The 144,179-nt window shown below is 40.5% G+C and overlaps 3 protein-coding genes and 1 pseudogene across 7 annotated transcripts in view; 1 reads left to right on the top strand and 3 right to left on the bottom strand.

The window, feature by feature from the left end:
- SERPINC1 (serpin family C member 1) overlaps positions 1–13,938 on the bottom strand; it is a 16,264-nt gene extending 2,326 nt beyond the window's left edge. The window contains exons 1-6 of the mRNA XM_050767234.1: positions 13,770–13,938; positions 11,089–11,455; positions 8,312–8,527; positions 7,284–7,421; positions 3,339–3,729; positions 1,274–1,338 (exon numbers count right to left, since the gene is read on the bottom strand). Coding sequence (XP_050623191.1) covers positions 1,274–1,338; positions 3,339–3,729; positions 7,284–7,421; positions 8,312–8,527; positions 11,089–11,455; positions 13,770–13,810 — 1,218 coding nt within the window. The 5' untranslated portion in view covers positions 13,811–13,938. The remainder of the gene's footprint in view (positions 1–1,273; positions 1,339–3,338; positions 3,730–7,283; positions 7,422–8,311; positions 8,528–11,088; positions 11,456–13,769) is intronic.
- Positions 13,939–28,042: 14,104 nt separating this feature from the next.
- Positions 28,043–120,041, bottom strand: RC3H1 (ring finger and CCCH-type domains 1). Of its 5 annotated transcripts, none has more exons than XM_050766999.1 (20): positions 119,742–120,041; positions 90,670–91,051; positions 83,001–83,121; positions 81,927–82,166; positions 81,242–81,417; positions 76,849–77,049; positions 74,612–74,744; positions 69,093–69,211; positions 67,115–67,227; positions 62,078–62,359; positions 61,194–61,408; positions 58,954–59,324; positions 58,310–58,477; positions 48,708–48,860; positions 43,725–43,938; positions 43,097–43,187; positions 42,827–42,959; positions 39,990–40,163; positions 38,156–38,271; positions 28,043–35,785 (listed from the first exon to the last, which is right to left on the bottom strand). In XM_050766999.1, the coding sequence occupies exons 2-20, from the start codon at positions 90,898–90,900 to the stop codon at positions 35,632–35,634; spliced, it is 3,405 nt and encodes a 1,134-aa protein (XP_050622956.1). In that variant the 5' UTR covers positions 90,901–91,051; positions 119,742–120,041; the 3' UTR covers positions 28,043–35,631. The 5 variants fall into 5 exon arrangements, with proteins under 5 accessions (XP_050622956.1, XP_050622960.1, XP_050622980.1 ...); XM_050767003.1 differs by having other exon boundaries at positions 28,043–35,782; XM_050767023.1 differs by having other exon boundaries at positions 39,990–40,136.
- LOC126943906 (uncharacterized) lies at positions 65,932–66,050 on the bottom strand (annotated as a pseudogene).
- A 3,856-nt stretch (positions 120,042–123,897) lies between the features above and the next one.
- Positions 123,898–124,259, top strand: LOC126941180 (60S ribosomal protein L37a-like). The gene has a single exon (XM_050767514.1). It carries the CDS (start codon positions 123,923–123,925, stop codon positions 124,199–124,201), a length of 279 nt encoding a protein of 92 aa, XP_050623471.1. The 5' UTR covers positions 123,898–123,922; the 3' UTR covers positions 124,202–124,259.
- The last annotated feature ends 19,920 nt before the right edge of the window (positions 124,260–144,179 follow it).

The following is a 144,179-nucleotide window of genomic DNA, read 5'->3' as shown; positions in this document are numbered from 1 at the left end:
TGGTCCATAGTTTAGTGTTTGCTTGAGAACAACTAGAACCAGAAGTTCCACAGGCTGTACACAGCTGTTACTCTAACACAGGGTTCCATGCACACCTCAGCTGGGGGAACACTAGGTTAAGTGATGTTCAACCGTTTTCTTTACTGTGGGACGTCTCAGACCTCAGCCTGCCAGTGTGTACTGTTCATCTGTCACGAGAGGATATACATTTATTTGACCACCTTTTCATTGCCTCCAGTGTAGTCTACTGCTCTAGTTGTCTGGAGCACACTTTAAGACACTGATGCACACTCACCAGCTTCTCTTTCTTACCTTCCATTTGCTCTTCATCCATTACAATTAGGCATGTGATCACACTATTCTGTCGTCAGGGAAAGGTAAACTATGGGCAGTCTCCAAACTTTTTATTTTTTTTAAGACTTTTTGGTAGAGACAAAGTCTCACTATGTTGCCCAGACTGGTTGCGAATTCCTGGGCTCAAGTGATCCTTCCATCTCACCCTCCCAAGGTACTGGGGTTACAGGTGTGAACCACCATGCCCAGCCCTGGAGTCTTCTTACTAGATGCTATCCATTTTCTTAAAACTTCTCCTTGGGTTGGCTGGGTGCAGTGGTTCATGCTTGTAATCCCAGCACTTTGGGGGTGCCAAGGAGGTGGATCACCTGAGGTCGGGAGTTCAAGACCTGCCTGACCAACATGGAGAAACCCTGTCTATACTAAAAATACAAAAATTAGCCAGGCATGGTGGTGCATGCCTGTCATCCCAGCTACTCAGGAGGCTGAGGCAGGAGAATCGCTTGAACCGGGAGGCAGAAGTTGCAGTGAGCTCTCGCGCCATTGCACTCTAGCCTGGGCAAAGAGCGAACGAAGCTCCGTCTCAAAAAAAAAACCTTCTCCCTGGGTTTCTGCGACCCCCATCCTGTAAATTCCTTCTTGATGAGCTTTGCTGGCTTCTTTTCCTATATCACCCTCCTAAATATTTGTGTTCCCGCTTGACCTGCTGCAGAAGAGGTAGTGGGAGGGAAGGCAGAACAATCACACCATGAGGGTTTCGGGGAGGGCTGTATTATAGCAGGCCTTGTGGAGGCCTTTTGCAGGCCTTAACGCTGGAAACAGGCCTTTTCCACATGTGTGTTCTGTTGTTCATGCATCTCCTGTCTGTACCCTAAGAGCTCGTGGAGCAAGAACTCCAGAGTTAGAAATCACATGAAATACTGGATAATAAAGTGGCAGAAAAGTAGCATAGGAAGAGAGAGTCGGGAGGTGTACTCACCTCAAGAAATGCCTTATGGAATGCATCGGAGACATAGAGGTCATCCCGGCCTTCTGCAACAATACCTGGAAGGAAGGCCGGAGAAGGCTTTGTGAGATGGGAGAAAGTTGGCTTCAACTCACAGATGGGAATTCAGTTTGAATTAAGAGATCCTTTGGGGCTTTTTGAAACATAAGAAGAAATCCTAAATATTCACCTAATCATACTCTCACAATGAATATGTGTTAAAAATAATAAAGTACTTTGGGGGCCAGGTGCAGTGGCTCACACCTGTCATCCCAGCACTTTGGGAGGCCAAGGCGTACAGATCACCTGCAGTCAGGAGTTTGAGACACTCTGACTAATATGATGAAACCCTGTCTCTACCATGAAAATACAAAAATTAGCCAGGTGTGGTGGCGAATGCCTGTAATCCCAGCTACTTGGGAGACTGAGGCAGGAGAATCGTTTGAATTTGGGAGGCGGAGGTTGCAATGTGCCAAGATCGCGCCACTGCACTCCAGCCTGGACAACAAGAGCAAAACTCCATCTCAAAAAACAAGAATAATAATAATAATAAACTACTTTGGGCTTGTTCAGCGTGGCTCCTGATAATTCATTCTCAGTCTTCAGCTCTTTGTGGGAGAGAGAAAGGGCAAGACTCTGTTCTTACAGAAAAAAACTCACTCCATCCAGAAGGAACATCTTTCTTTCCAGTCTGGCAACATTTTTAGTTTTCTAAACTAGCTTAGAGAGAGCCCAATAGCGCAGTGACTCACAGCTGTAATCCTAGCACTTTGGGAGGCCGAGGCGGGTAGATCACCTGAGGTTAGGAGTTCAAGACCAGCCTGGCCAACATGGTGAAACCCTGTCTCTACTAAAAATACAAAAATTAGCCTGGCATGGTGGCAGGCGCCTGTAATCCCAGCTCCTTGGGAGGCTGAGGCAGGAGAATCACTTGAACCCAGGAGGCGGAGGTTGCAGTGAGCTGAGATTACACCACTGCACTCCAGCCTGGGGGACAAGAGTGAGGCTTCATCTCAAAAAAAAAAAAAAAGATAAATCTAATTACTTAACATCAGAAGCTTATTATATTACATTATTTATTTAGCGATAGGGCCTCACTCTGTTGCTCAGGCTGGAAAGCAGTGGTGTGATCACAGTACACTACAGCGTTGACCTCCCAGGCTCAGGCAATCCTCCCAGCTCCACCTCCCAAGAAGCTAGGACTACAGGTGTGCACCACCGTGCCTGGATAATTTTTTTTACTTTTTGTAGAGACCATCCTCACTATGTTGTCCAGGCTGGTCTCAAACTCGTGGGCTTAGACGATCCTCCCACCTCGGCCTCCCAAAGTGCTGGGATTACAGGTGTGAGCCACTGTGGCCAGCCAACTTCTTTAAAAGATACTTTAATGCGCCGGGCGCCATGGCTAATGCCTGTAATCCCACCACTTTGGGAAGCCGAGGCAGGTAGATCACAAGGTCAAGAGTTCAAGACCATCCTGGCCAACATGGTAAAAGCCCGTCTCTACTAAGAACACAGAAATTAGCCAGGCGTGGTGGCACACGCCTGTAATCCCAGCTACTCAGAAGGCTGAGGCATGAGAATTGCTTGAACCCGGGAGGCAGAGGTTGTAGTGAGCCGAGATCACACTGCTGCACTCCAGCCTGGACAACAGAGTGAGACTCTGTCTCAAATAATAATAATAATAATAATAAACGTCAGTGAGGCCTGTGTAATGGGAACCAAATTTTCCCAGCTCTTAATATCTGTGTCTTTGCTCTGAATTCCAATGCCCTTTCAAATTCCTCTCCACCTGGTCCTGTCTCCTGTACCTGATACAGACTCACAGGGCACCAGTGATGGCTGGGCCCATGGAGATCCAAGAACAAACTTCCCTTTTACAGAAGAGGAAACGGAGGCCTCAAAAGGAAAAGAGATGTCCACAAGTGAGCAGTAGAAACTAGGATCAGAATCCAGGAGTCCTGACTTGTTGCTCCTTTCTATTCTTTCTCCAACTCTTCCACTTTCGGTCAGACTACCTTGTGGGTAGAGCAGGGAGGAAACTCCTTCCTAGACAAACCTGGGAGTTTGGACTTTTCAGGGCTGAACAGATCGACAAGGCCCATGTCTTGCAGCTGCTCCTTCAAACTGAAGCCGTCCTCAATGCGGAAGCGGGGCATGTGAACCACCAGCATCATCTCCTCCAACTCATCCAGCCACTCCTGCAGCACCTCTGGGGTGAGTTCCTGCTCCACCTTGGTCAGGCTCTTCTCAGGCTTGGGCAGGATGAGCACCATGGTGATGTCATCACCCTTGAAGGGCAACTCAAGCACCTGGGTGCCTTCAGCCACGCGCCGATAATGGAACTTGCCTTCCTGGTACATCATAGACGCTGAACACGACTCTCCATCAGCCTTGTAGAACGGTTCCATCCTTGTGTTCTCAGGGCTAAACTTTGACTTCCACAGGCCCTGGAAGAGAATCACAAAGTGAGAACAAAAACCTTCATAGGAGGATATTTATTGACACAAGATATATTCATATTATAGTGTTACATTAATATATATTATAAGTGTTACATTAATATATAAGGAATATGCACAAAAAGGTTAATGACTGTGTCAGAATGATGGAATTATGAGTAGGTTTTTCTCTGTGTACTTTTCTGTATTTCCCCAGATTTTCAGCAGTGAGTATTTGCTTTTATAATCAGAAAAATAAAACCAAAACCAAGAACAATCTACAGTCCTCTCTGCAAGTCTCTTCTTGAGTTTAAATCTAATTGCCTTGTGCTGTCTGCCTTCCGCCAACCTCTTTTCTTTTCTTTTTTTTTTTTTTTTTTTGAGATGGAGTTTCGCTCTAGTCACCCAGGCTGGAGTGCAATGGCACAATCTCGGCTCACTGCAACCTCCGCCTCAGGGTTCAAGCAATTCTCCTGCCTCAGCCTCCCAAGCTGCTGGGATTACAGGCACCTGCCACCACACCCGGCTAACTTTTTGTATCTTTAGTAGAAATAGGATTTCGCCATGTTGGTCAGGATGGTCTCGAACTCCTGACCTCAGGTGATCCACCCTCCTTGGCACCCCCAAAGTGCTGGGATTACAGGCCTGAACCACTGCGCCTGGCCCCACCAACCTCTTTTCTAAGGGCCAACCTCCAAAGTCCTGGGCTCTGCCAGACACAGACACACATAACAGAGGATGAGCCCTGACTGACTTCCTCTTCAAACTGGGAGGGACCCTGAGATAGAAGACACACTTTTGAACATTACCATTCTTTATCACTTTCTAGCTCTGTAATTTGGGGACAAGCCATTTAACTCTTCTTCTTTTTTGGGTCGGGGGACAGGGTCTCAATCTGTGCCCCATGTTGGAGTGATGCAATGGCAAGCTCATGGCTCACTGCAGCCTCAGCCTCCCAGGCTCAAGCTATCCTTCCACCTCAGCCTCCCAGGTGGCTAGGACTACAGGTGTGTGTCACCATGCCCAGCTAACTTTTTTAGTTTTTGTAAAGATGGGATCTCCCTGTGCTGCCCACGCTGATCTTGAGCTTCTGTGCTTGAGTGATCCTCCTGCCTCAGTTTCCCAAAGTGCTGGGATCACAAGTGTGAGTCATCATGCCTGGCCCATTTAACTCTTCTGAGTAGTGGTTTCTTATCTGTAAAACTAAGAGCTGGTGATAGCTAATATTTATAGAATATGCTTACTGCATGCCAGGCACTTTTCTAAGCATTTTGGACGTATTAACTTATACCTTATTTACATGCAGTAGCTACCTCAGTATCCCTATGTGGTAGATGTATCATTATTATCACATTATAAGATGCAGAAATTGGAGCATAGAAAGATCTCGGGTAACTCACCCAAGTTCACATGGTCAGAAATGGAAGAGTCAGTATTTAAAATTAAGTAATCTGTCCGAGTGGCCCAGGTTTCATTTGTGATGTGAGAATCAAGAGGGCTAATAAATGTCAAATTGTTCTGCAAACTGTAAAGGGCAAATTCACGTGGTGGAAATACAGTCTGCTCTGTCCTTGGAGAGGGGAAAACCGTAAGAGACAGAGCGACTGACAGCAGCAGCGACTGGCTAGTCCCCTGGGCCCTGTGGGAGGGAAGAATGCACCAGGAGGCACATCCCAGGATGGGCAAAATATGCCACAATTCTACCCACCTTAAACTGGTGGTCTCCTGAGTGTCAGCGGTCTGCTTATTCCCACTCCCCTCTTCCTTTTCCTTCCCAAATGTAATCAAGTTGACACAGTCTTCAGAACATTACTCTGAGGAAAACAAGGCCTTCTGCATCGGTAAATAATAGCACCTCCCCTAAGTCTGAGGTGAGCCTGTCACCTAGAAGCTCAGAAGATTTAAGCTAAAACTGGATTTTACAGGAAAGAAAACATTTTTTAAAAAGATAAAATAGGCCAGGCATAGTGGTTCACGCCTGTAATCCCAGCACTTTGGGAGGCCGAGGCAGGCTGATCATCTGAGGTCAGAAGTTCGAGACTAGCCTGGCCAACATGGTGAAACCCCATCTCTACTAAAAATACAAAAATTAGCTGGGCATGGTGGTGTGCGCCTGTAATCCCAGCTACTTGGGAGGCTGAAGCAGGAGAATTGCTTGAACCTGGGAGGCGGAGGTTGCAGTGAGCCGATTGCACCATTGCACTCCAGCCTGGGCGACAAGAGCCAGACTCTATCTCAAAACAAAAAACAAAAGATAAAATATATAAAAATAAATTTTAAAAACTAAAATTTAGGCAAAGGGAACTTTGACTCATTGTAGAAGCTGCTCCAGGTGATGGGAAAAAAATTGCAGGGCTGAAGATTGTGAACACATTGACTCTGTCATTTCATTCCAGTTTTCAAAATGGAGTTAAGTGGACAGCAGAATCACATATATATAAGAGTTTGTCACTGTGCACACCTTGCAGTGGGACATGATGGGTTTGTTTGCATGCCCACTCTGCCATCAGCCTGGGGACACTACCACACCTCCCTGGACGGTAGCCCAGCAGCCATGGTTCAAACGGTTCTGGGCTCTCAGCAAATGTTTATGTCTGCCCAGACTATGCATGGACCATTTCTCAGAAAGGATCTACCTACACATGCCCAGTAGTGTTAAAGAGGGTGAGCTGGCCGCATGTGGTGGTTCATGCCTGTAATCCCAGCACTTTGGGAGGCTACGGCAGAAGGATTGCTTGAGCCCATGAGTTCAAAACCAGCCTGGGCTGTGGCATACAAAAAAATAAAAAACTTCACCTCCTATGATGGCATGCACCTGCCGGTAGGCCAAGGTGGGAGGATCGTTGGGATGGCTGGGATCACTGGAAGGTCAAGGCTGCAGTGAGCTGTGATTGTGCCCGTGCACTCCAGCCTGGGTGACAGAGTGGGGTTCCGTATTTAAACAATAAATAAAATAAAATAAAATAAAATAAAATAAAATAAAATAAAATAAATGGAGGCGACGAGGAAATAAGGCAGGGACAAGGAGGCAGAAGCAGGGCTTTGGAGAAGTTGGTTCAGCTCTCTGCCTTCTACTGTCGGAATCTGTTCATGTAGTCCTTAGGCTTTTTTTACCCATTTAGATTGACCTGCCCTGCTGACCTGTGTAGCTTCAGGCAGTCCATTTGCCCTCTCAGGGCTTCGGTCTCACCGTTTTAAAAAAAAAAAAAAAAAAAAAAAAAAAAGGCGGGAGCGGGGGCAGGCACGGTGGCTCAAGCCTGTAATCCCAGCACTTTGGGAGGCCGAGGCGGGCGGATCACAAGGTCAGAAGATCGAGACCATCCTGGCTGACACGGTGAAACACCCTCTCTACTAAAAATACAAAAAACTAGCCGGGCGAGGTGGCGGGCGCCTGTAGTCCCAGCTACTCGGGAGGCTGAGGCAGGAGAATGGCGGGAACCCGGGAGGCGGAGCTTGCACTGAGCCGAGATGCGTGTTTCAAAAAAAAAAAAAAAAAGGGGGGGGGGTGTAAGCTGAAGAGCAAGAGGAGGTCCCCGGGGTCTCCCCAGGGTCATTCTGAGTACCTTGAAGTAAATGGTGTTAACCAGCACCAGAACAGTGAGCTCGTTGATGGCTTCCGGGGGAATGACATCGGTGATTCGGCCTTCGGTCTTATTGGACACCCATTTGTTGATGGCCGCTCTGGATTGCTCTGCATTTTCCTGAGGAGAACAGGAAATAAACCTACTCACCTGTGCTATTCGATTGGCTTCCCCATTTTCCCAGGCCGCGTTTTATTTTTCTCACCATCCCTCTGCCCTTTCCCACAATTTGATTAAGAAGCCATCGCTCTAATCCAAATTGGGGAAACCTCACATATCTAATGTAGTTCCATGAATCTTTCCTGTAGTTAATAAATATTATCAGAAGAAAAAGAACAAAAAGAAATAGGAAGAAATCAAGGAAAAGAAGGAAGATGAAAACAGTCTGGGAAAAATAAGATAAAATATTATTTTCTCTGACTTTGGAAAACCTGAACTCACAAAAGTAGAGTTTCCAAGGCATGTTCCAGGGAAAGCAATGAATGATTGCAGGTTATATGGGGTTGGCAGGTTATATGGAGGAGAGAAATGGCCATGCAGTCAAATACATTTGAGGAATGCTGATTGAATAACGCCAACAGATTTCTTTGTTGCGGAGTTTCTCTGAAACTTCATAGGCCCGTGTTCTTCATGAATCTCCAAAAGGAGAATATGACATGCATCATGTACCAACTTTATTTGACCGTGATAACTGTTCAAATTAAGTAAGATATCTTGTAGGACTGGCACCTTCAAAACACCCTTTGGTATATATTTGAAGTTGGTGGATGGAATGAAGAATTGATTATTTATTCACGTTTTCCTGGGCAGTGACTACAATCTAAGCATGGATACCATTGATTTCTCAGGTTTCCAGTAAGAATAACTATTCCCGGGGTGCTGACTTGTAGCCAGCCCTCCGACAGTCTTCAGCAGCAAAGCAGTGTGAATTTGGGTGCTGTTTCTCCCCCTCCTCAATCTCTGAGTGGAGAGGAAGAACTCAGAGGTCAGGGGTAACATCTGCAACTCACCTTGAAGTCCAGGGGCTGGAGCTTGGCTCCGTATACCAACTCACTGATGTCCTGGTAGGTCTCGTTGAAGGTAAGGGATTTGTCTCCAAAAAGGCGATTGGCTGATACTAACTTGGAGGATTTGTTGGCTTTTCGATAGAGTCGGCAGTTCAGTTTGGCAAAGAAGAAGTGGATCTGATCAGATGTTTTCTCAGATATGGTGTCAAACTTAAATACCTACAGAAGTCAAAAAAAATGGTGTTGGGTTTGGTGGGCAGCCTGGCTAACATGGGTGTTGAACATAGACTGGTCAGTCTCTGACTAATAGCCACCTCAGTTGTGAACTCCTTCAAGCACAGTACCTGGGACAGCATAAATGCTCAACCCTTGTGTTCTGATGAATAAAGGGATAAAAGAAGAATGAAGGGTAGGAAGGATAAAGGGAAAAAGAGAGACTAGGTCACCACCTAAAGTCTCTAAAGGGCTCTAGATCAACACACAGATGTTTTCTTGCTGGAATGGGAAAAGTCCTCTTGGTGATTCTGGACAGAGAAGAGAATCAGGACAGTGTCCTTTCTTGTAGCAAACACTTTTGTGGCATCTCTTGGGGCCAGCTGCTCATGGAGGCTCTGGGATACTGGTGGTAGGGGTGAAAAAGGAAGAGTGAATCTATCAGCAAGGGATTAAACAGGCCCAGAATCCAAGAGTCTCAGGGTTGAAAACGACTTAGAAGTCATCCATGCTTTGAAGATGGAATCCCCCAGTGCCCACCTTCACCATCCCCAAGGCAAATGGGTGAGGCTGTTCCCCTCCTGCCCTTCCCGTGCTCTCTCCTCAGGCTACAAAAGGCCTTTTGGTTTTATCTGTTCTCTGCCTTTGGTTTTCCTGATTTTGTTCCAACAGGCACTTTTTTGGGGGGGGGGGGGGGTTATACTTTTGATCAAAAGCTTGGTGTTGAATTTCTCTTTTCTCCAGAGAGATTCAGTCTCACCCTGCTTTCGAACACATGGCGTTTGTGTAGAGGGGAGGACCCAAGGAATATGCGTGGTTTGGAAGCAGTGTTCTGCTCTTCTTGTAGGAAGGGTTACATTTAAGATCTTACTTGGGGACAGAGACATGAGGGATATGGAAGGGCTTTGAGACCAGTACCAATGTATACAAAAATGACTGAAGGGCCCAGAGAAGGCAGTACTAAGTGTCTTAAGGGTTTTTAAACCTACAGTTTCTTTCGGAGAGTGAAGACTTGGGTTAACTCATCCCAGAGCCCTGAGCAAAGGTGATGAAGTTCCATGGAAACTGACCACTAGAATAGAAGGAACCCTTCTAAGACCCACAGACTTTAGTGTCCAAGGTCCAAATAAGCACCATATACCATCTTGAAGGGACTCATGCCTCCCTATTGATGAACTCTGCTTCCAAAGTGTGATCCAACCTGAAGAAAGACTGTCAGGCAGCCAAGCCAAGGACAGATTAAAGATCTAGGGTTTCCATCCATGACTTATCATAGCCCCAGAGGCCAATAGTGATCAATCAATCCATGACGCTTCATCTTATCATGCCCTACTTCCCTCCCAGAAAAGGCAGTGGGGGAAAGGGGGTGGGAACTAAGTCACTGAGCTGAAATGATCCATACTTCCCAGAGCCAGAAAACACTCTCACGTCCTTGAGGCTTCTCTTGGCTTTCCTGGGCCCCTGGTCTCAATATACCATCCTAGGCTGGGTGTGGTGGCTCCCACCTGTAACCCCAGCACTTTGGGAAGCCAAAGCGGGCAGATCACTTGAAGTCAAGAGTTTGAGGCCAGGCGCAGTGGCTCATGCCCATAATCTCAGCACTTTGGGAGGCCGAGGCAGATGAATCACGAGGTCAGGAGTTCAAGACCAGCCTGGCCAACATGGTGAAACCCTGTCTCTACTAAAAATACAAAATGGTGCTGGGCGCCTATAATCCCAGATACTCAGGTGGCTAAGGCAGAGAATTGCTTGAACCTGTGAGGTGAAGGCTGCAGTGAGCCGAGATTGCGCCACTGCACCCCAGCCTGGGTGACAAAGCGAGACTCCGTCTCAAAAAAAAAAAAAAAAAAAAAAAAAAAAAAGAGTTTGAGACCAGCCTGGCCAACATGGTGAAACCCCATCTCTACTAAAAATACAAAAATTAGCTGGGCGTGGTGGCGTGTGCCTGTAATCCCAGCTACTCAGGAGGCTGAGGTGGGAGAATTGCTTGAACCTGGGAGGCGGAGGTTGCAGTAAGTCGAGACTGCACCACTGCACTCCAGCCTGGGCAATAGAGTGAGACTCCATCTCAAAAAAATAATAATACTCATAATAATATCCTAGAATTTTTTTCCACAAAAGCCCATATGCCGGATGTCACCAGATGGTAAAGCTCCCCTTCTTCTGCCGGAGGAGGGACTGGCACAACACATTGCCCAGCACAGAGGAAGTGCTGAATGAATGAATAAATAACTGATCAAATTAATGAGCAAACATATAGATGAAAAAATTACTAAAGAGAGAAGTTGAAAGAGATAGAAGCCCTCCCCCATTGTAAGGTCGCTCAAAAGAGGAAACCAGGATTTAAAAAGCAGATATCCAGGTGGTAATTCCTTGGCTAATTTTTTTAAAAATGGTTTTCAAAGGGAATTATAACACATGAAGTAGTGACTCAAAAGGAATCGTAATGCATAAAGAGCGCCCTTAGTGGCCTGCAGTGTTGGTTGAGAAGTCACTGGACTTGGACCTATGCAAGCCCCAAAGGTGCTCCTAGCAAGGTGGCTGGGCAGAAGACCTTTGGGTCGTACCTCCATCAGTTGCTTGAGGGTGTCATTACAGGCCCCCAGCTTGGTCATAGCAAAAGCCGTGGAGACACTCAGGGGTGACAGGAAAATGTTATCCTTGTCGTTCTTGGAATCTGCCAGGTGCTGATAGAAAGTGGTAGCAAAGCGGGAATTGGCCTTGGACAGTTCCCAGACGCGCCGGTTGGTGGCCTCGGGGATCTTCTGTTCTGAGCCCTCATCCTCAGTTGCCTTCTTCTCCGGGGAGCGGTAAATGCACATGGGATTCATGGGAATGTCCCGCGGCTTGGCTGTGCAGATGTCCACAGGGCTCCCGTGACAGGTCATACAGTCCCAGAGGCCAATGAGCAGCAAGGACAGAAGATAAACCTTCCTGCAAGGGGGCAAAATGCCGAGTTAAGCTAGGCTGCAACCCCTAGCCCCACTGCCCACCACAGGGTTGCCTCAGTAAAGCAGAGGATTCCAGCCCACCTGGTGTGGCCAAGAGAAGGGCTAAAGTCTTTGAACCAAGTACAAGGGCCCAGACTGAACCTAGAACAGGTTCAGTCCTAGACTTCTTGCCAGGGGATAGTTCAGTTGCCTGGACATGGTCATGTTGGAATTAGAATCAACTGACAGTTATTTGAAGTATTATTATGTGCTCAATTTCCCCATGCTGGGAGAAAAAGAATGCGAAGCTTCCTGTTTGTGACATGGAACACACGTGCCTAAAAAATTGGCTGGGAACTTTAGTGCCCAGTGAAGAGTCAGGGCGGTAGGGGGTGCCACCTACAGAAACTGTTTGGGGAAGGGCTCTGATAGATGCAACAGAGAGATTTCAGCAACACAAGAGAGGAAAGAAGAAACGGATGGAGCAAAGGCAATATCTGGCCAGGCGCAGTGGCTCACGCCTGTAATCCCAGCACTTTGGGAGGCTGAGGCAGGCAGATCACTTGAGGTTAGGTGTTCAAGATCAGCCTGAACAACATGGTGAAACCCTATCTCTACTAAAAATACAAAACTTAGCTGGGTGTGGTGGTGCACACCTGTAGTCCCAAGCTACTGGGGAGACTGAGGCAGGAGAATTGCTTGAACCCAGGAGGCGAAGGTTGCAGTGAGCTGAGATTGCACCACTGCACTCCAACCTGGTGGGCAAAGTGAGACTCTGTCTCAAAACAACAACAACAGCAACAACAAAACAATGGCAACATCTGTGTGCTGAAGATTCCCACATATCTAGCTCCAGCCCTAACCCTTCCACTGAGCTCCAGACTGACTATTTGCTGGACAATTCCACCAGAAACTCCTACAAGTTCTTTAGGGAACCAGGGACAAAGTGACCTGGTAATTAATTCTCCCCGAGGTGCCTGCTCCTCGTGTCCTCCAGCTCAGTGAATGGGCTCAGTGAATTCAGTACAGAAAGCCGAGAATCACCCTGGATTCCTCTCTCTCTCCTCCTCATTTAGTCAAACCCCAAAGTCAATCAGTTCTGTTTTTTTACTCTTTCACCAGTTACTGCCACTGCTTTAGTTCAGGCTCTCATCCTTTTTTATTGCCTGGAAGTTTTAATAGTCTCCAACATGGATTCAATGAAGGTAAACTAAGTTAATTTCACATTTTTAAAAAATGAGGTAGTTGGGACACTGGATGAAGCAAATCAAGAGATAAAGTCTCTTGTCATATTTTTTGTAGATAAGACAAGGGTGGGCTGCCTCCAACTGGTTTAGGGTCCCTGGGTGTACAGAAGGGAGTCCGTCTGTGGGTACTTGATCTTCCCATCTTCTCCTGGGAGAGAAAGAGAGGCGCCCAGTGCAGATTCACAGATGTGGTCTGCTGGGCAAGCGTGGGACTGGCTGGAAGCTGGGGCAGCTGAGGGGTACTTGCCTTCTTACGTGGTCTCAGTCCAGTTCTGCAGCCCTTTCAAGAACAGAGGTGCAAAGCGGGAAAGAAGCAGAGGCACCAAGGGAGATGTGGAAGGCAGGCTGAAGTAGCAGAGAGAGAGAGAGAGGAGAGGACCCTGCCATTCATCTTCCCATCTCCACTGCCTTCGGTTGTCCACTCTGTCCTTCAGCGACATTTGGAAATACAATTCGAGGCTGAGCGGACCCTGGGAGGGCTATGAAGCACAAATTAAAACCAAGACAGTTGTGCCACCACCCCATTTCTAGCCTCCTGTGACAACTCAGATGAAGAAGGGAGTGTGTGTGGCATTGAGGGAGGGACAGCTCTCACTGTGAGAAAAGGAAGCAGTTTCGGCCCTTTAGTCAAAGGTCACTGGGATCTTGGGTGGGGGCAGAGTGGAGTGGATCTGAGTGGAAGAAGGAGCAAAAAGGGAGTGAGGAGGTCCTCGTGGGTAACATTTGCTCTCTTCCTAGATTTGCTCTCTTACGGCAGGCCCTGGGGATTCCCCTTGTAGCATTCCCTGGATTCTGTGAGTGCTGGCGTCCTGCACAGCGTCTTTACACCAGGGATGACATCCCCCTTGTTTCTTAGGCTAGGGACCCAAGGTGTGGCTTAGGAAAGGCCTTACCCCAAGAGGGGGGTGGGAGGGAGGGCGCTTGAAATGACGTCTTCCAAACAGGTCTTTGACTGTAACTACCAGGGAGAGGGCCTGTTCTTCTCAAAGGTGTTAGAGGTCATTCCTGTGAGTCCTTTGGAGGTTGGAAAACCCAGTGAGGGCAGCCAAGGGGAAAGCTCACCCCTCTTACCTTTTTCCAGAGGCTACGGTTCCTATCACATTGGAATACATGGTCGCTAATCTTCCACAGGGCTGGGCAAGTGGAGATGGTTGGTCTGAGGCAATCTGTCTGAAAACTGGTTCTTTCCTCTTAATCTCACAGAGGTTTCAGAGGCCAGGGTGCATCAGGGAGCTGGTCAGGAGGGGGAACTGAGGTCAAAGGCTGATGACCAGTTCCCAGGGTTAAGCAAAGTGTAGAGCCCAGTGTTGTTTAATTAGTAGAGAAGTTTCAAAGTTCAGTCAGGCCCAGGGAAAGCCTGAGCCACCTCTCTTGCCCACACTCCCTCACTCTCCTCCTCAGCTTTATGGAAAAGGAAAAGGAGAGCATGTTCATCCCCTCAAACTTGGTTAGGAAATACCTGACTGAGGAGAAATTTGTCTGCAGGATTTTTTCTTTCTGGTTAACCATATCAGAAGATAGAAATAGCTAATGTCCAAAAACTTCTAGCCCTCTACCTGTAATTCCCTCTCTCATAGTTTTCTTTATGGACAAAGAGAGAGAGAGAGAGAGAGAGAGAGAGAGAGAGAAAGAAATATCTAATTAGAGGAGGCGAAGAGGGACAAGCTGCTACCTTCAGACATCTGAGCGCCAAGGTGTCCCTGGTGCAGACAAGGAAAATACAGTGGTTATACCTGTGGCCCACAGAGAGACCCATTCCCCAGCAGCCCTGAAGTGGTGGGACAGGGACAGAAGAGCAGGGCCTGGGGGTGCATGCCAAGTGTGTTTCTAAGGGGTGTGAGCAGCTGAGAAATACTTAGCAAAACTCTATTGGGGGATCGGGAGACAGAATGTGGGGCAGGTAAAAAACCCACGTACAACTGCTGAAATAAAAACAAACTAAATTATATTTATGTGTATTGTTATTTTTATTAGTTATGAGGGATATTGGGTAAATTCAAACTAACGGAGATAAAGGGCAGGTTTGTTTACATTTCCCTCTTCTGAAATAGCCAAAAGCACCATCACAAGGATTGCAGCCACCGAGTTCACAGGGCGCGTATGCCTCCTGCTGTGTGATCAAGGACTCCTTGTTGTTGTTGTTGCAGTCATAGGCATTTTAGAGAGCTCTTCGTTCATGAGAGAGGACATCTCTCCTGGGCTGAAGCCGTGTCTAAGTTCTTGGCTGATTCAGACCCTGGATCGGTTGAAGCCCTCCATGTGCTGTGTGAACAGTTGCCGAGAACTGTCCGAAAGGGCCCCAGAATGCCCAGAGGCTCATCTGTCACCCTAGATTAAAGACTATTGAAAAGGCTCCTGGTCAACCACTGGAGTTCAACAAACACATAAGTGCTACCTGTGCCAGCAGACACTGTTCTTAGAGTTGAGATTCCATTCAGGGGAGACATGCAGCAATCACTTAAAGAATCAGTATCTTGGGCTGAGCGTGGTGGCTCACACATGTAATCCCAGCACTCTGGGAGGCTAAGGTAGGCAGTTCACCTGAGGTCAGGAGTTCGAGACCAGCCTGGCCAACCTGGTGAAACCCCGTCTCTCCTAGAAATACAAAAATTAGCTGGGCATGGTGGCGGGCACCTGTAATCCCAGCTACTCAGGAGGCTGAGGCAGGAGAATCACTTGACCCCGGGAGACAGAGGTTGCAGTGAGCCGAGATCGCACCATTGCACTCCAACCTGGGTGACAGAACAAGTCTCAAAAAAACAAACAAACAAAAAATCAGTATTTAAAAAATAAATATGTAACGTGCCAGTCAGATGTTAATAAGGTCCATAGAGAAAACTATAGCAGGGCAAGGGTATATAGGAAGCAGTGGGAGGAAATGGGTAGGGAACCATCTGAGAACATGTGGTAGGAAAGGCCTCCCTTAGGAATCGTTGTTAGGAAACCAGAATGAAATGATGGAGGGGGCCATATGAATATCCTTAGGAAGAGTCATCCATAGAAGAAATCAGAAATACAAAGACCTTGAGGTTTCAGGACTATGCTCTTGAGACCTACTGTTCCAGTTTATAGGATTTGTGAGGTTTGTGTCTTGCCAAGAAGGTCCTTGGAGGAGGGCAGATGAGGGGCCCTGCAGAAATATAGGTGATTTGGTGAACATCTGCTGGAAAAGATTAGGATGCAGATACTACCAGGTCAAGGAGTTAAGAACTATAACATCAGGGTTTGGGTTTAATTTGTTCATCCAGGCTGGATGCAGTGGCTCACATCTGTAATCCCAGCATTCTGGGAGGCCAACACTTGAGGCCAGGAGTTCAAAACCAACTGTGAGACCCCACACAGTGAGACCCCCATCTCCGGAAAATAATAATAATAAGTTGGGCATGGTGGCCTGATTCTGTAGTCCCAGCTACTCAGGAGGCTGAGGTGAGAGGATTGTTTGTGTTCAGGAATTCAGGCTGCAGTGAGCTGTGATCACGCCACTACACTCCAGCCTTGGTGACAGAGTGAGACCCTGTCTCAAATGTTAAAAATTAAATTGTATGTATTTTTTAAAGTGTTCTGCCAGGTATGGCGGCTCACACCTGTAATCCCAGCAGTTTGGGAGGCTGAGGTAGGCAGATCACTTGAGGCCAGGGGTTTGAGACCAGCCTGGCCAACACAGTGGAACCCTGTCTCTACTAAAAAATACAAAAAAAATTAGCTGGGCATGGTGGCGTGCGCCTGTAATCTCAGCTACTTGGGAGGCTGAGGCAAGAGAATCACTTGAACATGGGAGGTGGAGGTTTCAGTGAGCCGAGATCACACCACTGCACTCCAGCCTGGATGACAGAGTGAGACTCTACAGGTGTAAGCCACTGTGCCTGGCCCATATTCTTTTCTTCTTCTTCTTCTTCTTTTTTTTTTTTTTTTTTTTTGAGATGGAGTCTCACTCTGTCGCCCAGGCTGGAGTACAGTGACCTGATCTCAGCGCACTCCAACCTCTGCCTCCCAGGTTTTAGCGATTCTCATGACTCAACCTCCTGAGTAGCTGGGATTACTGGCCCCTGCCACCATGCCTTGCAACTTTTTTTGTATTTTTAGTAGAGATGGGGTTTCACCATGTTGGCCAGGCTGGTCTCAAGCTCCTGACCTCAAGTGATCCATAAGCCTTGGCCTTTCAAAGTGCTGGGATTACAGGCGTGAGCCACTGCGCCCAGCATTATTTTCAAATATAGTACTATTTTAAAATCTCTAAACTTTATTCTAATTTTGCCAATCATCCAATTAATGTTTTTAGAGACAGGTTGTCACTCTGTTGCCATTAGAGACGGGGGTCTTGCTCTGCTGCCCACGCTGGTCTCAAACTCCTGGCCTCAAGCAATCCTCCCGCCTCAGCCTCTCCACTAGCTGGAATTACAGGCAGGAGCCACCACACCTGGCTATCAAAGCAGTGGTTTTCACCTTCTTTGTTTCAGAATCCTTTTATAGTCTTGCCAAAGAACATCTAAATATTATTATTAAAATAGTTATGTACTAAAATAGTTTTGGCCAGCCTCAGTGGCTCACACTAGTAATCCTAGCATTTTGGGAGGCTGAGGCAAGAGGATTGCTTGAGCCCGGGAGTTCAAGACCAGCCTGGGCAACATGGCTAAACTCCATCTCTATAAAAACAATACAAAAACTTAGCTGGGCATGGAGGTACGTGCCGGTAATCTCAGCTACCCAGGAGGCTGAGGTGGGAGAATCACTTGAGCCTGGAAGGTTGAGGCTGCAGTGAGCCGTGATGGCACCACCACACTCCAGCCTGGGTGATGGAGTAAGATCCTGTCTCAAAACATAAATAAATAAAATGAAATCCTTTTGACTTCATATACCTACTGACAGGTTTTCTGAACCTCCTAGGGTCCCTGGACCACGCTTTGGGAAGCACTGATTTATAACCAAAAAAAAAAAGAAAGAAAAGTTTTTTTTTTTTTCTCCATTCTCTGGGGCAGGAGCACACATTGCATTTAGTTGTCATGTCTCTGTCATCTTCTGAGGCGTGGAACAGTTCCACTCATCTACAGCCATACCACCCTGAACGTGCCTGATCTCGTCCGATCTTGGAAGCTAAGCAGGGTCGGGCCTGGTTAGTACTTGGATGGGAAGAGTTTCTCTCTTTTTCTTTCATGATTTTGGCTTGTTTGGCTTGTTTGATTTAGGCCAGTTAATTTTGAAGAATGTCTCTCAACTTGGTATGTCTAAAATGTCTTCAGGATTAGATTCAAGTTATCCTTTTGGGGGCGGGAATACAACAGAGGTAATACTGTATCCTCAGTGTATTGCATCAGGAGGTACAGTAATTTGTCCTATCACTGGTATTAACTTGGATTACAGGATTGTGTCTGCCAAGTTTCTCTGCTGTAAAACTACAATATTCCCCCTTTTGTTAAATGTCTTGTGGGAATACTTCACATACTTGAGACTATGCAAATACATTGTTTTCCATCAAATTTTCACCTGCTAATTTAAGCATGCCTCAATGATCCCTTTGCAAGACTTAAACATTTGTTTTAAATTCATCTTTTTTTTTTGAGACAGGGTCTCGCTGTTGCCCAGTCTGGAGTACAGTGGCACCATCATATCTCACTGACGTCCTGAACAACCTGGGCTCAAACAATCCTCCCACTTTAGTCTCCCGAGTAGCTGGGACTACAGGTGTGTGCTACTGTGTCTGGCTATTTATTTATTTATTTATTTATTTATTCTAAGAGGCATTTTCACTCTTGTTACCCAGGCTAGAGTACAGTGATGTAGTCTGGGCTCACAGCAACCTCCACCTCCTGGGTTTAAGCGATTCTCCTGCCTCAGGCTCCCAAGTAGCTGGGATTACAGGCATGCGCCACCATGCCCAGCTAATTTTTGTATTTTTAGTAGAGACGAGATTTCATCATGTTGGCCAGGCTGGTTTTGAACTCCTGGCCTCAGATGATCTGCCTGCCTCGGTCTCCCAAAGTGCTGGGATTATAGGCATGAGCCACCGCGCCCGGCCTTATTTATTTATTTTTAAAAACTTTTTGTACAGATGGGTTTTCGCCATGTTGCCCAGGCTGGTCTCTAACTCCTGAGCTCAAGTGATCTGCCTGCCTTGGCCTCCCAAACTGTTAGGATTACAGGTGTGAGCCACCACATCCAGACCCTGCAAGACTTTCAAAGCACTCCTCCCTCCCTGTTATTTCCGTGTTTCTCTAAAAAGGATTTTCACAAAAACCATTAGAATTAAAAGAGATTAAGTTAGACAATACACTAGGCTGCGAGGAAACAAGCTGTTTCATCCATTGCTCTTCGGGGTACAAAGTGCCATAACTCTTTGTAGGGAAATGTGGAAACACCAAAATGACAAATGCATGTACCCTGTGAATCGGACACTCCACTTCAGGAAATTCATCCTATAGCTACACCTGCGTGGGTTTCAACAAGGTTAGCTGTCACAACCTGATTCAGAATAGCGAACAGTTGGACACCACTTCCATCTGTAGGAGACTGGTTAAATAAACCAAGGCACATCCCCACAATGGAAGACTGTGCCATTGTGTAAAAGAATGAGGATGCTCTATATGGATGTACTGATGTGGAAGCGTCCTTAAGAGAATTCTGCGGGGGAAAAGCAAGCTGCAGAAAGTGTTTACAGTACGCTTCGGTTTTTGTAACACAAAGTGAGGATGATGGGGCGAGGGGTGGCTAGAGACACAGGTGGGAGTAGACTTATCAATATGTACCATCTCATTTAGTTTTCTAATTTTGAACATGTCCATGTATCACCTATTCAATACGTCTTGACTTTATGACACAAGGGTGTCAGTGTTGGATTTACACAGAGGCTTAGGGAGAGAAGAGGAGCAGGGCAGGATGAGGGCAGTGGCAGTACCAAAGAGGAACCTGAGGCAGGCTGAGCGCCTGGCTGGTGACAGGGGAGAAAAGGAGAATGAGTCTGCAGGTGCAAAGAGGTGTTTAGGTGTGCCCTACCTGGGAAAGTAATTTCTAATGGCTGTATAATATTTAATAGTCTATAACTTTTTTTTTTTTTTTTTTTGAGACGGAGTCTCGCTCTGTCGCCCAGGCTGGAGTGCAGTGGCGCGATCTCGGCTCACTGCAAGCTCCACCTCCCGGGTTCACGCCATTCTCCCGCCTCAGCCTCCGAGTAGCTGGGACTACAGGCGCCCGCCACCACGCCCGGCTAGTTTTTTGTATTTTTAGTAGAGACGGGGTTTCACCATGTTAGCCAGGATGGTCTCGATCTCCTGACCTCGTGATCCACCCGCCTCGGCCTCCCAAAGTGCTGGGATTACAGGCTTGAGCCACCGCGCCCGGCCAATAGTCTATAACTTAACCATTACTTTAGTGTTAGACATTAGCTTAGGTCAGACTCTTTAAATATTTGAACATGATTTATGATCATATAGGTGCCATCTTAATAGGTGCTATTTAAAAACACTATATACCAGGGTCTATACTAAATGCTTCCCAGGCATTAGCTTATATAATTCTCTCATCAACTCTACCAGGAAGATACTAATTATGCCCAGTTTACAGATGAGAACACTACTATTCACAAGGGTTATTTGCTCCAAATCGCAAAGCTAGCAGAGCTGAGATTCAAACCTCCTTCTGCTTTTCTCAGAGCTCTTGTGTCCCAGCATGATAGATAGGAAAGAAATATCCGGGACTTTCCATGTTACAACCCAGTGTCCAATTGCTTTTCATCTGTTTCTCCTCTGGGTAGTCTCTGTCAAACTTGTTCACAATTCCCTCCAAAACCAGTGCCCAGAAATGAACCCAGGAACTACCACCTTTTCTTTGTCTCTATCTATCTATCTATCTATCTATCTATCTATCTATCTATCTATCTATCATAAAATACATATACAGCCTCCACAGCTGGGACTACAGTATGCTTCACCACACATGGCTAATTTGTTTTTTGTAGAATCAAAATCACTATGTTGCCCAGGCTGCTCTCGAACTCCTGGTGTCAAGCAATCTTCCTGCCTTTGCCTCCTCAAGTGCTGGGATTAAAGGCATGAGCCACCACAGTTGGCCGGTCTATCCATATTTTATTTGATGCACATCCCAAATGAGCATACTCACAGCTCAGCCTGGGCATTCGGCACACTAGCTCTTTCTTTTTCCATAGGTCAGTCTATAAGCCACGTGATGAAGATGAGGCTGATCCTAAGCCCTGGAAGTTATCAGCCCAGTTATTCCCTGCCTCTCACCTCTTGGACCCAGCACATTTGGGAAACTGAGATCCCATGCCCTGGAATGAAAGAAACAGACCTATAATCATGTTTCCCGACCAAGAAGCAATGTGCCTCACTCTGTCCTATCCAACACTGCCATCAGTGGTTTGGAAGAAGACACAGTCAGGAAACAGTCAAGGGACAGTGGGTGCAGCGATCATCTGCTGGATCCCAGGCTGCCTTGCCCTCTCCACTACCCTGCTCCGGCAGGTCTCCCAAGAGTTCTCATTGGTCTCTGGGAGTCTTTACCACCATCCTAGTCTCTGGTACTCACTGCACACAGCTCTCCTTGGCTTTTATTATACTGTCAAGGTTTGGATGATCCCAGATCCCTTTCCTCTTGGTTCATCTTAGACCAGTTAGACTGGGAAAGAAAAAGAGAGCTTGTATGCTGGGCAAACTAATTTGTGACTGTGTGTGTGTTTACACACACACAGGTATTCTGAAAAGTACTTTTGTGTATACTTAAATATAATAAAGACATTTTAGGTTGGACGTGGTGGCTCATGCTTGTAATGATTTGGGAGGCTGAGGCTAGAAGATGGCTTGAGGCCAGGAGTTCAAGACTAGCCTGGGCAGCATAGTGAGATCCTATCTTTACAAACAATTAAAAAATTAGCCAGGTGTGGTGGCGTGCACCTGTAGCCATAACTACTTCTTAAGTCCAGGATTTTGAGGCTGCAGTGAGCTATGATCGCACTACTGCACTCCAGCCTGCACAATAGAGCAAGGCCCTGTCTCTAAAAAAGAAAGAAAAATGATTTATATTTCTTTAAATTAATATTTTCATGGAAATTTCTAATATTTCTAGAACAGGAAATATTAGAAAGAGATAGCTATCTTAAGAACTTTTATCACAAAAAAATTAGTTTTTGAAAAGGACTCCCTACTTCTGTGCGGCACTGTTTTTCTCAATCCTGAGTGAAAACAAGATTGGAAGGCTTGTGCTTTGCTGTGTCAGGAGAAGGTTCGAGGAACCATGAAGAGGAGAGAACATAGCATTTTATTACCCTCTCTTTTTTTAGTTCTTCCTTCAAGATCAGTGATAAAATTCCTCTTTCTCTAGCCCTGCTTCCAGTTCGGTAGTAACTTCTATGAGCAGGTAACTCAGCAAGTGCATGTCCATTGCCTCATACCCTGGGCTGTTCTGTTCTTTCCTTTGGACTCAAGAGTAAGAACTTGGCAGGAAAGAGATAGGACCCAGCTCCTGCGTGATTATTGTATAACTCAAAGCTTAACCCTTCCATGGAAATTTGGCAAAACATTTAGTACAAACAGCAGTCTCCAGCTCCCTTGGGTTCCCAGTTTACTAGGTGAACATGACATTTTAATTAAGGTGAAATTAAACTTACCAAAATAAATTCTACATTATCATTTGGCAACATTTAGCTGAGGCTCTCAAGGCATCTCATTGGAATTTGCCCAAATCCTCCTGTTAGGAAGTTCAGTTTTGGCTTCAGGGAAACCAAATCAAAACAGCAAATATTTATTGAACATGTCCTGTGCACACGGCACGGAGCCCTGGATGTACCAGGTACTTGATAAACATTCATGTTTGAAAAAAATCCAGGTCCAGAGTAGTTCTGCTAACTTAATAACAGGAAATATAGCACTTTAAATTCCTCCCAAATAGAAAGTTTAGATTATCAAGTAAGGTAAAAAATGCTTACTCATCCAGAAGAATTGACACTTCGTATGAACAGAAACATTGGGCAAGGGTATTCTTTGGAGGATGAGCAAGAGAGAGTTGTGTGGGGTCAAAGCTTGTTGCTTTTATATTAGTTTGGGGAGTTGTAGGTGGTGAAAGAAAAATAGCAAAGGGAGGCTGGATGCGGTGGCTCACGCCTCTAATCCCAGTGCTTTGGGAGGCCGAGGCAGCCGGATCACTTGAGCTCAGGAGTTCAAGACCAGCCTGGCTAACATGGCCAAACCCCGTCACTACAAACAAAAAAGTAGCCAGGCTTGGTGGCGCATGCCTGTAGTCCCAGCTACCTCAGGAGGCTGAGGTAGGAGGATTATTTGAGCCTGGGAGGTTGAGGCTGCAGGAAATTAAGTATGGTTTAAGGAGATGCATCATGGGTGCCAGGCTGACAATAGGTAGACTTGTGGACTTAATTTAGTATCACCTTGACTGGATAAAGGAACACCTACAAACCTGATAAAGCATTATTTTGGGTGTGTCTGGGAGGGTGTTTCCCAAGGGCATTTGTCTGTGAGTCTGAGTGGACTAGGTGAAGTCTCTGAGAGCCGTGACAGACTTTTCTTCTGCTTCCTTGGACATTAGAACTTCAAGCTCAGCTGAGTGCGGTGGCTCACGCCTGTAGTCCCAGCACTTTGGGAGGCCGAGGGGGGCGGATCACGATATCAAGATATTGAGACTATCCTGGCCAACATGCTGAAACCCTATCTCTGCTAAAAAAACATACAAAAATTAGCTGGGCGTGGTGGTGGGCGCCTCTAGTCCCAGCTACTCAGGAGGCTGAGGCAGGAGAATTGCTTGAACCTGGGAGGTGGAGGTTGCAGTGAGCCGAGATGGCACCACTGCAGTCCACCTGGCGACAGAGCGAGACTCCGTCTCAAAAAAAATATCAAAAAAACAAAAAAACACTTCAAGCTCACAGGCCTTTGGACTCCAGGACTTAAACCAGAGACCCTCTAGGTCTTGAGGCTCTCACTTCCCTGGTTCTCAATGTAAAACTGTTGAAACTTCTTTGATAAAGGAAGAGGTTTTCTTGTACATCTGTATTTATGAAAGGTGAAATTTCTCAAGATCTCAGCTTCTGGGGCAGCTGTATGTGCAGTGGTGACCCATTGTGTGTGTGTGTTTGAAGCAGGGTCTCACTCTGTCACCCAGACTGGAGTGCAGTGGCACAATCACGGCTCACTGTAGCCTCGACCTCCTGGGCTCAAGCAATCCTCCTGCGTCAGCCTCCCCAGTAGCTGGGACTATAGGCGCAAATCATCACGACCAGCTAATTTTTCTATTTTTTATGGAGACGAGGTCTCCTTATGTTGCCCACACTGGTATCTAACTCCTGGGTTCAAGTGATCCAGCTGCCTCAACCTCCCAAAGTGCTGGGATTACTGATGTGAGCGACTGCACCCAGCTCATTGTAGTTTTTGATTGATTTTGTCAACTCTTAGAGTCGTCTGCCACTATATTTCATATGACTGCGATTAGAATGCTGGGTGCATAACCATCCACAGTGATATGCGTTTATACATTTTGCTTTTTGACCTACTTATAAACATGGTTCGTCTGCTCTTAACTGTTACATCCATGAGACTGTTATTATATCCGTGTTTGTTAAATAAAAATATATCATTGCCTATTTTATTATGTAAATTGACCTATGAAGTATTGTCTTTTTTTTTTCTTTTTGAGACGGGGTCTCAAGTCTATCGCTCAGGCTGGTGTGCACTGGTGTGATGATGTGATCATAGCTCACTGCAGCTTCCATCTCCTGGGCTCAGTGATCCTCTGGCCTCAGTCACCCGAGTGGCTGGGACTACAGGGATGCACCACACTTAGTAGAGACAGGTCTTACTGTTGCCCAGGCTGTCGTGTTTTCCTGTTTCTCCTTTTTTTTTTTCTTTTTGAGACGGAGTCTCGCTCTGTCGCCCAGACTGGAGTGCAGTGGCATGATCTCAGCTCACTGTGACCTCCGCCTCCCGAGTCAAGCGATTCTCCTGCCTCAGCCTCCTGAGTAGCTGGGACTACAGGAATGTGCCACTATTTCCTCCTAATTTTGTATTTTTAGTAGAGACGGGGTTTCACCAAGTTGGCCAGGCTGGTCTCAAACTCCCGACCTCAGATGATCCGTCTGCCTCCGCCTTCCAGCGTGCTGGGATTACAGGCGTGAGCCACGGCTCCTGGCCCTAAATCTCCTTTTAAAAATTTAAATAGGGCCAGGCGCGGTGGCTCAGGCCTGTAATCCCAGCACGTTGGGAGGCCGAGGCGGGCAGATCACAGGGACAAGAGACTGAGACCATCCTGGCCAACATGGTGAAACCTCGTCTCTACTAAAAATACAAAAATTAGCCAGGGGTGGTGGCGTGCGCCCCGGGAGGCTGAGGCAGAATAGCTTGAACCCAGGAGGCGGAGGTTGCAGTGAGCTGAGATCACAATACTGCACTCCAGCCTGGGCGACAGAGCCAGACTCCGTCTTGAAGAAAATAAATAAATAAATAAATAAAAGTCTTTTAAAGAATTTAAAGTTTTTTTCCCAAAATTATATCTTTGGAACTTTTTCAGAATTTTTTTTTTTTTTGAGACGGAGTCTCACTGTCGCCCAAGTTGGAGTGCAGTGGCGCCATCTCGGCTGACTGCAAGCTCCGCCTCCTGGGCTCACCCATTCTCCTGCCTCAGCCTCCCGAGTAGCTGGGACTACAGGCGCCCGCCACCATGCCCGGCTAATTTTTTTTTTTTGTATTTTTAGTAGAGACGGGGTTTCACCGTGTTAGCTGGGATGGTCTCGATTTCCTGACGTCATGATCCGCCAGCCTCGGCCTCCCAAAGTGCTGGGATTACAGGGGCGAGCCACCGCGCCCAGACCTTTTTAAGAATTTCAATATTTGGGGTTGTCTTTTGGGATTATGATCAGCTCCCAAGAGGCATAAATCTGGGCCCTTCGTTCCACTGCTTACTACCCTTCTTTGCATTCCCTTTACTTTCAGAATGAAATCCAAACACTTAAGCACGGTCCACAGGCCTCCATGATCTATCTGGCTGTGCATCTCAAGCCACTGTCTCACTCCTTTTCCTCTAGTCTTAATGAACTTCCAGTTTCCACACCTCAGGTTTTCTTCTCTTAGAGAATTCACACATTCTATTTTCTCTGACCAAGTCTCTTGTCTCCCACACACCTCTCTCCCCCTCCCCCATTTTTCAAGTTTTATCTTCAATGCAACTTCCTCAGGAAAGCCTGACCAGCCAGGCAAGGTTAAGTCTTCCTTGGATACCATCTCACTGCTCCTTGCTCTTCTGAGGACAAGTGTGGTTGAAAAATTCTTTGGTAATTCTGTTTAGTGTTCTGTCAAGTTCCAGAATTAAAATTCACTGAGGGTGGAGCCAGTATTTTCTAACTCTTTGTCCTCTACAGGGCTGTGCATATGGGAAGTACTCAATACATTTCTTTAGCAAATACTCAATGGGTATTCAGTGGGTATTTGACAAGTCCACTTTTTGTATGGTAGGTGTTCCAAATAAGGGTGGCAGCCACTTACTGAATGAGTCATCTTGCTGGAAGGCAAGGGGATTTACTAATTAACTACTGAAGATTAGCTGGTTATTGGGATTGAAGCACTAATGGGCATAAAAACCAAATTTCTATTTTTTTTTTTTTTGTTTCAGCGCAAGAGGTCAGAATGTACCCTATTGCTTATGAGCAGGGTAGGCCTAGGTAGTTGATAAAGATGGCAGGGCTAGTTTTGTAATTCCCAGTCCAGAATTTATAATCATTCAGGGATGGCTGCAGCAGTTACCACTGCTCATACCCTGGGCTTTCTTTACTACGGTCCCTTGCCTTGAGGTCAGATATACCAGTGGACCTACTCGCTAATTGTTGGTAGGAAGAGTAAATAACCTTCATTGGTAATGTGCATTATTGATTTTTTTTTTTTTTTTTGAGACAGAGTTTCACTCTTCGTTGCCCAGGCTGGAGTGCAGTGGCACAATCTTGGCTCACTGCAACTTCCGCCTCCTGAGTTCAAGTGATTCTCCTTCCTCAGCCTCCCATGCAGCTGCCTGCCACCATGCCCAGCTAATTTTTGCATGTATTTTTTGTTTTTTAGTAGAGACGGGGTTTCACCATGTTGGCCAGGCTGGTCTCAAACTCCTGACCTCAGGTGATCCGCCTGCCTCAGCCTCCCAAAGTGCTGGGATTACAAGGCGTGAGCCACCGTGCGTGGCTTCATTATTTACTTTTTAAAAAGATTTTAGTTCCTACTTTAAAGGAAATTGCAGCTATTGTCAGTTTTGCATCTTTATTTAAAAAAATGGGTTTTCTTACATAATCATATTTTACACTGAACAAAAATGCCATTCCTTGGTATCATCTAATGCCCAATACATAATAAAATTTTCCTGTATACAAAAGTCTTCGTATATTTGGTTTGCTAAAATCACCCATGCTGCATTTTTGTATTTCTTATATTTCTTTTAATCTAGAATAGAGTCTCATTCCGTTGCCCAGGCTGGTGTAGTGGTGCCATGAAGCATCATAGCTCATTGTAGCTTTGATCTCCTGGACTCAAGCAATCCTCCCGCCTCAGCCTCCTGAGTAGCTGGGACTACACACATGAGCCACCACACCAAACCTCCTCCCTTTTCTTCTTCATACCATTGAGGTGTTGACTAAGGTATAATCTCTATTAGACAAACTTACTTATATCCACTAACTGCGAGGAATGACTAATGGGTGGGATTTCAGGACAATCAGGAGAAGTCAGTAAGAATGGAAAGACAAGGCTGGGAATAGTAGTTCATGCCTGTAATCCCAGCACTTTGGGAGGCTGAGGCAGGCAGATTGCTTGACATCAGGAGTTCAAGACCAGCCTGGCCAACACGGTGAAACCCCAACTCTACTAAAAATATAAAAATTAGCTGGGCATGGTGGTGTAGGCCTATATTCTCAGCTACTTGGGAGGCTGAGGCAGGAGAATTGCTTGAACCCGGGAGGCAGAGGCTGCAGTGAGCTGAGATTCCGCCCCTGCACTCCAGCTTGGGCAACAGCGCAAGACTACATTTAAAAAAAAAAAAAAAAAAAAAGAATGGAAAGACAAAAAAACATTTTGCATCAGGAAGTTACCATGGCAAGTAAAGACGGTCCTAATTTTCAGAGAAAAAAACATTTTGCATCAGGAAGTTACCATGGCAAGTAAAGACGGTCCTAATTTTCAGAGAAGCCATAAAAACCAAGACATTGGATGTTAGCCATGGAGTCTCACTGAGTTGATGCTAGTATCTCAGAACCACTACCCTCACTCCTAATGTGCAATAACTGTGTGACAAATGAAGGAATGTGACGATAGTTTAAGATTGGACTAATTCCTGTGATGTCCACAAACTGGCTACTCCAAGTATGTGTTTGCTCATGCAGATTAGCCATTTCTTTATTTTTCACCTAAAAAAACCCCCTCCATTAAAGAGGTGTAAGAAAGTAATCTCAAGATTAGAGTAAGATGGCTCAGACTCATTCACAAAAAAGAATACACACATTCCTCATTAATTTATCATTTAATATAAATGCTGACAGAAAGCAGATAAAGACCTTGTAGACACTTTCATATATTTACAATCCAAAAGGTGAATCACCTCCTTCTACTTGTTAAAATAAATCCTTTTATCTGCAACTCATGGGAGCCTTAAACACTAATTAGGAGCAACATGAGGCTGAGTCAGTTTCAGGTAATAAAGAAAGGAAATAGCATTTTAACAAAATGGGCATCTTTGATATAAACATGCAAACAAATAATACAAAATTGGAAAAAAATGGCCCTAGTACTCTCAAAAATCAGCAACAAGTGGGAACATGTACTTATTTAGACCCAGAGTTCTGCTACCCTAAACATCTTCCTACTATTTCTTTTTTTCCACCACACTTGTTTTGAAAGCTGCTTAAAAATCAGAAATATTAAACAGATTAAAAACAAGAGAAAAATGGTCTATTTCAAATAGGGTTCTTTTTCCTACTCCAAAAGAACTCTCAGGAGATAAGGTCTTCAAATAAGACTTCACAGTTTGCCAGATCCTAAGGAATTATTCGCAGCTTGTGAAATTCCAATCCATTTGTCTTCACCATTCCAACCTATTTGTCTTCACTTCTCTAAGTTGGAAACACTTGGAAAAAGTAAAATTTCACAAAATTCAGCAATTATAAAATCAGCTGTCACTTTAAGGCTCAATTTTTTTTTTTTCCCCCAAACAGGTGGGTGGAGGCAGGCAAGAAAGAATAGGGAGCTGCGGCAATAAAAAACAAAAAATGCAAGAAAACTTTAAAAAATGGTATATCTACCACTGATTTATAAGGAGATTTAAAGTCTATCCAAAACTGTAAGTGATTTCATAAAGTCACTTATAACCTGACTCAAATCTCATGGGCTCCTTTATTAACCAAGATTATTTTTGTCTTGTTAAATATACCTCTGCAGGGCACAATCACTTACAATCAATACGATTGGTAAATTACACAAGCTCTATCCCAAGCAAATATGCACCAATGTTAAAAAGTTATTTTTTTTAAAAAAACAAAATAAAACAAAATAAAATCCACCCAAAAAGGTGATAATGACTGCAGAATGTCTCGGGGAGACTGGTATGAGCCTAAAGACCAAATTACCATAGTCAGAGAAAAAGGGCAGAAGGGGTGACAAGGGGAAGAGACCACACACACAAAGAGGAATCTCAAAACTGGAAAATGTTTAAGTGGGTGAAAGGTTTTGTTCATTACCTTAATTCACTTTTTCCATTGTTCTTGTACCCAAAAGTCATAGATTAATCATAAAGAAAGATAATGAGGCCCGTGGACTAATTAATTAAAAAAAAAAAAAGTTCCCTTTATTCCCAGGAAGCAGGAAGAGGAAAAAGGATGAACAGGGGTGAAGTGTGAAAATTCAGGCCAACGATCCATCTGGAAAAAATAATTCTCAGGACAGCATCTTAGTTGAATAGAGGATGTAGAAACTATAAGCAAAAGCTAAATGCTTTTAAATCAGAGAACTATTTTATGGGGTAGTTCAGATATTATGAGAATGACAGCCAATCACTGGAGAAAGATTTCACAAATAAATGGTGATTACACACACAAAAAAAAAACAGGCAAAAAAAAAAATTAATAATAAAGCAACCAATTATTCCCCCAATAGTTTGTTTCCAATCTTTTTCTTGACCCTTTCATACACTCACTGGGGTGGGGGACCACCTGACACTTTCCAGTTATAAGATGACTCTGCGTGTACAACCTAAAATGGATGCCAAAGACTTGTGAGCTCTGTCTGCTTAGAGTTAGAACAGAAACAAAAACAAATCTGAAACAGTAAGACCTCAATACAAGAAAACAAGTCACCTTATCTAGTATAAAATAAACATTAGGATAACAAACTCCACAGGATTTTATTTTTCTAAATACACATTTTTGGACACAATATTATCTTGAGGTTTAAGTTCTTCCCCCTTATTGTGCCTTATTTTCTTGTGAAAATAAAGTTTGTTCTCTAGGGATGTTTTGTTCAGGGATAAAGTTTAGGAGAGTTCAGTGTTTGGCTGAAAATCCAGAGGCTCTGAAAACAAGGATTCCAGTGGTGAGGTAAATCCCTTTATTACAAAAGGATTTCAAAGGGCTCTTTACCCACTTTGTTCAGTGCAGTATTGAAAACATACCTATTAGGAATAGATTATTAAATGGTGTTACTTATTCCTGGTGGTGACAGTCTTATTCTTTATTAACACTATAGCTAGTATTACTTATCAATTATAATCTATTACTTGTGAAAAGATCTTTAGTGAGCACAGAAATAAAATCTTAAAAATTCAAATCTTAAGATTTACTTGCTACAATTATAGTACCTTTTGACAAAAACAGCTTTCTTTTTGAAGTGGCTCAGAAAAGCTAAATTGAGAAAATGTTTAGTAGTAACTATAATCAACCTACAACTCCCAATAAGTCATTTCAGCAGGAAAATTTCATAAACCTGAGCTGAAGCAACAAATAAATATAAAAATCATAGCTGTCCCAGGTAGAAAGGTATGAATGTGGATCAGCAAAATGGGCACTCAGGTAAAATGATGACAGTAGTAGATTGCTTGCTTGTTCAGGTGCTAATGATGAAAGTAAAATTTGCTTTAGTTTAGTAGCTCTAAAGGATAGGCAGATTTTTCAGGGGAAGAGATCACCTTGCAACACTGTAACCATATCACCAATTAAAAATTTAACACACTTAGACTCTTTTTAGGGGGAAAAAATCTAAGTAAACACTGTAGTTAATTTCCAGGTAGGTTATTAATCTCTCCTAAAAAGTAACTGGGCCATTCCTTTCAATGACATATAAAATCGTTACAAGTGCTTTTTACAGATAGATTTTACAAATAAAACTTTTACTCAATTACTTAAAACGAGCAAAAAGAGAGTAGAAAAATGGTGAGACTGCTACCCACCACGATTTGCATATAAGTGACAGCAACTGAATACTTCTTTACTGAGACGGATCCTTTTTTTAAGTGAAAATATTTTTTCTTGAATTTTAACAATCTGTACATGTACTGACTATAGTTAGTTTTTTCTCACCAGTCACATACTCTAGAATTCCTTTACCCAGACCCATGACTTGACCACAGTGATAGCAGAAGCTGGGGTGGGCACAAATGCTTATACACAACATTATAAAAGATGACATTCACTGGCTTAGAGAAACTGATGAATTTTCATTACTTTTACATCTTATAAGGCTAGCTAACTTTAACAGTTAACTTTAGATAAATCTACTTACACAGTACAACCAACTCACAAATACTAAAACGTTTCATGATCAAAATGGCTACTACTTCCCCCAAAACCAAAACAGAGTAAAGCACAAGTCTTTGGCTCTCCTTTAAAGAAAACAGCAGGTTACCATTCTTAACCAGACCTTTGTTTGCCTACCAGTAGGGCAAATACCACATTTGTGCATCACTGAGTAATAACACCATTAGAAAAGGCAACTTCACAGAAGTTATTGGCTAAGCGAATTCATTTGAATGCTCTGTTTTGAGGCAGCAAACTGTCACTTTTGCAGATTGGGGAGGGCAGTGGGTAAGTCAAGGGGAAATTACAGGGTGGAAAAAGGTCAAGAAAAAAAAAAGACATTTATGGAAAAATGTGAACTTTGAGCTCCATCCCTGAAGAACTCTGGAAAGTCTGATGGAGTTATATACTCAAAGTAGCAAATGAGAATCATACCAATGTTCTTTTAGGCAAACGAAATACATGGGAAAGAATAGAAGGGAAGGGAAATAAGATGGGAGAAAGGAATCACCAACATTAATGCTGTACCAAACAATTTTTTAAATACATTCTGAGTAACTGAATATTTGTAGTTGGCATTAGGAACAGTGTCTTATCAATATCTAGAATAATATTACTAGAAATCTAGCTATCTCTTCTTTTAATTAGAAAAGTAATAAGGAATGGATCTTTGGTCACTTCAGCCTCTGCAGATTATCTAAGACAGGATAGTTACTGGACTTATCTTGTGACAAAATTATATATAAATTAGGCAAAAGAGCTACATATAAACCAGAAATGGAATCTAGATGTCTCATTCTCAGTTCTTCTACCCTTTTCTAGAGACTCCTTGAAAAAACAGTATGTCAAAGTACTTTTATATTTCTCACTATAAATAAAATTCCCTTACCTATATATGAGAGAACACAATGCTTATTACTCCTACCTTAACCCATTCAAAATTGTTCATCTCAGATATCCAATTTTTGCTTTTGAACTTAGTGAAATACAAATAAAGTAATATTTAGAAGAAACTAATATTGTAATAAGTAGAAAACATAGAAACTATATTTCCTATCTGGTTTCATCTTTGTCTCTAAAAAAACAAAATTAAAAAGCCAGAAGAAATTAATACCTTTTAGATATTGATTTTTAAAAGTAGTTACAGAGTCAAGCAGTTATGCCCAAATATGCCATTTGTCCTTACAGGCTCATGATATCACAGAGAAAAGGAAAAGGAAAAAAAAAAAATTTCAGGGTATTAGTGAATACCTAAAACTGCTGATGAGCACTAGGAAAACTGCAAGATTTTCCATTAAGTAAGGTGGAATGACCAATTTAAAAGACATTATAGGCACAATGGGACAATATACCATTCTTCTGCCTTTCTACCCAACCAGATTAGCTCAAGTGTAGGACCATGGAGGGGTACAGCTCGAATTCAGGTTACAATTAAAGAGATTTTTTTCCCCCAAATGAAAATACATGAAAAGAGAAAGATACTATTTTAAGTCAAGTTTATACAGTGACTTTTCTGGTTTTCTTCAGAACAGGAATACTGAATAAATTAATCCCTGCTCCTGCCTACTTCACAGAATCAAAAAGGTGAAAGCCAAGAACAAGTGTATTTAAAGGAAATAAGAACAACAGAAATTGAGTTACTAAAGGGTTTCAACTGATACCCAAAAGGAATCTTTACTTTTATTTTAAACTTAAACAAAAATTAATACCCCCAAATGATCTTCTAATACAAGAATCATTGTGAATTCCAAAGTGAATCAACTGCTTCTAAAATTTAGGATGATCTGACACATCCAAAGGAGAAGATCGGTCCAAATCTGCCTATAAGAAGGTTGTAGTACAAAAATTAGCTGGATGTGGTGGCGCATGCCTGTAGTCCTAGCTACTCGGGAGGCTGAGGCAAGAGAATCGCTTGAACCCGGGAGGCGGAGGTTGCAGTGAGCCAAGATCGACCCACTACACTCCAGCCTGGTGATAGGAGACTCCCTCTCAAAAAAAAAAAAAAAAAAAAAAAAAAGGTTGGAGGCCAATAATGTTGCCTTTTACAGTTATGCAGAGAAATCAAAAATCTTGGGACTGTGTCAGACATACAAAAGTTTCTTTCCTTCTCCCAATGAACAATAGGCATTTAAAATGGAAATGTAAAAGGGTTTTAAGTAAAAGTCAAAAAGCAAACAGAAGCCAAAAAAAAAAAAAAAAAAAGCAAAAGCATATAAATATATATTTTTTTTTAAGGAAGAAAAATGTATAAGAAAATTGAAAAAAAAAAAAAAAAAAGCCTCACCTTCATTCAGTGCTTCTACCACCTCCCAATCGGTCAATTTATCGCAACAGCTGCGCTCATGCGAAAAAATCCTTAAAACATACCCAATATATATACAGATATAGCTATGTATATATGTATATATATAATATATATAAATTTTTATTTAAATAAAAAAGAAAGCTCGAATCCCAAGCCAATATGTGTATATCAAATCCTTGACCAGCCAGGTCTGTAGGGCATAATCAAATTCAATGTGAAATAGTATATAAACACGGTGCCTTGACTGGGCAAATTAAATAATTGCTACTCAAAAGAGTGTTCTGTTTGGACTCTCCTACTGGTAGGCAATGGAGGACTGTATTACCCTTCCCACCCCCACCACCCATTTGTTTAACTTAACAGTATGATGGACACAGAGTTTAGACTGAGGTTGTTATGACCTCAGCAGGAGTTAAGGGTTAAGAAAATAAGAAATAAGAAAAATATAAACTCTCATTTTTACCCAACCAAAGCAATGTAGTAACTTATTACATAACCAGTGCTTTCTAATTTAGTAGTAAAATCCAGAAAGGGAAACTGAAAAAATCAGGCAAATAGATGAATGGAGAGGGCGACTATATCAAACAGTCCCCACTAAACATGTTTTACAGGGTCTTAGTTAAGCACAGACACATGGCATCAGAATATGTGCAGCAGAATAATAGTAAAAAAAATTCCTTACTCTTTTCAACATTTTTATGAAGAAACATTTTCAACATTGGACAGCTAAGTCTATGAAAAATGACTTCAAACTATTTCCTACCTACTTATACTAATGATTCTGAGCAACAAGTGATCAATTCATGAACTATCCTTAAGACTCAATCAGTTTACAAGTAAAACAAAAACATCCATTGAAATGGTTCTATTCATTTTAAGTTCAAATCAAATGTTGCAGTTTTAAAATGTGGTTGATTGTCCTGGTTTTTGAGCATCCTATGATTTCAGCAAAAGTTTAATTTGAAAAGCACTGCTTCAAATTTCCAACCATGAGTTGAATGCTGCAGGCGAATCACCAAACATGTATTTTCAGTGCTAACAAGTTATAGTTAATTCTTAATCAACATTTAAATCTAATTAAATACTGACTCAGCTTTCTCATTATATTCAGAAAATGCAAATGATCCTTAATATGAAAATGAGGACTTCAAAAATTGGTAATTCTCTTTGAAAAGTTGAAAATAAAAACAAGAAATAAAACCCTCCCAAACAAAAAAAAATTTTCAATGTCAAGAAAAACATACCTATCCAATGAAGCTAGTGATCTAGAAAGGGATAAAGAATTCCAAAGAACAGCTCTGGGAAAAGTTGGTTTGCTGCACATTTTCTAATAACTCAGTCTAGTACTGTCTGTTTCTCAAGCACCACAGAATTCTCTGAAAGCTGATGTTTTTGGTCTGTTTTAAGTTTACAGGGTGGTGAGAATTGATAAGGACTGGGGGTAAGGAATTATACAAATTATACACTGGGTATGTAATACCAAAATACAAGAAAACCTACTTCATTAAGATCATACAATTAATCAAACAGAGTGTATATATAATATCTTTTTTTTTTTTTTAAAGCCCTGGATCCAAGGCGTCCAAAGTTATTAAAATAAAGTTCATTCACAGAACAAAAACAAATTTAATCTGAATTGCTTGCAGATACTGCTAATTTTCTTTTTCTTTAAATTAAAAAAATGCATTAATGTGAACTATGTGCAGGGTTTGTTTTTAGTAGTGGTGTTTGTGCACATTGCCTCTGGTGAATTTCCTGGATTTCTCTGACCGCTCTTAAGAGAAAAAGTTTAGAAGTTATGCGTTCTCCTACCCCTATGCCCGACAAACTGATTAGGAGCAGAAGATAAAAGTAGGACTCCTCATATTTTAAGGAGCAGAACTGGGAGTAACTCCTGATCTCTGGGAGTCATTGTTATCCCCTCCTCCCTCAGGGTCCTCTGATAGGTTCAGAGAGCTGGTCTTGTTAGATAGGAGGCTGATACTCTCTTGTGTCAAGGCTGATCCATTTGGTACATCACTGCTGACATTTTAAAATTTTGAAAAAGGAGAGAGAGAAAAATGATTAGTACAAAAATATCAACAGGGGATATCATTTAGCATGATAAAAAATATATAAATGGCTTCCAAATTTTAATCTACAGCCCCTTATCCATGTTTTAGCACAGGGTTGGCAAACCAAAGCTAGCCAGGTGCGTATTTTTTTTTCAGGTGTGTATTTTTGTAACTAAAGTTTTATTGGAATACAGCCTGCTCATTTGTTTAGCATATGCTTTCAAACCACAGAGAAGAGTTGAGAATTGTGACAAAAACTTTAAGGCCCATATCTTAAAATACTACCTGGGCTTTAAGAAAAGTACTTATCCCTGATTTAGCAGGTTTGCTACTACAAAAAATAATTTTGAACTCATGTCTATAATCTTAGCACTTTCAGAGGCCAAAGCAGGCAGATCACTTGAGCTCAGGAGTTGGAGACCAGCCTGGCCAACATGGTGAAACCCTGTCTCTACTAAAAACACAAAAATTGGCCTGGTGGTACGTGCCTGTAAAAACCTACTTGGGAGGCAGAGGCACAAGAATTGCTTGAACCTGAGAGGCAGAGGTTTCAATGAGCCAAGATTGCACCACTACATTCCAGCCTTAGTGATAGAATGAGAGTTTGTCAAAAAAAAAAAAAAGCCAGGTGCAGTGGCTCATGCCTGTAATCCTAGCACTCTGGGAGGCTGAGGCAGGTGGATCACAAGGTCAGGAGTTTGAGACCAGCCTGGCTAAGACAGTGAAACCCTGTCTCTATTGAAAATGCAAAAACTAGCCAGGTATGGTGGCACGTGCCTGTAGTCCCAGCTACTCAAGAGGCTGAGGCAGGAGACTCGCTTAAACCCAGGAGGCAGAAGTTGCAGTGAGCCGAGTCTATGCCATTGCACTCTAGCCTGGGTGACAGGGTAAGATTCTGTCTCAAAAAAAAAAAAAAAAAAAAAAAAAAAATGATTCCAAGATAATGCATGAATTAAAATGTCAAAATCCAGGCCTGAAAGCATTAGAAATTTTTGTTATATATCGTCAGGGGGGCAACTTAGGACTGTGTATTCAAAAGCCTCAAAATATCCTCAGAAAATAATTTAAGATATGCAAACAAAGCATTAATTGTAATACTGTTTATTGTAGGGATGTTCATGGTAGTTGATATGTATCTTTTCATATCTGCAGAATATTGGATGATATAGGACAGTCTGAATTAAAAACCAAGGAGGTGGAGTGCTGGGTTTGTGAAACTAGCAAGAGGCTAAATGCCCACACACTTTAAAAAGACTGGAAAAAGCCGGGTGCGGTGGCTCATACCTGTAATCCCAGCACTTTGGGAGGCCGAGGCAGGTGGATCACCTGAGGTCAGGAGTTCAAGACCAGCCTGACCAACGTGGAGAAACCCTGTCTCTACTAAAAATACAAAATTAGCCAGGCGTAGTGGTGCACGCCTGTAATCCCAGCTACTTGGGAGGCTGAGGCAGAAAAACTGCTTGAACCCGGGAGGCAGAGGTTGTGGTGAGCCGAGATCGTGCCATTGCACTCCAGTCTAGGCAACAAGAGTGAAGCTCCATCTCAAAAAAAGAAAAAAAAAAAAGACTGGAAAGATAATATAATACTCCAAAATGTTAACAAGAGTTATCTCTGAATATTGGAATTACAGGCAATTTAAAAATTTGCCCTTTTCTAAAATTTTCAATTTCCTAAAGCTAATTTTTTATAACATATTTAAGATGGGGGGTGACTTTATTTTTTCTACATTGAGCATATAGTACTTTTATAATGTAAAGATACAAGGCTATCTTCGAAATAGATTCAAAAACAAGGGGAAGATGGAAACATAACCAGAAATTTTCCTTTGTTAGGTATTAATAGATAATTCAACCTTGGATCTAAGTTTTGTAACTCCAGATTTATGCAAAAATATTCTTTTTTTTTTTTTTTTTGAGACTGAGTCTCACTCTGTCACCAGGCTGGAGTACAGTGGCACAATCTTGGCTCACTGCAACCTCCCCCTCCCAGGTTCAAGCGATCCTCCTGCCTCAGCCTCCCGAGTAGCTGGGACTACAGGCACAGGCCCCCATGCCAAGCTAATCTTTGCATTTTTAGTAGAGACGGGGTTTCACCATGCTGGCCAGGATGGTCTCGATCTCTTGACCTCGTGATCCGCCCGCTTTAGCCTCCCAAAGTGCTGGGATTACAGGCGTGAGACACTGCGCCTGGCCGCAAAAATATTCTTAATGTACACAGAATAATGATATTTTAAGAATCGAATTATGTTTATGAGGGTACTTCTGATATGACTGGATAATATAATAATTTCTCTTTTGTGTGTAATTTAATATGGCTACGAAAATCTCCTTTTCTTTACCTGAATGTCAATGTAAGGTCTTCAGCCGGAACCTCATTTTGTGGTTCTGGTTGTCCATTTTCGGCTTGTTTACTTGTATTCAGTTTGCTTTTCATGTCCAGAGAACACTGGTTTTCCTTTGAAAGAGGAAATAAAATCAGTTATCGTCTATTTAATGGTGTTAATGGGAGAGACCAAATTACAGATAATACAAAGTGATGATTCAGAAATCATATTTAATTTTGTAAAATAACCAAAGAAACTGGCAGACTAAAAGAGTGACATACATAAAAACATAACAGAATACAACCCACTTGCTCACTAACCAAGCTGGACAAAAAGAGAGACAATGCCTCAAGCTAACGTGAAAAAAAAATTCACAGAAAAAAACGATAACCTAGAAAGGTGGCCAGGCATGGTGGCTCATTCCTGTAATACCAGCAGTTTGGAGGCTGAGGCAGGTGGACTGCCTGAGGTCAGTTCGAGACCAGACTGGCCAACATGGCAAAACCCCATTTCTACTAAAAACACAAAAATCAGCCAGGTGTGGTGGTGCACGCCTGTAATCTCAGCTACTCAGAAGCTTGAGGCAGGAGAATCACTTGAACCCAGAAGACGGAGGTTGTAGTGAGCTGAGATTGTACCACTGCACTCCCCCACTGGGTGACAGAGTGAGACTCCCTCCAAAAAAAAAAAAAAAAAAGAAAAAAAAAAGGCTGGGTGTGGTGGCTCACACCAGTAATCCCAACACTTTGGGAGGCTGAGGTGGGTGTATCACCTGAGGTCAGGAGTTCGAGATCAGCCTGGCCAACATGGCAAAACCCCATCTCTACTAAAAATATTAAACAATTAGTTGGGCGTGGTGGTGGGCACCTATAATCCTAGCTACTTGGGAGGCTGAGGCAGAAGAATCACTTGAACCCAGGAGGCTGAGGTTGCAGTGAGCTGAGATTGTGCCACTGCACACCAGCCTGGGCAATAGTGCGAGACTCCGTCTCAAAAAAAACAACTAAAAAAAACCCCAAAAAACCAAAAACTACACTGGTGTGGTGGCAGGCACCTGTAATCCCAGCTACTCGGGAGACTGAGGCAGGTGAATCACTGGAACATGGGAGGCGGAGGTTGCAGTGAGCTGAGATTGCGTCACTGCCCTCCAGCCTGGGTGACAGAGACTCAGTCTCAAAAAAACAAAAAAAGCAAACCAAAGTACAATAAATATCTTTAACATACTTACTGAAAGCAAAAAAAACCTGTACACTCAATTTATTTGCTTAGAAAGATTATGAAAACTATGCAACAAAAAAATCATATCATGCAACCTGAGGAACCCCCTAAGATTCAAAATTTACTAAAATGAATGTCTGTGCACTATGAAACAAATCCTAAGCATATTAATGGATATAGTTCCAAGGAAAGAATGTGCAGACTGTATATCACTCATAGCAAAAAAAGGTCATTGTTATAAAGGCTACGAAGCTGGAATATTATTTGGTGAATACATCTTTATATAACACGTTGTCATTGCAAAATAGTAAACACCATCCTATTTGCTTTCCTAATCGGTATGCTAAACAGAGATTTAAGAACTTCCATTAAGTTCTTAAATTAAAGAAGCATTAAAACCTTGTTTTCCCTAAAAGTTAATGAAGAATTCTAAGACAAAGAACACACTCAAACCAAAAGAGAGGAAGGGAATGATAAAATAGTAAGGTAGTCCACCCGCATGATAATTATTTTAAATATTAACCACTCATCAGAGTGCCTTGAAGTGATGATTCTGTAGCTCTAGATAATTCTAGAGCCACATGAAAGATTTCATTTCACCTTCCCCCTCTCTTCCCACCATAACACTCACCATACTCAGTTCCCGTGTTCTCTTCCCAATTTCCCTTTCCACCTGGTGCAGTTCCAAGCTCAACTGCTCACTTGAGATCATTCCAGGCCATTTTGGAGGTGGCGGTGGTGGGGGCTGTGACTGGCCTGCCAGGCTGTTTGCCTCCCTCTGCAACACCAGTCTGTTACTAACAGCCTAGTGCATAAAGCCAAGCACAGAGAAAACTCAACACACTTCACACCATGCACAGAATAACCAGGCTCAATTCCACACCACAGCCTTAAGTAGCTTATCACCCAGCTATTTGCAACAAAAATAATGCAACTGTAAGGCACTGTTCTCTTTGAGTACCATTTGAACAATAAAAGAACAAAACAGGGACATTTAAATTTAGTAAACAGTAATTTCATCTTAAGTATAAATTGCTCTTTGTATTTTCTGATTTGAAAGAGAAGTTGGCTGTGCATAGTGGCCCATGCCTTTAATTCTAGCACTTTGGGAGGCTGAGGTGGGAGGATCACTTGAGGCCAGGAATTTGAGACCCACCTGGGCAATACATCAAGACCTTGCCTCTACAAAAAAAAAAAAAAAAAATAGCCTATGATGGTGGTGTGGGCCTGTAGTCCTAGCTACTAGGGAGGATCACTTGAGCCCAGGAGTTTAAGATTACAGTGAGCTATGATCATGCCACTGCACTCCATGCACTCCAGCCTGGGCAACAGAGTGAGACCTTGTCTCTCAAAAAAAAAAAAAAAAGGAAATGGAAGAAAAACAAGTCAACTACAGATGTGCATCTTTCCCCCTCTGTTTTTAATGGTAATTTTCTCTGAAGTAAATCCTATAACTTATTTCATTGAAACCTCAGTAATGGCAAGGACTTTTAACTGTACTGAGTTAAATATGTGGCAAGTTTCTAAATAATACTGATAGTCTTTTTGGACAGAAAATGTGCCTGGAAACTTTAAAACAAAAAACCATGCATTTGAGGATATGCAGTGATGCCTTATTGGGTGGAAGGTCTGAATCTTTAAAAAGTTAATGAACGAAAGATTGCCATAAGCAAACATAGCATTCTGTTTCTGTGACAGGAATCAGCAAGACGTTTTGAATCAATGTAAATAAGCAATGGCAAAAGCAGACAAAATCTAAATATTACATAGATTTTTTAAAATTCCTAAATCTAATTGTGTACGTAGGGGCACAAGTCAGCTAAATGTTTCGAAAATAAACTCCTACTGGTCTTCCTAAAAAGAAAGTCTACTAAGAAAAAGTCTTATAACTTTTTTTCCCTCCAAAGTGATGGCTTACTTATTATTAAAGATTATGGTAGAAAGACAGACTAATGTTCTAACAGTACCATTTTTTCCTCCAGAAAGGACAATGTATTTATCATTAGAATGTCTTCAGTTTTCCATATTCAAAGAATATGTTCCAATGTAAAGGATGATATATAAACAAAACCTAGTCTTCCTTATGTGACACTTAAAAGATTTTTTAAATTCTTGTTTTTTTTTTTTTGAGACAGGGTCTCACTCTGTCGCTCAGGCTGGAGTGCAGTGGCACCATCCGGGATCACTGCAGCCTTGACCTCCCTGGGCTCAGGTGATCCTTCTGCCTTCAGCATCCTGAGTAGCTGAGACTACAGGCATGCACTACCATGCCTGGTGAATTTTTGCACTTTTTGTAGTGAAGGGATTTTGCCATGTTGCCCGGGCTGGTCTCAAACTCCTGAGCTCAAGCAATCCGTCTGCCTTGGCCTCCCAAAGTGCTGGGATTACAAGCACGAACCACCACATCCAGCCAGATTTTAAAAATTCTTTAGTTTTGTTTTTCTAAGTGTCAGGCAGCATGATGGAAAGAACACTGAATCTGAAATATGAAGACTTGAGTTCATGTTTCAATTTTTGAGAAACTCATATACTTCAATCAAAAAAGGAAGACAATACCACCTGTCTAACCTACCTATTAGCGATATTGTAAAGGTCAAATAAGATACATGGTAGTGATTTTTAAATGGTACAGAACTACATAAATGAAAAGTGTTATTATTCTTATTACACTGGAACTATGTTTTATTTTTTAAGTCAAAGTTCTTTTTTTTTTTGAGACTGAGTCTCACACTGTAGCCTGGGCTGGAGTGCAATGGCGCGATCTCGGCTCACTGCAACCTCTGCCTCCTGGGTTCACACGACTCTCCTGCCTCAGCCTCCTGAGTAGCTGGGATTACAGGCGCACACCAGCATGCCCAGCTAATTTTTCGTATTTTTAGTAGACATGGGGTTTCACTATGTTGGCCAGACTAGTCTTAACTCCTGACCTCATGATCTGCTTGCCTCGGCCTCCCAAAGTGCTGGGATTACAGGGGTGAAATCCCGTCTCTACTAAAAATACAAAAATTAGCTGAGTATGGTGGTGTACATCTATAATTCCAAGTACTCAGTAGGCTGAGGCAGGAGAATCACATGAACCCAGGAGGTGGAGGTTGCAGTGAGTTGAGATCACACCCCCTCACTCCAGCCTGGGCAACAGAGCAATACTCTGTCTCAAAAAACAAAAAACAAAAAGCAAAAACAAACAAACAAACAAACAAACAAAACTTAAATGTGCCATCAGGGAATACAAGCTCCTGTTGGGAAATTTTAGGTAATCTGTTTTCTATTCTTAGGTAGTAGAAATTTTACGTTTTCTATTGTCCCAGAGCTAAACCCAGTATTGAATTCTTTGAAGAATGGAAACCTACACTAACTCCTAAGAAATAGACCTTAAAGTTTTTTGTTCATAGTGCCTCAAAAGTTCCTGTTTAAAATCTCTGAGAACCCTTCAAAAATTGGAACAAAAATGGCTCTCTAGGCTGGTACCTCTAGTCCACGTAGCTGGGTCTGCTGGCTAATCTGATGGTTCAATTGTTGCAATTCTAGTCGTAGCTGTTCTCTCTCAGCAGATGGAAGGGGTTTTCCATGACTGGCCACTTCTGACATAGATATTCTCTCCCTTTGGTTAGAAAGAAAGTGTGAAGTAAATTTTAACATTTCATTTTGTTAAGATATTACTGACCAGAAAAACAAAAAGAAGTTGCATAATTTTAAAGGTTTCTACATGTCTATTCAAGTAAAAAGAATGACTCATACCTCTCACTGAAGTGTCCCTGAGAAGGTATGTTTTGATGAGGTGAATATGGAGAACCTCCCCAGCCACCGTGGGTTCCATATGGACTATAATCTGTAAGAGAATGATTTATTATGGTATGAGATAATTCACAGATTTGATTCTTCTTTTAAGGTACTCACAATCTAAAAGACATCAGGGTATTGCATACACAGATATCTGGTATCTACCTTAAATGGCCAGATTTTTAAAATTCTTTAACTTTGTTTTTCTAAATGTCAGGCAGCATGATGCTGGGTGCTGATACATGTTTGTTTCTTCCCCAATGAACTTTCAGTCTTTGTAGTTTTTCTTCCAAATTACTGTATAATGAGAATGTTATTCCCCCATATAGCAATGAAGCTATTTGAGGTGGGGGTGGGATGGGGAAGAAACATTAGGAAAGCTTCACATATAGACATTTAATTTCAGTTTGTATACCTAAAATTCACTGGGTTATATTACCTTTCTTACAGGGATGATTCCCTGGAAAGTTTGAAAATTACTGCCTTGCAAGATTACTAAAAACACTGATAGTAAATGGGGAGCAGGGGTAATGCTGAAAGTCAAGATTATGAACCCTTTAGGTCAGCTTACCTTTGAGATTCTTACCTGAAATGTTAATAGATTTTGTAGGAGCTCCCTGAGGTGCCATAGCCTGCATTGGACCAGCACCCTGATATATAGTTTTGGAAGTTCGCGAGATGGCACCAAACCGAGACACTGTTGGTCGGTCTCCAAATGGGATGAGGTCATCATCACTGGTTTCTGCTGCTCTTCTCTGAAGATCTAATCGCTGGTCCCTCATTCCTTTACTCTCCACATTCTGATAAAAAAGCAAAATGAGAAATCTACCCCACACTCAGATCGCTCTGTAACCTAATTTTTTCTAGATCTTTAATAAGGTTAAAGATGAGTACAACACTCTTACTGGTAAGACTAAAATCATTAGTTACCTTTGGTTGTTTTTATGTAACACTGGTTTTTAAACCTCTGAGGTGAGGGGCGACAGGGTCCCACTCTGTTGCCCAGGCTGGAATGTAGGGGCACTATCATGGCTCACTGCATCCTCAACCTCCTGGGCTCCAGTGATCCTCACACCTCAGCCTCCCAGGTAGCTGGGACTATAGGCATGTACCACCATATTCAGCTAATTTTTTTTTTATTATTTATAGAGATGAGGTCTCCCTATGTTGACCAGGCTGGTCTCAAACTCCTGGGCTCAAGCAATCCTCCTGCCTCAAGTTCAACCTCCCAAAGTGCTGGGATTACAGGTATGAGCTACTGCACCTGACCTAAGAAATACATTTTTAAAATTTATGGGAGGCCATTGTTTTGGACTAAGCTCCTGCACTAAGCCCCAAGACACCAGATCAAAGCAGAATGTAATCACTTGTGCTAGATGCCACAAAATCAAACTGAACTTGAAAATGCGTCAGTTTTCCAAAAAACAGGAGATTCACAGCAATCAATCATAAGAGGATCACTCAATTAGAACTGGTAAGTCCCTTCTGCTTTAGTCCTATAAGAAAAATAACTTTGAAACAGCTAATCTGAGTTTCGTTCCTTTTCTCTGTTTAGCTCATTAGAGCATATTTCTATTTCATAGATGAAATGCTTCCTGATTAATCAATCACTAATAAAAGCCAATTCAATCTTTAAGAAATACATATATATAATGATCTAGTGTGTGTGTGTGTATATATATATGCATACAAATATATATTTATCCCTATATAATGTTACACACATATATAGACACACAAATATATAATTTGTATGCACATTAACATTTGAGAAATGCTAGATTAGACTTCTTTCACCTATTTGGGAGATTTTCAATTTCCTCCCAAATTTCAAGTCCTCTAGATTGGACTGCAACTTTTTGTTTGTTTTTGAGACAGGGTTTTGCTCTGTCACCAGGTTGGAGTGCAGTGGTGTGTGAGCCTCAACCTCCTGGGCTCAAGCAATCCTCCTGCCTCAGCTTCTCAAGTAGCTGGGACCACGGGCGTGCACCACCACACCTGGCTAATTAAAAACATTTTTGAGGAGATGGGGTCTTGCTATGTTGCCCAGGCTGGTCTTGAACTCCTGGGTTCAAACAATCCTCCCACCTTGGCCTCCCAAAGTGCTGGCGTTACAGGTGTGAGTCACCATGCCTGGCCCAAACTTTTTAATTCTTTACTGATTTAAGAAAATGAGTTTTGTTTTGCTAATACTCGTGTTACTTTAATATAATAACCCTTTTTGAAAGTCAAGTACAAGGCAAACATTCCTGCCTAATTTCCCCTCATTTCTTTCCAATAAGAGCCTTATTACAGCCCAAAAACAATGCTTCTGTAATCCTACTGCAAAAAAAAAAAAAAAAAAAAAAAAAAGATTTATTTTGCTTTTTCTCCCTCTAAAACTCTTTTTGGGGGGGGCGGGGCTGGCATATAATCATATTTATGCTATTAGATATCACTTCACTCATTTACAGTGGTTATCAGCACCCAAATCTTTTTCTTATGGCAAATGTTGGTCTTTTCTTAACCACCTGGAAAAGTATTTATCCATGAAAATCTATATAACCTAGGAAAAACCTATACAATATCTTACTCTGTTAAGAGTAATAAGGACAAATGGGTTAAGAATAGTCAAGGTATACCATACCATTCAGCAATACCATTCCTTTTTTTTTTTTTTGAGATGGAGTCTCACTCTGTCATCTAGGCTGGAGTGCAGTGGCACAATCTCAGCTCACTGCAACCTCTGCCTCCCGGGTTCATGCCATTCTCCTGTCTCAATCTCCCAAGTACCTGGGATTACAGGCTCCTGCTACCATGCCCAGCTAATTTTTGTGTATTTAGTAGAGATGAGGTTTTGCTATGTTGGCCAGGCTGGTCTCAAACTTCTGACCTCAAGTGATCCACCTGCCTTGGCCTCCGAAAGTGCTGGGATTACAGGCATGAGCCACAGTGCCCAGCCAGCAAGACCATTTCTAAGTGTAACTTTCATGCACGTGAAGACATATATACATAAGAATGTTTGTTGGAGTACCATACATAATAGTGAAAGATCAAAAATAGCCTAAATGTCCACTAATACAAAAAGAAATCATTGTATGGTATCATTTATACCGAATATCTCGCAAAAGTAGCTAAAATCAATAATCCTGAGCTACAGATATAAATATGGGCTGGGCATGGTGGCGCACACCTGTAATCCCAGCATTTTGGGAGGCCGAGGAGGGCAGATCACCTGAAGTCAGGAGTTTGAGACGAGCCTGACCAACATGGCAAAACTGTGTCTCTACTAAAAATACAAAAAAATTAGCCAGGCATGGTGGTATGTGCCTGTAGTCCCAGCTCCTCGGGAGGCTGAGGCAGGAGAATCGCTTGAACTCAGGAGGCGGAGGTTGTAGTGAGCTGAGATCATGCCACTGTACTCCAGCCTGGGTGACAGAGTGGAACTCTGTCTCAAAAAAAAAAAAAAAAAAAAGACACAATTTAAAAGCAATGCTGAGTGAAAACATGAAAATACAAGCTGAAGTGTATAATTTATATAAGGTCTATAAACATATAAAACAACATTGTTTAGGAATAGTATAAAATTATCCATGGCCAGGCGCACTGGCACACACCTGTAACTACAGCACTTTCAGAAGCAGGAGAATCCCTTGAGCCCAGGAGCTCAGGACCAGCCTGTTCTGCCTAGGTGACATAGCAAGACCTCATCTCTACCAAAAAAAAAAAAAAAAAAAAAAAAAAAAAAAAAAAAATTAGCTGAGCATAGTATCACACATCTGTGTCCCAGCTACTTGGGAGGGTGAGGTGGGAGGATCACTTGAGTCCAGGAGCGTGAGGCTGCAGTGAGCTGTGATTGTGACACTGCACTCCAGCATGAGGAAGATCCTGTCTTAAGGGGAAATAAAATTATCCATGAAAATGATAAATACTAAACTCAGGATAGAGATTACTGACAGGGAATGAAAGAGGGAGAAAAACGAGACTTGGGAAATATATACAGGGGGATATACTTCTTGAAAATTGTATTTCTTTAAAAAATAAAAAGGCAATGAAGATACTATCCAAGTAGGGTAGCTCATGCCTGTAATCCCAGCACTTTGGGAGGCAGAGGCGGTAGGATCACTTGAGGCCAGGAGTTTAAGATCAGTCTGGGAAACATAGCAAGACCCCATCTCTACAAAATTTTTTAAATTAGCTGGGTGTGGTGGCATGCACCTGTAGTCCTAGCTACTCAGGAGGATCACCTGAGTTCAGGAGTTTGAAGTAACAGTGAGCCATAATCATGTCACTACACTCCACCCTGCGTGATGAAGATCGATCCTATTGCTATAAAGAGATAAGCTGAAGCTGGGCATGGTGGCTCACGCCTGTAATCCCAGCACTTTGGGAGGCCGAGACAGGTGGATCACTTGAGGTCGGGAGTTCAAGACCAGCCTGACCAACATGGAGAAACCCCGTCTCTACTAAAAAATATGGCTGGGTGTGGTGGCATGCACCTGTAGTCCTAGGTACTCAGGAGGATCTCCTGAGTTCAGGAGTTTGAGGTTACAGTGAGCCATAATCACGTCACTGCACTCCACCCTGGGTGACAAAGATCGATCCTATCTCTATAAAAAGAGATAAGATGAAGCTGGGCACAGTGGCTCACGCCTATAATCCCAGCACTTTGAGAAGCCGAGGCGGGTGGATCACTTGAGGTCGGGAGTTCGAGACCAGTCTGACCAACATGGAGAAACTCCGTCTCTACTAAAAAATACAAAATTAGCCGGGTGTGGTGGTGCATGCCTGTAATCCCAGCTACTCCAGAGGCTGAGGCAGGAGTATCACTTGAACCTGGGAGGTGGAGGTTGCGGTGAGCCGAGATTGCACCATGGCACCCCAGTCTGGGCAACAAGAGTAAAAGTCTGTCTCAAAAAAAAAAAAAAAAAAGAGAGATAAGATTTTGATAATATTTTAACTTGGTTATTAGAAACACTGGTGTTACATGATTTTTCACTAAAGAATAAAATAACCCAAGTATTAAATTTCAGCATCTTAGAGTTCACTTGAAGCTGAGCAGCTGTAATTCTGACTCAAATACTACTCTCGTTCACTAGATTCAACTTTGTTATTTAAACTTCAGAGTTGTGAAAAATAATTTTTTTTTTGAGAATTTTTTTTTGAGACGGAGTGCCACTTTGTCGCCCAGGCTGGAGTGCAGTGGCACAATCTTGGCTCACTGCATGTGCTGCCTCCCGGGTTCACACCATTCTCCGTGAAGAAGAATTTTAACTTATTTGGTGAAGGGGTCCAAGATCCTAATTAATTATGTAAAATAATTTAATCTGGGTACTAAACAATTGTTGAGAAATTGCTATTTGCACAGAAATATAATAAATGCTCTGTCTCGGTAAGTATTAAAAGATTTTTATTTACATCTAAATGAATCAAAAACCTGTACTGCTTAAAGATAACTCAATTGCAGAGTATAGAATATGGTCTGAAACTCTTAAGCAAAGCTGAATTATTTGTGCCTAAATGGTAATGGGTGAAAATTTATTTGGTTTATCTTGATTTGTATTAATTATTGCTTAGCTGTTACACATACCATCATTTCCACACTCCCTGCTGCCACAACATCTTTGGGTTTTGCATCTTTGGTTCCAATGTAGGAGCCGATGGTGTCACATGACCAGGGAGAGTACTGGCTATAATCATTTCCTTTGTATTTCCCAGCTACCTTCAAGTCTTCATCCAAAAACTACAGATGGAGAAAGAAAAAATAAAAGAAAAAGAAAAAGAAACAGGAAATGGGTCTATGAATAACAAGATAGAGAAAGCAGGGAATTTCTTAGAACATTGTGCTGAAGCAACATAATGATGATTATTCGATTTTTAAGTGCCACAATAGAAGATTTTTGTAAACTATGAAAAATATAAAATAAGTGAAGAGTGATTTTTAGCTTTCAGTTTTTGTTTTGTTTTTTTTTTTTACCTTAGCAGAAGGTAAAAAAAAAAAAAAAAAAAAAAAAAAAAAAAAAAAAGAAAATTCAATATCCTTCCAGGAATCAGGCTAGGATTTTATGGGTTTGCTCATCCTTTTCTTCATTAGATCAGTAAACATTTAAGCATATATGTACCAAGCCATAGTTTTGTTAGACCCTCCTCAATGTTTCTTTCAATAAAATCAAGGTAAACAAGAACATTAAAAATTTTGATTTTTATAGTACATGATGATGTAGTAACTTTTTACTGAAATCTCTTTAATAGCAATAATTCATATCTTGAATAAATTCTGCTTCTTAGGTTGATTCAATGAGATGAAAAGGATGTCTAATTTTTATCTTTTCAAGATAAGTTCTTCAGTCTAAAAACAGAATAGCTATTCTAAGGCTAATATATTTTCACTAAAATTGCAACATTCACATTTATAAAATGTTTTACATTTTCAAAATGTTTTCACGTATACTACCTAATAAGCTCCTAAATCCATAATAGACAACACAGGTGATATGACCAAGGCTATACCAGTATAGGGCAGTGCTAGGACTATAACTTTAATGTTTCTTTCATTTTATCACAAGACATATATACACTGATATCTAGGGGTATCAGTGTTCATACTAAAAACATCTCTTTGCTGAGTTATCATTGTTGGCCTTCTGCACTGACATAGTAGTATCATTCACTGTCAACCACTCTTCATTGGTATTGGTTCATTTAAGTGGATCTATGCCTCCCACTATACTAAAAACATCTCTTTTCTGAGTCATCATTATTGGCCTTCTGCACTGACACAGGGTCTGCTGATCACTAGTATCACTCATTGCCAACCACTCTTCTGCTTCTATTATTCATAACCTTTTCCCTTTTCTTTGTCCTACTATTATTTAAAAAAAAAATTTTACGCTTTTTTATTTTTCTTCTACTTATTAAACTTTAGATAGAACAGCTAACTTTTAAAACACATGACCTACCAATTACAGTGCTCCTTTTTTTTGAGACGGTGTATCGCTCTGTCACCCAGGATGAAGTGCAGTGACATGATCTCCGCTCTCTGCAACCTCTGCCTCCCAGGTTCAAGCCATTCTCCTGACTCAGCCTCCCAAGTAGCTGGGATTACAGGTGCGTACCTCTACACCTGGCTAATTTTTGCATTTTTAGTAGAGACAGGGTTTCACCATGTTGGCCAGGTTCGTCTGGAACACCTGACCTCAGGTGATCCACCTACCTCAGCCTCCCAAAGTGCCGGGATTACGGGTGTGAGCTACCACGCCTAGCCAAGAGTGCTCCTTTTTTAAATCTCTGACTGTAGTGTATTATATGCAGCTATTTAAATGAATGAGATAAATTTATATACTGACATACAAAGACAGTCAGGAAAATGGATTAGGTAAAAACAAAAACAAAGGCAAAACAGACATAAAACCAAGATGTATTTACTAAATGATCCTATTAAAAAATAATAATGAGGCTGGGCAAGGTGGTTGACATCTGTAATCCCAGCACTTTGGGAGGTCGAGGCAGGCAGATCACCTAAGGTTGGGAGTTCAAGACCAGCCTGGCCAAGGTGGTAAAACCCTGTCTCTACTAAAAATATAAACATTAGTTGGGTGTGGTGGTGTATGCCTGTAGTCCCAGCTACTCAAGAGGTTGAGGCAGGAAAATTGCTTGAACCTGGGAGGCAGAGTTGCAGGGAGCCAAGTTTGCACCACTGCACTCCAGCCTGGGCAACAGAGTGAGATTCCGTCTCAAAAAGAAAAAAAAAAAAAAAGTAATAACAATAACAATAAAGACATCCAACAATCCCACTACTGGGCATTCATCTAAAGGAAAATAAATCAGTATATGGAGGGATATTTACACCCTCATGTTTTATTCCCAATAGCCAAGATACAGAATCAACCGAGGTGTACAGCAACAGATGAATTGATAAAGAAAATGAGATATATACAATGAAATATTATTCAGACATAAAAAAGAATAAATCCTGTCATTTGCAGCAACCTAGATGAGCCTGGAGGACAACACATTAAGTGAAATTGGTTAGGCACAGAAAGATAAATATTTCATGTTCTCACTCATATGTGGGAGCTAAAAAGTTGAGTCACAGAAGTAGAGAGTGGAACTGTGGTTATGAGAGACTAGAAAGGGAATGGAGGGAGGCAAGGGGAGACAGAGCTTGGTTAATAGATACAAAATTATAGCTACATAGGAGGAATTACTTCTAGCATTCTATAGCCCTGCAGGGTGAATACAGTTAATAATTTACTATATATTTTCTAAAAGCCAGAAGAGAGGATTGTTTTTCCTGATTTGAAAAAATTATGCTTTTTTTTTTTTGAAGAAAACTTTTAACATCATAAACTGATCTTTATATACAATTTTATTCATTATTTCTATAGACCAATTCAATTCAGGTTTATTTACTTATTTAACAAATGACATAAAAAATGTGGGCTGGGCATGGTGGGTGGATTGCTTGAGCCCATGAGTGTGAGATCAACAGCCTGGGCAACACAGCAAGACCCTGTCTCTTTTTTAAGAAAATAGAAACATTTTTTAAAAAGTTTTCCACTTAGGATCTTGGAAGTCAAAATAAAATGGAAGGTATCTAGGACAGATTGACAAAAGAAACAAATATCAACAAAATAATTTTCAATTTGATGAAGAAAGAAACCACAATCTTAGGCTGGGCATGGTGGCTCGCACCTATAATCCAGCACTTTGGGAGGCCAAAGCGGGCGGATCATGAGGTCAGGAGTTCAAGACCAGCCTGGCCAACATAGTGAAACCCCGTTCCTACTAAAAATACAAAAAATTAGCCAGCATGGTGGCGGGCGCCTGTAATCCCAGCTACTCAGGGGGCTGAGGCAGGAGAATCGCTTGAATCTGGGAGGCGGAGGTTGCAGTGAGCCAAGATCACACCATTGCACTCCAGCCCAGGTGACAGTGTGACATTCCATCTCAAAAAAAAAAAAAAGAAAGAAAGAAACCACAATCTTCATACAACAACAACAACAACAACATCAGGTTTGCAGTAAGAGATGTGGCTTTTTTTTTTTTTTCTACAGGCGTGAGCCACCGCGCTGGGCCGATTTATAAAGGAAGCTTGAGATAAACATTGTCAACAATGTTGTAGATATGAAAAGCAAGGACAACAGCAGATCTGCCCAGCATTTTTCCTTGAAATAAAATCTGAAGATATTTATTTAGCCCACAAGAAGAATGTTATTTATACAATGTTATATAATGCAAAAATTGACAATTAAAATATAACACTGCTCTCTTCTTCAAAGAAAAGTTGGATGACTGGCCGGGCACAGTGGCTCATGCCTGTAATCACAGCACTTTGGGAGGCTGAGGTGGCTAGATCATCTGAAGTTAGGAGTTCGAGACCAGCCAACATGGTGAAACCCCAACATGGTGAAACCCCGCCTCTACTAAAAATACAAAAATCAGCCTGGCATGGTGGTGCATGCCTGTAATCCCAGTTACTCAGGAGGCTGAGGCAGGAGAATCGCTTGAACCAGGGAGGTGGAGGTTGCAGTGAGCCGAGATCGTGCCACTGCACTGTAGCCTGGGCAATAGAGCAAGAGTCTGTCTCAAAAAAAAAAAAAAAAAAAAAAAAAAAAAAAAGAAAAGAAAAGAAAAGAAAAGTGGGATGACTGTTCTGAATGACTTAAAAGCTACCTGCCTACCAGTCAAAGGATGACTGAAACTCCCTGGAAGCATCCTGCATTTCTGTAGCCTTGACCTTGCAGTGGCAAGTATCACATACACAATTGTCCAAGGAAGAGAGGATTTTGAATGTTCCCAATATAAATAAAAGGTAAATGTTTGAGATAATATGCTAATTACCCTGCTTTGATCATTGCATATTGTATATGTGTATTGACGTATCACTTTGGGAGGCCGAGGCAGGTGGATCACCTGAGGTCAGGAGTTTGAGACCAGCCTGACCAACATAGAGAAACCCTGTCTCTACTAAAAATACAAAATTAGCTAGGCGTGGTGGCGCATGACTATAATCCCAGCTCCTCAGGTGGCTGAGGCAGAAGAATCACTTGAACCCGGGAGGAAGAGGTTGCGGTGAACCGAGATCGTGCCATTGCACTCTAGCCTGGGCAACAAGAGTGAAACTCCATCTCAAAAAATAAAAATAATAAAAAAAAATATCACTCTGTATCCCATAAACTTGTACAATTATAATGTGTCTACTAGAGAGATGTTAGTTCATGCACAGAAAGAAGGTGAAATATATATAAAAAGTTTAAATATATAATAAACAGTGGTTATAGAAAATGAGATTTTGGAGAAACTTCTCTTTCTATATCATGTATTTCCATAATGTATGAATTTAGTACAATTATACACAGGTTGTTTTATTTATTTATTTTTAAATTTTTGCTGAGAAGGAGTCTCGCTCTGTCGCCCAGGCTGGAGTGCAGTGGTGTGTGATCTCGGCTCACTGCAACCTCTGCCTCCTGGGTTCAAGCAATTCTCCTGCCTCAGTCTCCCAAGTAGCTGGGATTACAGGCGCCCACCATCATGCCTGGTTAATTTTTGTATTCAGGTTGTTTATAATCAGAACTGAGGTTTAAATATGTATCTTTGTATCTCAGTAACTAAAATAATACTAGATAATGTTCCTTAATAGCCAGGCATTATTATAATTTTTATTAGGAGTAAAAATAACAATAATAAATATGAATTGTTTACTGAATGCCTGCTACATACCAGATGCCTTATGTTTCATCTTCACCATACCACTATGAGGTAGGCTTTCCTATGTTTGATTTATAAATGAAGAAACTTGCACCTCAGGGTTCAGGGATGCTAAGTAATTTTAAAAAGATCACAGTGAAGGACACAACTGAACCTCAAAGTTTCCTATGTTTGATACCAAAAACTGCTCACTTTTCACAATGTCATATTGTTTTCCACATTTCTTATAAAACAATATAGCATAACAAAGTTCCAGGGTGTACTCTAATAAAGGATTTTTGAAAAAATATCACACCTGTTTTTTTTTTTTTTCCTCTTTTTTGAGACAAGGTCTTTGTTACTCAGGCTGGAGTGCAGTAGCACAATCATAGCTCATTGCAGCATGGACCTCCCAGGTTCAAGCAATCCTCCCACCTCAGCCTCCCAAGAAGCTGGGACTGGAGGCGTATCCCACCACACCTGGCTAATTTTTATTTTTAAATTTGTAGGAATAGGGTCTATGTTGCTCAGACTGGTCTTGAACTCCTGGGCTCAAGTCATCTTCCCACCTCAGCCTCCCAAAGTATGGGATTACAGGTGTGAACTACTGCACACCTGGCTGTTTTTACTTTACAAATAAAACTACATTAATAGAAGACATTGTGACTTTACTAATAACCTACGTTTTTGTGGAAAACTCATCCAAAGTGTTTAGATGGGAAAACTAGATATTGTGAACAACTTCTATTTAGTAGAACTTCCTTCATACTTACTTCATTCCTTCCTTCAACTTCCTTCATACACCCAACAAGACACTATTTACTATGTGTGATGTACTTCTCCATTTTCATTTATTATTCATGATTTGTCAGTTAGTAACGGTTAGAATTGTAATTCTATACATAAAGGATGAAAGACAAGTTCCTTACATAGTATCAACTGTAATCCTGAGAAAACTTACTTGATTATTTAAAAAAAAAAAAATAAACTATAAGCTAAAGCAGTATGTACAACCAACAAAACAAATACGATTACTTTAAAGTTGGATTTTTTGGGCTGGGCGCAGTAGCTCATGCCTGTAATCCCAGCACTTTAGGAGGCCAAGGCGGGTAGATCATTTGAGGTCAGTTCGAGACCAGCCTGGCCAACATGGTGAAACCCCATCTCGGCCGGGCGCGGTGGCTCAAGCCTGTAATCCCAGCACTTTGGGAGGCCGAGGCGGGTGGATCACGAGGTCAGGAGATCGAGACCATCCTGGCTAACATGGTGAAACCCCGTCTCTACTAAAAATACAAAAAACTAGCCAGGCGTGGTGGCGGGCGCCTGTAGTCCCAGCTACTCGGAGGCTGAGGCAGGAGAATGGCGTGAACCTGGGAGGCGGAGCTTGCAGTGAGCCGAGATCGCGCCACTGCACTCCAGCCTGGGTGACACAGCGCGAGACTCTGTCTCAAAAAAAAAAAAAAAAAAAAAAAAACCCCATCTCTACTAAAAATACAAAAAAATTAGCTGCGTGTGGTGGCACATGCCTATAATCCCAGTTACTGGGGGAGGCTGAGGCAGGAGAATCGCTTGAACCCAGGAGGCAGAGGTTGCAGTGAACCAAGATTGCACCACTGCACTCCAGCCTGGGCAACAGGGCAAGACTCCGTCTCAAAAAAAAAAAAAAAAAAAAAAAAAAAGTTGGCCTTTTGAAAAGACGAACAAAATTGAGAAATCCTTAGCAGGACTGACAAAAAAATTTACCAATATAGAACTAGAAAAACGAACATCACTGTAGACCATATAGACATTAACATAATAAGACAACACTTATTCACCATAACTAGTAGCACTGTCGTACAGAAATACAAAGAAGCTGACTCCCCAAATTATGGTTATTGCCCTGTGATACATTAACCAGCTTTTTTAAAAGCAATCTTATTTGACTGCTGTTTTTCTCTGATTTTCACTATCTATATTTATGTGTCTTTCCCATTCATTAAACCAACTTTTCTGGCTGGTCTCCTCATTACTGAGTTAAATAAATCTTTGATACGTCTTACTTATTTAAAACAATTCTGAAACTAGGATTAAAGTTTCATAAATACGATAAAGATTTTCTACCAAAAGCCTACAACATAATGGTAAATTATTATTAAAAGCTCCATTTACTCAAAGATTAGAAAGGAGTCAAGAATATGTGTTACAATCACTTCTATTCAGCATTATGCTGGAGTCCAAAATAATAAGACAAAGACAAGACAAAAGGATTAAAAAGGGGAAAAAAGATTATTCAGAGGACATAATTGTGTGCATAGAAAATTCAAAAGAATCTACTAACAGTATTATAATTAATAAAGAAATTTAGCAAGCCTGCTGAATAGAAAGGTCAATACAAAAAATCGATTTCTCTATATTAATAATAGAAAATAAAAATTTCCAAACAATTCTATTTAAAATAGTTTCAAAAAACAATGATTATCTAGGAATAAATTCAATGTAAGATGTGCAAGACACTGAGTATGAAATATAAAGAAAATTCAAATAAATGAAGGGGTATATGATGTTCAAAGAGACTTGATATTAGAAAGATGTCACTTCTCAGCTGGGCACGGTGGCTTACGCTTGTAATCCCAGTACTTTGGGAGGTCGAGGCGGGCAGATCACCTGAGGTCAAGAGATCGAGACCATCTTGGCCAACAGGGTGAAACCCCAGTGCTACTAAAATACAAAAAACTAGCCGGGCATGGTGGCTCATGCCTGTAGTCCCAGCTACTTGGGAGGCTGAGGCAGAAGAATCACTTGAACCCAGGAGGCGGTGGCTGCAGTGAGCTGAGATGGCACCATTGCACTCCAGCCTGGCGAAAGAGCAAGACTCTGTCTCAAAAAAAAAAGAAAAATGTCACTTCTCATCATGTTGATCTAAGGCAACACTGTCTAGGCCTGGCGTGGTGTCTCACACCTTAATCCCAGCACCTTGGAAAGCTGAGGTGGGAGGATCACCTGAGGTTAGCAGTTCGAGACCAGTAAGGCCAACACGGTGAAGCCCTGTCTCCACTAAAAATACAAAAATTATAGTTGGGCGTGGTGGTGCACGCCTGTAATCTCAGTTACTCAGGAGGCTGGGGCAGGAGAATCACTTGAACCCAGGAGGTGGAGGTTGCAATGAATTGAGATTGCACCACTGTACTCTGGCCTGGGTGACAGAGTGAGACTCCGACTCAAAAAAAAAAAAAAAGATACTAAAATTAACTAGGAGTGGTGGTGTGCACCTGCAGTCCAAGCTACTTGGGAGGCTGAGGCATGAGAATTGCTTGAACCTGAGAGGCAGCAGTGAATGAAAATTGCGCCATTGCACTCCAGCCTGGGCGACAGAGTGAGACTCTGTTTCAAAAAAATAAACAAATAAATATAAAGCAACACTAATAAAAATATAATGCGATCCACACATACAATTAAAACATTTTTGTGGCCACATTAAAAACATTTGTTTTTAAAAACAAAAACAGGTGAAATTAATTTTAACAATTTTATTTAATCCAATATATCAAAAATATTAATGAATTTTACATTTTTGGTATGAAATTCTTGAATTCAGTGTGTATTTTATCACTATAGTACATCTGAACTTAAACTAGCCACATATTACATGTTCAACAGCCACATGTGGCTTAGTGGCTACCATATTGGACAGCACAGATTTAGAGATCTGATGTAATCCTAATCAAAACTGGAGCAGATGTTTTTGTGGAAATCAACATACTGATTCTTGAAAAATAACAATACTAGAAAATATAACCACCACATATTGAGACTTATTATAGAACTACACGAAGAGAATGTGGCATTGGTTCAAGGATAGAAATAGATTGATGGGCCGGGCGCGGTGGCTCACGCCTGTAATCCCAGCACTTTGGGAGGCCGAGGCGGGCGGATCACAAGGTCAGGAGATCGAGACCACGGTGAAACCCCGTTTCTACAAAAAATACAAAAAATTAGCCGGGTGCGGTGGCGGGCGCCTGTAGTCCCAGCTACTCAGGAGGCTGAGGCAGGAGAATGGCGTGAACCTGGGAGGCGGAGCTTGCAGTGAGCCAAGATTGCGCCACTGCACTCCAGCCTGGGCGACAGAGCGAGACTCTGTCTCAACAACAACAACAACAACAACAACAAAAAAGAAATAGATTGATGGAAAAGAATAGGGTCAGGAAACATGTATGTGGTCACCTGATTATGATAAAGCAGGGCACCAGGGAAAGCATGCCGATTTCATTAAATTGTGCTGAGTCAATGCCTTACAGGAAAAAAAACAACAACCAAAAAAACACGGATCTTGACTCCTAATATATTACATTACATACATACAAAAATCAGTTCTAGATGGATTGCAGAGCTAAATGATAATAAACCTTTTAGAAGAAAACAGAAAAAAAAAATCTTCATACACATTGGGGATAGGCAAAGATGACCTAAACTGGACACACACACAAAAACACTGATAAATGAGACTAAAAATGATATGCTTACTTCTTCTGGATGAAAGGTAGGAGGCAAGGTTGGTGAAGGTGCAAAAGGAGGTGGAGAGATAACCTTTCTTTCCTCCAGCTGGGCCATTATTTCCTTTCGTCGGCGATGTAGTTCATCTAGACTAGGATGAGGCTGGGGAGGAGGAGGAAGCCGGCTATAAGGAGGTTCCTAAAAATAGAAAGATTAGTTAAAATTGAAAGAGAATTTCAGGACAGATTAATTCATTTAATATACTCAGCGTATATTTTAAGTTATGAAGCAGCTTGTATACCCTTCTTAACATTTGAAAACACCAACACTTAATAGAACAAAGTAAAACAAAACCCCCCAAACTCTCAAGATCTTCCAAATAGCTAAATTTAGGTTTTTTTTTATTTGGTCATAATTTCCAAGTAGATCTAGAATTGTTAATTAAACATCTAAAGTTCAGAAACTAAGAATGGTTAATTGGGGGGAGGAGGCAGAATTTTTTTCTCATTAATAGTTTAAAAAAAAAAAAACCTACGCAAATTATGAAAAGATTAAAAAAAAAGAAGCTCTCATAAAGAAGTCATCAAAGGGTTATTATCATTGTATAAAAAGTAAGGAATCACTGCAAGCAATAGTCAAATTAAGTCTATGTAATAAAAAAAAATACAGCATACTCTGAGGTACGAAGGTCTGATCTGAGTTGGATGAGGAGCCACTGGATAGTAACTCTCGATCTGTTGGTATCTTTCTCTGGATTCTGGTACATACGATGGTACTGCTGCAGGTGGAATCTCAATGGGTATAGGGCTTTCTCGGAATATCTCTTCTCTTGTGTAAGACTGAGCAGGGTACACTCGACGGCTATCATAGTGAGATGGGTATATAGGTGGGTACTGCTGTGGCTGTGTGCCATACTGAGAGTTTACAACACGATCTTGGAGGTAGGGTGGATAATGATCCAAGTAGGGAGGAGCAGGTTCAGGAGCGGATGGTGGAGGTCGGACAAAGCGGGACACACATTGTGGTGGTGGAGTATAATACATACCTGTATAATACAAAAGAGGAACCAAAGGCAATAATGAGCCAATTTAGTTTTCTATATAAGATTTTACCTTTTAAAATACTGAAACACTAAAGTATTGATAATCTACTTATTTCTTTAGAAGTTTTCCATCTGCTTATATAATCAGGTTAGCTTTTTAAAAAATAACAAGCAAAAATTATCTGTAAAAGTCATTGAAAAAACTACCCTACTTATAACCTATAATACTAGATTGGCTCTCATTGTTTGACCCTCTTTCTTGGTGTGTCTTAATGAAATGAAGACATTGCAAAACAAAAAAAACTACATTTCCCAGATATCCTTGAAGTCAGGCTACACAAATTAATCACTTGTACGAGTTTTGAATTTGAAACTGAAATAACTGGGGGGAGACATGGAACACAAAAGGCCAGTTTGCTGGTGCAGATTAGTAGCTACTGCTTGGCTCTGCAGTTCTTGAGACACCAGTTGTGGCAATAGTTTCTCAATTTTCAGACTTTTGCCTCAAATGATGTGATCTTGGAATCAAGTAGGACAGAAGTTTTTACTTCTACTGCTTACTCATTGTAACAAGTTCTCTTGGCAGCTAGCTCTGGAGCATTGCTTGCTTCTTTAGTACCTCCACCAATATGGCAGGCACCTAACTCCTGCACTAAATCTCTTTCTGCTTAATATAGCTAAAATAATTTATCTAAAATTGAAACCAGGCTACAAAAATAGTTGCATTTTTCCTATAATGGATGGTCAAAAGGAACATACAAATCACATTTTATCATATTTTGCATGAATTAGTAATGCCGTATCAATTAAAAAACATTCTCATGAATGTAGAGAAGACAATATGATTCAAAATTAAATGACAGACTCGGAAAAAGAAGACAGCACTTTTAATCTACTCCCGTTTTAAAAATTATAGTACTATACTGCTTCTGACAGAGATCCAACACTTAAAATCATTCAGTGTCTATTTTACATATAAATTGTATATGTAAAACATTAGTTTATTTTCTTTCCTTCATTCTCCATACCTGGTATTATCATTAAAGCTGGCTAATTTTCAAATTTGTCTATTTTTGAAATCCCTTCTTCTTTCCCACCACACTAATTCCTCAATACTCACACCAAGATTAACAGCCTCCTAACTCAACTCTCATCTTTCCAATCCATTCATACTTTTTTTTTTCCTATTCCAAATACCTCCATTTGGGGCATTTCTTCCATTAAGTCTTTTTGATTCCTCAAGTTCTCAATGATCTCCCTTGAGTCTTTCAGTCAATTTCTATCAAACTCATATTAACCACCACAGCAGATTACTTAATTTTTAACACATAAATAAACACCACACACACGTATCTACTACTCATGCATATAAATAGTTTTCTATTCTTTACCATTATTTATTCTATTCTGTAAACTCTCAAAAGGTATGTATGCTGCATTTTTTCATATATATTACAGGCCCCAGAATAATAATAATTAAAAGGAAGAAAAATGTACTGTGGGTGTTTAATTTACACACACTATAATATTAATTCTTTTGTCATGCTTGAAGAAAATTTTGGTCAGAATATATACTGCCTTACTCAGCAAATTTCCGATGCCTACTTGTGTGACTTATTTCCATAAATATTATATATGAACACATGTATTATGCAACTGCTTTTAGTAGATAAGGCGGTTTGATTTTTATTACTTTGTTTCATTTATTTGATAGTATTTAGTTGATCATAAAATCCAATTTTTCCAAAGTATTAAAAAATGCATTTATATATTTACTATCTTAAAGAGGCTACTGTGTAAAATGATCACTCTGACCTGAGCAGTTCTGGTAACTCCTAAGAAAAGTGAGCAATATAAATAAAAAATCATTACCCTGCTGATAAGGTGCTGGTTCAAATGGTGGAGCCGCTCCTCGCGGATCCTGATAATAAACATCTGTCTGTTGTGCTGGATATAACTGAGAACCTCGAGGTACCATCTGAAGTGGTTTGGTGACAGGCATTGGAGGCAGATCTGTTGGCCCCCTTGGAGGTATAGGATGTGGATTCACAGGTAAGGCAGAAATACTCTTAGGAACAGATTCTAGCCTAAGGGAATAATATTATGGAATTTGTTTAAGATCTTTAAAATACTCATGTGTATAAATTGTTACAAGTAAAAAAGATTGCTACAATTTGGGAAACTCACTTATTCTAATAGTCATCCCTTCTACAAAAAGGTGCAATTTTTAATCTTATTTCCCCATGTTAATTGTTTCTTTTCTTTTCTTTTTCTTTTTTTTTTTTGAGACAGAGTCTCGCTCTGTTGCCCAGGCTGTAGTACAGTGGTATGATCTTGGCTCACTGCAACCTCCGCCTCCTGGGTTCAAGTGATTCTCATGCTTCAGCCTCCCAAGTAGCTGGGTTACAGGCATGTGCCACCATGCCTGGCTAAGTTTTGTATTTTTAGCAGAAATGGGTTTCACCATGTTGGCCAGGCTGGTTTCGAACTCCTGGCCTCAAGTGATCTGTCCACCTCAGCCTCCCAAAGTGCTGGGATTATAGGCATGAGCCACCATGCCTGGCTATGCTAATAGTTTCTTAAAAAACACTAGCATGGGGAATAAAAAAACAACAAAATAAAGGCCAAAATAAATAAATAAATAAAAATCAGGGTTTTTTTTGTTTTTTGTTTTAAATCCCAAACATTAATTGTTCTTTCTTCCTTTGACTTTATGAAGAAGAAATTTTGAGAAAGAATTAGGAAAAATGACGTACAGGTCAGGAGGGGATCCAGGAGCACTACTGCTCAGATGATCTATTTTTCCTGGTTTCAGACTAGAATCATAGCTGGGGTCTGTCCCTCGTGGAATAAGCTGTGTTACTGTATTCCCTGTTGATACAATTCCATTTGGCAGAGCAGGAGGTTTTCTGCTAGGGAGATCCACTGCACCTTCATCTGGAAGGATAGCTGCTGAAGGCAGGCCCACCTCATTAAGTTGACCCAAAGAGGCACTCAAGGGTCTTCTCGGAACCAGGCGCTTGTTCATTTTACGAAATCTATATAAAAAGCATAGGCACATATCAAAAAGCAAATATAAAAGCAAAACCAAGAACTAAAATGTATTTAACATTATTTTCTAGAAATATTCTCTCTTGAAAACATTAACTCTATCAGTGTGTATATTTTCCATAAAATCCCAAGCAGCAAAGAAATATAGATTAAGTATAAAATTCCTCATAAAAATGTGTAACATAGGCCAGGTGCTGTGGCTCACGCCTGTAATCCCAGCACTTTGGGAGGCCGAGGCGGGTGGATCACGATGTCAAAAGATAGAGATCAGCCTGGCCAACATGGTGAAGCCCTGTCTCTGTTAAAAATACAAAAATTAGCTAGGTGTGGCGGCGTGTGCCTGTGGTCCCAACCACTCGGGAGGCTAAGGCAGGAGAATCGCTTGAACCTGGGAGGCAGAGGTTGCAGTGAGCCGAGATCATACCACTGAACTCCAGCCTGGCGAAACAGTGAGATTCCATCTCAAAAAAAAAAAAAAAAAACAGTTACATTTGTCATATTATAAAATATGCTATTAATATTTTTGCTATAATATATTTCTGTGGACATTTGTATTTCTAAAACTTATTGGAGAAGCTAGTAGAAAAATCTTTAGAAGATAGTTTCTGAAATATTTTACTTCAGCTGTCCCTCAAATGCCTTGGGATAAATGAGCCAATGTTAAAAACTAGGAATAAAGAAAAACAAAGCCAGTATGCACTGTGAAACATTTATCATTTACTCTGTTAAAAAATTTAAGCAGCCAGGCACTGTGGCTCACACCAGTAATCCCAGCACTCTGAGAGGCTGAAGCGGGCGAATCACTTGAGCTCAGGAGTTTGAGATCAGCCTGAGCAACATGGTGAAACCCTGTCTTTACCAAAAATATAAAAACTTAACCGGGTATGGTGGTGCATGCCTGTGGTTCCAGCTACTCAGGAGGCTGAGGCAGGAGGATCACTTGAGCCTATGAGGCGGAGGTTGCAGTGAGCCAAGATTGCACCACTGCACTCTAGTCTGGGCAACACAGTGAGATCCTGTTTCAAAAAAAAAATTTAAGCAATTAAGGATAGTGACTTTTATTAGAACTGCTGCAGAGATGCTGATGTTATGCCTGCCAATACAAAATTAAAGTTATTTTAAAAGTAGGTTAACGGAACCAAAACAGAATAATTGCCTAAGTTTAAACAGATGCTGTGGTACAACAAGCACATCAATTCTGAAATCTAACCAAAGGAAAAAATATAAGCCATCAGACTCCAGGATCCTTGTTCCTCAACAATGAAAGCAAGCCCATTTACAACCGCTAATGCATTTTCATTTTCAAAAATAAAACCTCGGCTGGGCGAAGTGGCTCACACCTGTAATCCCAGCACTTTGGGAGGCTGACGTGGGTGGATCACTTGAGCTCAGGAGTTCAGGAACAGCCTGGGAAACATGGGAAAACTCTGTCTCTACCAAAAATACAAAAATTAGCTGGGCATGGTGGCGTGCACCTGTGGTCCCAGTTTCTCGGGAGGCTGAGGTGAGAGGATCACTGGAGCCTGGAAGTCGAGGCTGCAGTGGGCCATGATCACATCACTACACTCCAGCCTGGAAGACAGTGAGACCCAGTCTCAAAAAAAAAAAAAAAAAAAAAACAAACAATAAAAAAGGTAACAGATAATTATGAACATGTACTTACACCTTGTGTAAATAACCAAATAAGCAAAGGCAGAATGAGGTCAAAGAGCATGCAAATTAGAAATGTTTATATCATACTGCTCTCTAAAACTATTTTAAGTCCTACTGATCATGAAGGAAAACGTCTTTCAAAACCTAAAATACTGGGTAGTACTGGTCTTTGTTAACTTGGTAGTCCAAATATACTAAGCTGCTTTAATTTGCATTTCTTTAACAACTAGTGAGATTGAACATAGTTTCACAGGATAATTGGTCATTAGTATTTCTTCTGTAAACTATGTTTATGATCCATAAATCTATTGGCTCCTCTCCTTCTTACAGATTTGTAAGAGCTCGTTTTATGTTAGGATATCAGCCCCTCTGTATGTCATTTCCTCACCAAGCTCTTTATAAAAAACTGTATTTGTACCATATCTTAGTTTTATAATTTTTATGTAACCAAATTTATCAATCTTTTCCTTTATGGATGCTGGGTTGTAGTTCTTAAAAAAATATTTTCCTTCTTTCCTTAACAACTAAAAATAAACAAACAAAAACCCTCTTACTACTCTGTGGTTTCTTTCTTCCTAAATATTTAAATCTCTTACACATCTAGAGTTCATTCTAGTATAAAGATTGTGGTAAGAATTCAGCTCTATTTTTCAAATAGGTAACAGTTATTTTCCATCATTCTTTTGGTCACTGATGTGAAATGCCACCTTTAGCACATATGCTAAGCTCCTACATGCATCTCAGACTCCTCCTAGATTCTCTATTGCGTTTCATTAATCTATTCCTATGCAAAAGACTACAGTCTTTCATTCACTGAAGTCCATAATATAGGTTAATAGTTATTAATCTAGTTCCTGTCAAAAACTTCTTTTTCAGAATTTTCCTGGCTATTTGTACATATTTATTCTTTACAAGTGAATTTTTGATAGGATCTTAACATCATCATGGTGAGATTTAAATTCGGATTTCTTGGAATTTATTGTCTATGGAAAAATAAAACTTTTATAGCGTCAAACCTTATCCAAGAACACAGTATGTTTACTCAGTATTTCTCTTATGTTCCTAGGTAATTTATTGGTTCAATTTATATACACCCTGATTATTCTTTACAAATCTATTATTTGGTATTTATCTTTTTTTGTTGTTGCTAAAGTAGAAGAGATCCTGAATTTTAACTTTTTTTCCCAATAATTTTATGGCTATTTTATTCCTTCTTACATACATTAGCTACTACTTCCACAATGTTAAATAATACTAGTAGAAAATTTTACTACTAATTACTAGCAGAAAATTTTGCCTTATCCTTGACTTTAATGAGAGTGAATTGAATATTTTACTAATTAAGCATCATACTATTATGTTGGCTTCTGATTTACAACATGATTTATTACCATGCTGAGAAAGTATGATATTTCTGTTGTATTAAGAAATTTTGATTTTTTTTTTTTTTGGAGACAGAGTCTCACACTGCCATTCAGGCTGGAGTGCAATGGCGCAATCTCAGTTCACTGCAACCTCCGCCTCCTGGGTTCAAGAGATTCTCCTGCCTCAGCCTCCCGAGTAGCTGGGTCTACAGGCGTGTGCCACCACACTCAGCTAATTTTTGTATTTTTAGTAGAGACGGGGTTTCTCAATGTTGGCCAGAATGGTCTCAATCTCTTGACCTTGTGATCCACCCGCCTCGGCCTCCCAAAGTGCTGGGGTTACAGGCATGAGCCACTGGCGCCTGGCTGGAATTTTGATTTTTAACTGACATTCAATTTTATTCAAAAGCCTTTGGCATTTTTTGCATATGATCATGTTATTTTCTAAGTTGTGATAATTATGTTGTACTAATTTTGCAGAGTCATGGCATCTATTTTCTTTTCTTTAAAAAAAATTATATTATTTATATTAAAAAAAAAAACACCTACAGCACCCAATATTCCCAGGCAGTCTCCTATCCAAGTACTAACTGGGCCTGACCATGCTTAGCTTCTAAGATCAGATGAGCTCAGGTGGATTCAGGGTATTATGCCCATAGACATGGCATCTATTGTAATGTATTATTTAATTACATTTAAATTTTTGAGATTTTTAATATTAATACGTGTGATAGATTTACAGTTTTCTTTGTGTTATCTTTGTCAAATTTAATAAAAGTGTTACACTGGATTTATAAACAAATTAAGAGGCAATGGGTGTGTTGGCTCCTGCCTGTAATCCTAGCACTTTGGGAGGCCAAGGCAGGAGAATCCCTTAAGACCAGAAGTTTGAGATCAGCCTAGGCAACATAGGGAGACCCTGTCTCTATTTTTAAAAAATAAAATAAAATAAAATAAAAATAAAATAAATTAAGAGGCTTCTCCTTTCTTTCTTCAATGAGCTGAAAAATTTAACATTCCTGAAATTATCTTGTCCTTGAAGTTTAAAAGAACTTGTTAAACTGAGCCAAGGGCAAATTTTTCCATTGGAAATACAATATGCAATTAGTTAAGTTAAAATTGATTAAAATTATTAGAATTTAAATTTTTTTGGTCGTGAAAACGACCCACTTTTAGATTTAGCTAATCATAAAATAGTTTCCTATCTATAGGCATGATGCAATAAAAGCTGAAGAAACTGCTTTTCATTTTAAAAAATTATGTACAGGTTGAGTATCTCTTATCCGAAATGCTTGGGACCAGAAGTGTTTCAAACACTGGATTTGTCTCGGATTTTGGAATATTTGCATATACATAAAGGAGATGTCTTGGGGATAAGACCCAAATATATAACACAAAATTCATTTATGTTTCATATACATCTTTTACACATGGTCTGAAAGTAATTTTATACATTATTTTAAATAATTTTGTGCATGAAGTTTTGACTGCCATCCGTCACAAGGTCAGGTGTGGAATTTTCAACTTGTGGTGTCAAGTTGGCTTTCAAGCATTTTTGGATATTGAAGCATTTTAGATTTTCAGAATAGGAATGTTCAAGCTATGTTGCATTCTAAAAATGTCCTAGTTATTTAAGATAAAGCAATTACTCTTTCTGTATTTCTGTATGTCAGCAAATTATTCCACTTATACCTTATTCCAAAGTCTCCTGATTTCCACACTTACTTTTCCAGTTCCTCCTGTGAGTGTGCAAACGTACAGCTGGCCCCACGAGGGCATCCTCCTCTCTGCTTCATATCTCGACACATGTATGTTTTGTATTTGCTATGCTGTGGAGGCTAAAACCAAAATCAAAATATTAGATGTGTAATAATCCCCCACAAAAAAATATAAATTTTGTGTTGTCATTTTAGGATTTTGATAATCTAGATAAGTAATTCACATATTTATTTAGATTACCAAGAGCAAAAGTGCTGGAAAGTCATTCCATCTGAAGTTTCAAAGTCCAAATATAAATAAAGCAAGAAGAAGGTAGTCCTAATTTTTCTGATATGTTGATATTAATTCTCAAACAAGTAGCATCATATAAATTCTTGAATAAATTTCATGGGCATTCTTACACTTGTTTTATATGGAAAAAGAAAAATCTCATGGGGGCACTATGATCTCATTTCCACTTTTTTTTTGAGATGGAGTCTTACTCTGTTGCCCAGGCTGGAGTGCAGTGGCGCAATCTTGGCTCATTGCAACTTCCACCTTGCCAGCTCAAGCGATTCTCCTGCTTCAGTCTCCCGAGTAGCTGGGATTACAGGTGTCCACCACCGCACCTGGCTAATTTTTGTATTTTCAGCAGAGACAGGGTTTCACCATGTTGGCCAGGCTGGTCTCGAACTCCTGACCTCAGGTGATCTGCCTGCCTCGGCCTCCCAAAGTGCTTGGGATTACAGGCGTGAGCTACTGTGCCCAGCCCATTTCCACATTTTATAATGAAAAAACAAACCACTGTAGTTTAAGACTTTCAAATATATAAATTATCTTCTAATATTTGTTTTGTACAATGTTCAATATAGCTATATGTATGCTTCCTTACAACACACCACAAAAACTACAAAAGGCCCTAAAATCAAAGAATATTCTGTAACTAATTCTTCTTGACACGCAGAACAATATACCAAGGACTTAAAATATCTCCAGAAGTACAAATGACACATATTATCTACAACTCAAGGATAAGGCAAGAGGATGGATTTGAAAGTTAATGAAATATGAGACACAACACTGAACTGGACAAAATTTAGTGTATTTTATCACCATATGGCAGACTTTAAAGGTTAATCTCATTACGTTTGTTATTTTCTTCAAGATGTCTAATGAAACAGAGTTAAAAATTGTAGGTTCTCCTTTCTTTTATGTCTATTCATAAATAAAAGCTTTGACCTGTGTTAGCTAGGTTAGGAAAATCATATCCAGATTATTTTACTTAGCAGGATACTTTTTATATTTCTTGCCTCTTAAGCAAAAAGGAATACTGAATAATCACCTGAACCAGGTAAATTAAGAGTTTTAAGTTCACAGGCTTACTACTGCAAAATAAAAGATCTAATGAACCTAATATAAATCCTGAGAGCAAAATAAAATTACTGGGAATAAAATTTAAAAATCTAGCTATAAGAAGTTATTATACTCTACCGTTGTATTTCATCTAAAAACTGTGAGGGAAAGTTGACCCACTGGTATAACAGACACTATGAATGAAAAAAATTTTTAATTTTAATAAGAAAATCTATAGAAATTTGAATAGTATTGAAAAGATACAGTATTAGCACTAAAAAGTGATACTTATTGTCAAACCAAAATGTCATACAAACTAAAGAGAATAATAATTTTATATAAAAGGAATAAACTTCAGCACTGAATCTATTTTCTCCATCAAATGCTGCCATATCCAATGTGAAGACTGACCCCAGCATGATATTAGATCAATAAGGATTATTTAATGTCAATATTGTCAGATAAAATTACCAGCCTAATGCAGTAAACTGTTAACCATGCCAAGGTAATTTATAGTTTCTATAGTCAGAGTCTCAAAATATTCATGTCATCTTTTTGGCTTTGCACCTGTAGGTATACCCACAGTGGTTTACCTATAGTTTTAAGGCATATCCACAGTGGATTAACTCTAAGTTTTAAACAGCTTCCTTACCTGCTGCTGATCTGCTCCTTTTTTGCTGTGGTTCTGGATATAATCAACCAGCCCATGTACCACTGTACGCACAGCAACCAGCCCATTTTCCAGCTGTTCCCAAGTAGGAGGAGGAGCATCTATACAACCAATAATAATGTTTTAAACTCTAATGTTACTCAATATTTTCCCTAATATCAAATTAATAAAAGAGTTAGTTGACAACATTTCAGTGAAATCAAGTTTCACACCTTAACTTTTCAGATAATAGCTTATTCACCTAACCATCATTTTAAAGGAATGGACATATTCTTTCAAAGCTGGGGTTGCAAACTGAAATAACCACAGGAACAAGAAAGGTAACAAGAAAGAGGTAAATAGGCCACACAATAGTAGTAACTGTCATTAGACTCTTAGGGTTGAGGAGACAACAGCGAGTGACAGGGACTGCTGAACTGGAGAGCGTGTCCCTCATCTAAGAGTATGGTTATAACTCAGCTTTAGATGATTGTTGTTATGTGACAATGCAAGGCTGGCACTGCCAAATACATTCACTGTTTTCCCAGGGAAACCTGAAACTTAAGATTTTTAAGTAAAAATTTTTCAGTTTTAAAATGTTGGCATCTAAGAAATTTAGACCATTGCTCAGACCAACACTGTGTGGACTAAACAAAACTGAGGAGTGCCTGTAGTCAGTCAATTTGCATGTTTATTTTGAACTTTTATATAAATCAAGTTTTGGTAAACAAAAAGCTTAAAAAGTTTAATAAGCCAGGCACAGTGGCTCAGGCCTGTAATCTCAGCACTTTAGGAGGCCGAGGTAGGAGGATCACGAGATCAAGAGATGGAGACCATCCTGTCCAACATGAAAAAAAACCCCGTCTCTACTAAAAATACAAAAATTACCCAGGCATGGTGGCATGGACCTATAGTCCCAGTTACTTGGGAGGCTGAGGCAGGAGAATTGCTTGAACCTGGCCGGGCGCAGTGGCTCAAGCCTGTAATCCCAGCACTTTGGGAGGCCGAGACGGGCAGATCACGAGGTCAGGAGATCGAGACCATCCTGGCTAACACAGTGAAACCCCGTCTCTACTAAAAAATACAAAAAAATAGCCAGGCGAGGTGGCGGGCGCCTGTAGTCCCAGCTACTCAGGAGGCTGAGGCAGGAGAATGGCGCAAACCCGGGAGGCGGAGCTTGCAGTGAGCTGAGATCGGGCCACTGCACTCCAGCCTGGGCGACAGAGCGAGACTCCGTCTCAAAAAACAAACAAACAAACAAACAAACAAAAAAAGAATTGCTTGAACCTGGGAGGCGGAGGTTGCAGTGAGCCGAGATCACGCCACTGCACTCCATCCTGGTGACAGAGCGAAACTCCGTCTCAAGAAAAAAAAAAAAAATTTAATAGAAGAGCTATTATATAAAGTAACTCTGCTACATGTCTTCTTCATTTAGTAGGTATTTGCCCTATGCCAGCACTTTGATTTATAAAAGAAAAATTAACTATAAGGCTAAATATAAAATATTCTTTAAAAGAAATACATAAAATGAAACTAGAAGAGAGATGCAGAGATAACTTCCTGCTCAGACATCCTGAAAGAATTCTAGGGGATGGCATTTGAACTGGGCTTTGAAGGACACATGGAATCTGAAAAGGAAAAAAGGTAAAGAGAACAAGTATTCAAAAAAGTAGTTTTTGGAACACTTGCTAAATCTGAGTTATTGTTCTAGTTGTTGGGTAAGCAATAGTGATTAAAACAAAAATCCTCATTATATTCAAGGAGAAGAGCCAGATAATAACCAAGACAAATAAGCAAAATATACAGTAGTATTTAGATAATGTTGAATTGAAAAAATAGAACTAAGAAAAGTGGGGCCAATGTGTAAAATTTTAGACAGAGGCAATCTGCTCGTCTTGGCCTCCCAAAGAGCTAAGATTACAGGCGTGAGCCACTGCACTCTACTAAAAATACAAAAAAAAATTAGCTGGGCATGGTGGCACATGCCTGTAGTTCCAGCTACTCGGGAAGCTGAGGCAGGAGAATCACTTCAACCTGGGAGGCGGAAGTTGCAGTGAGCTGAGATCGCACCACTGCACTCCAGCCTGGTCAATAGAGGGAGACTCTGTCTCAAAAGAAAAAAAGAAAAATTTAGACAGAGGCCAGAAAAGTCCTCCTTGAGAAGGTTACATTTGATTAAAGACCTGAAAGAAGGGCTTAAGTGTGCCTACTGGAGATATTAGGGGAAAAATATCCAAGTTAGAGGGAAGAATAAGTGCAAAGTCCTTAATGTGAGAAGTGTGCCCGGCATGTTGCATGGAGATAGAACCAGAGAAGAGGAAATTAAGAGAAAAAAAGGGTAGGAAATGAGGTTTGAGAGAGGTAATGGAAGACCAGACCACACGAGACCCTATAGATCATGGGAGAGATTTTGGCTTTTACTCTGAGTGACAGAAAGCCATAGGAGAATTTATGAGCAGAGGGTGACAGGGTCACTCTGGCTCTTTTGCTAAAATCAGTTAGACAACAGGAGGCTATTCCATAATCTCCTGAGAGATGGCAATGGTAGCAGTGAAGGTAGATGGATTCTGGATGGATTTTAAAGGTAGGGCCTACAGAATTTGCTAACGGATCAGATATACATTATGAGAGAAAGAAGAGTTGAGATTTTTGGACTAAGCAACTGGAAGGATAGAGTTGCCACAAACAGGATGGCAGGGAAGAGCTCATTTTTAGATAGATTCAGTTTGAAATGCTTATCAGATATAAGATGATGGATGCTGAGAAAGCATTTTTTTTTTTTTTTTTTTTTTTTTTTTTTACGGAGTCTTGTTCTGTCATCAGGCTAGAGTGCAGTGGCACGATCTCGGCTCACAGCAACCTCCACCTTCTGGGTTCAAGCGATTCTCCTGTCTCAGCCTCCCAAGCAGCTGGGACTACAGGTGCCCGCCACCACGTCCAACTAGTTTTTGTATTTTTAGTAGAGACGGGGTTTCACCATGTTGGCCAGGATGGTCTCAATGTCTTGACCTTGTGATCCACCCATCTCAGCCTCCCAAAGTGCTGGGATTACAGGCGTGAGCCACTGCACCTGGCCGAGAAAGCAGTTTTATATGCAAGTTCAGGAAAAAGGCATGGGCTGGATATATATTTCAAACTCTAAAAGACTATCAATTGTAATGCATATTACTTTATGTGCCACCAAAGAAAAAAAAAGACTGTTAATTATAATATGTCTTCACACAAATGCATTCCAATTTCAGAAATGCTAAGATCTGAAATAATTATGAACCTCAAAACTGATAAAAATACAGTAAATTTGTGAGTTATATAAATTATATTTGAGGCTATGAGATAGATAAGATTATCTAGGAAACAGGTATAGGATTAAACTCTGAGAACACTCCAAAGAGTACAGGATATGGAGACGAGAAAGCAGAGGATGCTGAGGAGAGTTCAATAAAGTAAGAAGAGAATTAGTAGCTTAGAAGCCAAGAAAAAAGCATTTCAAGGAAGAGAGAGTACAGAACAATGGCCAGGCACGGTGGCTCATGCCTGTAATCCTAGCACTTTGGGAAGCCGAGGCAGGCGGGTCACCTGAGGTCAGGAGTTTGAGAACAGCCTGGCCAACACGGTGAAGCCCTGTTTCTATTAAAGATACTAAAAATAAAAATAAATAATGATAACAAATTAGCTGGATGTGGTGGTGCAGGCCTGTAATCCTAGCTACACGGGACAAGAATTGCTTGAACCTGGAAGGCAGAGGTTGCAGTGAAGCAAGATCTTGCCATCGCACTCCAGCCTGGGGGACAGAGTGAAACTGTGTCTCCAAAAATAAATAAATAAAATGTTAAATGCTGCTAAATCAAGTACAGTAAGAACTGAGAGCTGACCTTTGGAATTAGCTACATGGAAGTAGTTTACAACCTTGGATAGAGCAGTGGAGATAAATGCCTGACTGGAGTTGAGTTCAAGAGAGTGCCAAAACAAGAAATGAAGCAGTAGGTAGATGAGAAACGGGGTCAAAAATGGATTAGGAACTTATGGAAGTTCTCTTTTGACTGCTCAAGATGATCAAAGCACAGCAGTAGGGGGGAAAAATCACTATATATTCTAGTAACATTGATCTGGTTTACTAAGCAATTTTAGGAGCAAACCTATAAAAGTAGGCTGATAAAAAACTAAGAGGGCTCTGAATGCCATAGTCATCAGTGTCAAACTTTATTCCGTGAGCAATTCTACAAACAATGAAAATTTATGAGTGTGGAAGCAAGATCAGGGATGTAATTTCTTTTATAGCAGTAAGTAGACTGGATTGGAGGAACTCATAGTAGAGGAACTTGTAAGACATTCAGTCTCAGGGAAAAGGAGGCTCTCAAAGGAAGTAATCTTAAGCAGGGGATATAGGGACATTGTGAAAGAAGAACAGATAAATCCTATTGTATGAAATGGTATGTAAAACAAGTGAAAGGAAAAGATGAGGCAAGACAAAATATTAAGGTTTTAAACTTACATACCTCAGAGAATGAGGTCATTATCAGAAAGAGGAAACATTAGAGGAAGAGCAAGTATCAAGTAATGATGAGCTTGCTTTGAAGCACTCAGAGGAGATGATGGAAAATCTCAGCAAGCATTGGGAGATGTATCTGGAATGGATGCAGAGACAATAGTGACAGATATTTGGGAGTCTGTATTCTACATGAAAGTAATACCTGCTGCTAAGAATGAATAACCACTATCAGAGCATGTAGAGAAAACAAAATCCCAAGAGCATAACCTGCCTACTCTTTAGTGGGCAGGAGGGGAAAGCATGGTACAAATATGACAGAAGTAGCACTCAGGTCAGAAGAGAACTATGAGATCACAGAAAGATATCAAAAAAGTGCTCAACAACATTATCCAAATGCTGAAAACAAATGGGAGTGATTTAAAGACTAAGACAAAGTTTTTGGAATCAGAGACTGGGAACCTACTAGCAAATATTAAGAGAGCTTCAGATCAGTAGTAGGAATAAACACAGAGAAGCTAAAATATCTTAGATGTAAGTATAAGGTGAAAAATGGAAGGTTGGGTACATTTTCAGCTTAAGAAGAAGGAGCAGAAAAAGCCTAAGTAAACATATACAAGAGAGGATACTTGAAGGAACAAGATATTATGGTGAGGGCAAAAACAGGATCAAGGAAATGCAACTAAGGATACATAATACAGAAAAAAAAATGAGAAAAATGAGATTTGGAAGAGGTAAGAATGGTAAAATACAACACAATTTTGTGATGGGAGAAAGAAGAAACATAAAGAAGCCCAGAGAGATCTATTTTCCTGACGAAATGAGCAACAGTGTAAAAAGTATTAAATAAATATTAAAGTGAACTAACCTGAGATAAAGAGGGAAAATATTTAAAATGGAAACTTAAAATACTGTAAAAAAGATCTGGAGTAACTACTTTAGGAAACCCTAGAGGAAGAACAAAAGATAATGAAAGAATCACTGAGCAGCACAAAAGGCACATATAAGACAGTCCATTAATTTCCCATGGGTTTACCTGGACTAGGGTCAATGTTTGCTAACAGCTCCAAATGGGGTCTTAGTCGGTTCAAGTTTGCTGGGTCTCCAGTCCGCTGGAGAGCAATTGTTAGTTCCTGAACACTCTGTGCAAAAGAGGCTGGGGTCTGCAACTTAAAAAAGATAAATGTTAACTTTCCCAAAGGTCGGATAATCTTTTAAATACAAAGATTATTTATATCACAATCATTTTTACAATTTATTAAATTTAATTTTTATCTTCCCATACACTCTACACTCTGGGCAGATTAGATTACTTGCTACCTAAATAAATTCTCTACTTCTCTGCATCTAGAGCTTGGCACATTGTGTACTGTATTGCCTCTGCTGTCACATTCTTCAAATGTGAGACCTCTCTCAATTCAGCCTCCCATCAGTTAGATATATTGATGAGTCATCTTTGTGAATTGTTAATTCCTGTTTCTCTCTCCATTAATTTACTAGAATTAGTGCTTTTCTCATCACTTTTAATAAATTCTCTTTTGTATTATCCAATATGGTAACCTTAGCAATATGTGGCTATTTAAATTTAAGTTAATTAAATAAAATAAAAATTTCAGTGCATCGGTTGCAAAAGTCACATTTCAAGTGCTTAATAGCCATGTGTGACTAGTGATCACCATATTGGACAGTGCATACACAGAACATTTTCATGATTACAGAAAGTTCTGTTGCTCTATGAAATATCACACACATCGCAAAGTTTACCAGTTTGTTGTACAAAGGTCTCTGGATATTAAATTTAAAGCACTGCGGGTGATGTGAGAAAATTATTGTAGGATATACACCTAGTTACCAGTTCAGTTCAGACAGGAAGATTAACCACCTTGTAGAATCTTTATAAAAGGCAAGCCAGGCCAGGCACAGTGGCTCACGCCTGTAATCCTAGCACTTTGGGAGGCTGTGGTGGGCAGATCACGAGGTCAGGAGTTCGAGATCAGCCTGGCCAACACGGTGAATCCCCATCTTCACTAAAGATACAAAAAATTCGCTGGGTGTGGTAGCGCGTGCCTATAATCCCAGCTACTTGGGAGGCTGAGGCAGGAGAATCGCTTGAACCTGGGAGACAGAGATTGCAGTGAGCCGAGATAGTGCCACTGCACTCCAGCCTGGGTGACAGAGCAAGACTCCGTCTCGAAAAAAAAAGAAAAAAGCAAACCAAGTTTCTCTTCAGAGGTAGAAAGGTACTCCTTTAATAGATCATTACTAAGCATTTCCATAAATTATAAATCAGTTGCAAAACTTAAGATACAAGCTCCTGTCCAAATCTAAGAGTTGCAGGTAAAGTCTGGTTAAAGGTATCCAGAGAAGACTTACAGGACAGAGCAAACAACCTACATTGTAACTAAAAATTATGTACCACCTTTTTTTCCCCCTAAAGAGATAGGGTCTCACATAGCTCACTGCACCCTCAAACTCCTGAGCTCAAGGATTCTCCCACCACAGCCTCCCAACTGGCTATGGTTTTTTTTTTTTTGGTAGCGATGAATGTCCCAATGTTTCCCAGGTTGTACCCGAACTCCTGGCCTCAAGCAATCCTCCTACCTTGGCCTCTCAAAGTGCTGAGATTACAGGCATAATCCACTGTGCCCACCCTACACCAGGCATTTAAAACACATATTTCCCAATTCTCACTGTATTACCCATTCAAGGGATTCTATCTTTAGAAATAGAAAAAAAAAAAAAGGAGTGGGGGGGGAATAGTTTGGTAAAAGGTTAGTGTATTCTACAGTGAGAATGCCCAAGTTCATATCCACTTCTGTCATTTACTATCTATGTGATGCTGGAAAAACATATTAACTTCCCTTTGTCTAAAATGGATAATACAGGGCTGTTGAGAGGATTAAATGAATTATTTAAAACCACTAGATACATACTAAAATTTTAGTAAATGTTCATTATTATTTTTTTTAGGTTACTCTTACTATTTGACTCTATTTCTCTAAATTAAATGTAGAGTGGTCTCTAGAGTGGGCAATCATCTCTGTGATTCTAGTAAAAATAAAATAAAATATAAAATAAATAAAATTAAAAATATAAACTAATCATCTCTTTATACGAACAAAGTGGTATTATAATGTGATTGGTTATGACATGACACTGGCTATAACTACAATTTACAAAAGCTATACAGTATTCACTTTAATATACATTTGTTAAATGAATTACCAAAAGGCCAAGATTAGTCCAAGAAGTAAGGAACAAAAAAGGTTCTACCTTGTCAATAATGGACTGCATATGAGATTTGTGAGACTGGTCTCCATAAAGCAAAGAGGACCATTGGTCTGGTGCAATTCGTAAGCCTGCTTCCATAGCAATCTGCACTATCTGGGAGTCATGTTCTCGCCGCAGGGCTTCATAGGTTCTAAATTCTTCTTTCAGCTGCATCAAAGAAGAGTCTTCATCACGTTTGGTGACCTAATAAGACACAAATAATCTCATAATGAAGTAAAAAAAATTAGTTTATGCTTTATATGAACACATAATTTTTAACGTAACAATTTTAGCAGCAACAAGATTAAATGAATATACCATTTGCCTGCAAAATATTTTCTCCTCAACTTGTTGAGGTAGGTATATTGTTATCATCCCATTCTAAGTCAAGTTGGATTTAGGCCAACATTTTCTGGATAGGTCTTTCAGAAAGAATAAATACAGGCTGAAAATCTCTTATCCAAAATGCCTGGGCCAGAAGTGTTATCAGATTTCAGATTTTTTCAAATTTTGGAATATCTGCATTAAACCACTTGAATATCCTTACTCTGAAAATCTGAAATGCTCCAATGAGCATGTGAGCATCATGTTGGTGTTCAAAAAGTTTTGGATTTTGGATTTTTGTATAGTCAATCTGTATGTGCTGGAATGAAATCCAACGATTTGACAGACTTTAACATATACATGCAGTTTAAGGTGTGTATGTGTGTATATGCATTTTTTAAAAGAAAAAAACACTAATACGATTATATATTCTGAAAAACAATATGTTTCTTCTCCATAAATGTGGATTATGACTCTTGGGCTTGCCTGACAATGAGCTAGTTGGGATTGGTGACTGCAGAGCTTCAGATGCTGGTTTAACTCTAACAATGATTTAATTTGTACTTGGCTTAATTCTCCATGGAGTTTTGTGGGATGGGCTACTACCAGAAAGTGTAAAGTGTGAGATGCTAGACTAGAATAATTATAATGATTATGATTAAATAATATCATTTAGTAATAAAAATAGCTACCACGTTTTGAGCACCTGGCATGTGCCAGCCAATATATTAAATTATATTATTAACCATTATAGTACTGGATTAACTCATTGACTTCTCTTGTTGAGGTAGGTGTACTGTTATCACCCCAATAACTTACATTCTGAGTCAAGTTGGATTTAGGCCAAATGCTTAACAAATCAAAGCAAAATAATTAAGTCTAGCTTAAGATAACCTCTACCCTAACATATTTCAGAACACATTTTACCTTGTTAACCTTTTATTGCCATAAGGACTCATATTCTTCTTGTATATAATTCCTGTTTTTTTCCCTCTCACCAAAGAAACTACAAAATATTGTAATCAGGACTTCTAAGTCACACTGATAAAAAATTAATGTGAGTGGTGGCATGTGCCTGTAGTCCAGCTACTGAGGCTGAGCGGAAGGATTGCTTAAGCTCAAGAGTTGAAGGCCAGCCTGGGAACCACGGCAAGACTCTATCGCTCAAAAAACAAGTAAATAAATAAATGCATTCTATTCTTATTACAAGGAAGAAAGTCTAACTTACTTTTTGTTAGGAACATCTATATAAGACCAAATTGATAAAAATCAAGAACTACAGTCACAAAAACTGAATATATTGTGCCATTATTAAAAGGCAAGTCAAAAGACCAAATGCATATGTTTAGCACTCCCTCAATATATGCTGAACCTCATTAAAATGTAAAGTATGCTTTCTATATGTAACAATGGTTCCTTGAACTTGGCTCTCACCACTCAATCTTTAACTAAAAACAATCAAGGATTTCCAAGAGATGAAATGTCTAAGTCTCAGAACTTTATTCTACTAAGAAAGAACAAATTATCTTGCAGCTCAAAAGGCTTTTCCAATGGAAATACAGGAGACACTAAAAGGACACAGCCAGAATACAGCTGTATGGATACATATTCCTGCAAGGAAAATAATCATGACCTGAGTGAAAAAGCAGCTTTTTACAAATTTCCAATTTTCTTTATTCCTGTTTTTTTTTTTTTAGGTGGAGTCTTGCTCGTCACCCAGGCTAGAGTGCAGTGGCATGATCTTGGCTCACTGTAACCTCTGTCTCCCAGGTTCAAGCAATTCTCCTGCCTCACCATCCCCAGTAGCTGGGATTACAGGTGTGTGCCACCACAACTGGCTAATTATTTTTTATTTTTTATTTTTAGTACACACAGGTTTTTTCACTAAGTTGGCGAGGCTGGTCTCGAACTCAAATGATCTGCCCACCTCAGCCTCCCAAAGTGCTGGAATTACAGGCGTGAGCTACTGCGCCTGGCCATATTCCTGTTAATGCTTTAGAGTTCAGAGAGGTTCACTTCATGGGTATTCTGGGTTTTCTTGAGTCACGTATTCTTCTTTACAGGGGAGGGTTGAATGTTTTCTTTCCAAAGCTTCCTATACTGTATCTGTCTGGTGCTGTTAATGGATAACAATTAACAATGGAAGCAGACAGACGTTCCAGAATGTATTCTGAACTGCACTGTAAAATCATGTTACTCTAACCACTACAACAAGAGTGAGTTATTCAGAGACAATCTGGACCAGTTAAAGTAATTTTAGCTAGAGGTTCTTACAGCTTCAGTGGTACCTATAGAAAATAGAGGCCCATTTTCAACATATAGTCTGACTCCACAAAGACACAGAATAAGACCAGCATTTAGCTAGAGCTTTAAAAATTTTGTTTAAATGAAATCTATATGCTCTTCTGCTAATTTTGTAAACCATTTCCTCCTTCTCAAAGGATGAGAGAACAGAATTTAGTAGGATAGCTAATGTGGCATTTTTTTAGTTTATGAGTGTCAGATAACAAGAATGTGGTGATCTGAGAATGGATTTCCTTACAGCTAGCATGAATGAATTAATTTTTTTAAAGACACGGTTTTCAAGTACTGGTTATAAGCTGTGTCAGAATCAAGACAGTTTGATTTTTAAAAGTCAGGAAAATAGGCTGGGTGTGGTGGGTCATGCCTGTAATCCCAGCACTTTGGGAGACAGAGGTGGGCAGACCATCTGAGGTCAGGAGTTCAAGACCAGCCTGGCCAACATGGTGAAACCCTGTCTTTACTAAAAGTTAAAAAAAAAAAAATTAGCCAGGTATGGTGGCAGGCACCTGTAATCCCAGCTACTTAGAAGGCTGGAAGCAGGAGAACTGCTTGACCCAGAAGGCAGAGGATGCAGTGAGCCAAGACTACACCACTGTACTCTAGACTAGGTGACGGAGCAAGACTGCATCTCAAAAAAAAAGTCAGAAAAATAATACTGGATGAACAATAAATGATACATGGTGAGTAGCAATGTTTGAGGCGGTGCTTATTCAATTTGGGATAAGAGACTATGTCCAGCATTACCATATAGACTGAAATGGCAAATGGAACTTCATTACTGTATATGTGGAATTACACTAGGAGAAAATCTCTGAATAAAATTTATTTGGCTGGGCACGGTGGCTCACGCTTGTAATCCCAGCATTTTGGGAGGCTGAGGCGGGCAGATCACCTGAGGTCAGGAGTTTGAGACCAGCCTGGCCAACATGGTGAAACTCCGTCTCTACTAAAAACACAAAAATTAGCCGGGCATGGTGATGGGCACCTGTAATCCCAGCTACTCGGGAGGCTGAGACAGGAGAATCGCTTGAACCCAGGAGGTGGAGGCTGCAGTGAGCAGAGATCGTGCACTACACTCCAGCCTGGGCAACAGCAAGACTTCATCTCAAAAAAATAAAAATAAATAAATAAAATTTATTTGTGCTTCAATAACTCTGTCTTCAGACCAATTCTGCACAGTCTTGGTAAGAAATTGACATAGTTTCTTAGTCTCTTCGAATACAAAAATCTATAAACCTTGATTTGATCTATGTTGTTCAATATCGAACATACAAAAACTCAATATAATAGGATTTAACTATAATAAGACACCATCTACATTCTTTAAAATAATACAGAAAAATTGCTGAAATTGGCCGGGCGCGGTGGCTCAAGCCTGTAATCCCAGCACTTTGGGAGGCCGAGGCGGGCGGATCACAAGGTCAGGAGATCGAGACCACAGTGAAACCCCGTCTCTACTAAAAATACAAAAAATTAGCCGGGCGCGGTGGCGGGCGCCTGTAGTCCTAGCTACTCAGGAGGCTGAGGCAGGAGAATGGCGTGAACCCAGGAGGCGGAGCTTGCAGTGAGCCGAGATCGCGCCACTGCACTCCAGCCTGGGCAACAGCGTGAGACTCCGTCTCAAAAAAAAAAAAAAAAAAAAAAAAGAAAAATTGCTGAAATTTCCTGAAAAGACACAGGCAACTTTATTAAACTCAAAGTTTTACTACTTAAGTTTGGGGAAATAACAATGCTTCCTTTCAAGCTGAGCTTTAATGTAGGTTCATACCTTGAAACAGGAGGCTCTATAAAGGAGCTGAACAACATGCCCAATGCTAGTTTTAGAGGCTTGAGGAAACCGTGGCTCCAACCTTTGCACCACAAAGAGAACCAATACTTTTCTTGACAAAGCAGAACCATCTTCTAAGGCCAGCAGAACCAGTTTTAAAGCTTCCTCCTGCATTGCTAGGGAAAGTTGGGCAAAACCAAAATTTATCAAGTACATAGATAAGATAAATCCATTTATTAGAAGGGGAATATTTAATCATTTCTGCAGCTATTCACTCAATTAACTGGCAATACAATAAGATTAACCAGCAACACACTTTTACACCATTTTTGTGGGCAATTTTGTATTACATTCTATATATTTTATAAAGAAAACAGATAAGTGATTAATACATTTAAGAAAAACTTCTATCAAAATGAATGAACTTCCTGCTACAGGTGTGAAAAAAAGGAAAAATTTAAAAACTTTAAAAAAGAAACAACTTTTGGCACTAAGAGAAAAGTTTTAAGTTCACTTAGTAAGTCCACTAAGTTATGTGGAATTGCCCAAGCCATGAACATCAAACAAGACATTAGTTGGTAACAATAAAATACTGCAAAGAACTAGGCTTTGTACATCACTTATAATTCCTACATCATAATTTCAGAACTACCAGCAGAATAAATATCAAAACTTAATTATGTACCTGGTCCAAGGAACTGGCATCCTCTAGCCCTTACTGCTGCCCAAAGATTGGAAGAGAGTTGCTGAGGATTCTGGTGCTGGAGAATGAGCTCTGTAACTGTTCGTTCACCTAAAGATCGAGCTGCCCTCATAGCACGAATCCTGCCTTCTTCTTCTACTAGTTGACAGTGGACTAGAGTCACAAGTTTCCTCTGCATTGGGCGACTCAGAACACTCTGGGTAGTGCTGTTCAGACCCACTCCTTTAAATGAGGAAAGAAGTTATTCCTAGGTTCAAAATGCAATTTTAAAGTCCAGGAGCAATTTTTCTGTTGGGTTAACTTGTGGGTATGTGAATAGACAACAGTATTTAAAAGAAACAACAAATAAAACCACACACGTAAAGCTTACTTATGTATATATCTTTAAAGTATACAAATGTATACATGAGTTATCTCATGTGCACTTAACATTCATTATGACATTAAATATACCATTACTCATTTTTATCATAGAGGAAGAAAGAAAAAAGGACTAGACAACATTGATAATTAGTTTATAATCTAAATCTTGAGGTCCTAAGAGTTCTGGTATATTATTTCAGAGGGGTTAATTTTACTTTCCTAATTAAATAGTAAGCCCTTTCTGTGCAAAAATGGCAACTTCCATATTTATTATACCGCCTATAGCATAGCATATAAAACTGGATAGAAGGCAAACCATTCAGAGTTGTCAAATGATGGAAAGCACTTCCGAGGTAAGTAGTTACATTTGCTTTTATGATCATTCAAATAATGTTTCCATCATCACATAAACTCAAAATTCACTATTTTATTTGCTGTGGTTTGTGTAATGATATTTAGCACAAAATGAGTTTAGTTTACAATTGGTAAATTTCATTAACATTCGCTTAATAGCTCACAATTTTTATGGTAACAAGTTTCTTTAGTAGACATTTACTCAGTATGGATAATTGCATCAAATTTACCTCTAGTTAGGTTTTTTGGGAATTCCTCAGGACTTATAATACATAGGATTATGTACTGAGTATTTAAAACAGCAATTTTACTCTAAATAAGAAACAAAAACAAACTTACCTCTAGCACTGCTGAGCGGTTTTAAGTACAATGCTAATTCTTCTACACATTTCTTAGCTTCCTCATAATGCTTTGTGTCTTCAACCCCACTACATAAAGTAATAGGCTGCTGCTCAGGGACCTGGAGGCCAAAAGAAAAGATCTGTATGAGTGCTCGATTCATTAATTAAATGTTTTATTTAGCATAGTTTATACACTCATAATGCTAACACTGGCAACATCAAAACACCCACTAAATTTACTGAATTCTTTCAAAAGATCTTTCCTATTAACATGTATCTTTGCATTCCTTTGTTTTGTTTCTCTAACAGCCTAATTAAGATATAATCCACATACTATACAACTGACTGGTTTAAAGTATATACAATTCCATGGTTTTCAGTATATTCACAGTTGTGCAAACATAACCACAATGAACTTTAGAATCTTTTCATTAGCCCAAAAAGAAACACAGTACCCTTTTAACAATTACCCCTTATTTTTTCCCAACCATCCACCAACCTTTGGAGAGATGAATCTATTTTCTATGGATTTGCCTATTCTGGACATTTCATACAAGCAAAATCAACACAATATATAGTCTTTTCTGACTTGCTTCTTTCACTTAACAATGTTTTCAAAGGTCTTCCAGGTTGTATCAGTACTTCATTTTCATCACTGAATAACATTCCATTGTATAAATATACCACACTTTATTTATACAATCATCAATTGACAGACTATTTTTGACTATTATGAATAATGCTGCTATGAACATCTGTGTACAAGTTTCTGTGGACAAAAGTTTTTGTTTCTCTTTGGTATATACCTAGGAATCTGTATTTAACCTTTTGAAAAACTGCCAAGCTATTTTCCAAAAGCAGAGTAGCATTTTATATGCCTACCAGGAGTGTATAAGGGTTCCAATTCTTCTACATTTAATGTAGAAAGATAATTCTTCTACTTATTATTATCTTTTTTATTATAGCTATCCTGTTGGGTGGAAAGTAGTAATTCATTGTGGTTTTTCTAAATTTTATTTTAAATTAATAATAATTGCATATATTTATGGGGTACGACGTGACGTTTTGATTGATACGTTTACAACATGAGATGACTAAAGCAGGTTAATTAACAAATTCATCACCTCACTTTTTTTTTCGTAGATTTTAAATAAAATCTACTCTTTTAGCAATTTTGAAACATACAATGTATTACTATTTATAGTCACTATTCTGTGCAACAGATCACTAAAGGTATTTATCTGGTCTAACTGAAGCTTTGTATTCTTTGATAATTATCTCTTCTTCCCATCTACCTTCCTCTGACTTCATTATGTTTTGATTTGTATTTCCCTGATAGCTAATGATGTTGACCATCCTTTCATATGCTTATTATACACTTGTATATCTTCTCTGGAGGAATGTCTATTCAGATCTTTTACCCATTTTGCCTAGTAAACTTTATTTTGTAGAACAGTTTTAGATTTACAAAAAAGTGGCAAAGATAGTACACAGAATTCTCATTATCCTGTATTCAGTTTCCCCTATTATTATTATTATTATTATTATTATTTTTGAGATGGAGTCTCCCTCTGTCACCCAGGCTGGAGTGCAGTGGCACCATCTTGGCTCACTGCAACCTCCGCCTCCTGGGTTCAAGTGATTCTTCTGCCTCAGCTTCCCAAGTAGCTGGGACTACAGGAGCGAGCAACCACGCCCAGCTAACAGTTTCCCCTATTATTAACATCTTACATTGGTATGGTACATTTGTTAAAATTAATGAGCCAATATCAACATATTCATAATTAACAACTAAAATCCATATGTTAATCAGATATCCTTAGTTTTCAACTAATGTTCTTTCTCAGTTCCAGGATCCCATTCAGGATACCGTATTACAGTTAGTCTTCAAAGATAGAGTCTTGCTGTGTCACTCAGGCTGGAGTGCAGTGGCAGCATCTGGGCTCACTGCAACCTCTGCCTCCCAGGTTCAAGTGATCCCCCACCTCAGACTCCTGAGTAGCTGGGACTGTAGGCACACGCCACCACACCCAGCTAATTTTGTATTGTTTTGTAGAGATGGGGGTCCCACTACATCGTCCAGACTAGCCTCAAACTCCTGGGCTCAGGCCATCCACCCACCTTGGCCTCCCTCTCTCCCTCCATGTCTCTCCCTTTTTTTTTTTTTAAGTTGAGACAAAGTATCACTCTGTCGCCCAGGTTGGAGTACAGTGGCATAATCTCGGCTCACTGCAACTTCCACTTACCAGGTTCAAGAGATTCTCATGCCTCAGTCTCCCGAGTAGCTAGGATTATAGGCATGCGCCACCACGCCCAGCTAATTTTGTGCATTTTTAGTAGGATGGGATTTCACTGTGTTGGCCAGGCTGGTCTCCAACTCCCGGCCTCAAGTGATCTGCCCAACTCAGCCTCCCAAAGCGCTGGGATTACAGGTGTGAGCCACTGCGCTGGCCCTTCCATGTCTCTTTAAGCTCCTCTTGGCTTGGACAGCTTTCTCAGACTTTCCTTGTTTTAATGACCTTGACAGTTTTGAGGAGTACTGGTCTGGTATGTTGCAGAATGCCCCTAAACTGGGATCTAGGATCTGTCATTTTTCTCATGAGTATACTGTGGTTATGGATTTTTGGAAGATCATAGGGGAAAATTACCATTTTTATCACAGCACATCAAAGCTACACACCACCAACATGACTTATTACTGCTGATGTTAAATTTGATCAGCTGGTTTAGTCAGTGTTTACCAGGTTTCTCCACTATAAAGTTCCATAATCTCCCACCTTCCAAACTGTACTTTTTGGAAGGAGTCACTATGCATAGCCCACACACACTCTCCATCCTTGAGAGCAGAATATTTATGTAATTAATTTGGAATTCTGCATGGGAGATTTGTTTCTTTCTTCCATTTATTTATTCAATCATTTAATTTTATCATGTAGACTCAAGGATATTTATCTTATACCTGGGTTATAATCCAATTCCATTTATTTTGTTGTTCAAACTGTTTTAGCTTTGGCCACTGAGAGCTCTTTCAGTTGGCTCCTGTGTGCCTTTGATATAGCCCCCATTACTCTGTGTATGTGTCTGTGTGTGTTTTGAATACTTCTCTATACTTTCCAGTGCTACAAGCTACTCCAGACTCATTTTGTGTATTTCCTGTCTCAGTCTTAGAATTAGCCATTTCTCCAAGGAACTCTGGTTCCCTTTATTGGAGAATGGTATTAGAAACCAAGATATGAATGCTATGTATACACATTGCTATTGGGGTGCTGTTCTTTCTAGGCCATCTTAGATGACAGAGCAAGGAAATATGTCAGTGTAATAACCCGAGATATACACGTATCTATTTCTGTATATAACTATCTGTATCCATATCAAGCTAAAAATGAGTTCATATTGATGCCTCCAACTCTAATCCATTACCACATGAATCATTCTAACCTCTTCCTCCTTGCTTATCTGTAAACTGGCTCCAACCATTTGCCATTCATTTACTTAACTGTTCAATTCTAATATGTATTATATATACAGCAGTATCAGAATTCATACCCCCGTGGGAAAAGACTACAGTACACTGCTTATAGATAATATCTTCCTCTATCTTTAATCTTACACAATCCTCTTTCTCCTCCACCCCTTTAGTGAAATTGTTTCATATACTTCAGATTGTTTTCCATAATCTTTGTAAAATTCTACAATTTTTGCAAATTCAGTGTCATATAGCCACAATTACAGAATCATAAAGAACAGCTTTACTGCCCTAAGAAATACTGTTTTACCAATTCAATCCTCCCTCCCTACTCCTGAATCCATGGCAACCACTGATACTTCTATTGTTGCTATGGTTTTGCCTTTTACAGATATCATAAAATTGGAATCATACAGTATGTGGCCTTTTCATACTGGTATCTTTCACTTAGCAATGATATACATTGAGATGTATCTATGTCTTTTTGTGACAGCTATGTCTTTTTATTACTTCATTTTATACAATGTTCCATTGCATGGATATACCCCTGTTTATCCATTCACCTATTAAAAGATATCTCAACGGCTTCCATTTTTTGGCAATCATGAATAAAGTTGTTATAAATAGTCATGTGCGGGTTTCTGTGTAGACATAAATTTTCAAGTTAACTGGGTAAATAGCTATTATGTTAAGCTTGTAAAGAAACTGCCAAACTGTCTTGCAAAGTGGCTATCCCATTTTTCATTTCCAAAAGGATGAGAGTTTTTGTTGCTCCATATCCTCACCAGCATTTGGTGTTGCTAATGTTTTGGATTTTGGTCATTCTAATTTGTGTGTAGTGGTTTCTCACTTGCTTTAATTTGCAATTACTTAAAGACAAACTGCTCAGCTACTTTTCATTTTGCTGATTTGCCATCTGTATAATCTATTTGACGAGGTGATTGTTCAGCTCTTTGTCCATTTTAAAAATTGGGTTGTCTTTTTATCACTGAGTTGTACGAGTTCCTTATATATTTTACATGTAAGTCTTTATCAGAAATAGGATTTTACAATTGTTTTCTCACATTCTGTGGGTTGTTCATTTTGCTTTCTTGTTGGTATCTTTTTTTTTTGTTGTCACTGTTGTTTTTGAGATACGGTCTCATTCTGTCGCCCAAGCTAGAGTGTAGTGCTGTGATCGAGGCTCAACTGCAGCCTCAATCTGGTGATCAGGCTCAGGTGATGCTCCCACTTCAGTCTCATAGATAGGTGGGACTACAGGCATGTGCCACCACATCCAGCAATTTTTTTTTTTTTTTTAATTTTCTGTAGAGATGGGGTTTTGCCATGTTGCCTAGGTGGGTCTCAAATGATACATCCATCTTGGCCTCTTGGGCTCCGGTGATGCTACCTCAGCCTCACAGACAGGTGGGACTACAGGTATGTGCCACCATACCCAGCAATTTTTTTTTTTTTTTTTTTTTTTGTATTTTCTGTAGAGATGGAGTTTTGCCATGTTGCCTAGGCCGGTCTCAAACGATCCATCCATCTTGACCTCCCACAGTGCTGGGATTACAGACGTGAGCCACTGTGTCCGGCCAATTGTTCATATCTTTGAAACACAGTTTTTAATTTTGATGAAGTTCAACTTATCTTTTTCTTTTGTTCCTTGTGCTTTTTGGTGTCATATCTTAAAAAAACCCACTGCCTACTCCATGGTCATGAAGACTTACGCCTATATTTTCTTCTAAGAGTTTAGTAGTTTTAGTTCTTATATTTAGCCTTTGATCCATTTTGAGTTAATATGAGTAAATGTTTATTCAAGTTTTAAGTTTCTTTTAAACAATGATCTGTAGTCTTCAAAATATAGTTTTACTTTTTTTTTTTCTTTTTGACAGAGTCACTCTGTTACCCAGGTTGGAGGGCAGTAGCATGATTTTAGCTCACTGCAACCTCTGCCTACTGGGTTCAAGCAAGTCTCATGCCTCAGCCACCTAAGTAGCTGGGATTACAGGTGGGCACCTTCATGCCTGGCTAATTTTTGTATTTTTTTTGGTAGAGATGGGGTTTCACCTTGTTGGCCAGGCTGGTCTTGGAACTCCTGGCCTCAAGAGATCTGCTAGCCTCGGCCTCCCAAACTATTGGGATTACAGACATGAGCCACTGCACCCAGCCTAATTTTACATTTCTTTTGTTAAATATATTCTTAATATTTTTTTAATGCTCTTGTAGATGAAATTGATTTCTATTTTCAGATTGTCCATTGCTAGTGTATAGAAATACAACATATATATTATTTATTTAACAAATCTTCATTAAGGGCCTACTATGTGCCAGAAAGTCTTATGTGTGTAAGAAAACTATTATTAATGTATTATATGGATGAAAGTATGCAACACTAGCTGGGTGTGGTGGCTCATGCCTGTATTCCCAGTACTCTGGCAAGTCGAGACAGGTGTATCACTTGAGGCCAGGAGTTTGAGACCAGCATAGTCAATGTGGCGAAACCCTGTCTCTACTAAAAATACAAAAATTAGCTGGGTATGGTGGTACACACCTGTAATCCCAGCTACTTGGGAGGCTGAAGCACGAGAATCACTTGAACCTGAGAGGCGGAGATTGCAGTGAGCCAAGATGATGCCACTGTACTCCAGCCTGGATGACAGAGTAAAGAAAAAAGAAAGAAAGAAATTATGAAACACTGTAAACACATTTTTACACCTTAGAAACACTTTTGCTTTTTCAGACAACTGATATTTATATATTCATCCTATATCCTGCAACTTTGCCTAGTTTTTTGTTTCTAATAGCTTTTCCTTTGTAGATTCCTTAACATTTTCTATATATTAGACCATGCCATCTGTGAATGAGATTGTTTTTATTTTTTACTTCTTATCTGAACGTCATTGGTTTAATTTACTTGCCTAATTGCCCTGACTAGAAGGTCCTGTATGATGTTCAACAGAAATAGTTAAGAGTGGAGATCCTTAACTCGTTCCTGATCTTAAAGAAAAAGCTTCTAGTCTTTCGCCATTCAGTATGTTAGCTGTGGGTTTTTCATCCACGTCCTTTGGGTTGAAGTTTTTTTCCTAGTTGTTTCAGTGCTTTTATTATGAAAAGGTACTGGATTTTGCCAAATGCTTTTTCTGTGTCTATTGAGATGATCATATGTGTGCAATTTTGCAACTTTTACTGATATAGTGAATTACATTAATTGGTTTGCAGATGTTAAATCAACCTTACATTCCTAGGACAAATTGGTGATGATATATTTTAAAGTCTAATTTAAATTTATTTTTTCTTTTTCCTTTTAGATGAAAGGAAAATTTAGGAAATCTTTTTTATTGTGATAATATATACATAACACAAAATTTACTATCTTAACCATTTTTGAGTCTATAAAGCATTAAGTGTGTTCTAATGGTTCCCAAACGTTGTGCTATAGTTTTTGTCACCTTTCTCATCTTTCATTTCAGTTAATATCTACTGAGTAAAACTGCCTGAAGCAGCTGCACCTTCACTACTGAGTAAAGTGCAGTGGTTTTATGAACAATAGTTTTCTCAATGTTAAAAAAGGTCCTTATGACTTACCTCTTAGGTTTCTTTTCTTTTTCTGAGACAAGGTCTCACTCTGTCACCCAGGCTGGAGTGCAGTGGCGCGATCTTGGCTCACTGCAACCTCCGCCTCCTGGGTTCAAGGGATTCTCGTACCTCGGCCTCCCAAGTAGCTGGGATTACAGGCACACACCACCACACCCAGCTCATTTTTTTGTATTTGCAGTAGGGACAGGGTTTCACCATGTTGGCCAGGCTGGTCTCAAACTCCTGACCTCAAATGATCCACCCGTCTTGGCCTCCCAAAGTGCTGGGATTACAGACATGAGCCATCACACCCGGCCTTAGGTTTCTCTAGTGATCTGCATAGCTAGGTTTATTGAATATCTGACAAGATTAAATGGATGCTACTGTACTATGACTAAAAAGCACTAGACTACCACAATAAATCTAACATGCTGAAATAAAGGATTTACAGTACCAAATAGAATTATACCTATTTAAATAGAAGGCAATGTTACCCAATTTTAATTCAACAGGTTTCTCTCAGGAGAAAAACACGCACAACACACACACACACACACACACACACACACACACAGAGAAAGAGAGACATAGAGAGAGAAAGAGAGAGAGAAATTTAAAAGTATTAAGTCACCCATCTTACCTGAGCACCCACGAGCTGCAGCAATGCTGAGTTCACAGGGAGGAGCTCAATGTCTGTATTGATAGTGGTCTGGTCAAATGGGCAAGCCTTGCGGTGGAGTTTATTCAGGCACATCTTGCAGACAGTATGGCCACAACCCAAACTGATGGGCTTTCGAATTGTTTCGTCGAAAGTCTGAGTGCAAATTGGGCAGGAGAGGAAATCCGTCCATTGTGGAGCTTGTACAGGCATTGCTTCTGGAGTTACAATTCACGAACACAAACACACACGCAAATCTAAAGCAAAGATTCCACTGGAATCAAAATCTTTGAAAAAAAGTTTATCTTTTTTTTTTTTTAAATATCTTCTGTAGATACAGTCAGCACATAGTGTGAAATATAACCTGGAAAACAAAGAAAAAGGAAAAAAATTGAGTGTCTTCCTTTTCAATTAAACTGTTGAAAAAGAACCACAAGTCCAGTCTTATTTCACAACTTTTTATACCACATTTGTATTACTGTAATCCATCTTTTTACACTTTTACAGAATTACAGCCATGATAAAACATCTAGTTCCATTCCCTCATTTTAGAGATGGGAAGTAGTCCCCTGCCTGAGAGGAGATTTGTAGTAATAAAGTTCCATCCAGGACCCCAGTCTCTTAAGTTTATCTAAGTCCCTGATTTTTTTTTTTTTTTTGAGATGGAATTTCACTCTTGTTGCCCAGGCTGGAGTGCAATGGTGCAACCTCCATCTCCTGGGTTCTAGCAATTATCCTGCCTCAGCCTCTCAAGTAGCTGGGATTACAGGCATGCGCCACCATGCCTGACTAATTTTGTATTTTTAGTAGAGAGGGGGTTTCTCCATGTTGGTCAGGCTGGTCTCGAACTCTTGACCTCAGGTGATCCTCCCCTCTCGGCATCCCAAAGTGCTGGGATTACAGGTGTGAGCCACCATGCCCGGCTAAATCTCTAATTTTTAAAAAATAAATATATCTAAAAATTAATCTTGGCTGGGTACAGTGGCTCACGCCTGTAATCCCAGCAATTTGGGAGGCCAAGGCGGGCAGATTCCTCGAGGTCAGGAGTTCGAGACAAGTCTGGCCAACCTGGTGAAACCCCATGTCCACTAAAAATACAAAAATTAGCCAGGCGTGGTGGCAGGCGCCTGTAATCCCAGCTACTCAGGAGGCTGAGGTGGGAGAATCACTTGAACCCAGGAGGCAGAGGTTGCAGTGAGCCGAGATCTGCCATTGCACTCCAGTCTGGGGAACAAGAGCGAAACTCAGTCTCAGAAAAAAAAAAAAAAAAAAAAAGCAAAAAAAAAAAAGCTTTGTTGGGGAAGGGGGTAGAGGGAGGGAAGAATTAACGACCAAGACATAAATAACTTTTGATGACAAGGCGCGGTGTCTCAGGTTTGTAATCCCAGCACTTTGGGAGGCTGAGGCGGGTGGGTCACTTGAGGTCAGGAGTTCGAGATCAGACTGGCCAACATGGTGAAACCCCATCTCTACCAAAAATATAAAAAATTAGCCAGCGTGGTGGTGCGTGGCTGTAATCCCAGCTACTCGGGAAGCTGAGTGAGGAGAACTGCTTGAACCCAGGAGGTGGAGGTTGCGGTGAGCCGAGATCCACCACTGCACTCCTGCCTGGGTGACACAGTGAGACCCCATCTCAAAACAAAAAAAAAACTTTTGACAACATAAGAATATTTTAAAAGTAGAAACAATTTACACAAACATATGTTTCCTCTGTATTTATACCACAATCTCAACAGACTCATACAAATTTTTCAGGCTGGGTGTGATGGTTCATGCCTATAATTCCAGCACTTTGAGAGGCTGAGATGGGAGGATTGCTTGAGCCCAGGAGTTTGAGACCAGCCTAGGTAACACAGGGAGACCCTGTCTCTACAAAAATTAGCCAGGCGTGGTGGCATGCACCTGTGGTCCCAGCGACCCAGGAAGCTAAGGGCTAAGGTAGGAGGATCACTTGAGCCCAGAAGTTTGAGGCTGCCTTGAGCCACGAACACGTGACTGCACTCTAGCCTGGGTGACAAAGCAAGACCCCATCTCAAAAACAAAAAGAAAAAAGAAAAAAGAACAAAAAGAAATACTATTCCATTCCCAGGAAAAATTAAATTTAGTTAGATGACACAAAAATGTTTTACTGGTCTTTACTATGTGTTCAGTACTAGGGATAAAAAATTATAAGTCATTCTAAGTCCACATGGAGCTTGCACTGTTTCTTTCACTAAACATATTAACAGCAATCACACAACTAAATATATGATTGCAAGTTATGGTAAGTGATATGTAGGTGAAGTATAGGGAGATACAAGCATATATAACAGAGGCAACCTGACCAAATTAGGGTAGAGCTGATGTACAGTTAAGTGATATTTATGGAAAGATTTTGAAGATGACTGCTGAATGAAAGTTAAGGGAAGAATAATGTTTAATATGTGTGATATAGATTCTAGGTAAAGAAACAGCATAACCATAGATTCTGAGACTAGAAAGAATATAGTACAGATGAGGCCAGGCACGGTGGCCCACACCTGTAATCTCCAGCACTTTGGGAGGCGGAGGCAGGCTGATCACCTGAGGTCAGGAGTTTGAGACCAGACTGACCAACATGGAGAAATCCCGTCTCTACTAACAATACAAAATTGGTCAGGCATGGTGGCACAATGCCTGTAATCTCAGCTACTTGGGAGGCTGAGGCAGAAGAATCACTTGAACCTGGGAGACGAAGGTTGCGGTGAGCCAAGAGGGCGCGCCACTGCACTCCAGCCTGGTAAACAAGAGCAAAACTCCTTTTCAAAAAAAAAAAAAAGAATATAGTACAAATGGGGAGCTAAAAAAAAGAAAAACAACAGTGAAACCAAAACCAAACAAAACACAGAATAGACAGCAAGAGGTATGAGATGAGACTAAAGAATTAGCAAGGACCAGCTGGGCGCGGTGGCTCACACGTGTAATCCCAGCACTTTGGGAGGCCAAGGTGTGCAAATCATGAAGTCAGGAAATTGAGACCATCCTGGCTAACACGGTGAAACCCCATCTCTACTAAAAATACAAAAAAATTAGCCGGACATGGTGGCAAGCACCTGTAGTCCCAGCTACTTGGGAGGCTGAGGCAGGAGAATGGCATGAACCTGGGAGGCAGAGCTTGAAGTGAGCCGAGATTGCGCCACTGCACTCCAGCCTGGGCGACAGAGCGAGACTCAGTCTCAAAAAAAAAGAATCATCAAGGACCAAAGAACACAGGATCTTCTAACTTATATGATGGTATTTGGTTACTATGTGAAGAGTAGTGTAAAGCCACTGAAGGGGCAGGAGGTGACTCACTTTATTGTTTTGAAAGTTATCCTGTGATATTATTCTCACCAGTCACACACAGTCCACTATGATCTCCTTCAACGCTCAACTAGGAAGAGTAACAACTATATGCCTATTCTCACTCTTGGGCCCTAAAGCACTCATATGCTGATACACCAGCATGATGCTTACTTTAAGAAAACCTGATACGCAAAAACTCTAATATGGAAAACAGATTGATTACAGTGATTGTCCATATTAAAGAAAGATAATAAATTTTACAAGGTATTTATAATAAGATTTAAAAGACTAGAAATCGATGTAATTGAAAAAATTGGGCTGGGTGTGGCGGCTCACGCCTGTAATCCCAGCACTTTGGGAGGTCGAGGCGGGCGGATCACCTGAGGTCAGGAGTTTGAGACCAACCTGGTCAACATGGTGAAACCCTATCTCTACTAAAAATACAAAAATTAGCCTGGCGTGGTGATGGGCACCTGTAATCCCAGCTACTCGGGAGGCTGAGGCAATTGGACTGCTTGAACCCGGGAGGGGGAGGTTGCGGTGAGCCGAAATCACGCCATTGCACTCTAGATAAACAGAGACATACCAGTGCTATGAAAATGTATGGAAAGAGACTCAAAATACATTAAGTAAAAAAACAAAAACAAAACAAAAAACAAGACTTGCAGACCAATACATATTACATCACTTGTGCTGAGGGAAAAGAACCCTTACATATTAGTCTATGTATTAATGTATGTAAATGGATGGAAGAAAAAGGTCTGAAAAGACACTCAACAAGCTATAAGCAGACAGCAAGGTCTTCATGGACTATAGGAATTAATCAACTTGAACAATCGGCCTGTTTTATAACCTCCTGCCTTGCAGCCTATTTTTGCCTAAACCCTGTGTAGAATGCATCAACTAGATGACTGGAACCAGTTCCTCACAGACCCTAGCAACTCACAGATAAACCAGGGTGAGCTTTCCTCATTACCATGCTAAAGTCTCCATCCTGGGAGAAGCTATAGCTTCACTACCATAGCATGTGACCTACACCCAGGCATAAAGACTCACTGTATGTGCACCACTGGGACCCCTCCTCTATATGCAGTGACATACCCTCTCTTCCCTCTCCATCGCCCCATAAAATCCTCCTCTCACTTTCCCTCAGAGAGCCACTGCTTTGGAGAATATGCCCAGTGCTCTCCTTACTTGTGACAAGTAATAAAACATCTATTGATCAAGATATGTGTTCTTGTGGAGTCATTTGTTACTTGATAGGCAAAGGAACTCTGGATTTTTTTGGGTAACAAAACTTAACAGCACTGCCAGGCATAGTGGTTCACACTTCTAATCCCAGCACTCTGGGAGGTGGAGACAGGTGGATCTCTTGAGCCCGGGAGTTTGAGACCAGCCTGGGCAATAAAGTGAGGCCCCATCTCTACAGAAAAATAAAAAATTTAGCTAGACATGGGCACCTTTAGTCCCATATGGAGCTATATGGAGGCTGAGGAAAGAGATTGCCTGAGCCCAGGAGGTCAGAGCTGTAGCAAGTCAAGTTTGCTCCACTGCACTCCAGCCTGGGCAACGGAGCGAGATCCTGCGTAAAACAAAACAAAACAAAACAAAAATCTTAATGGCAGTTATGCAGTTGGGCAACTTACAAAATGTATGTAATCATGAATTACTTATATAAGTACAAATAAATTGAGAGAGTAACACAAAGCTAGAGTACACTTAGAGTACAATTTAAGCTTCTTAAGATAATCACTCTAAAACAATTCAAAACATTTGTCCTTATTAATCTTCTTTTACATATTTAGATAGCCAAATCATGAAAACTTATTAGTTCTTTTCGAAATTTAAGAATCTTAAAATAGTCTGTAACTTATCCCTTCAAAGAATTAGCATTCCTTTATTAATTTTGTTTATCACTTCCACCTGTATTAACTTTGTAAAGTAAGGTATGTAGTTGTTAATCTCTTAAATTTTCTAGTAAAATAGTTCTTTGACACAACTATAAACAACTTGATATGATAAAAATAGGAATATCAGCAATCAGTTCTTCATTAAAAATAAAAGCATTATTTTGACCATAAACACAGGTTTGAGAGACCAAGGGGAAAATAATATTCTTAAAGCTTGACTTTGGGAAATTTGATGATTAATAACAAAAGGTCACTCTTAGATGACCCTATTTCAGGACTTAAAAAATCACAAGGCAAAGATTTTTTAGAGACTCAAAGTGTCAGTTAATTGTAGACAGTAGATCTAAGAAGAATTTCCATTTCCTCATTCTTTAAGTATCTTTCTCTAAACTCATTCTTCCAAACATTCTCCAAGCTTCTTGAAGACAGTTTATATACTCTTCAACCACAACATGTATCTAAACCACAAAAGACATGATTTAGTAAATATAGTAAGTATTCTTTCAGTCAAAAGTAAACATATGAAATAAAATTATTAATATACCAACATCCAGATTTTTTTAACTTCCTCAGAACACGGTATGTCAGCAAACTAAAAAAGGCCACTAAACAAAAATAGCTGTAAATAATTCTACTAATCAAAGCACATGCATTCAAAGCCTGCAGATAAACTGATGGGGGCCAGGTCAAATCTAATTAATTAGGAGTATTTCTACTGGAACCTTCCTAACTGAAACAGAAGACAAATGATGAGCCCTCTTTATTTCCAAAATGATCAAAAAGAGTGACACTGCTGCTCAAGTATGAAAGCAATGATTAGTTTCTCCATCAGTTTAAATAAGGACTCCTCTTTTCCTACAAAAATGACAATCAGAGATTTTACTGTTGATAATTGATAATACAGAATATTCATGACAACTAAACAGCAATCAGTTCAAGGGTCTGACCTAAGACCCAAGTTCAAAAATACCATATAATTTCCCCAATTATATATACACATTTTTACGCCACTAAAGAGTGCTCATAGAAAACACTGAAAAGACTGCTTTATTTGGTTATATGCCTTGTTCATGGCATTGACTGAAGAAGCTACAGTACAAAATATCACATTTGACATTCCACTATTAATTTATCCAAATGTCTAAATTCTGGTTAAGAACCATCACTTTCTTTTTTTTTTTTTTTTTTTTTTTTTGAGACGGAGTCTTGCTCTGTCACCCAGGCTGGAGTGCAGTGGCCGGATCTCAGCTCACTGCAAGCTCCGCCTCCCGGGTTTACGCCGTTCTCCTGCCTCAGCCTCCCGAGTAGCTGGGACTACAGGCGCCCGCCACCTCGCCCGGCTAGTTTTTTTGTATTTTTTAGTAGAGACGGGGTTTCACCGTGTTAGCCGGGATCGTCTCTCGATCTCCTGGCCTCGTGATCCGCCCGTCTCGGCCTCCCAAAGTGCTGGGATTACAGGCTTGAGCCACCGCGCCCGGCCAAGAACCATCACTTTCTTAAATCTCTAAACTTTTATCAATAATATTACCATTTGACTTTACTCAGTTTTTTTTTCTTAAGAAAGAAATAAAGATCTTAATATCAAAATAAAAAAAATTATTTTGGCTGGGTGCTGTGGTTCACGCCTACAATCACAGCACTTTTGGGTGGCTGAGGTGGGAGGATCACTTGAGACCGGGAGATTGAGATCAACCTGGCCAACAAGGCAAGACCTTGTCTCTATAAGCAAAATAAAAAATGAGCAGAGTGTGGTGGCAAGTACTTGTAGTCCCAGCTATTCAGGAGGCTGAGGTGGGAGGTACGCTTGATCCCAGGAGTTCAAGGTTTCAGTGAGCTATGACTGCACCACTGCACTCCAGCCTGGGCAACAGAGTGAAACCCCATCTCTGAAAAAAAAAAAAAAAAAAAAAAATGCTGGGCGCTGTGGCTCACGCCTGTAAACCCAGCACTTTGGAAGGCTGAGGCTGGCAGATCACCTGAGGTCGGGAGTTTGAGACCAGCCTGACCAACATAGAGAAATCCTGTCTCTACTAAAAATAAAAAAATTAGCAGGGCATGGTGGCGCATGCCTGTAATCCCCGCTACTCGCGAGGCCGAGGGAGGAGAATCGCTTGAACCTGGGAGGCGGAGGTTGCGGTGAGCCAAGATCACGCCACTGCACTCCAGCCTGGGCATTAAGAGCAAAACTCGGTCTCAAAAAAAAAAAAGAAGAGAGAAAGAAAGATAGGAATTATAAACAACAAGACTACTGCCTGGGTCCACCAGCTAAGTGACTACTTTGTAGATACCAAACTACAAGTCTTACAGCTCCCTTAGCTATTAAATTCAAATGCATGCCTCTGCAAAATAACAAATAACTACATATTGTGAGCACTGATGTTTAAGTATGATTAAAACATTGCCAATGAGCTACTACAGACAAAATTGTGATGACACGATGCATCTGGAAAGATGTAAAACAGCTTTGTTTTCTAAAAATCAATCATGTGTCAGTCACTGTGCTAGGCGTTTTCAGATGTTTCTCTTATTTAAATGTCCACAATGTGAACTACCACCAATAACCAACATCTGTGAAGCAAAAACTAGGACACTAAACTTTCAGTGAGCTATATACAGTATCTAATTAATGTTCACAGTAACACTGTAATGTAGTTATTATCCCCACTTTAAAGATAAGGAAACCAAAGTACCCAAGTCACAAAGCTAGAAAATGGCAGGATTAAGACTCAAACTCAAGCCAGCCAAACTCCCAAGCTGGTACTTTTAAACTCTCTAATTTGTGCCACCTCACGAATAAAAGTTTATAGTAATTATGGCAAGGGAGCTCTTGGGAGTGACAGAAATGCCTTAAAATTGGATTGTAGTAATGGTTGCACAACTCTGTAAATTTACTAAAAATCATTTGTGTATTTAAAATAAGTGAATTTTATGGTATGTAAATTACACTTCAATAAAGCTGTTAAAATAGTCATTAAGGGCTTTTTAATAGTCTTAGTTTTCAAAAATGTTAAGTAATAATGTAGAAACATAGAAACTATTCAAATCTGTTCTATGAGCACAGCAATAGCCCTATTAAATAGCTAAATTACATTGCTGTGAAGATTTCATTTAAATGTATCACACATTTATTACCATCTCCTCTATTATAGGTTCGTTTTATATGTTCCTGATTCAGAGAGAGAAAAATGAAAATTAAAATTCAAGTATCTACTCTGAGCCAGGCACTCCTCTGAGGTATTACTATGCCCATTTTACAGATGATAACTCGAGGTTTGGCAGCATTAAGTAACGGCCCCAAATCAATAAACTGTTGAGCTGGGATTAACACCAGGTCTTACATATTTGAAGTATAAGTTGGCCTGTGAAAAATGTTTTATCAAAAAAACCATATTGTAAGAAGAAAATCTTGGCTTTCTTCCCACCATGTCCCATGAGATGAGATTTTAACTCATTATTCTTGACCTTAACTTAATTTTTCATTGCTCTGGAACATTTCCATAGCAACCAGCAAGTAGGGCCACATCAGAGAAGAGAAAATGTTTCACTGTCTTGAAAAATGAAGCTAGAAGCAGGAGACAAAAACACAAAGAAGAAAACTAATGAAGGCCTATTATAACACTTAATTTTTTAATCCTCAGCAGAGCATCAACTAATTTACAGTGGAAATAGAGTCTAAAATTTGAGGAGGCTCAAGGTTTTTCCAGCAGTAATATCTTGTGAAGACTGACCCAGTTTTGATTGTAAAAATACCTCTTCCCAAAATGTATGGACTGAATTGTAACCCTATATATACAACATCCTGGATATAAATAATTTAATATGATTATGTTAGTACAAATGGTAAATACTTGGGACAGGCATAAAGAGAAGGGCTTCTGAGTTAGAGGGAAAAATAGCTTGAAAAATAGAAGTTGATAAAGAAAGGCTGAGGAAAGTTCAAGGGGTTAGTTCAGGTTGCTTACTTTTTCAGCGTTCTGAGGCAAAAAGAAAAATTTCTATCTCCAACCTACTGCCAGATTTAGGAGAAGAAGTAGTAAGAAAGGACAAAATCATTCATGGAGAAGCCGCCTGACCTGAGTTTGAAACAGAGTGCCTGAGAAAATAAGACAGTCTTTAACTTTATGTATATAGTTTGAATCTCCAGGTTCAAGTTATGCATTACATATAAATGTGCTACACTAAAGAGGGTGTTAGCCCCCAGTAGTTATCAAAGACGTGGCAGAATGATGTGACCAGAGTCAAAGGCATCATCTTTTTCTGTTTTTGTGTTTTTGAGACAGATTCTCATTCTGTTGCCCAAGCTGGAGTGCAGTGGTACGATCTTGGCTCACTGCAACCTCCACCTCCTAGGTTCAAGCCATTCTTGTGCAGAGTAGCTGGGATTACAGGTGTGCACCACCATGCCTGGCTAATTTTTGTATTTTTAGTAGAGATGGGGTTTCACCACATTGGCCAGGTCTCAAACTCCTAGCCTCAAATGATCAGCCGCAGCCTCCCAAAGTGCAGGGATTATATAGGCGTGAGCCACCACGCCCAGCCAAAAGCATCATCTTTAAAGGAAGTAGCAAGGAAAATTTACCAATTAAGCAAAAAAGCAAAATGTTTTAATTTTTTCAGTTTTTGCATTAACACTCTGTTGAATATTACATATACTATACTGTCAAGTAAATAAATATATAATCACCAATTTAGTGTTAGTACAAACACTAAGGATGTAATAAAACTGATTACTAAGATCAGAAGTATTTTTAGTATACATTGAGCATTTCAGTTTACTCATTACCGTCAAAAAATTTTACAAAATAGTTTATTCATTATCTTAACTGCTTTTAAATTAATCACAAATTTATGAAATTATTTTTTTTGTTGCTGTTGGGGGCAGGGGAGGTAAAAGTTGACATCTCCTTCTTAATTAAGCTTCTTTTCTAAATCAGAAAGATATTTCAGTCCCAAAATGAAAGATTCATGAATAAATTTTGAAGATGAGGCCAAATACTTTAATAAGACTAAATAGTTCTCCAGGTCATCTTTTGAAATCAGTCCTCTTGCTGCAATAATGGTTCATTTTTATAAAGGAAGTTTACTCCTGTTGTCTCCATAAGTTATTTTGAGACACACAAATCTGACTGGCAAATAATAATTTGGAATGCAGGGACAAATAACCACAATAAAAAGAAAATCTAACCTGTGCCTAATAAATGTATGTTTCAGTATTGTTAAATACTATCCTACAGAATCCTAAGGAATATGATGAAATTAAGACATTTTAGAGGGTAGCACTAATATTCTGTTTTTTCAACTTGTCCTTCATTATTAGTTCTTTTCCCACTAGCATGCTTCAATGTTTGTTCAGGAGCTGAAAGAAATTTGTCTCTAACTTGTCTTATCTAAAAAAGAGTCATTCAATCCTTGTCCCTGTTTCCATCCACCACTATTTTGAAATAACTCTTAACAGGCACATTAAGAACTTTATGAAATTCAAGAGTCATATCTCAATTCTTATTTTACTTCTTTCTATACAGCATTTAATAATATTAAAGTTACCCCTACAAAAGTTGCCCTTTTCTGGCTTCTATATAACATACTGTCCAATAATTGGCAGGCCACTCCTTGCCCATATCTATTGAGGGCTTCTTCTTCTCTATCCATACTTGGAATAGTGGCAGTTCTTAGAATTCCTTTCTCAATTCTCTTCCCTAGAGAGTTTCCCTGAGTAATTTCATCTGTTTTTATGTTTTCAACAACCAACTAGATCCTGCTGACCTCCAAATGTCTCTCTCAAGTTCAGACTTCTCTTCTGAGTGCCAGGGCCATATAACCAGTTGACTACTAAGTCATCCAAGTTCATCTCCTCCCCACCAAACCTTTTGTTCTCTTTGTCAGTGACTGAGTAACATACCAATTACTGTGATAAAAGCATGGGGAATTGCCAGGCATGGTGGCTTATGCCTGTAATCCCAACACTTTGGGAAGCTGAAGTGACAGATTACCTGAGGTCAGGAGAGTTCGAGACCAGCCTGGCCAACGTGGTGAAACCCCGTCTCTACTAAAAATACAAAAATTAGCCAGACATGGTGGAGGGTGCTTGTAATCCCAGGTACTCGGGAGGCCACTATTAGAGAACACATGAATACTCCAGCTTGATAGATTTGCTAACATATACAGGACAGCTTCCTAAGTATTAAAAACCATAGAGAAAATAGTGACATTGGGTCTATTTCCCCCATTCTTCAACGTGGGTGGCCCTGACTTACTTTCAACAGTCGCATGCAACAGAAGTGATGATACTGGGAGAGTTTCAGAGCCTAGGTCTCAAGAGACTTTGCAGGAAGCTTGAACTAGCTTGTCTGAGGACAAGAGTACATGAAACAAAGAAAAGCTGTTTTATAATATCTCAGATCCCTAAAACCAGTCCTAATTTGAGCTGTCAGATGATTGCAGCTACACAAGTGGCCTCAGGGGAGACCAGCAGAACTACCAAACTAAACTCAGTCCAAATTGCTGACTCACAGAATTGTAAGCGAATAAAATGGTTGCTTTAAGCAGCTAGATTTTAGAGTGGTTTGTTATTTAATAATAATCTGGTGATTATATAATTAAGATAGTTTTACATATATAAATTTCATAGTCTTTTGAGAAAACATGTAATATTGACATAGAAATTTGAAAGGTTCTCTCAATTGAATTATAACCTTTTTGACAGAGCATATTTATCTGTTTTTAGGCTCTAAAAATCATTAAGATACTGACACACCTTCACAAACACAACATTTGGCTCCTCAATCCTGCATCATAAATTATCAGTAACAAAAAAGCAAAATGATACATTTTCAAAGCACAATATGGGCAATGAACCTCTTTTGACTTAAAAATATGTACCATTTGTGCTTAATTTAAACCTATCTAAAATTTATCATAATCCCACTCAACATACTTAAGTTGTGATCCATGCAACAGTCCTCTATGTTGATGTGCCAAAGCAGCATTATTAACTCTTAATACTGATAAAGTTTCATGTGTTTCCAAGTTAGATGTTATCAGTCCTTGCTGGTGACAATCTAAAGACCACTCATGGCCGGGTGCGGTGGCTCATGCCTGTAATCCCAGCACTTTGGAAGGCAAAGGCAGGTGGATTACCTGAGGTCAGGAGATCGAGACCAGCCTGGCCAATATGACAAAACCCCATCTCTACTAAAACTACAGTAAGTTAGCCAGATGTAGTGGTGGGTGCCTGTAATCCCTGCTACTTAGGAGGCTGAGGCAGGAGAACTGCTTGAACCCAGGAGGTAGAGGCCGCAGTGACCTGAAACCATGCTACTGCGCTCCAGCCTGGGGAACAAGAGCAAAACTGCGTCTCATAAATAAATAAATACATACATACATACATACATACATACATACATACATACATACATACTGTTCTTTGCCATCACTAGCTAAGGTTAGTCATTTTCAGCAAGTTATACTTTTTACCCACCTACAACTATCTTCATATACTCCCCAAATATTTTCTCTATCTCGAAACTGTGCGTTTGCTTGCCAAACACTAACTCATTTAATCTTTCCAATAACCTTCTGACATAGATATTATTACCTCTACTTTACTGATGAAGGAAGGAAAGAAAACTCAGTTATTCAACTAACTTAGTGATTTAGTCATAATTTGAACCCACATCTATGACTCCAAAACCTGTACTTTTTCTACCATAACACCATGTCTTCCAACTTTGAGCACTTGTAACTTTTTATCATACTTTTTAATAATTATTATTAGTCAGCCACAATTAAAGATATAAATTAAATGATGCCTATTTTGGGTTTAATCTGAGCATGACTGGTTTTAAGTAGGAACTCTGGAACTGTTTAAACCTACTTGTTTATTAAAAAGAAAAAATCCGGTTGTAGCAGCAACTACTGTATTTCTTTTGAAGAGAACCACAAGGATAACTTTGTTTTGAATATTTTATTAAAATATTTCACTGAGAAATGAGAAGGGAACTAAAACAAAATGATTTATATATATATATATATATATTTTTTTTTTTTTTTTTTTGAGACAGAGTCTCGCTCTGTTGCCCAGGCTGGAGTGCAGTGGCCGGATCTCAGCTCACTGCAAGCTCCGCCTCCTGGGTTTACGCCATTCTCCTGCCTCAGCCTCCCGAGTAGCTGGGACTACAGGCACCCGCCACCTCGCCCGGCTAGTTTTTTGTATTTTTTAGTAGAGACGGGGTTTCACCGTGTTAGCCAGGATGGTCTCGATCTCCTGACCTCGTGATCCGCCCGTCTCGGCCTCCCAAAGTGCTGGGATTACAGGCTTGAGCCACCACGCCCGGCCGTGGATTTATATATCTTAAGACACCTTACTGATATTTTAAGATGAAGTATAACATACATACAGATCAAGAGTGCTCAGTTCAATGCATTATCACAAAGTGAGCATACCTGCATACTTAAGACATTACCAGCATCTCAAAAGGCCCCCTCATCATCCCTCCCAATGATTACTCCTTTATTCTTCCCCAAATATCACTACTATCCTAACTCCTAACACAATAGGTTAGTTTTGCCTGGTTTAAAATTCTATATAATGGAATTATCAGTATGCATTCTTTTGTACTTGGCTTCTTTCACACAATGTTGTTGTTGTTGTTGCTATTATTTGAGTCAGGGTCTTGCTTTATCACCGAGGCTGGAGTGCAGTGGCATGATCATGGTTCACTGCAGCCTCGAACTCATGGGTTCAAACGACCCTCCCACCTCAGCCTCCTGAGGAGCTGGGACTATGAGCATGGGCCACCATGCCTGGCTACTTTTTACACTTTTTGTAGACATGGGCTATATTGCCCAGGCTGATCTCAAACTCCTGACCTCAAGTGATCCTCCTACCTCAGCCTCCCAGATCAGCAGGATGTCAGGTGTGAGCCACTGCGTCCAGCCCACTCAATATTATTTTTGTTAGATTTTGTTTTTCCCAGCATTTACTACATGTTAAACTGTTACAAAGCATTCCAGGTAAAATGATCACAGTTAGGAAGCTACACTTTATGAACTTATTTTTGGAGCAGTGATGACTTGTAGATTTTGAATGCAGCAGATTTCTCATGTTGAATTGGAAGGAACAAAAATGGGTGTCAATAACAAAACTAGACAACAAAAATCTCCTCTTTACTCAAGAAAACGTAACAATGTATGCATCACACAGAGTATGTGTCACAAACTAATAGTCTCTTATTACTTGCTTCCTGCTCCTATTACTTGCTTCTATTTCTTTTTCCCAAGGATCCTGTGCTTTAGACTTCCTTGTGGCATTTGGTGGCTGCCATCATGTTCTGACTGATTCTAGAAACATGTAGATGTATTCACAATAGGTAGATACCTAATTATATATTTTGACCTAGAAATTTTATTTGTATTAAAAACCTAGTATATTTAACAATAATAGCAATAATACCAATATTTTAAAAATGTATTTTCCTAATAATCTCTTAGGTCTTAAGGACATTTCATTACTTTGTTCTGTTTTGAAATATGCCTCCTAGAATTCAAACTATTTTCAGAAAACAATGTCACGGAGACTTAATTGCAGATACTTGAAAAACAGTCAGTGCTTGGAAAAGAAGAAGGAAGCAGAAGCAGAAGCAGCAGCAGAGGAAGAAGCAGAAGAAGAGGGGAGGGGAGGAGGAGGAAGAAGAGAAAGAGGAAGAGGAGGAGCTGATTCATTTTCCATTTTAGAATTATTTCTCAACTATTATTGCAAACAAAATTCCATTTTGAAGAGTTTAAAAGAATGAAAAAATTGCTACATGAACTCCCAACACAGAATCCTATAGCTACAATGTATCTTGTTTATACTGTATTATTATTTTATCTTTATATAAAGTGGCTTGAAACAGGAAATAATTGTAAAAGGGGATGTTTTGGCCGGGTGCGGTGGCTCACACCTGTAATCCCAGTACTTTGGGAGGCCAAGGCCGGCAGATCACCTGAAGTCAGGAGTTTGAGACCAGCCTGGCCAACACGGCGAAACCCCATCTCTAATAAAAATACAAAAATTAGTCAGGCGTGGTGGCGGGTGCCTGTAATCCCAGCTACTTGGGAAGCTGAGGCAGGAGAATCACTCAAACCCAGGAGGCAGAGGTTGCAGTGAGCCAAGATTGCACCACTGCACTCCAGCCTGGGCAACAGTGAGACTTTGTCTCGAAAAAAAAAAAAAAGATGTTTTGCTGATTCCCCAGTAGCTGCGAATGTTAGAGAACCTACTGACTGCCTGCTGCTGTATCAGAATCAAATATAAGACACTTCCTCCAAAATATGTAATGATGATCTTTCAGGGATTAAATTCATGCTTAGGTTTGTATAATGTGTATGTCATAGAGAAGAGGAAATGAAAAGTTGAGATAAGTCTAACTACTGTGGATTGCACAATTAACAGTTAAGTCTATTTATCGCTTGGTAAAAACAGGGACCCTGGTTAAGAATATAGTTTGTCCTACTCTTCCTCCAACCCTGAACCTTCTCCCCATTTCTCTACAGGCATTAATATATGAATTCCTTCAGAGAAGGCCTTTCTGATCACCTTATTTCAAATAGATACCCCAATCTCAATCCCTCCCCAGCCCTCTGCTATCAAACCACATGTTAAACTGCATGCTTCCCATCTCTTTCCTGATTAATTTTTCTCAACAATACTTCTCATCATCCAACATCTATGTTTTATATTTATTTTGTTACAGTGTATACCCATTGCTACTGAAATATTAGCTCCTAAATATTAGCTCCTTAAGTGGGCCAGGCATGGTGGCTCATGTCTGTAATCCTGGCACTTTGGGAGGCCAAGGCAGGCAGACCACTTGAGGTTAGGAGTTCAAGACCAGCCTGGCCAACATGGTGAACCCATCTCTACTAAAAACACAAAAAATTAGCTGGGTATGGTGGCACGCATCTGTAGTCCCAGCTACTTGGGGGGCTGAGGCACGAGAATCACTTGAACCCGGGAGATGGAGGTTGCAGTGAGCTGAGATCGTGCCACTGCACTATAGCCTCGGCCACAGAGCAAGACTCAGTCTCAAAAACAAACAAACAAACAGATGCTTGTTTCTATCTTTAATTATTTTTGAGTACACTCTATGTGCCAGGAAGTCTTTTATGTGGATCACATGCATACACTTCATCCTCGCAATGAGTCTATCTGGTCTCATTATTAATTTTAAAGCTGAGAACACTGTAACAGAGATGTTAGGTAATATGCTGGTCATGTGGCAACTAAATTTATTATTTTTGAGCTGGTGATTCCTTCTGTAATCTTTCTTTAGTGGTACCACTAGACAATGTACATTTCTGGTAATCATGCCAGATTTCCTCACTTTTTCCTTCCATTAAAAAATAATCTTCCATAAATATACATATCTACTGTGTACCCACAAAAATTAAAAAGAAATAAAATGATAATAATAAATTACCTCTTGTATCTATAATTCCTTTTCATCTCCGCTTTCTTGATTGAGACCCTTAGTCATTCATTCAAAAACTACTTATTGAGCATCTACTATGTGCCAGACAGTGTCCCAGAAACTGATACAGTCCTGAATGAAATAAAGTCCTTGCTCTCATACAGAATACAGTCTCATCACCTAGATCACACAGCAACCTTTTTTTCTTTTCTTAATTTTTGAGACAGGGTCTCACTCTGTCATCCAGGCTAGAATGCAGTAGCATGATCAGAGCTCACTGCAGCCTCGACCTCCCAGGCTCAAGCAATCCTCCCACCTCAGTCTCCCCAATAGCTGGACCACCGGTATGCACCACCATGCCTGGCTGTTTTTAAAATTTTTTTTATAGACAGGGTCTCACAATGTTGCCCAGGCTGGTTGCAAACTCCTAGACTCAAGCTATCCTCCTGCCTTGGCCTCCCAAAGTGCTGGTATTGTGAGCCATCACACCTGGCCACACAGCGACCGTTTAACTGATCTCTGTCCTCAGGATAGTTCTTGCCTTCCTTTACCTTCCTCACAGCTGACAGTCACTTACCTACATCAAATTCTTCTATGACAACTCAATTTTTAAAAAGGATGATACACTTGAACAGAAAAGGATATTCAAATGGCAATAAGCATACAATATGTTCACTGAGGAGCGATTACTCATGAGGGGAAGAAGGTACTTAAAGCTTTTCATCTTAAAACTCTGGGTTCAATGGATTAATTAATGAATGTCAATCATCAGGGGAATAGGTGCTGCTACTTCATTATTTATGGATGCCTTTGTAAGAATATTATCTGTACTAGCCTTATGATATTCTAATTACTCATATGTATTTAAAGAGATTTACCATCCTATTTTCTATTCTAAGAATTTTATTACTTCAAAATCCCATCAAATTCTATTCAATAGTGATAGAAATAATAAACTGGAAGAGTCTTTTGTGCCTTCATCAACAGGTTTTCATCAACCACAGACCTACAAAATAAGACATTTCTGAAAAAACTAACTCAGATAATGAATAAATCCAAATAATCCATAACTCAATTTAAAAAACACTATACGAAGAGTCTTACATTTACTTTTTAAAGTTTTTGATAAACTTAATGAGAAACTAGATTCAAGCAAAGAAGACTGACAGTTTTAACAAAAACCATTCAAAAACTGCTATGAATGGGACAATTAATGTAAAAATTGACATATAAAATACGGGATTTAAAAGTAGTAATTACAGGGAAAGCATTTCTAAATGAAAGCTGAAATCCAGGTGTTTTTTTTTTTTTTTTTTAATTTCAAGTACAGTACTTGAATGTGGAAGACTACTACTCTTTAAAAGAATGTCTCCACAAAAATGGACTTTTGAGCCAGTGTAACCAGCATACAGAAAAGTTAAATCAAGACCATAAGCAGTATGATTATTTTTAGCCAAGGACTAAGCACAGAGGGACAGCTTACCTCAAAAGAAAATCAAGAGACTGATATGAGGACCTCCATTTTTCAACCTGTGAAAATTCCTAACGTGATGAGTTTAGGAAGATACAAGTTCATATAGTAACCAATCCGGGTTCTAGAGATCAAAGTGTAGTTTGAATAGAATCCAAAGGTAAATTACAGTCAATAAAGGATTTAGGATGCCAATAATGTTCATTTTAATTCTATTCACCTTCAACAACCAATTCGTATTAACATTGAAAATTAGTTTTTAGGCCGGGCGCGGTGGTTCAAGCCTGTAATCTCAGCACTTTGGGAGGCCGAGACGGGCGAATCATGAGGTCAGGAGACGGAGACCATCCTGGTTAACCCGGTGAAACCCTGTCTCTACCAAAAAAATACAAAAAACTAGCTGGGCGAGATGGCAGGTGCCTGTAGTCCCAGCTACTTGGGAGGCTGAGGCAGGAGAATGGCGTAAACCCGGAAGGCGGAGCTTGCAGTGAGCTGAGATCCGGCCACTGCACTCCAGCCTGGGCGACAGAGCCAGACTCCGTCTCAAAAAAAAAAAAAGAAAATTAGTTTTTGTCACCTAAAATGGGCCACATCCAGCTACAGTGGCTCATGACTAATCTCAGCAGTTTGGGAGACTGAGGCAGACAGATAGCTTGAGCCCAGAAGTTCGAGACCAGCCTGGGCAACACCGCGAGACTCCGTCTCTACAAAAAATACAAAAATTAGTGGGGTGTGCTGGCATGCACCTGTAGCCCCAGCTACCAGGTGCGGATGAGATGGCAGGGGTAGTCTGAGGTGAGCCTGGGAGGTCAAGGCTGCAGTGAGCCCTGATCCCTCTACTACACTCTAGCCTGGGCAACACAGTGAGACTCTGTCTCAAAAAATAAAATAGGTAACATATGAAGGGACAAATATTTTTTCGAGAGAATCAGCTATTTAGCTGATAAGGATAAATTTCCTCATTTTAGTTTCTAATTGTTTAAAGAATTATAAATAATATGTTTATGAAATCTACAGCTATAGTTTCTATAGACTTAACTTATAAAGATATTTAAAATCACATAATACATAATCAGTCTCCAATATCCTCTTCAAAATAACTTCTAAAAGTAGCCCCAACTAGTGGTGTTCCCGAGAAAGAACGAGAGCTGGGCATGGTGGCTCACACCTGTAATACCAGCACTTTGGGAGGCCAAGGCAGGCAGATCACGAGGTCAGGAGATCAAGACCATGCTGGCTAACATGGTGAAATCCCGTCTCTGCTACACACACACACACACACACACACACACACACACACACACACACAAAATAAGCCGGGTGTGGTGGCAGGCGCCCGTAGTCCCAGCTACTTGGGAGGCTGAGGCAGGAGAATGGCATGGACCCAGGAGGTGGAGCTTGCAGTGAGCCGAGATCGCGCCACTGCACTCCAGCCTGGGCGACAGAGTGAGACTCTATCTCAAAAAAAAAAAAAGAACTAGAATAAGGAGATCTAGATTCTAATACCAACTCTGCCATTTATTAGTGCTGAGATCTGCATACCTCTCCTGAATATTCAAAAGGTTTAGAGGAAAATAAAAAACAAAAAGATGACTCCAGATTTTAAGGACAAAAAAGATCAGACTATTATAGAACGCTGCCACATAAAATAAATTAAAAAAAAAGAAGGATCAAAAACAAAATAAAAATATAAAAAATAAATTAAAAAAAAAGAAGAGCAGACTAAAAAGAGATGATGCTGTGATGGAAAACCTGGGAAACCATGCTATAATGGACAACACTTGAAAAGGATGGTTCTTAGGGGGAGTAAAGGATTTTAAATATCCAATTGAGGGTTGCTGATAGTACAAGCAACAAAACAAAATAGATAATGCATTGAAAATGTAGGCTTGAGGAAAAATTGAGATCATGTAAACAGGAAAGTTCTCTAAGAGAGTGAATGGAAGTGGAGAATTGAACCTTGGGGGAATCATATATATCGGTGCTCTCCAATATGGTAGCCATTAGGTACATGTGGCTATTGAGCCCTTGAAATACGTTGGTGAGACGGAGGAATTAAATTTTAAATAAAATTTAAATGTATCCATACAATGGAATATTATTATTATTTTATATATATATTTTTTGTTTGTTTGTTTTTGTTTTGTTTTTGAGACATAGTCTCACTCTGTCGCCAGGCTGGAGTGCGGTGGCGCGATCTCAGCTCACTGCAACCTCTGCCTCCCAGGTTCAAACGATTCTCCTGCCTCAGCCTCCCAAGCAGCTGGGACTACAGGTTCACATCACCACGCCTGTCTAATTTTTGTATTTTTAGTAGAGACAGGGTTTCACCATGTTGGCCAGGATGGTCTTGATCTCCTGACCTCATGATCCCTGGCCTCCCAAAGTGCTAGGATTACAGGCGTGAGCCATCGTGCCCGGCCACAGTGGAATATTATTAAGCGGTAAAAAGAAATAAACTATGAAGCCATGAAAAGACATAAAGAGGTCTAGGCACGGTGGCTCACGCCTATAATCCCAGCACTTTTGGGAGGCCAAGGGAGGAGCACTGCCTAAGCCCAGGAGTTCAAGATCAATTTCTATTTTAAACAAAAACAAAAACAAAAGAAGATATTCACGAAGGGACCTAAATGCATATTGTTAAGTGAACTATGCCAGTCTGAAAGGACTATATACTATGATTCCAACCACATGACATTCTGAAAAGGTAAAACTATGACTGTAAAAAGATCAGTGGTAGCCAGGGGTTCAGAGGAAGGAGGTAGAGATGAGTAAGTAGAACACGGGACATTTTTAGGTCAGTGAAACCATTCTGCACAATTCTAGAATAGTGGATATATAATGTTATGCATTTGGCAAACCCCATAGAACTGTCCAACACAAAGGGTGAATCCTAATGTGAACTATGGACTTTAGTTAATAATGTATCAACACTGGTTCATCAGTGATAACCAACACATCACACTAATGCAAGATATTAACAGAGGAAACTGTGGGGGAGAGTATAGATGGGCACTGTGTATTTTTTTGTGCAATTTTTCTGTAAATCCAAAACTGTTCTAAAAAAATAAAATCTTTCAAAAAACTCAAATTTACATAGCCACATGTAGTTAGTGGCTGGTATTGAACAGCAGAGGCCCATATAAATAGACTGATGTGGGAAGAAAATGAGAATGGTATATGAAGAATTCCTTCATTTCTGACTACTATTCCCAAAAGTACACATACAGTTAACTCTAAACTATATAAGGTTTTATACGTAGCTTCTATATTAACATTTTACAGTAGAACTCGATCAAAAATATTCTGGATGAGTATCTTTCTAAAATTATTTTTGTTAAACAGAATTTAAGGAGGAAAATAACATTTATTAAAGGTGTCAGGTACTATACTAAAGATATTATCATTTACATTTCCGTACAACCTTTAGAGAAAGGTATTACCATTTCTGTTTTTAGAGATGAGGAATTATAAAGCTTAAGTCATAAAAGATGAGAATCTAGATACTGGCCTCCAAAGTCTATGTTCTTTTTTTTTTTTTTTTTTTACCAAAGTCTATATTCTAATATACACCACTCTACTGTATATATGTTTATGATTCCCAAAATTACAAACATAATTTTCCCACAGTGAATTTTCCATCAAGGAGCAATACTCTATATATAACACAACATAACAGTTAATGATATACTCAGAGTCTAATGAGGTGTTGTATAGGTAACTGCTGTCCCTATTTTAAACAGCCTCAGGCTAATGTGACTTTTTTTCCGGCCACCCAGCTGGCCCTCCATCCTACCTATATGGCTCTACTCCAACATCTAATTTGCACCTTTTAATCTGCTGTGGGATGAGAAAATAGATAATCAAATTCCTTGAATTATGTACAAAGCAAGAGAACTTCTAAACCAATGTGTAAGTGCAGATGATTTAGTTCATTAATTTTTCTGACAATTACAGGCCTTTTTTTTTTTTTTTGGCCTACTTCTTAATCTAAGCTGAGACCTGGATAAATTAAATACTGTTCTATAATAAAGCTAAGAATTTAGTGATTCTGTTTCATTCAAAAGTTTTCGACTACACCTTTTTCGTTTTTTTGTTTTTGTTTTTTTTTTTTGAGAAAAGTCTCACTGTGTCGCCCAGGCTGGAGTGCAGTGGTGTGATCTCAGCTCACTGCAACCTCCACCTCCCAGGTTCAAGCAGTTCTCTGCCACAGCCTCCTGAGTGGCTGGGATTACAGGCACCCGCCACCACGCCCGGCTAATTTTTTTGTATTTTTAGTAGAGACGGGATTTCACCATCTTGGCTGGGCTGGTCTTCAACTCCTGACCTTGTGATTTACCCACCTCGGCCTCCCAAAGTTCTGGGATTACAGGCGTGAGCCACCATGCCTGGCCTCATATTTTTCATACATATATGTTTTAATACAGGTGGGGTCTCACTATGTTGGCCAGGCTGGTCTGGAACTCTTAGCAAGTGACCCTGCCACCTTGGCCTTCCAAAGTGGTGGGATTACAGGTTTGAGTCACCACCTCCTAGCCTATCCCATATTTCTCATGGATATAGCTCTAAACATCACCTCATTTAAAGACATTATTTTTATTTTTGTATTTGTTAATACTATCTGCTTCAAGATAAAAGTTCGGCCAGGTGCAGTGGCTCATGCCTGTAATCTCAGCATTCCGGAAGGCTGTGGCGGGTGGATCACCTGAGGTCAGGAGTTACAAGACCAGCCTGGCCAACATGGTGAAACCCCGTTTGTACTGAAAATACAAAATTTGGCCGGGCATGGTGGCGGGAGCCTGTAATCCCAGCTACTTGGGAGGCTGGAGACACAAGAATTGCTTGAACCCAGGAGGCAGAGGTTGCAGTGAGCCGAGATAGTGCCATTGCACTCCAGGCTAGATGACAGAGTGAGACTCTGTCCACCCGCAAAAAAAAAAAAAAAAAAAGGTATTTTTATAATTTAAATGTATTAATTGAGTACATTAGCCTTCTACTAAATGTTACTCTAAAAAATTAATGAGGTATATATAAAAACATAGAAACATGTATTTACAAAAAGTTGACATTTTCCTGAAAAAAATTATTACAGAAAACCAGAAATTTTATTACAGAGTTCTAAATATTCTGATATAATCCTTTTCCTTATCACTTTTTTTTTTTTTTTTTTTTTTTCCAGGTAGGGTTTCACTCTATTGCCCAGGCTGGTCTGGAATTCCTGGCTTCAAGAGATCCTCCTGCCTTGGCCTCCCAAAGTGCTAGGATTACAGGCTTGAGTCACTGCACTCAACTTAAGTTGTTCTTGTAACTAAATTATAATTATGTATATTAATAAAATTTTCCCTAAGGAGGGGAGATTAGTATCAAAATTTTAAATTATTTTTTTCTACTTAGAGCTCCCTGTAACCCCCTTAGAAATCTTTACTAAGAAGATAAAGTGAGTTTTGTTTCTCATAAATTTTAAGATTTCAATTCAATTACAGTACCATTTTTGAATTTAAGATAACAATATATTTCCAAAGCTCCAAATGGAAATGTCAATCTTAGCAGTAACTCTAAAAGTCCAAGTTTATTATTCTTTATTCTAGAAAGAAAAAAAAACACACACAAAAAACTAATTTTGTCTCCCTCAGTCAGCCAATTAAAACAATCCAAAAAAGCTTACTAAACAATTGCCTTTGTAACAGTATTCATGTTTTCAGAGGTGACCAGGTAGAGGGCCAAGATCAAGGTTTCTAACACTTATTTAACAAGGGATTAAAAGCAGAGTGTCAGGTATAGGGCCAAGATCAAGGTTTCTAACACTTATTTAACAAGGGATTAAAAGCAGAGTGTCAGGCAAGTCAAAACTAAATATTCTCAAAGATTAGATGAATAAAATAGTCATAAAGTTAGATTCACAGGGATCAAAGAGTTTCAACCTAATTCTAAAAATCATTTCCCAGTGTAACTTCAAATAAATCCTTTGTGAATGTTTCTAGTTTCTTCTACACATTAGGAAAACCTAAAAGGCAAACAAGTTCTAGATAGGAGACTAAGTAAGTATTAGTTGTTCACATTTGTATAGAACATTAAATTTTAGTTCTCACAACCCAGTGAAGAAATACAAATGAGTCTAAGAGTTTGAGCAAAACCCTCTGGGGTGATGAAAACAAACTGCAAACTTCTATGATTCTCAACTTTTCTTCCATAGAGTCCTTGGCAGCATGCTTACTGTACTTACAGAAGCATGCAAAGAATTAGGTGGTTTTTTATTCCTAACAATCACATCCCAAAGTTTTTTCTGCCATTTCAATTGTACAGAGCACTCTTCCTCGATGTTGACTCAAATTAGAGACAGAAAGCAGAATGGCGTTTGCTAGGGATTAGGGAAGAGGGGAATACAGAGTAACTGCTTAACAAGTACACTGTTTCCTTTGGGGGTAATGAACATGTTTTGGAACAACATTGTGAATGTACAAAGTGCCACCTAAACTGTTTACTTTAAAATGGTTAATTTTATGTCATGGGACTTAACCTCAATAAAAAAATTATGTTAATCTATAGATAAAACTGACCCCTTTAGAACTCTTTCCTTCCTCAAAAAAAACAAAAAACAAAAAACAAAAAAAACTGCTATCATGTTCAAATGCTATTTAGATATTGGAAATTTTTTAGATAAAATGCAATTATAAGTTAAATTATTACCACATGTGCACAGTAATAATCAATGAAGGTATAACAATGTCAGTTTAAAACATTGCTATGCCTGTAATCTCAGCACTTTGGGAGGCAGAGGTGGGAGGATCACTTGTGCCCAGGAGTTTGAGACCACCCTGGGCAACACAGCAAAATGCTATCTCTATAAAAATAATAAAAATTTAAAAAATTAGCCAGGTAAGGCGGGCATATCACTTAAACAAAGGAGTTTGAGGCTTAAGTGAGCTATGACAGTGCCACTGCACTCCACCCTGGATGACAGACCATGAGTGACTCTGTCATTCATTCATACATATACACATACAGCATTGCTAAAATGCTTGATAATTATCAAAATAATATTGCTTTGACATACATCTGTAAATAGCTGACTTTAAATTTGAGAAAAATTACTTCCCCAAACCTCAATCAGGAAAACATTATAAACTAATAAGAAGTACCTAACAAACAAAAAGCAACCAAGAGTATTACATAAGAAGTAAACAGGCACAATCGCGACCAAAAATGGACAGAAATAAATATGCTAAAGTTAATTATCTTAGGGATATAGGGCAACATTACTTCAGATTGGTAAACATCACACTTCAAAAATAGAAGGAATCTACCTTAAGAAACACTGTACTAAGAAAAACTCCTTTGTATAAATGCCTGACAAAACTAATATTTTATCATAACCTCTAAATCCAGCCTAGATTCCAGGATTACACAAAAGAAAAAATCTTGGAGAAGGTTCTGGGAAAAGGCTGACTGAAATCTGTGACTGTTCTGATACAGGCCAATCTGAGAATTTTAATCCCTCTGAACCCAATCCTGAAGAATACCTGAACCCTGAGCACAGACAGGGCCAAAGCTAAACCAGGTCAGAATACCCTGCCAAGGAACATCCTGATCCGAGGTGTTCACCAAACAGGGATCATTTATCAGTTTATTCCTCACTTTGTTGGATGCTGACCACTTTCAAGATATATACAAGAGTGGACTGATTAGAACCATCAAAATCCATTTCAAGTCCTAAGATCTGGAGATGAAAAATACTGCAGAATTCTAAATTATCCATGGCTTAAAGAAAAAAAATGTATAAATTAAGAACTTCAAATATTAGCTGACCCAACTTTAACATCACTGAATATCTTTAGTTATTTTTAAAAATTTATAAAGTATTTAAAAGGCACAATTTAGTAATTGCCTATATAACAAATTAACCATGAAAACAATTATAGCAGTATGATAAATCTGTCCTATGTAAACAGTATGAGTTTTTATATTTTATAGCATTCAGATATGCTAAAAACAAAAAGTTAAGTGTTTCTTTTGTGATTCACATGAACAAATACTTTCTTGTTCTTACAAGTAGATATCTGACAGGATACAAATAATGATAATAGGGTAAGTTCACAGGCAAAAAAAGGAATCTGTTGACACAGAAGATGCTGCAAAGTTTAACTGTGACACATGTGGTAGTGGCAAAGAATCTAATTTGTGTAACAAGACCTGGGTCTGAGTAAGCTCTTTTACCTATTAATTATGTGATCTTTTTGCGCATTATGTAGCTACTCCTAGCTTCAGATTCTTCATATGAAAAAATGAGGACAACAGAACTAATACTGCAGCATAATGAGGAAGATTAAATATTTTTATTCATTCAACAAATATGTTCTGAAAAACTAAATTTGTATTATTGTGTACAAAATTACCCTTTTTAATTTCTTCAAATAAATCAAGCATGTATTAATTTTTAATATTACTAAGAAAATATAAATCTAATTCTTAAGCTCTGGTCCCAAAACTTCTTAGAAGTAAATTTTTATTACTTGAGAAAATCTGAACTTAAGTAATAAGTATTGACATTGAAGACGGGACAATTGAGGGATCACATCTTAAAACTGTTTTGACATAAAATGAATAAAAACAATTCCCTAAATTTTTTCCTATTAAACAAATAAGGACCCAGACTAAGCCCATAAATTGCTGGGTCAATAACCAATCTCAAATACAAAACCTTACCACTTAAAAATACTTATTTTCAGGAAAATGATAGTAAATATGAGGTAAATCTGCCCTTGACATAACACGGTGAGATTTTTTTTCATAACACAGTACATGAACCACTTAAAACTTACAAGCTATCAATTACTACAATTGTTCTAATAGGTTTAGGGCCAAACATAAATTTAACTATCATTATAACATGGACTTGGAATCTGTGCTGACCTAACAAAATTTAGCACAGAAAAAAAAAATCACAGATCTGAGCATCTGAAAAACGGTGTCTTTTCTGAAATGTTTGCAAAAAAGTCACAACATCAGGAGCCACAGAAAGTTGTTCTTTCTCCATCACTCAAAAAATCAAAACATCTCCAACATTATTTATGCTAGGCATAAAATGAAAGTCAGTATTGATATTCACTCACTATACTTCAAATCCTAACCAAGATAATTCAACCTCTATGTTTATTCAATTGCTAGTCTATTCAGTATCAACTGTTGTGGAAGAACTAAGAGGTAGACTAGTGCTGCTTACTAGACTTCATGTAACCTGAAAATGTTTTTAATTATAACAGACTTAGACCAATTCTACTTAGAAATGTACCCTTAAAAGAGGTGAAAGACATTAACTGGCATCTTTTCAGCACAGGTCAGTCTTCCTTAAGAACACAACCTATAACCCTTAGGCCTTACAGTTGAATGTTAACAAGTGAAAAGCAATTTCCTTGGATGTATCCAAGCAATTTTAATATAAATTTCTGCATACCTAGGTAGAAAGTACTTTAGAAATAACTTAAATCTACCTTTTCCTTCACTTAGAAGAAAATGTGGTAGAAGCCTTGAAAAATTAAGTTTAAGGCTCAGGCCTGTAATCCCAGCAATTTAGGAGGCCGAGGCGGGCAGATGACTTGAGGTCAGGAGTTCCAGACCAGCCCGGCCAACATGGTGAAAACCCCGTCTCTACTAAAAATACAAAAATCAGCCAGGCGTGGTGGCGGGCGCCTGTAATCCCACCTACTCCGGAGGGTGAGGCAGGGGAATCGCTTGAATCCGGGAGATGGAGGCTGCAGTGAGCCGAGATTGCGCCACACACTCCAGCCTGGGTGACAAGGCAAGACTCCGTCTCAAAAACAAAACAAAACAAAACAAGAACAAACAAAAATGAAATCAAATTTCTAACTCAGAGAAAAGACTGGTCTTGAACAATTTAGGGACAAATTACTGAAACAGGAGACAAGGCACAAGAAGCTCTATGGCTGGAGATGAACCACCTCTGTGTCTCCTTTAGAAGTGCTTCCTGAGGTCCACTTTACGCTAGTTAATGTTGCTTCTTATACTGCATGTTAGTAATTTAAAACGCCTAGCTGGAATAAAAGTTCTCTTTAAACATTACAATTTGTCTCCGCGTTGAAAGTAAGTGTTTGTCTCCAGTTTCATGGGCTATTCTGATATGTCAAGAGTAGTATTATTACTGTTCCAAAAGAGCTCTTGTTTCAATTCACTTTCAACTGGGACGCGGGCATAACTGATGTTTACAGAACTGATGCTTAGAGATGTTTAGAGAGGCGCATCCCTTACCATTCCATCCTTTATCGATAACCACATTTTGTATGTTTTTGTTGCATTTCAGTTTTTTTTTTTTTTTAAGACACCTGCACACACACAATTTTCCCACCGCCAGGAGGGAGAAGACCACAGGCTAGGTCTCCAGGGGCTTCAGGGAAACAGACACCGTGAACCCCGCTTGGCCAAAGAGGGGGAGCGCTTCAGGGGCTGGGGGAGGGAGCAGCCCTAAGGTGCTGGGAGTCAGAGGCGGCGCCTGTTTACAGACGCCTTCGCCCTCCCCCACCCCCACAGAGGAGGGGTCCAAAAAGCAGTTCCCGTGCGCACTCCCCGACTGGCCCAGGCCCTGGCAGCACCAGAGGAGCCAGGCAGCCCTTTCGCCCCCTCCCTCTAGTCCGAGCCTCCCTTCGCCCTCCTCTCGGCCTACCTACCCCTACAGGCCCTCCAGGCGGCATGCAGAGGCCTGAGGCCTAAAGGACGCCGGCCACTGACAAGCCCCAGAGCAGCCGGCGGGGGCCCTGAGGAGCCTGGGGCCGGCCGGGCGGCCGCTGCGGCGGGGAGCAGAGGGCGGGCGAGGACAAATCCTTCCCGACCACAGCTGCCTATTGTTCCCGACGGAGGCCCCGGCCGCGGCAGCCCCGCTCCCCAAGTCGCCGCCCGCCGCTCGCTCACCGCGCTGGTCCGAGCAGCAGCTCCTCTCAGCTCCGAGTCCCCGCGGCCGTCGCCACCGCCGCGGCAGCCGCCGCCGCCGCCGCTGCCACCGTTGACTCTGATTCTGTCCCAGGCCGCCGGGCCACGGCTGCCGCCGCCACCGCCAGCACCGCCTCCGGCCTCCCACCTGCTGCTGCTGAGGCTGCTCCTGCAGCAGGGGCCATCTTGTTGGTCTGCCTCCTCTTCCTCCTCCTCGTCCTCCGCCGCCCAGTCGCTCGTTGTCCTCGTCCCCTTCCTCTTCCTCAGGCTCCGGCCCGCCCCGGAGACTGGGGCGGAGACGAGGGCGAGGATCCTCCCTCAGAAGGCGGGGCGGGCGGAGGGGCGGGGCGGGCGCGGGAGCAAAGCTCTGAGTCACCGGCCACCAACGCCCGGGAGGGAGGCCGGCGACGCTCTCCGCCGCGACCCAAAGTCTCACACTCCCTGAGCAGAGGAACCGGTCCCTCCGTCCGGCCTGCCCTCCCGCACCGGCGCCTTTGGGCTCAGCGGGCCAGTGGCCAGATGGCGAGAGTAAATTGGAGGAATTTCTGTCGTTTCCATCGAACCCCGCAATACGTCTACTCTTTTGGCTTTCTCAGCCGTTGTCCCCCAACTCTGGTTTCTTTTTCACGTCTTGTCCCCCACCCCATTTGTCTTCTTCCATATTATCTAGGCTCTGGATCTCATCAGCTTTGTCCTCGTCACCCCTCTTGGAGTTCAGCCTCCTAAGGCTGTGAAACAGCCCAAAGGCCCGGACACGCTACTCCAAAACGTCTCTCCTGGGCTGTGTGAACAATAAGAGCTATTTGGGGACGACAGGAAAAGATGTGGCTCGTCAAAGAGCTCCTGAAATCTAACCTTGCTACTCTTTAAAAGTTTCTTGTCCCTTGTGGAAAAGGTGCCGTTTTGGTTTTGGGGAATCAGAGGTCCCTTCAGACAATTCATTTTAGCCAAACCCTCTTTAGCTTTTGAGAGGGGGAAGAAATGGGATTATCGTAACACCATACAGTACTGATTTCAAAATAAATCATCTAGAAGAGAAGAGAGAGAGAGAGAGTCCCCAAATAAACAACCATTTAATACTCTCTACTCGGCAGCATCACCTTTTTTGCTTCAGGACTTGACCAAGAGAGCAGAGATTATGTTTTTCTGTCCTTTCTTCACTGTTTACATCACAGTACCCCAAGAGAAGCACTTCTGCCTTTAACTTGATACATTGGAATCGCTATCACAGATAGTATTTTTGTATTATTTTAAAGAAATATCACACACCTTCCTAAACTCTTGGCAGAGAAGAATTCTTTTTAGTTGTTAACACCCTCCTGCTCCTGAAATCTCAGCTTCTGTTTAGAAGACCTATTGATGTCTTTCTATTGATTGGAATTTGCTGCCTTTGAACTGGGTTTAATCTGTAATCGTCTTTTCAGCCTACTAAATAGTAACCCTAGTCCTACAGAGAGTGAATTTCTAGCTACCACAGGGGGATTTAGGTTAGCATGTGCCAATCTAAAGGGATCTCTTAAAGCCTTTCCCTCCTCAAACCAGGCCTCTGTACCCTGCTAGGAAAAACAGATTAATCTGCTCCTCCTGCTTTTCCTCCTCCTCCCTTCTTCTCACTCCTAGGGAACCTTCCACAACAGAAGGTTTAGCGACTGTTGCTAGGCAAACATGCCAACTTCCTTGTTTAGGTGAAGCAAGTAACTCAACTTCCATTACAAGCAACCTAGATAATGTAATTTCTTCCCCCCCACCCCACCCCCCAACGGAGTCTTACTTTGTAGCCCAGGCTGGAATGCAGTGGGGTGATCCCGGCTTCTCCTCCCAGGTTCATACCATTCTCCTGCCTCAGCCTCCTGAGTAGCTGGAACTACAGGCGCCCACCACCACGCCCAGCTAATTTTTTGTATTTTTAGTAGACATGGGGTTTCACCGTGTTAGCCAGGATGGTCTCGATCTCCTGACCTCGTGATCCACCCGCCTCGGTCTCCCAAAGTGCTGTGATTACAGGCGTGAGCCACCGTGCCCGGCCAACTTCTTTGAACTATTAATAGTTGTACCTCAGTTGGTAAGGCTCCTTAAAAGGTTCCCTTAAGCAATATGATTTTTAAGTTGTTTATTTTTATCTCGTCAAAGTTTCAATTAAAAATACGTTAAAGGTCAGATGCAGTGGCTCACGCCTGTAATCTCAACATTTTAGGAGGCTGAGGGGGGCGGATCACCTGAGGTCAGGAGTTCAAGACCAGCCTGACCAACGTGGAGAAACCCCGTCTCTACTAAAAATACAAACATTAGCCAGGGGTGGTGGCGTGCACCTATAGTCCCAGCTACTCAGGAGGCTGAGAAGGGAGAATCACTTGAACCTGGGAGGCGGAGGTTGTAGTGAGCCGAGTTCGTGCCATTGCGCTCCAGTCGGGCAACGAGAGCTAAAAAAAAAAAAAAAAAGTTAAAAATGGAGACGCTTCCCCAAACCCAAATTCATTTTAGTGATATAAAGACACATTTGACAGAAAAAGAAGAGCAGCTTTGAAGAAAACACGTATGTTCACAATAAAAAATAAAAAAACTAATCTGTGAGAAGTCATATGTTTTGAACTCCCCAGTCAGACTAGAAGTATAAGACACAGAAGATAAGGCCAGGAGCGGTGGCTCACACCTGTAATCCCAGCACTTTGGGAGACAGAGCGGGCAGATCACGAGGTCAGGAGATGAAGACTATCCTGGCCAACGTGGTGAAACCCCGTCTCTACTAAAAATACAAAATTTAGCCAGGGGTGGTGGCGCGCGCCTATAGTCCCAGCTACTCCGGAGGCTGAGGCAGGAGAATCACTTGAACCCGGGAGGCGTAGGCTGCAGTGAGCCAAGATCGTACCACTGCACTCCATCCTGGACGACAGCGAGACTCCATCTTGGCCGGGCATTGTGGCCCACGCCTGTAATCCCAGCACTTTGGGAGGCTGAGGAATGGATAGCCTGAGGTCAGGAGTTGGAGATCAGCCTGGCCAACATAGTGAAACCACGTTTCTACTAAAAATACAAAAAAATTAGCTGGGCGGGGTGGTGGGCACCTGTAATCCCATCTACTAGGGTGGCTGAGGCAGGAGAATCGTTTGAACCTGGGAGGCGGAGGTTGCAGTGAGCGGAGATTGTGCCATTGCACTCCAGCCTGGGCAATAAGAACGAAACTCCGTCTCCAAAACAAACAAACAAACAAAAAAATTTAGCTGAGTGTGGTGGTGTGCACTTGTAATCCCAGCTACTTGGGAGGCTGAGGCAGGAGAATCGCTTGAACCCAGGAGGTGGAGGTTACAGTGAGCCAAGATCATGCCACTGCACTCCAGCCTGGTGATAGGCAAGACTCCATCTCAAAAAAAAAAAAAAAAAAAAAAAAAAAAAATACAGAGGATAATTTGTCTCTTTAAACTGAGTCTATTTAGAAGAAAGATAATACGGATATTCAGCAAGGGGGAAAAATTATATTCTGGGTTTTATTCCCAAATTAACAATTATTTGAAAATTTAGCTCTTTTTAAAAAGTTTATTTAAAATGTTTTTACTCTTGTTAGAGTATTGAGATTTGTTGTGAGTTAATACAAATAAGATTAAATGAGGCCGAGCATGATGGCTCATGCCTGTAATCCTAGCATTTTAGGAGGCTGAGGCAGGAGGATTGCTTGAGGCCAAGAGTTCAAGACCACCTGGCCAACATAGTGAGACCCAGTCTCTATTTAATTTTTTTTTTTAATTTATAAAAGATTGATGACACCAGGTGAGGTGGCGCACGCCTGTAATCCCAGAACTTTGGGAGGCTGAGGCAGGCGGATCACCTGAGGCCAGGAGTTTGAGACCAGCCTGGCTAACGTGGCAAAGCCCCATCTCTACTAAAAATACAAAAAGTGGCTAGATATGGTGGCACATGCCTGTCATCCCAGCTACTCAGGAGGCTGAGACAGGAGAATTGCTTAAACCCAGAAGACAGAAGTTGCAGTGAGCCCAGATGACACCACTGCACTCCAGCCTGGGCGACAGAGCAAGACTGTCTCAAAAACAAAAACAAAAACAAAAAAATCACTATTTTGTAGCTTCAAGACAACTTAAACAAATTGGTTTTATCTCATATTTTGTTAATAATTCTGACCCTCTCTGGGCTCCGGCCTAGTTCGCGGCGATATGGTCAAACGCACCAAGAAAGTCGGGATCGTAGGTAAATACGGGACCAGCTATGGGGCCTCCCTCCGAAAAATGGTGAAGAAAATTGAAATCAGCCAGCAGGCCAAGTACACTTGCTCTTTCTGTGGCAAAACCAAGATGAAGAGACGAGCTGTGGGGATCTGGCTCTGTGGTTCCTGCATGAAGACAGTGGCTGGCGGTACCTGGACGTACAATACCACTTCCGCTGTCACGGTAAAGTCCGCCATCAGAAGACTGAAGGAGTTGAAAGACCGGTAGACACTCCTCTACTCTTTGAGACATCACTGACCTACAATAAATGGGTTAATTTATGTAACAAAAAAATAATAATAATTCTGATGTGGAATACCCAGAAATTTAGACTTTGCTCTGACTTCCTCTACTGATATACTATGAAAATCAAATGAGTCATTTCATATAAAATATCAGTGCATGGCATATAGTAAGTACTCAATTTTTTCAAATTCATTTTGTGCATATGTTATTAGAGTCTTTTGTTTCTTAATCAGTCAGATAAGAATGACAAGTCATCAAATACATTTTTGCTCTTTGCATGAACCCTAAAAAAAGATTAATGCAACTTTTCAGATCATACACAAATCAGTTAAAATAATGCCTTATGTTTTCAATATGTATTCTAATATGCCTGTACTATATTTTCTGATATGCCTGTACTATATTGTTTGTTCCTCTGAATTTTTTTTTTTTTTTGAGATGGAGTCTCTCTGTCACCAGGCTGAAGTGCAGTGGCACAATCTCAGCTCACTGCAACCTCCGCCTCCCGGGTTCAAGAGATTCCCTTGCCTCAGCCACCCGAGTAGCTGAGACTACAGGCGGGCGCCACCACACCCAGCTAATTTTTTGTATTTTAGTAGAGACGGGGATTCACCATGTTGGCCAGGATGGTCTCAATCTCCTGACCTCATGGTCCTCCCACCTCGGCCTCTCAAAGTGCTGTGATCACAAGCGTGAGCCGCCGCGCCTGGCCTCCTCTGATTTTTTTTTTTTTTTTTTTAGAATAACTTAATGCTTTTTAGGTTAGGCTGCATGACTTTTTTAACCTATTACATGCTTTAAAATTGTTCTAGAATGTGTAAATGTCAGCCTAACACACTGTTTGTCATATTAAGGCTAGAAATGACCTTAGATACTCATTTATTTCAGCAGTTGAAGCTGAGAGTAAGAAAGACTGGATAGATCACTTACCTACACAACTACTTCTTTATAGGTAAACACCATGTAATTGAGGAGGGGATTAGGGAGCAAAGAGGGCTAGGAAAACAGGAGAAAAGATGAATGAGGTATGTATCCCTGCCTTAGAGAAACTGAATAACCTAGTAGGAACAATACAATAAGATATTCATGTAAACTAGAGTATAAAGTACCTTAGTGATTAGTGCATAGAAAGTACAGTCAGGCCAGGTGCGGTGGCTCATGCCAATAATCCCAGCACTTTGGGAGGCCGAGGCGGGTGGATCAGGAATTCGAGACCAGCCTGGCCAACATGATGAAACCCTGTCTTTACTAAAAATACAAAAATAGCCGGGCATGGCGGCTGGTGTCTATAATCCCAGCTACTCAGGAGGCTGAGGCAGGAGAATCGCCTGACCCCAGGAGGTAGAGGTTGCAGTGAGCCAAGATTGTGCCATTGCACTCCAGCCTGGGCAATAAGAGTGAAACTCCATCTCAAAAAAAGAAAGAAAGTACAAAGTCCTCTGAAAGTTAAAATCATTCTAATGTCATGGAACCTACCTTCTGACAGGTGGCAATTCTGTGGTATCAGATGTGTACCCAGGGCCTAGAAATCCACTCAGCTCTCAATTTGGGACACCAGGGGGATGAAGGAGGATAATGAATGAGAAATTGAAAGGTATGAGAGTAGAGTTTGGACTAACTAAAAAACCTACCTCAGGCCGCTGGGTAGCCAGGATTATAGGCGTGAACTAGCATGCCCAGCTGAGATAAGTATAAGATGTTTTATGTAAGCGCAGGGTAACCACAAAGCAAAAGCCCATAATAGATGTGCAGGCCAGGCACAGTGGCTCACACCTGTAATCCCAGCACTTTGGGAGGCCAAGGCTGGTGGATCATGAGGTCAGGAGTTCAAGACTAGCCTGGTCAACATAGTGAAACCTTGTCTCTACTAAAAATACAAAAATTAGCCCGGCATGGTGGCACACGCCTGTAGTGCCAGCTACTTGGGAAGCTGAGGAAGGAGACTCACTTGAATCTGGGAGGTGGAGGTTGTGGTGAGCTGAGATCGTGCCACTGCACTCCAGCCTGGGCAACAGAGCAAGATTTTGTCTCAAAAAATATATATATATGTGTGTGTGTGTGTGTGTATATACATATACAAATCAACCAGAATAACAAAACAATAACTAAAAAAAAAAAAAAAAAAAAAAAGAAAACAATTTTTCAAACGGCACTTATAAGTCCTTACCTATATATAATTACTTTGAATGTAAATGGATTAAATTATATAATCAAAAGGCATAGAGTGGCTGAATAGATTAAAAACAAAAAAAAAAAAAAAAAAAAAAAAAAAAAACAAGACCCTTAGAGGCTAGGCATGTAATCCCAGCACTTTGGGAGGCCAAGGCGGGCAGATCACCTGAGGTCAGGAGTTCCAGACCAGCCTGGCCAACTTGGCGAAACCCTGTCTGTACTAAAAATACAAAAATTAGCTGGGCATGGCGGCAAGTGCCTGTAATCCTAGCTACGTAGGAGGCTGAGACAGGAGAATCGCTTGAACCAGGGAGGCAGAGGTTGCAGTGAGCCGAGATGGTGCTATTGCACTCCAGCCTGGGCAATAAGAGCAAAACTCCATCTCAAAAACAAAAACAAAAACAAAAATTAGCCAGGCATGGTGGTGGGCACCTGTAAGTCCTGCTACTCAGGAGGCTGAGGCAGGAGAATGGCTTGAACCCAGGAGGAGGAGGTTGTAATGAGCCAAGATCATGCCATTGCATTTCAGCCTGGGTGACAAGAGTGAAACTTCATCTCAAAAACAAACAAACAAACAAAAAAACACAAAAAAAAAACAAAAAAAGAAAAAAGAAAAAAAGACCCTTGGAGCTGAAACAGTGGCTCACCCTTGTAATCCCAGTGACTCAGGAGGCTGAGGTGGGAGGATTGCTTGAGCCAAGAGTTGGAGGCTGCAGTGAGCTATGACTGTGCTGCCATACTCCAGCCTGGGCAACAGAATGAGACCCTATCTCTAAAAACAAACAAAAAACAAGACCAAATTATATGCTGCCTACATAAGACTCACTTCACCTTAAAGCAGGGGTCCCCAGCCTCTGGGCCATGGACCAGTACCGGTCTGTGATCTGTTAGGAACCTGGCCACACAGCAGATGAGCAGCTAGCAAGAGACCATCACCGCCTGAGCTCTGCCTCCTGTCAGATCAGTGGCAGCATTAGATTCTCATAGGAGCACAAACCCTATTGTGAACTGCACATGCAAGAATCTAATGCCTGATGATCTGAGGTGGAACAGTTTCATCCTGAAGCCATCTCCCACCCCTGTCTTGTCCATGGAAAAATTGTCTTCAAAGAAACTGGTCCCTGGTGCCAAAAAGGTTGAGGATCATTGCCTTAAAGGACTCTTGTAGACTGAAAGTGAAGGGAAAGATGAACGTTTGTTTATATAACTAATGATTGGTACTTCATGTGGGGCTCTGTCTGTCTAAACATACAATTCTAGATATACTGAGTTCAATATACTTTGTAACCAAATGATGTCCTCTAGCACAAATGTATGTTCAGTATCTATTGGGCCATATTAGGTTTATCTGATCATGAGTATCAGTTAAGAAAAAGTTGAACATTCATATGTAAATCATTCAGGAAACTAGAATTTGAAACATAATGCTTTAAGCAATATGGAGAAGAAACTTCCTTTTGCTCCATACTTTACTCTGTATGATCTGGACTTGGGGGAGTCTTTGTAGAGTTTTTTGTTTTTCTAAGAGGTTAAGGACCAAAGATTATCCCTATCACTTGGAGGCAGTTCATGAACCATGCAGTAAAATGTCTGTATAGCAGGCTCCTCATTGAAGATGAATATTCAGCTTCATGTTACTCCATGAGTTTATTTTCTTTTTGCTGTCCTCTAAGTTTGAATAAAGTGTTTGAGAGCTGTAGTCTTTTCTCAGTGCTAATCTTCTATTAATGGGAAAGTTCTGCAACCATACTTGGGCCAGTATAGCACCAATGATGGGAAATACCTAGAGCTCCATCAGAGGAAAAGCAAATCCCTGGGGGTCAAGAGTCAGAGTCCTTCTCCTTCTTGATATTTTTCCTAAGCTGTCAAACTGGGACAGGCAGAAAGATCTAGTTCAAGCCCTTGTTCCACTACCTACTAGCTGTGTGATCTTGTACAAGTTAACCTTAGAAATGTTCACTTTCCTTGAGTATAAGATTTGTCAAAAGTAGCTGATGTAAAATACAAGGATTGTGAAATTTATTTTATGGAGATTAAAATGAGAAAATATATGTAGAACATCTAGTACAATGCCTGACATCTATTAGGCACTTGATGAATGAGAGTTATTAAAATTATTCTAGGTACTGTACATAGCATTGGGCTGGTGGTTCTCAATTTTGCTGTGAACTTCTAAAAACTATGGTCCAGGCATGGTGGCTCATGCCTGTGATCCAGCACTTTGGGAGGCTGAAACAGGTGGATCGCTTGAGCTCAAGAGTTCAAGACCAGGTTGGGGAACAGGGCAAAACTTCGTTTCTACAAAAAATACAAAAATTCACTAGATGTGGTGGCACACACCTGTAGTCCCAACTATTTGGTGGGCTGAGGTGGGAGGTTTACTTGAGCCCGGGGAAGTCGAGGCTGCAGTGAGCCGTGTTTGCACCACTGCACTCCAGCCTGGGACACAAAGTGAGACCCTGTCACAAAAACAAAACAACAACAACAACAACAAAAACTATGTGTCTCCAGCTCTGACTCTAGAGATTCTGATTTGGAGTGCTGCTGTGGGGCCAGGCGTCTTTATGTTTTTTGGATTTTACAGGTGATTTCATCCTATCTTCTCGGGTGAGAACCACTGACATAGGGCAATGGTCAGCAAACTTTTTTGGTAAATGGCCAGATAGTAAATATTTTAGGCTTTACGTGGCATATGGTCTCTGTCACAGCTATTTGACTCTGTCATTGTAGTTTTAGAGCAGCTATAGACAATATGTAAACAAATAAGAATGAGTGTTTCTAATACAACTCTATTTATAAAAACAGACAAAAGGAAGTGGCAGACCAGATTTGGTCCCCAGACAATTACTTGCCAATGCTTTCTTATATGGAGGGAGATTTTATTTGTTATAGCCAGGGAAAGTATATTATTATTATATTCAATGGCGGCATTAAAAGCCTTACAGTGTTTGTTGCAACACACAGTTAATTAAACAGACAATGCTCCTGCCTTCCAAAGAATTAGTCATTCAAAACAACAACACAGACATAATATTTATAAGTAATCCTGCATGAGTAATTATCACATAAACAAATGACTATACAAGACTACATGTGAAACTGAGTTCAGGAATGGCCAGATTCTCCTAACGCTTCCATTTACAAATATCAGATAAAATAAAAGGAACATAAGGACTCATTCAGGAACCAATGTAAAGAAGAGAATGATGCCCCAGTGTAGCTCCCTTTTTTCAGCAAGAGGCTGTAAGGGAGCATCTTTTAAAAAGGGATCCTTTAAATAGTACTTCATGGCTTTCCACGTGGCTGAATTTACCTTCTCTCAACACTGATTTCTTCATCAAAATACATTACTGTCTGATTTATCCTGAGTTTAGGGGCTATATTACGATTGAGTTTAATGATAGCAGTGCTCATTACCTTTAACCTGGAACAAAGAAAAATGTCTTCTGTCTCAATAGGAATAGTAAACTTCAGGGAAAAGCCAGGGGATCCGTCTGTGTGGATGTGTGTGCATGTGTGTATAGGTATGTTTAAATAAAGTTATTGGTAATTTAGTAACCTACTGCCTACAATGGTGGAAAGGATGCAGTAGTAGCTGTTGGATAGGGCAAGGTTCTTATATAGCCCTGAGGGATGGGCAAGTGTTGTGAACTTAGTAATTTTGGCTGACCAGCATCTGACTCTCTCCTCCTCCCTTTCTTTGGGAATTCTCCATTTGGGAGTTTTAGTGGATGGCAGGGTCTCTTCTCCCACTATAAGGACTGGGAAAGTTCAGATACTTGCCTAAATGCCCTCCCCTAATCTGCCAAACACAAAATACACACCCAACTAGGGTGAAGGAAAGTGATCTAAGCTTGGTTGACTATAGATGATGTTAGCTGGGACTGTGAATCCGCTGTGAGTTACACAGAATTAAGTAGAATTCATCCCACTAGCAGCGCTGGTACCAAGAGTCTGGTGGGACATCAGAGTCTGATGGTAGCAATCTCTGAGGTGATGGCCAGCATCCACTGGCAGTGGCAATGGTACCCTTACCAGGGCATTTCAAGGCTGACATTAGCTGTGATTCTGGCTATCTAGGTTCTCTCAATTCCTGTTCTTCAAAACTGTGAACTGCCTAGGTGCGGTGGCTCAGGCCTGTAATCCCAACACTTTAGGAGGCTTGAACTCAGGAGTTCAAGACTAGTCTGGGCAACATGGCAAAACCCCTTCTCTACCAAAAATACAAAAAAAAAAAAAAAAAAAAAAAAAAAGGCTAGGCATGGTGGTGTGTGCCTGTGGTCCCACCTACTCAGGAGGCTGAGGTGGGAGGATCACTTGAACCTGGGAGGCTGTGGCTGCAGTTAGCCAAGATCATGCTACTGCACTCCAACCTGGGCAACAGAGTGAGACCCCATCTCAAAAAAAACAAAAGAAACAAAGAAACTTTGAGCTACTCAGTTTGCTCCTAGTAAATTCCTATTCTGCTTAAGTTAGCCACTGAGATAGTTTGACCTTTAGGAGAAAGAGTGTAGAAAACAAGGGACTGCATAAATAATCTATTTTTCTGTTTCTCAGAGAGACACCTTTTACTCAGTTTAAAGGAATTCTCCATGTTTTTTCTTTTTCTGTGCCCTGATTTTTATGATTGCAGTTGTCAGAGTCTCAAAACTTCAAGGTACATCTGTATCCATTTCACTTAAATTGAAGTGAAGGTATCCTAAACGACATGTTTCCTTCTGTTAACTCAGTTCATTTATTATTCCCAAATAAGCCATCCTTTCAAGCTTTTGATTTGAACTTTTTACCCATCTGCCAAGAATGTTCAGTGTCTAGTTTAAAACTAATATTGCAGTAATTTCTCAAGGGGAAAGTCTCCATATCAACTTCTCTCTTAGTCAGGATTTATATACTAGGGGAGAAAAAGAAGAATAAAATAATCTCTTTCTTGGCTAAAAACTATTACAAAAAATAATTTTTTTCCTTGAATTCTTAACAAGAATTTTTCTAATCAAGCATTTCATCTGGGGCAATCAAGCAATCAAAGCCTTCCTTGCTAAAATTACATGGAAAAATAATTATTTTCTACATTTTTGCAAAAATATTTTAACTACCAAAATTGAAATGTTCATTTATGGTTTTTTTTTTTTTTTTTTCTGCAAAGAAACTTAACCTTGTTTCTGCAACATCTAAATTGAGTCACAAATGTTCTCAAGTGATGATATAAAAGTCACAGAACAAAATTAATTTGCATTCACTTTATCATAATCACAACAAATATTTGGTAACCTGCTATGTGCCACATAACACCATAGACACCGTGCTATTTTGTTTGTTTGTTTGTTTTTCTGTCACCCAGGCTGGAGTGCAGTGGCACCATCTTAGCTCACTGCAGCCTCTGTCTCCCAGGTTCAAATGATCCTCATGCCTCAGCCTCCCGAGTAGCTGGGATTACAGGCGCCTGCCACCACACGACTAATGTTTGTATTTTTAGTAGAGACAGGGTTTCACCATTTTGGCCAGACTGGTCTTAAACTCCTGACCTTAGGTGATTTGCCTGCCTCAGCCTCTCGAAATGCTGGGATTATAGGCATGAGCCACTGTGTCCAGTCGTGCTATGTTGATATAACAGTAAACAAAACAGACACGGTCTGTCCCTCAGAGGCTTATAGTTTAGTGTGGAAGATAGAAGACTTATAATTAAATAACCACAAGTATGTTGAGTGTCCTGAAGGCCAAAGTACATGGGATTTTTAGCAGTAAGAATTGACCTAGTCTGATGAACAGAGAAGGTTCCTCAAGAAAGTGGTGTTTAAGCTGAAGCGAAAGGATGAGTAGGAATTAGCTAGGCAAATGAGGGGTAAAATGTTTCAGGCAGACGACAGCATGTGCAATATCTCTGAGGTAGGAAGAAGTGTGGTATATTCAAAGTGTGATATATTCAGAAATCCAGTTTGGCTAAAGAAAGTATAGAGATTCAGAGGGAGCCTAGCAAACAAAGAAGATGCCACAGAGTCCGGCAGGTAGACCTTGAAGCCAAAGTAGAGATTTTGAGGTTTATTTAATTTATTTTTTCAATGTCTTCAAATCATTTAATTGAGCTTTATTTTAAGATAAGTTTGTCAGATAGTATACAGGATGTCAAACTAATTTATATTTAAATTAAACAATAGTATTTTAGTATATGTCCCAAATATTACATGGAACATAAATTGAAAAAATTATCCATTATTTATATGCAATTAAAATTTAGGCCAAGAGCGGTGGCTCACGCCTGTAATCCCAGCACTTTGGGAGGCCGAGGCAGGCAGATCACCTGAGGGCAGGAATTTGAGACCAACTTGGCCAACATGGTGAAACCTCATCTTTACTAAAAATATAAAAATTAGCTGGGCATGGTGGCTTGCACCTGTAATCCCAGCTACTTGGGAGGCTGGGGCAGGAGAATTGCTTGGACGATTCTCCAAGGTGGAGGTTGCCATGAGCCAAGATCGCACCATTGCACTCGAGCCTGGGCAACAAGAGTGAAACTCTGTCGCAAAAAATAAATAAGTAAAAAATAAAAAACTAATTTAACTGAGCATCCCATATTTTACTTTGCTAAATCTGGCAACCCTACTCTTTATTTATTTATTTATTTATTTATTTATTTATTTAGGAGATACAGGGTCTCACTCTGTCTCACTTCAGGCTGGAGTGCAGTGACACGATCATAGCTCACTGTAACCTCAAACTCTTGGGCTTAAGTGATCCTCTTGTCTCAACCTCTTTAGTAGCTAGGATACAGGCAAGCTCCACCTCACCGGGCTATTCTCTATTTTAAGAGCAAAGTCTGAAAGGCTAAAGAGGGACATGGCAAGATTTCCTTGTTAGCCAGGTGCAGTGGCTCATGCCTGTAATCCCAGGACTTTGGGAGGCTGAGGAGGGCAGATCACTTGAGCCCACCATCATAAAAAGGAAGCATCCCCCACTTCTAGAAGCTTTATATTCATTATATTGAATCTTTACAATACTGGAAGATGGATATTATTATTGCCATTTTACAGAATAAGGAACTGAGGTTTGGGATGGTTCAATAACTCACTCCAAATAAAACAGAGTAAATAGCAGAACTGGGATTCAAAGCCAGTTCTACTCATTCCAATATACTCAGTCTATATTATAACAGTGCTGACTCTCTTGGCTATCTCAAGTAAATTTAGCTAATCTAAAGCTTGAATGGCTTTCTTTTTTAATGATAGTAATAACCCATTTGACTCAGTTAATGATAAGATACAGGGCTGGTCCTGAGCCTGTTTACCTCCAGATCCATTTCTTGCTTTACTTGATCTCTGAATCACAGTAAGGACTGGCCTTCCTGTGTCAGCTGCCTTCCTGGTGTGCTTGGCTAAGCAGGAGGAAAAAGAAGCCAAGTTACTTCTTGCTGATTCTCTTCCTCCTGCTTCAGGTGGAATCCTGGGCAACAGCTATTTCCTTCATGGCCCCAGCTGAGGCTGAACAGGCTTCCATCAGGTAACCCTAGTCCCTGGGCCCCTGTAAAACATTTTTCTCTTTGTCTCTTTAAGCTAGTGTTGTTGGTGGCTAATCTCTGGATTGCCCCTTCTAAAACTATGTAACTAATTCCGTGCATCAAACTTTGTCTGTTTTAAGTGTTTAGAGTATCTTCCACAAGCCTGATAGGACCCTGTTGGTATGGACATTGTCTTGGCCAGTGTCATGGATAGGATATTGCTAGTTTGGACTGAAGGACCTCTCTTCTCATTCTGATAATATCTAATCTTACTGGTGAGAGACTAAAAATACTATTACTATTATTATTATTTTTAGCTTAAAGCTTTGAATTCTGTCATTGATAATACCACCAAACATTTTTACATGCTTCAACTATAATCGAAGAACAGGGCTGGGCATGGTAGCTCATGCCTGTAATCCTAGCTCTTTGGGAAGCTGAGGAGGGTGGATTGCTTGAGCTCAGGAGTTCAAGACCAGTCTGAGCAACATGGTGAAACCCCATCTCTACAAAAAAACACAAAAATTAGCCAGGCATGTTGGCACACGCCTGTAGTATCAGCTACTTATGGGGCTGAGGCAGGAGGATTGCTTGAAATCTGGGAGGTCAAGGTTGCAGTTAGCCAAGATGGCGCCGCTACACTCCAGCTTGGGTGAGCAAGTGAGACCCTGTTTTGATATATATACATATGCGTATATTTATGTATATGTATTCAAAGAATAGTCTATTTCACTAGAAGGGCTAATTGTACCCACAGCCTCTTTCTAGGGAAATCTTTAACAATGCAATATCCTTGGGTATCAGAATAAGTGGATGTGTTTGTTCCTCTTGACTGGACCAGATGAGTGCCATTGGCCCAAGAACGGCAAGCTATTGACTGGCTGGCTCCCTATGAAAGAACTTGGAGTGAGAGCTTTGTCGTCAGGTCCTTAGTAACAATCTATCTGGTGTTTGATCTATAGATTTAGGGGGTCAATTAGTTGGTATTAGAAGCAAGGGCAGAAAGTCACCCTGAGAGAAACAGAATCATAGAGAAAAGATATGATGTTAATAGCTGAGCACTCAGGAAATGTTGTCAAGTTCTTGCAGCAGAGAGGATGCTTTATTTGTGCTGAATCCTGAAGAAGTTTTTAGTTCAGAAACTACAGTATTGACTCTGTCCATTTCAGCTCTATTCAGATTCACATTATTCCTGTGTAATCCAGTGATCTTGCCATTTCCTATTTTCCTGGTTGACTGAGATTTGTGGCTAAGATTCATCTTTATTTTCTTTTTAAAATTTCCCTGAATATCTTTTTAACATCACACACTGGGGCCTATTATGGGAAGTGGGAAAGGGGAGGGATGGCATTGGGAGTTATACCTGATGTAAACGACGAGTTGATAGGTGCTGACGAGTTGATGGGGGCAGCACACCAACATGGCACAAGTATACATATGTAACAAACCTGCATATTGTGCACATGTACCCTAGAAGTTAAAGTATAATAAAAGAAAAAAGAAAAATACAAGGAGGTAGTATTCTTTGTCATCCAATATTGATACAATTTTTAAAATTATAAATGTGTTATTGATAAAATACTTTTATAAAATTACAGTTCTATAAAAAAATTTCCCTGAATATCTGTTTAGTAAACCATCTACTACTTGATATAATCTGAGTGTACTTATGTTTCCTGCAACTGATATAAAAACCTAAAACAATTTTTAAGGCATCTTTAGATTTTTTCCATTTTTTTTTTCTTTTTTTTTTTTTGAGACAGAGTCTTGCTCTGTCACCCAGGCTAGAGTGCAGTGGCGTGATCTCAGCTCACTGCAACCTCCACCTCCTGGGTCCAAGTGATTCTCTTGCCTCAGCCTCCTGAGTAGCTGTGATTACAGGCAAATGCCACCACACCCTGCTAATTGTTGATTTTTAGTAGAGATGGGGTTTCTCCATGTTGGTCAGGCTGGTCTTGAACTCCTGACCTCGTGATCCACCTGCCTCGGCCTCCCACAGTGCTGGGATTAAAGGTGTGAGCCACTGTGCCTAGCCACGACCGACTAATATTTAGTAGAGATAGGGTTTTGTCATGTTGGCCAGGCTGGTCTCGAACTCCTGACCTCAAGTGATCTGCCCACCTCAGCCTCCCAAAGTGCTAGGATTACTGGCATGAGCCACCATGCCCAGCTAGCAGCTAATCTTAATTGAGTGCTGAGGATGTGTCAGGCATTGTTCTAAATGTACTAACTCATCTAAATTCTTACAACAGCTTTATATATTGGTATTATTACTATTATCACCATTTCACAAATGAGGAAATGTAGGAAAGAGAAAGGTTAAGTTACCGCCCAGCAGTCACTCATCAAAACTGTGGGAGAGCTGGAAATTGAGCTTGGCAATCTGCTGCAGGATCTGGACTGTGAAGTCGTCCTGCTAAAGAGTAGGAGGAAAAATTACCCAATATTATTGAAAATGCAAAAACATATTTTCAAGTATACTCAGTGGAGATTTTGGAATCAATCCAAGAGATCAGTTTGGTTTTGACCTTCACAAGAGGTTGAAGACTCAGAAATATTTATTGGGCTGGGTGCAGTGGCTCATGCCTATAATCCCAGCACTTTGAGAGGCTGCGACCAGAGGATTGCTTGAGGCCAGGAGTTTGAGACCAGCTTGGACAACACAGTGAGATCCCTGTCTCTACAAAAAAATAAAAAAAAATTAGCCAGGCATAGTGGTGTATACCTGTAATCCTAGCTACTTGGGAGGCCAAGGTAGGAAGATCACTTGAACCCAGGAATTGAGGCTTCAGTGAGCTATGATCGTGCCATTGCACTGCAGCCTAAGTGACAGAGTAAGACTCTGTCTCTAAAAACTAAATAAAATATAGAAATTTATTGAAAGTCAGAATGAATTAAAAAATTCATCAGTGTTCTAAATCACCCAAAGAATATATGGGATACAATGTATTTCGATACCCTAGGAAAATAGCCACATAAAAAAGCACATCCTTGGGCATTAACCAAGAGTTTACTTGTATTACAAACAACTTTATCTACTGAACAATTGGAGGCTGTCTCTTTGTAGGCTGGGAGTAAGCATTGGGCCAAGCTTAAATCAGCAGCTCTTGTTCATAAGGAGATCATGAAAGCTGGATGTGATCCCAACACTTTGAGAGACCAAGGTGGGAGGATCACTGGAGCCCAGGAGTTCAAGACCAGCCTGGGCAATGTGGCGAGATACTGTCTCTAAAAAAAAAAAAAAGCAAATCTTGAGATCCAGCAACACCTTTGGACAACTTATTTCTTCCCTCAGGGGTTTATATAATTTGTCCTGCATTCCTTTGTCCTACACAGTTGCCACCACACCATCTATGTTTCTCCTCACAAGGCTGTCTAGGAAACCATCTCTTCAGCCTTCTCTAACCACCCTCAATTACCTTAGAAAAAAAGCCCAGAGGCCCTTTTCCTTTTTAGGGAATCACTGTTAATTGCTATGGGGAAACGAATTTGTAGGCAAAAGAAATAGACGAAAATGGGGAAAGCAACAAATAATCACAAAATGTAAATAAGTTCTACAATTTTTTCCTAATATTTTACCAAAACGAGTCAGGAGACTGGGGCTAAACTAGTTTTATCATAGTCCTACCCGGAACTTGCTTTTTGCATAATTGTTATTTTTTGAGCACTTATATGCTGGGCACTGTCTGAATCATTTTACTTATCCTAGCTCCTCATAACATCCTTGTGAAGTAGGCATCCTCTTTCATATGAGGAAACAGGCACAGTTTAGCATCCTATTTCATATGAGGAAACAGGCACAGTTTAGCATCCTATTTCATATGAGGAAACAGGCACAGTTTAGCATCCTATTTCATATGAGGAAACAGGCACAGTTTAGCATCCTATTTCATATGAGGAAACAGGCACAGTTTAGCATCCTATTTCATATGAGGAAACAGGCACAGTTTAGCATCCTATTTCATATGAGGAAACAGGCACAGTTTAGCACCCTATTTCATATGAGGAAACAGGCACAGTTTAGCACCCTATTTCATATGAGGAAACAGGCACAGTTTAGCATCCTATTTCATATGAGGAAACAGGCACAGTTTAGCATCCTATTTCATATGAGGAAACAGGCACAGTTTAGCATCCTATTTCATATGAGGAAACAGGCACAGAAGGGTTGGCTACTTGCCCAAGGTGACAATGAATAATAACAGAGTCATGATTCAAACTGCAGCTGCCTAGCTCTGAAGTCTACTCTCTTGACTACTGCACTATATGGCTTTACTGGTGTGGTCAGATCAGGACAGATGGTTGTCAAGTGGAAGTGTGTAACAATTTGGGGCACTGAGTGGAAGTATGGCTTAAGGGTTCTGGCAGGCTCTCCTTAGCAGAGTACTTGGCAAGATCACCACTGCCTGGTGACTGCTCCTCAGCTTTGGAGATTCGTAAACTGGATTTTCTCCATTACCCAGACATGAATAGTATCTTGAAGGCAATTCACACTGACCAAACTCGGGACACTTATGAACTGGCCATAATGTCATAAAGCATTTCTCTTTCCAGCGTCTGGAAACTCTTACTGCTCTCTGGGGCTCCCTCTTCCTGCCATCAGGGGCCCTGGAAAACCAGAGAGTTTACTAGTGAGAGTGGAATTGCAGCAAGGGAAGTAGAAAATTTGAGAGGTAATACAGGTTGAACATCCCTAATCTGAAACTCCAAAATCAAAAATACTCCAAAATCTGAAATATTTTCAGTACTGACATGATGCCACAAGTGAACAATCCTACACCTGATCTCATGTAATGGGTCAAAATGCAGATGCACAACACAGTTTATTCAGCATCCTCAAAGGAAACAAGACCCTCCCACTTGTGTGTGAATTTACTTTTGTGTAAATAAGTGTCAGAAAATTATTGTTTGTCAATAGCACATAAATTTTGAGTCAGGAATGATGGTGATGCCAAACACACACATGTTGTCCACATGGGTAACCAAGACAGTGACACCTTTGCTTTCTGACAGTTCAATGTACACAAAATTTGTTTCATGTACAAAATTATTTAAAATGTTGTGTAGAATTAACTTCAGGCTCTGTGTATAAAGTATGTATGAAACATAAAGGAGCTGAGCACCACGGCTAGCTCCTGTAATCCCAGTTACTCAGGAGGCAGAGACAGGAAAATCCGCTTGAGGCCAGGAGTTCAAGGTCAGTCTGGGTAATGTAGCAAGACCTCATCTGTAAAAAACTTTTAAATTAGCTAGGCGTGGCAGCTTGTACTTGTAGTCCTAGCTACCGGGAGGCTAAGGCAGAAGGATCATTTGAGCCCAAGAGCCTAATAATTTAAGGCTGCAGTGAGCTATGATCATGCCATTGCATTCCAGCCTGGTTGACAGGTTTTTTTTTTTTTTTCCCTCTAGTAAAAAGAAGAAGAAGAAGAAGAAGAAGAAGAAGAAGAAGAAGAAGAAGAAGAAGAAGAAGAAGAAGAAGAAGAAGAAGAAGAAGAAGAAGAAGAAGAAAGAAAAGGAACATAAATGAATTTCATATTTAGTCTTAGGTCTCATCCCTGAAAGATCTCATTATGTATACACAATTTTTTTTTTTTTTTTTTTTAAACACAGAGTCTCACTCTGTCGCCCAGGCGGGAGTGCAGTGGCACGACCTCAGCTTACTACAACCTCCGCCTCCCAGGTTCAAGCAATTCTCTGCCTTAGTCTCCTGAGTAGCTGAGATTACAGGCACCCGCCACCATGCTTGGCTAATTTTTTGTATTTTTAGTAGAGACGTGATTTCACCATCTTGGCCAGGTTGGTCTTGAACTCCTGACCTCATGATCCACCCACGTCAGCCTCCCAAAGTGCTGGGATTACAAGTGTGAGCCACCGCGCTGGACCTTAAGTTTTTGTATTTTTAGTAGAGACGGGGTTTCACCATATTGGTAAGGCTGATCTCGACCTCCTGACCTCAGGTGATCTGCCCGTCTTGGCCTCCCAAAGTGTTGGGATTAAAGGCATGAGCCACTGCGCCTGGCCCAAATATTTTAAAATCCAGAAAAATCCAAAATCTAATCCCAAGCATTTTGGTCTCCAGTTTTTTGTTTGTTTGTTTTTGAGATGGAGTCTCACTGTGTCGCCTAGGCTGGAGTGCAGTGGTGCAATCTCAGTTCACTGCAACCTCCGCCTCCTGGGTTCAAGTGATTCTCCTGTCTCAGCCTCCAGAGTAGCTGGGATTACAGGCGTGTGCCACCACGCCCAGCTAATTTTTTTGTAGTTTTAGTAGAGACGGGGTTTCACCATGTTGGCCAGGCTGGTCTGGAACTCCTGATGAGGTCACTTGAGAGTGATCCACTCCCCTCAGTCTCCGAATTGGTGAGATTACATAGGCATGAGCCACCGTGCTGGCCATGTTGACCCAATTCTATCTTCCTACCCTCTCATTGAACTGTCTTCCCCCAACTCGCATGTAAAACTTTGAGGACTGAAATCAGATCAAATATTTCTTTCCTTCTTTTTTTTTTTTTTTGAGGCAAGGCCTCACTTTGTCACCCAGGCTGGAGTACAGTGACATGATCATGGCTCACAGCAGCCTCCTGGGGTCCTGGGCTCAAATGATCCTCCTACCTAAGATGCCCAAATAGCTAGGACTACTGTCGCGTGCCACCACGCCTAGCTAAGTTTTTTTTTTTTTTTTTTTTTTTTTTGAGACGGAGTCTTGCTCAGATGCCCAGGCTGGAGTGCGGTGGCGTGATCTCGGCTCACTGCAAGCTCCGCCTCCCGGGTTCAAGTGATTCTCCTGCCTCAGCCTCCTGAGTAGCTGGTATTACAGGCATGCACCACCATGCCTAGCTAATTTTGTAATTTTAGTAGAAACAGAGTTTCTCCATGTTGGTCAGGCTGGTCTCGAATTCCTGACCTCAGATGATCTGCGCCCCTTGGCCTCCCAAAGTGCTGGGATTATAGGAGCGAGCCACTGTGCCCGGTGTTAATTTTTTATTATTTGTAGAGAGGGGTCTTGCTATATTGCCCAGGCTAGTCTTTTTTTTTTTTTTTTTTTGAGGCGGAGTTTCGCTCTGTCTCCCAGGCTGGAGTGCAGTGGCCGGCTCTCAGCTCACTGCAAGCTCCGCCTCCCGGGTTTACGCCATTCTCCTGCCTCAGCCTCCCGAGTAGCTGGGACTACAGGCGCCCGCCACCTCGCCCGGCTATTTTTTTTTTTTGTATATTTTAGTAGAGACGGGGTTTCACCATGTTAGCCAGGATGGTCTCGATCTCCTGACCTCGTGATCCGCCCGTCTCGGCCTCCCAAAGTGCTGGGATTACAGGCTTGAGCCACTGCGCCCGGCCTGCCCAGGCTAGTCTTGAACTCTTGGCCTTAAATGATCCTCCCACCTCAGCCTTCAAAGCACTGGGATTATAGACATTAGCCACTGTGCCTGGCTCAAATACTTCCTATAAACTCTTTTTGACTAGTTAATAAATGCATATCTCAATAGGAAAAAATCTCAAGAATCAAGAATCTTCATTATGGTTTTTAGGCTGCATTCTTTGAACATTAAGCGTATACTTTTGTTTTTCACTTCTTTCTTTTTTTTTTTTTGATATTTAGGTGTCCAAAAGCAAAAAGGATGTATTTTATTAGTCTACAAGAGAATTATTGGATACTACCTTTTTTTTTTTTTTTTCAGAGACCACGTCTTGCTCTGTTGCCCAGGCTGGTGCTGGAGTCCAGTAGCACAATCATAGTTCACTGCAGCCTTGACCTCTTGAACTGGGCTCAAACAATCCTCCCACCTCAGCTTCTCAAGTAGCTGACACTACAGGTGCACACCACTACACCCGGCTAATTAAAAAAAATTTTTTTCTTAGCCGGGTGCAGTGGCTCATGCCTGTAATCGCAGCACTTTGAGAGGCCGAGGCAGGCAGATCACGAGGTCAGGAGATCGAGACCATCCTGGCTAACACGGTGAAACCCAGTCTCTACTAAAAATACAAAACAATTAGCTGGGCGTGGTGGCAGGCACCTGTAGTCCCAGGTACTCGGGAGGCTGAGGCAGGAGAATGGTGTGAACCTGGGAGGCGGAGCTTGCAGTGAGCCAAGATTGCGCCACTGCACTCCAGCCTGGGCAACAGAGCAAGACTCTGTCTCAAAAGAAAAAACATATATGTTCATATATATACATGTTTATACAAATATAAACATATATACACACACATATATATATTTTTTTATTTGTAGAGACAGGGTCTCACTGTGTTGACCAGGCTGGTTTTGAACCTCTGGCCTTAAGCAATCTTCTAGCCTTAGTCTCCCAAAGTGCTGGGGTTACAGGCATGAGCCACTGTGGATACTACCTTCTTTTTTTTTTTTTTTTTTTTTTTTTTTTTTTGCTAGTTCCCTATACACCTGAAAATCTCTTGAGTTCCATTGTATTCCTCCAAATATTGTTTGATTCTTCTCCAAACACTAACAAAGATAACTTTAGAATTATCTAGAGTTACTTAGAGTTAATGCTCTACCTTTCATAAAGAGCCCAACATTCTCTATAATGTGTACTGGTCTTATTATTTTATGTAGACACACTGCACTTCCTCAGTGCCTTTCATCTGAGGATCATCAAGTGCACAGCAAACATTAATTAATTCTTACAACAACTTTGTGAACTATAATTTTTATGTGCATATAGTAAATGAATCACCCAAAGACCAGCAAAACACAGCCTTTGTGAGGGAAGACTAGGCTTGGCACAACTGAATGTATAAACAACCTATTCAAATGGTTTAGGTCAGGAAAGAAGAAATCATTTTTCATTGAACTGAAACCACCAATGGAGTTTCAATAAGAAAATGATTATCCAAATAATGACTTACGTAAGTGTCCACAAGCAGAACTTGGACTTTTGAAACAAACACTATCAGAAAAAGAAGGAGGCGTTAGAGTCTATTAATAGCTACACCTTCAATCTTATTGTCACTCCCAAAACAAGTACTTGGGCAAGAAGGAAGCAGGCCTAGTCATTAACTGCAGCTTTGATTTAGTATCAGTCAAAGAAAGCGTGCCACAGGCTGACTCATCAACACTCTGCCTCCTGCCTAGATTCCCCTGAGTTTCTCTCACTCAGGTGTGTAGCAGGCCAAGGCCTACTTAGCAGAAAAGAGATTAAATCATTATTGTGTTTTAGGCCACTCTCTTTAACAAAAATAAAATCAGAAATATAATTTATAAAGGAAAATATTTACAAGACAATGGCTTCCTTCTTTTCTGAGTTGACTTACTGAAACTTCAAGAATATGTACCAACAAATGCTTTGCTCAGGGAAACTGATTTAACACTTTTTCTTTTATTGGGAGCTCATCTTCATTCTAGCTTTTTATTTATAAATTTTCAAGTATACTTAAAGTAGATAGAATGATATAATAAAAACCTCAGAGCCAGACACAGTGTCTCACGCCTGTAATCCCAGCACTTTGGGAGGCCGAAGAGGGCAGATCACCTGAGGTCAGGAGTTCAAGACCAGCCTGGTCAACATGGAGAAACCCCATCTCTACTAAATATAAAAAAATTAGCTAGGTGTGGTGGCGCATGCCTGCAATCCCAGCTACTCAGGAGGCTGAGGCATGAGAATTGCTTGAACCCGAGAGGCAGAGGTTGCAGTGAGCTGATTTTGCATCACTGCACTCTACCTGGGGGATAGAATAAGACTCTGTCTCAAGAAGAAGAAGAAAAAAAAAAGAATTAATAAAAACCTCAGGTACCCACCACTCACCTCTAGCAGTTACCTCAGCTCCTCTTACTCAAACATCGTCATGTAATGTACGCTGCAGAAATTCTCAGTCTCTTGGTTTGACAATAGCACAGTTATCTCAAAGGGTCACATGGAATCCTGAAAGTTAAATTCTATTTTTATTTTTATTTATTATTATTATTTTTTGAGACAGAGTCTTGCTCTGTCACCCAGGCTGGAGTGCAGTAGTGCAATCTCAACTCACTGCAACCTCCGCCTCAGGGGTTCAAGTGATTCTTGTGCCTCAGCCACCTGAGTAGTTGGGATTACAGGTGGGCACCACCACACCGGCTAATTTTTGTATTTTTAGTAGAGATGGGGTTTTACCATGTAGGCCAGGTTGGTCTTGAACTCCTGACCTCAAGTGATCCACCTGCCTCAACTTCCCAAAGTGCTGGGATTACTGGTGTAAGCCACCCCACTCGGCCAACAAACAATAATTTGTTGACCTATTCCTCTAAATTACTTCCCAGTATTTGTCCTAGAAACAATCTCCCCTCTTTTTTTTTTTTCCATTTTACCTGTTTCTTTA

Source organism: Macaca thibetana, chromosome 1, assembly GCF_024542745.1.
Source record: "Macaca thibetana thibetana isolate TM-01 chromosome 1, ASM2454274v1, whole genome shotgun sequence".
In the NCBI taxonomy this organism is placed as follows: domain Eukaryota; kingdom Metazoa; phylum Chordata; class Mammalia; order Primates; family Cercopithecidae; genus Macaca; species Macaca thibetana.
The sequence above is the reverse complement of the archived record's forward strand: the minus strand, read 5'-3'. Positions and strand labels throughout refer to the sequence as shown.

Coding starts and splice junctions, on each gene's coding strand:
- RC3H1 (XM_050766999.1), bottom strand. CDS start 90,900: ATGCCTGTACAAGCTCCACAATGGACGGATTTCCTCTCCTGCCCAATT. Junction 43,939..48,707: donor CAGGGAGTGTGGAAATGATG/GTATGTGTAACA, acceptor CTTTTTTATCAG/AATGTGGAGAGTAAAGGAAT. Junction 38,272..39,989: donor GAACACGGGAACTGAGTATG/GTGAGTGTTATG, acceptor CCTCTTTCAAAG/GAAAACCAGTGTTCTCTGGA.
- LOC126941180 (XM_050767514.1), top strand. CDS start 123,923: ATGGTCAAACGCACCAAGAAAGTCGGGATCGTAGGTAAATACGGGACC.